Source organism: Stenella coeruleoalba (genome assembly GCF_951394435.1).
Source record: "Stenella coeruleoalba genome assembly, chromosome: 2".
Lineage (NCBI taxonomy): Eukaryota > Metazoa > Chordata > Mammalia > Artiodactyla > Delphinidae > Stenella > Stenella coeruleoalba.
The window spans coordinates 284084-400130 of record NC_137147.1 but is presented as its reverse complement, the minus strand read 5'-3'; the positions used below and the strand labels follow the sequence as shown (position 1 = coordinate 400130).

At 63.5% G+C, this 116047-nt stretch overlaps 3 protein-coding genes across 5 annotated transcripts; all 3 read right to left on the bottom strand.

Annotated features, from left to right (window-relative positions):
- Positions 1 to 7513: 7513 nt before the first annotated feature.
- On the bottom strand, positions 7514 to 14283 carry GPR132 (G protein-coupled receptor 132). The gene is made up of 2 exons (XM_079912797.1): positions 14213 to 14283; positions 7514 to 8834 (listed from the first exon to the last, which is right to left on the bottom strand). The coding sequence occupies exons 1-2, from the start codon at positions 14217 to 14219 to the stop codon at positions 7807 to 7809; spliced, it is 1035 nt and encodes a 344-aa protein (XP_079768923.1). The 5' UTR covers positions 14220 to 14283; the 3' UTR covers positions 7514 to 7806.
- Positions 14284 to 56931: 42648 nt separating this feature from the next.
- On the bottom strand, positions 56932 to 79434 carry JAG2 (jagged canonical Notch ligand 2). Of its 2 annotated transcripts, XM_079914236.1 has the most exons (26): positions 79259 to 79434; positions 78736 to 79086; positions 71475 to 71532; positions 69402 to 69653; positions 69186 to 69246; positions 65687 to 65817; positions 65459 to 65578; positions 65198 to 65311; positions 64908 to 65021; positions 64678 to 64791; positions 64552 to 64598; positions 64283 to 64453; positions 63343 to 63493; positions 63088 to 63240; positions 62892 to 63005; positions 62505 to 62618; positions 62300 to 62413; positions 62049 to 62165; positions 61592 to 61619; positions 61425 to 61510; positions 60967 to 61080; positions 60758 to 60873; positions 60121 to 60369; positions 59414 to 59545; positions 57873 to 58032; positions 56932 to 57600 (listed from the first exon to the last, which is right to left on the bottom strand). In XM_079914236.1, the coding sequence occupies exons 1-26, from the start codon at positions 79322 to 79324 to the stop codon at positions 57143 to 57145; spliced, it is 3705 nt and encodes a 1234-aa protein (XP_079770362.1). In that variant the 5' UTR covers positions 79325 to 79434; the 3' UTR covers positions 56932 to 57142. The 2 variants fall into 2 exon arrangements, with proteins under 2 accessions (XP_079770362.1, XP_079770361.1); XM_079914235.1 differs by having other exon boundaries at positions 61592 to 62165.
- A 5316-nt stretch (positions 79435 to 84750) lies between these two features.
- Positions 84751 to 92209, bottom strand: NUDT14 (nudix hydrolase 14). Of its 2 annotated transcripts, none has more exons than XM_079914145.1 (5): positions 92088 to 92209; positions 89025 to 89068; positions 88365 to 88429; positions 87926 to 88163; positions 84751 to 85032 (listed from the first exon to the last, which is right to left on the bottom strand). In XM_079914145.1, the coding sequence occupies exons 1-5, from the start codon at positions 92166 to 92168 to the stop codon at positions 84792 to 84794; spliced, it is 669 nt and encodes a 222-aa protein (XP_079770271.1). In that variant the 5' UTR covers positions 92169 to 92209; the 3' UTR covers positions 84751 to 84791. The 2 variants fall into 2 exon arrangements, with proteins under 2 accessions (XP_079770271.1, XP_079770272.1); XM_079914146.1 differs by lacking the exon at positions 84751 to 85032 and adding an exon at positions 86424 to 87443.
- Positions 92210 to 116047: the final 23838 nt, after the last annotated feature.

Genomic DNA, 116047 nt, shown 5'->3' with positions numbered 1-116047 from the left:
CGAGCTGTCATCTCTCGGGGTTTGCCTCCTTTGGACCCCACTTCTGACACCAAATATGTCAACTTTCATCATATAGTAGCCAGTTATTTTACCAGCAGAAGTGAGTTTATTCAGGAATAGGCAGAGGAATAGCAATTCTGCATATGCGAACTATGGTGGACCCCAGGCAAATTCAGAAAACACGGAGGAGGAACTCGCTTTTATAGGGAAGAGAAGGGAGTTGGGCGGGGCTGTGACACCCAGAGTGGGAGCGAGCTCAGAGTCCCAAGTATGGAGGCTTCTCATTGGTCGGGCTCGTGGGGCGAGAGAAGTTTTCTTCTTCCTGTTGGATTGTAGCTGGAGGCGCCTTTTGTGGGAGATGGAGGTAAACGTCGTTTCCTGTTTGGGGTAATTGATAATGCATAGTAGGCATGAGAGCTCCCCCTACAGGTCTGCCCCGGCTCCTACTTTAGTCTCTTTAATTCCACAAAACTGTGTGTGCTGCTTTTCTGTAAATTGGAAATTATTTCAAAACTAAAAGTTAGATAAAAGTATATACACAGGGGCTTCCCTGGTGGCGCAGCGGTTGAGAATCTGCCTGCCAATGCAGGGGACACGGGTTCGAGCCCTGATCTGGGAAGATCCCACATGCCGCGGAGCAACTAAGCCCGTGCGCCACAACTACTGAGCCTGCGCGTCTGGAGCCCGTGCTCCGCAACAAGAGAGGCCGCGATAGTGGGAGGCCCGTGCACCGCGATGAAGAGTAGCTCCCGCTCGCCACAACTAGAGAAAGCCCTCTCACAGCAACGAAGACCCAACACAGCCAAAAAGAAATAAATTAATTAATAGATTAAAAAATATATATATACAGAAAATAATTCTATATAGTTTCCATGGGTGCCTATATAGGCAAGCAAATGTTTAGGAAAAGTGCAACTTCTGTAAGTATACGTGGATGTAATAACAAAGGAGAGAAAACGGTGTCCTTATGAAACTGAAGAGACGTGGCAGGGGAGGCCGCGTGAGAGAGCCGAAGGGAGTAAAAGGGGGCGATCAGCGTGTGGCTGGCACAGCTGCTGACAAGGAGCAGGTCCTGGGCACAGGGGCTGAGGTGGACTGGAGGCAAATGCCACCAGCCCTGAATAGGCCGAGGAGCAGGATGGGCTGGTGCAGAGCCCAGAGCCCCTCCCCTGCGTGCGGGCTTCCCGCTCAGACGGCGTTGCCCCCAGAGTCTCAGAGCGGCTGCTGCAGCACCAGACCTTGGCACCCAGTCTCACAGGAGTTCTGGGGAAAGACAGAGCCTTTCGTCCAGGAGGCAAACTGAAGTCCTGGCCCACCTCTCACTGGCCACAATTGAATACATGCCTTTCCAATGGCGTTCGGCTTGGGGCAGAGGTTCTCCAGGTGTAGGCCTGCACCCCCCAGCAGCAATATCTTCTGGGAACTTGTCATGGAGGCAAATTCTCCAACCCAGAAGCTCCGGGGCTAGGCTCTGTCTGTCTGTGTTTCAACAGGCCCACCAGGGGATTCTGATGTAGGCTGAAACTTGAGACGCAATCAGAGCCCTCCCAGAGCGCAAACGCAGCAGTGGAGGGGTGGGCAGCGCAGGGCGGGCTGCCATCTCCAGGCGGGTCAGGAATGGTCATGATGGAGGAAGGTGATTATCTCCTGAGCATCAGAAACAACAGGTACCCTGCTCACCTCACCTGACACCCTGGGGTGAGGCAGGCTGAGGGCAGAGCCCACTGGGGACCCTCAGCCACCCTGCCCACGCTGCCTGCCCATTGCCTGAAACCTAGGCCTCTGTCACTAGGGGGCTGTGGAGCCCCAGAGCCATGAGCGGGGGTTACATGGGGGCCACTGGGGCTGAGGCCTCTCAGCCCACCCCCCTTTGAGCTGCGGTGGCCCCGGAATGTCCCTTCAGGGGCCTTGGGGCTGCAGTCTGGATGAAGGGGGTCTGATGTGTCTTTTTTTTAAAACAGTTTTATTGAGATGTGACCACATACCGTACAGCTCACCCTTTTAAAGTGCACAAGCCAGTGCTTTTAGTGTATCCACAGATACGTCAGTGTTAGAACACTTTCACCCCTCAGAAAGTCACGCCCTACTGCCCCGCCCCCAGCCCCAGGCGACCACTGTCTCCCCTCTGTCTCTGTGGATTTCCCGACTCTGGACGCCTCTTAGAAATGGCCTCATGCTGTATGTGGCCCTTCGTGTCTGGCCTCTCACTTGTCACGTTTTCGAGGCTCAGCCACACTGTAACAGGGGTCAGAACTCCATTCCTTTTCGTGGCCGAGTGCCAGTCCGTTGTGTGATAGACCGCGTTTGCTATGGACATCTGGCTACTGGGGATAATGCTGCTCCCAACATTGCGCACACGGATGCCTTCAACGCTCTTGGCTACGCCCTCGAGCGGCATTGCTGGGTCACGTGTAAATTTGAGGCACCGGCAGACCGTGTCCACAGCAGCTGCCCCGGCTGGTGGCGGGTGTGCTCTGGGCGCCTCCCAGGAGGGCCTCCCTGCTGCGCGGCCCCGGCCACCTCCGCTCTGCCCGGAGCCCAGGGACAGGGCCACCGCCGGCCCTGCTGGTCCCCGCCCTCCCCGCCCCAGGGGTGCGCTCCCATCCCCCGGAGCCCAGCCCCGAAGCCCCGTGACCCTGCAGTTTCTCAGGATTCGCACGAGGCCGGGAGCACCGGTTGATGTCACCGTCAACCATCACGTCACTGTCACTTGTCACCGGGCGCAGGGCCGCTCTCGGCTTCTCTTCCCCTTCTCAGACCGGGCTTTGGGCCCGGCTCCGCACGCCCCGCCTGCGTGGCCCCGCGCCGTTTCTCCCGTTAGAACCGCTCTAGCGGGTCCGGATCCGGCGAGGAAGGGGCTCTCAGACCCAGGCCGCGGTGGGGCCGCCTAGTCCGCCGCCGCCGCCTCGGGTGGTGCTGCCCCCTGGCGGCCGCGGGCCAGACATGCAAGGCGCGTTCAGCCTCGCGGGCACCCTCTAGGGGCCGTCACTGGGACAGGCGGGCCTTGGTCATCAAGAACTTGGGTCTTCGCAGGACCCCGGGGAAAGACCACCCAGGAAGCTGAAACGAGGCTCTAAGTTTTGAGCGCCCACTCGGTGTCAGGCACAGCTTAAGCGGGGGACAGACATGATGTCAGTGAACGTCCCCAACAGCCCTGCGGACAGGTCCTGTGGCCATTCCCAAATCCCAGGTGACGACGCTGGGCTGGCGGGGGTGAAATACCTCAACCAAAGCGAGCTGTCCTCCGACGTCCGGGGTTTCCGGAAGGTCTTAGAGTAACACGGGGGGCGCGGCTGTTTCCCCGCTAGGACCAAGCCCTCCCATGAATGTCAGCGTGCTTTCCTGTCCACTCAGGAGGGCCTCCCCGGCAGGTCCCTCTAGCGGGTCAGGAGGCTTTGCGCAGCCGTGTGCCTTCCTGGGGCTGTGCCGCCTCTTCCAGACCAACTCCAGACCATGTGACCCCAGGATTCCCAGCCAAACCGTTCAGCGCTCACCTCCCCCACCGCTGCCATGGCTTCTCCTTGGGCCTGTCCCCACGGGGTCTGCCCGGGGTGCACACCTGTGGGCTGCAGCCACTCGCGAGCCCGGCGGAGTGAGGGTGGGCCCCGGAGGGGGCCTGAGCCTGCACCGGATGTGCGGGTGTATTTGTCAGGGCTGGGAGCCGGGGTGTGTCTGGTGGAACGGGGCTGTTAGGTTGTTGACTCTTCAAATACTTGGACACATGTGAGTGCTGAAATGTCGGGGGAGCCTGGGTGGGTCTCCCCAGCTGGCAGGGTGATCGCCCACGCACGCGACCATCGGTCCCCCAGGGAACAGCAACAGGCCCTGCTTAGGCACAGGCCCTGTCCAGGGAGCTGCGAATACATCAGTGAACAAATAGCAGGGTGTCCCTCCAGGGACCGCTGGTCTGGGACACACTTGAGGAAAGAGCCCGGGAGTGTAGCCTGGGCTGCTCGAGGTGGCCGGGCAGCCCCGAGGGGTCTCGGGGCTCCCCTCCTCAGTTCCTGCCTCCTTCCATGGACCCCAGGACAGCAAGGGTAGGCCTCACTGTGCCTGGCTCCCTCCCCACCTCGTGGAACTGTGGGGAGCACTTTGTGGAGGGGTGGATGGAAGAGGGGGAGGGAGGGTCAGAGGGAGGGGGGTGATGGAGGGAGGGGGGCGATGGAGGGAGGGGGGTGATGGAGGGAGGGGGGTGATGGAGGGAGGGGGGTGATGAGGGAGGGGGGTGATGAGGGAGGGGGGTGATGGAGGGAGGGGAGGCTGTCTGACCGGCTCTCAGGCTCTGTAACCCCACTATGAACGTGAGAAGTTTCCCTGAGCGACGTGAGTCAGATGAAGGAGAAAGGTTGTGGTCGGTGAACGAAGGTTCAGCTACGATATTAGGGGAGGGGAGGTGTGTGTCGGGGAAGACTGTGCCGCGGGCCAAGGTGGGCCCTTGACCACTGCCTCCCCAGCTGCTCCCCAGGGTCTCAGCCTCAGGGGCAGGGCCGCCTCACGCCCTGGGTGGCCCTGTGTCCAGCACGGAGCTGGCAGGTGACCGGAGCCCAGTCTCCCCCTCTGGGCCCCCCGGGGAGCCCCCCCACCAAGGGCTGTGGATGGCGGATTGGGACCTGGCTGGACCCTGAGCACGGAGCCTGCCCTCCCCAGCAGTGACAGCCCCTCCACGCAGCCACCTTCTAATTTCATGTGGGCCCCATGTCATCCTGCAGGCACCCTCTGAGACTCCCCAGGGGCAGAGACCCTCCAGGCCACGCCTCCCGGCAAAGTCCTGGCAGCCCCTCTCCTGAGCCAGCAGCTCCCGGGGTCTGAGCCCTGCCTCCGCCACAGTGGGGAGCTGGTGGGCCGGGCAGCTTGACGGGATCCTGCCCGGGGAGAACGGGCCGTTTATTGGTTGCATGATGTCAGCAAAAGATGGAAAAGCAGGCAGTTCCCAGCCTGGGTGTGAAGAGGTGGTGGTGAACTAACGGGGAAGCCCCTTCGCTGGGGGCTGGGGGCTGGGGGCTTGCGTCCAGGGTCACATCGCACACACACACACACACACACACACACACACACACACACACACACACACAGGCTGTTCTTTGAGACAGTCCCGTGAGAGGACAGAGGGAGAGAGGAGGGGAAGGGTGGACAGGCCGGGCCTACCCCCGGGCCAGTGTGGATGAAGCCCCATGGCCCGAGGGTGGAGGGTGCGGACCCATCGGGCACAGTTCTCACCCAGCTCCCATCCGATTCCCCTGCACCTTGCGCAGCCTGGGCACCCTGGTGCGGGCGAGGCTGGCTCTGAGCTCCCTGGGGAGAGCGGACAGAAAGCAGTGCCCCACCACAGAGCCGCTGGGCCAGGATGACTGTGGACCAGGCAGGGCCAGCGCCGGGCGTCCAGACGGCCACTGGGGCCCACCACGCGGCCTTGAGACGGAAGGGGCAACCGGGAGGGACACAAAAGGGGGCACGTGAAGACAGAAGCAGAGATTGGGGTGATGCAGCCACAAGCCCAGGGACCCGTAGAGCCACCAGAGGCTGAAACGGCAGGAAGGACTGTCCCCTGGAGCCTCTGGAGGGAGCGCAGCCCTGCCGACACCTTGATTTTGGACTTGGGGCCTTGGAGCTGTGAAAGGGTAAATTCCTGTTGTTTTAAGGCATTTCGTCCTGGTTTGCAATCATTTGTTTCGGCAGCCCCGGACTCTCATGGATGGAGAGGTGGGGACCCTGCTCACAAGGCCCTGCTGCTCCCCTCGGTGGGAGCACGAGCTTTACGTCCGTGACTGAAATTGAGGCGTAAGATGCCGAACCCCCAGGGCCAGTGACGCTGCCCGAGAGGCTAGGGTGCGAGGAGGGTCCTGGGGGGCGGTTTGCCAGGTGAGGGGGCTGGAGGGAGGGCCCCAGGCTGGGATTTCGGATGCCAGGAACTTCTCCTAAAACTGGCAAGGAAGCGGCATGAGGCTGTCAAGAAAGCGTATTAATGAAAAAGAGAGAGAGACTCTACCATCGTTCTTTTTTGTACAGCAGATTTTCGCAGCAACTGGGAGGCCAGAGCACAGTCGTGGGGTGCTCGCGCGGTAACCGTGTCTTCCCCGCGTTTGTCACGGTCACCGCCAAGTGGACGGTGACAGGTGCGGAGCGACGAGGAGTGGGCAGTGAGTCTGGGGGCCACTCCTGCCCTGGGAGCCACAGAGCATGGTTCTCGCTCCTTCCTGCCATTCGTAGCGGATAGACTGGTGGCCCCGGAAGGATCCGTCTCGTCCTACTCCCCGGAATCTGGGGGCGGGGCCTTATTTGGAAATAGGCTTTGGCTAAGGATGCGGCGCTGAGCTCATCCTGGATTATCCAGGGGAGCCCTAAGTCCAAAGAGACAGAGAGGGGGGTGAAGCCGGGGTGGGGGGGCACCGCAGCGCCAGAGGCCAAGAGCGAGGCATGGAACCCGCTGCCTGAGAGCCGCCAGAAGGAGCCCTGCCCACGCCTTGATCTCTGACCTCCAGCCCCCAGAAGGCTGAGAGAATCCTGTTTGCTTTACGCCCCCCGGTTTGCAGCAATTAGTTACAGCAGCCCCGGGAAGTCATACGTCAGATGTTGTCGAAACGTCCTGTGATCCCGGCCCTGAATAATCCAGACTGTTCCTGGAAGCCGGCCCATCACCTGGAGAGCCCAGGCGCACGCCCCTCCCCCAGGGCTTGGCCCTCCAAGAGGGGCCTAGAGGGAAACGTTTGCCTGAGAAGGTAAAATGACGTCACCTCACGTTAGGAAGTTGGCACGGACGTGTATTCTTGCATTTTTATTTCTAAACGTATTTTCTAAATCACATATCCTCTCAGGGTCTCTCACAATGAAGCACGTCCATCGCCGCTGCCTTAGGGAAATGCGAACATGAGCGGTGGGTGTGGTCAGCCCGCAATGCCGACCCGCTGAGGTAGGTGTCACTGGCCCCTGTCACGGATGGGGGAGCGGAGGTAGCGCTGTGACCTGGCCTGGCCCTCGGCGGCCTCTCCCCGACAGCGGAGCTGGGAAGCCTCGGTGCGGAGGACTTACCGCCGTCCTCGGAGCCCGTTGGCGGAGTGTCACCCTGCCTGGGGTGCCCCCCGGCCCTCCCGGCTGATGGGCATTCCTGCCACGAGCACTGGGGCTCCCTCCGGAGGCCATGTGGGTGCGCCCCGCCCCCCGGCTCCCCTCAGGGTCTGCAGCACAGAGAGGCCCCAGCCACGGCCCCGTGAGCAGCTGCCTCAGGAGGGGCACGGTTTGCACTGACAATCTGGGCCCCGCCATGTACTGTCACAGTCATCCAAGCAACGCTTGCAGAAAAGCGCGGGAAATAAAGCCGTCACGCGGACGCTGACAGGCACCTACCGCACGCAGGGCCTGTGCCAGCTGCCGGCAGCACCACGTGGCCACACGGCCTCTGCCTGCGACCCTGCGGTGCGCTAATAGCCGAGAGCGCCAGCCAGAACAAGCCCTCCCGCCCGCCACGGGCTCCCCCTGCGGCTGGCAGACTCGCCCTTACCCTCGACGTGCTGCCACCTCCCTTGTGGGGCTTCTGCTCCCGGTGGAAAAGGCTGCGGGGCTGGGACCCACAAGGGGCAGAAGCTCCAGGAACGAGAGATCTGTGGCGTGTCGTCCAGAGGGGGCTCCACAGCCAGCGCTGTGGACGCTGGCGGGCAGACCCCGTGGGAAGCCGAGCGATCGGCCCTGGACTCCCACGCTGGGTTCAGCAGGACCCCTCGGTCCGGCCCTCCAGGGTGCGTGGCGAGGCCGCACGCCCGGCGGTGGCCCCGGTGGGCGGACAGGCTTGGGGAAGGCGTAGCCGTTGGTGAGCTATGTGGGCGATTGTGCCTCCTGCGAATCCTTCGAATACGTGAGCTTGGCGACGTCTGTCTTCATGGACCACTTTTTCCACCCCTTGTGGATTCTGGACACTTCTTGGCGTGAAGCTTCTGTGGCCAGCACGTATATGATGGGGTCAGCCACGCTGTTCACCGTGGTCAGGCTCAGGGACACCACGGAGACCGTGTACAGTTTGATTTCGAAGGCGCTCACAAGGCCCGTGTCTCCTTTGTAGTAGGAAAAGGCTATGGCTTTGGCCAGGAGCACCAGGTGGTAGGGAGTGAAGCAGAGCAGGAAGATGGCCACGACCACGACGGCCAGGCGCTTCACCTTGGCCTTCTGGGCGGCGCTCAGGCCGGCGCTCATCTTGATGCTCCTGCAGATGCGCTTGTTGGTGAAGGCGATGACGGACAGAGGGATGGCGAAGCCCACGGCGAAGCGCGTGTAGTAGTACCCGGCGATCTCGCGGTCCATCGGCAGCTTCTCAAAGCAGGTTCCCTCCTCCTCCATCCGAAACACCGGGTAGTGGACGAGCCCCACGAGAACGAAGACAGACACGGAGACGAGGATGGCCGTCTTCTGGTGGCGGCGGCCTCGCGTCTCCAGCGCGTACACCACTGCCAGGAAGCGGTCGCAGGAGATGCAGCACAGGAAGAGGATGCTGACGTAGAGGTTGCAGAAAAAGACATAGGCGGTCACCTTGCAGGCCCATGGGCCCAGGAGCCAGCAGTGCCCGTTCTGGATGTAGACGACCCAGAGCGGCAGGGTGCTGATGTACAGCAGCTCGCACAGCGCCAGGCAGAAGAGGTAGACGGCCAGCACGTGGCCCTGGCGCGCCTGCAACAGCGTCAGCCAGGCCGTCAGGCAGTTGGCTGGCAGGCCCAGCATGCACACGGTGCTGTACACAGTCACCAGGAACACCCTGCTGTCGTTGAAGGGCACCTTCGACGTGCAGTTCTGGGAAGATACGCCAGTCGACAGGGCCCCTGGCAGAGGGCTGGCCACCGGCGTGGCGTTTCCTGTGGGGCAGAGACAGCGTGAGGGCGAGTGTCGCTGGGAACCACCTGAATCAGATGTGCTGGCGCAAGAAGGCTCTTGTCAGCTGCGGACTGGGCGCGCCAGGGTTAAAACTTTCCAGACGGTTTCCTAAAGTGACCCTAAGTCCCCCATCCCCCAGCCGACGGCCTCGAGGGTACAAGGTGGGCAATACCACGTCCTTGTCACCAACAGTCATTTTCCAAAGCGCTGTCTGTGGGCTTGAGGAGACTTTATTCTCTATTCGCCTTCTGTTGAGTTGAATTGTGTCCCCCCCCACCCCCCCAAAGAAGATATGTGGAGTCCTAAGCCCCAGGACCTCAAAACGTGACCGGATTTGGAGATGGGGTCTTTACAGAGGTGACCAAGTCAAAATGAGATCTTTAGGGTGGGTCCTAATCCAGTATGACTATGTCCTTATAAAAAGGGGACATTTAAACCCAGGGACACGCGTGAACGAAAGCCGATGTGAGGACAGGGAGAAGACGGCGATCCCAAGCTGAGGAGAGGGGCCTCCGACGAATGCAGCCCGCCCACACCTCCATCTCGGACTTCCAGCCTCCAGGGCTACAGAAGAAATGTCTGTGATTTAAGTCGTCTGATCTGGGCTTCCCTGGTGGCGCCGTGGTTAAGAATCCGCCTGCCAACGCAGGGGACACGGGTTCGAGCCCTGGTCCGGGAAGATCCCACGTGCCACGGAGCAACTAAGCCCGTGCGCCACAACTGCTGAGCCTGTGCCCTAGAGCCCAAGAGCCACAGCTACAGAGCCCACGTGCCACAACTACTGAAGCCCACGTGCCTAGAGCCTGTGCTCCACAACAGGAGAAGCCACCACAATGAGAAGCCCACGCATCGCAACAAAGACCCAACGCAGCCAAAAAATAAAGTAAAAAAATAAATCACCTGGTCTGTGGTCCTTTGTTACAGCAGCCCTAACAAACAATACATCTTCCGGATTTACTGAGTTTAGTTCTTAGTCTCTTTCCCCCTTTATTGGTTTGGAGATTGTTAAGCCATTTTTAATCTTTTCGAGAGGACCCTGGATGTTTTAATGTGCGTTATTTAGTAGTGTCTAAAGTTAGTCAGAACCTTCACCTCCTGCGTGGGCACAAACCCTGGGACGCCGTTGCTCTAAGGCCCCACGTTCGGCTGACGTGCAATTCTGGTCCCAGTTACGTTAGTCGTGTGGGTTCTTTGCCTGTTTAACCCCGTAGGTCAGATGTTGTTATTATTACTATTCCTGCCGTGGTTGTTGTCGTGTTCACACTGTCCCTCCCTGTTCACAGGTGCCCACGTGTCGGCCAGACTTCCGCCCGCTCCCTGTCCTCCATCTGCTGCATTTCCAAGGTCATTCCCTCCTTTCCCTGAGGACGGCCCTCGCAAGCCCTGTGGACGAGAGCCTGCCCCAGCTTTGGTTCATCCGAAATGCACTTTTACCCCAATTCTGGAGGACGGTCCCCCCAGGGGTCCGATTTAGCTCCGGCCCCGCTGCAGCCCGTCTTCTGGCTTCTGAAGCTGCGACGGTGGCCGCCTGCTGTCTAGTTGCCGTGCCCTCGGACCCCTGAATCTGAGACTCTGTACACCCCAGTGCCCCGGATGGCCCCCTGTTTGCCTCCTGGGGCTCTGGTCAGGCACGTGCTGGACCTCTCGCCCCGTCCCCACCTCGCTCTGCACCCTCCCCCCCTCCCCCATCCTGCAGGACCATCCGTCTGTCCAGGCAACCTACTGACATTGAACTTGAGTTTGTGAGCTCTTTGTACCTGTGTCTAATTGGTGGGTTTTTTTTTTACTCATTCACTCCGTTAAAATTCAGGGATCATATCTTTCATTTCTAGACACTCCATCTGGCTCCCTTTCGAGTCTCTTGTTCTCTGCTTATGTTTTTCCTTCCGTCTCTGATCTCCTCACATTCACCCAACGTACTGATGTCACTGTGTGTGGCCTTCCCAGCCCCTGCAGTCTTGGAGGCAGGACCCCCGCCACGGCACAGTGCCTGCACCCTCCCACAGGCCAGCTCCTGCGCATGTCTTGTGGCGGTTGTGAGCTCACGCCTGATGGGGTGTTATCCGTGGGCATTTCCTGAGTGGGAGGGGCTGTCCTCCGAGGGGTTGTGGGCTCAGGTGGGCGGAGGGCAGGAGTCCTTGGATTCACTCCAGGGCTGGTTTCCATCCAGGCCTCATAGCAGAGCTGAACTTTGGGGTCCCTATGCAGGTGTCCCAATTCAGAGCCCACACCCTCCCCACGTGGGAGCCAGGGCTCACCTGCGGTCCCCTCAAGAAACAAGCGGTAAGGAGTCAGTCCATAAACATGCAACGAGCCCTGAAACCTTAGGCCCGTCAGCGTCCCTCTGCTGATTCTAAGCATCAGTTACATGGGACAGTCGCCACCGTCAGCCGTCATATGAAGCCCAGCTCAGAGCGAGCTCGGCGTCACACAACCCAGGGCTCCCCACAGCCCACGGCCCGCTGCCCGCTCCCGACTGCCCTCCACCCCTGCGGGCTCAGGCAAGCTTTCACGACGCTCTTCAGATGTGTCACCTGGGCTTTGCGGGGTTCGCACTGGGACCGTGCAGAGCCGGGCTGGTGGGCCACGGCATGGGAAGTGGAAGCTCACCAGGGCTTTGGGGTCCCTGCTGGGATGGGGGGCTGGGAGGAAGCACAGACTGGCACTGGGGGCTCCTCCAAGCTCCAGTGCCTGCGTGTCAGGGAGGAGCCAGGAGGCTGGCGGGACCTGGATGCCCACCTGCCCTCCCCTGAAGCCCTGCCTGGGACACCAGCTACCACCCCTCTCAACAGGGGGAGGGAGCCAGTGGGAAGGCGCGCTCCAGGCACCTGCGAGGTGGCACCCTCACCCGCCTCCCCACCAGGTGTTTCCGAGGGGACAGGAATGAGGCACAGGACCGAGCGCCCTGCTGTAGGGGTGAGCGCCCTGCGGTAGGGGTGAGCGCCCTGCTGTAGGGGTGAGCGCCTTGCGGTAGGGGTGAGCGCCCTGCGGTAGGGGTGAGCGCCCTGCTGTAGGGGTGAGCCCCCTGCTGTAGGGGTGAGCCCCCTGCTGTAGGGGTGAGCGCCCTGTGGTAGGGGTGAGCCCCCTGCTCTAGGGGTGAGCGCCCTGCGGTAGGGGTGAGCCCCCTGCGGTAGGGGTGAGCCCCCTGCCCCCCGTCTAAGGATCCACGGACACTGCGATGACTCACACCGGGGGCTCCCCGGGCTGAGGGACCCCACACGACATGCGGAAGGAAGCCAGCGTGTCCCAGGCACCCTCCCTCTCCCGCCCAGCCTGCCTCTCCTGGGTCGCTCTCGTGACGGTGACCCCAGCACCCACTGCCTGACCCGTGCCCAGAGCCTCCCTGGACCCTCTCCCTCCTGACCCGCCCCTGGGACCTGCCGTGCGACAGGAGCATCTGGGTGGCCATGGGGGGACGCGCACCTCCCAGAGCCTGTGCCCTGGCCTCGGGAGAGGCTGTCCTGTTTAGGCCCTGTGCACCTCGGACAGCAGACTGCGGGGGGAGCAGCCCCCTGAGGTCAGCGGGAACCACAGGCAGCACCCGGTCGCAGGTGGAGCTTCACGCTGCCGCCCAGCCGCAGCAGCCTCTGGCGGTGAAGGCCCCGTGATCCGGCCAGGGGAGTAGACAGCAGGCTGGACAGGCCTGGGTGGCCTCAGTGACAGCAGAGAACGTGGCCCTTGCTTCCGCAGCCCGTGACCCCTGGGCCTTTCCACATGCACATCCAACAGCCAAGGAAACCTCGGGGCGTCCCAACGCTGACACGGCCGTGGGGTGGCGCGCAGCCGTCGGGGATCCCTCGGGCTTCGAGGGCCCTCCTGAGGGACTCAGCCCCAGCGCCCATGCATGGTTTTCAGCACCCCCCGCCCCCCGCAGGGCGACCTGATGCAGAAGTCAGCGGCAGGCCAGTGAAGGTGGGCAGAGAGCAGTGCTCGTTCTTCAGCTGAAAGCTCGCTGTGAAGGTCCCAGGGTGATGGAGCTGTCGGCCCCCCAGCATGCTCCCGACACCCTTTTGTGCCACTCGTTTTCCCAATTTTTAAAATTCTGGTAAAATATACCTAAGATAAAAGTGACCGTCGTAACCATTGTAAGTGTCCATTTCTGCGGCACTAAGTACAGTCACATTGTGATGCAACCGTCACCATATCCATTTCCAGAGTTTTTCATCTTGCAGCACTGAAACGCTGCCCCCATTAAACTCTCACTGCCCACTCCTCCCCCAGCCCTTCCCGTGAGTGGATCGGAACGAAGGTGTCCTTCTGGGGCTTTTTAGCTTTGCATCATATTCTCAGGGTCCATGTGTCAGAACATCCTTCCTTTTTAGGACAGAGTTACAGCCCACTGTGTGGACCGCATTAGGGTTTTCCACTCTTCTGTCTGTGGACACTTGGGCTGCTTCCACATCTTGGCTATTGTGAGCAGTGCTGCCATGAACGTGGGTGTGCAAATACCTCTTCCACACCTGTGTTCACTTCTTATTTATTTTTGGCTGCGTTGGGTCTTAGCTGCCACACGCAGGCTCTTTGTTGTGGCGCGTGGGCTTAGTTGCCCCGCGGCATGTGGGATCTTAGTTCCCTGACTAGGGATCGAACCCGAGTAGCCTGCATTGGAAGGCAGATTCTTAACCACTGGACTGCCAGGGAAGTCCCAAGTTCACTTCTTTTTTGTGGATTGCTGGATCATATGGTGATTCTCTATTTTAGCTTTTTGAGGAATCTTCATACTGCTTTCCCCAGCAGCTGCTCCATTTTCCGGTCCCACCGACAGCGCACAGGGGTTCCCATTTCTCCACATCCTCGTTAGCACTTGGTATTTTGTTTTTTTGTTTTGTTTGTTTGTTTGTTTTGCGGTACGCGGGCCTCTCGCTGTTGTGGCCTCTCCCGTTGCGGAGCACAGGCTCTGGATGCGCAGGCCCAGTGGCCCTGGCTCACAGGCCCAGCCACTCCACGGCATGTGGGATCCTCCCAGACCGGGGCACGAACCCGTGTCCCCTGCGTCGGCAGGCGGACCCCCAACCACTGAGCCGCCAGGGAAGCCCAGCCTCCGGCTTTATTGTTCCTGAGTTAGTTTTTATTTCAAGAAGTCTACTTTTTTTTTTTTTTTAGCTGTGGCACGCGAACTCTTAGCTGCAGCATGTGGGCTCTAGCTCCCTGACTAGGGATCGAACCTGGGTCCCCTGCATTGGGAGCACGGAGTCTTAGCCACTGCACCACCAGGGAAGTCCCTCGAGAAGTTTACTTTTGCATGCTAATTTTTGAAGTAATTTTCCCTGTTATGAGACAAACTGCATTGGTAGAAAAATTCTCATGGGCTCCCTCCTAAATGTTCCAAGTCAAAGGAGACATGGGGTGGGGCTCTCACCTGTCATGGCTGACGGCTCTGGGCTCAGGATGGGGCTGCGGTGTGTGTCATATGACGATCCTGTTGAGACGTTTCCTCCAGAGTTTCACATGACCTGGAGAAAGGGTGGGTTGAAATTGCTTTAGGGAAATCAGATTAAATCACAAATTAAGTTATCTGACAAACGGTTAGTGAGCACCTGTTAAGTGCCAAGTCTTGTCTCCATCCTGTGGGACACGACAGCCGAGGCTTAATATAAAAAGGACTCCCACAAATCTACAGGAATAAGTGTCGGAGCTGATCGTTCACAGAAGAAGTAAAAGTACCTCCTACAAATTGGAAAGCGCTCAGCTTCACTCATATAGTCAAAGAAATGCGAACGTAAACACCCAACAGTGGTCTTTGCCTTGCCTATCAGATTGGCAAAAATAAAGAACTTTAATTCTTGGTGTTGGCAAGAGAGTGAGGAAGTGGGATCCTTCACTGTGTTGGGAGCATAAACGGGCACAGATGTTTTCTAGCACAATTTGGTAACATGTCTCAAAAATCTTCAATGTGGACTTCCCTGGTGGCACAGTGGTTAAGAATCCGGCTGCCAATGCAGGGGCCACAGGTTCGAGCCCTGGTCCGGGAAGATCCCACACGCCGTGGAGCAACTGAGCCCGTGCGCCACAACTACTGAGCCTGCGCTCTAGAGCCTGCGAGTCACAGCTACTGACCCCACGTGCCACAACTACTGAAGCCTGCACACCTAGAGCCCGTGCTCTGAAACAAGAGAAGCCACCGCAATGAGAAGCCCGTGCACCACGAGGAAGAGTAGCCCCCGCTCGCCACAACTAGAAAAAACACGCGCACAGCAACAAAGACCCAATGCAGCAAAAAATAAAATTAATTAATTAAAAAAAATTCTTCAGTGTGCTTCACTTTTTTTTTTTTTTTTTTTTTTTTGCGGTACGCGGGCCTCTCACTGCTGTGGCCTCTCCCGTTGCGGAGCACAGGCTCCGGACGCGCAGGCCCAGCGGCCATGGCTCACGGGCCCTGCCGCTCTGCTGCATGTGGGATCTTCCCGGACCGGGGCACGAATCCGTGTCCCCTGCATCGGCAGGCGGACTCTCAACCACTGCGCCACCAGGGAAGCCCTTCACTTTTTTAAAAAATAAATTTATTTATTTTGGGGCCACCAGGGAAGCCCTGTGCTTCACTTTTGAGCAGATAAAATCCTTTCTAGGAATTTTTCCTGGTGAAAGAATGACCTGAGATGCGAAGTGCATGGACGTTGCTCCTGTGAAAGGGCCCGGGACCCCGGGGTGACTGCCCACGACAGAGGTGGACGGGCTCACGGGTGCGGGCAGATGGGGCAGGATTCTGGCCCCCCCACCTCTCTGCTTCCTTCCGGAACCAGAGGTGCCCCTAACGTAAGCTCCATCCTGTCAGCTAGACAGGGTCTGGGGGAGGCGGGCTCTCTAAACCCTTCTTCAGCCAGCCTGGAGCCAGGCCCAGACCCCACCCACAGCCCCTGTCGGGCGGAGCCCCCAGCCCCGTGGGGCGTCGGCAGGTGCAGGCCCCGCCCCCCAACACTGAGCGGGCCAGCTGTGCTGACAACCGATGAACCACCGGGAAATAACAGGAAGCCAAGGTGTTTACCTGAAGCTGCAGAGAGTGCATCGACCTAGATTAGGAAGCAAGACCTCGAAAACACAAAGGTAAGGCGCTGCGGCAGCCAGAAACGCACTGACCTTTCGAAACTGACGTCCTGACGGACTGGTGGGCGTGGGCCTGGAGGGCCAATGGGCCTCCCCTGTCCATCCCTGCACCCCCGTTGCTCAGTCAGCCCCCTGCAAGTCAGGCAGGGAGCCACCCAGGGGTGCTCTGCCTGAGGTCTATGCCTGGCCCTGAGACCCGCAAGCAGAGCGAACTCTGCCCTCTAAGGAGATGGCCCAAGGTGCTCAGGGCGGCCACCCAGTGGGGCCAGCGTGGCACACGGTTTGTGGCCCGGTCAGCTCGGGGGTGAGGGAGGGCTGAGCCTGATGAAGGGGGGTCCAGTAGGGTCTCCAACTGTGAGGGTGGCCCACATGAGCTGCAGGGGTGCCAGCCCACCTGGGAGCTGTCCAGACGCCCCTGAGCCCCGTGAGCCTGGGAGGGACACAAAAGCCTCACCCTGGGCCCGATTCCTTTGTCAGAACTGAGATTCTGGAAAACTGGGAGGCGGTCCCTTCCCCCAGGGGCTGCGCCGCCCGGCTCTTCCCTGATGCAGGTGGCAGCAGAAAGGGGACCACTGTCTCTAGAAGTCACTTCTGCAAAAGCCAGAGGAAGCGGCCCAACTGACACTGTGCGGTCCTGGGGCCCCTGCTCTGCCCCCCTGCCCTGTGCAGTCTGTGCAGAGCAGAGCACTAATTCCAGATCCGGGGCCGTGTCCCCGACTGTCAGGCACACCGGCAGGGTGCGGGGGTCACGTTGAGAGGACCGGGGGCCACAGAAGGCCCAGGCCGGAGCAGCCAGGCTCTGGAACCGCCCCACGCCCGGGTGCGGTCCTGCCCTGCTCGCAGCCACAGGCCTGGGCACCTGCCCCCGGGCCCAGCCCCGGGCTTTTGCCCAGCAGAGCTCAGCCCAGGCTTGGGCCTCATCTTGGCCTTTCCCTGCCCAATGGACACATGGCTTCAGGTCTCCGCCCGCCCCGGCCTCCTCCCGGGGTGGCCGTGGACTGTCCCCTCCTGGTGTCCCCACCCTGCCAGCCCCAGAGTGCCCGTGGCCCCTCCCCACCGGCAGCTGGGGCTCTTGCCGGCCAGGAGACCATAGGCCTGGGTGCCCCCTCGTCCTCTCCCGGGGTCAGGTGCCAAGAGGGACGCATCTTCCACACCAGCAGCCTCACTGCCCTTCCTGCCCCGCATGCCAGCCTGGTGGGCTCAGGGCCTCCGTCCCCTCTCTGGCTCCAGGGGGGCTGTGACAGCCACAGGCCATGGGGTGGGTGGCCCAGGTCAGCCCGAAGCCCCTACGCACCCAGCCCTGGGCTCGGGCGGCCCGTCTCCTGCCCCCACCCTCTCTGGCCCTGGGCACCACCCTAGTGCCTGCACATCCCCGAAGGGCCCACGGCAGCCCCACAGGAAGCACTGCGTCCGGATGGACGCTCACATGACACGGTGAAGAGCGACCTGGCCCCCGGCGCTGGCCCCCGACACCCTACGCCCTGCGTGTGCTGTGGGTCCCTCCCGTCATTTAAGATACGCTCTCAGACGTTTCACTCTGGAGTTTTTCAAACAAACGCAAAAGCACAGGGGGCGAGCCCGCGTCCAGCATGCCCGCTGCCCTCACCTCCGGTTGCCCCATCGCACGCCGTGGAGCCTGGTCCCCGGCTACTCATCATCACTGTGGGTTTGCTGGGACGTCTTTACCCTTTCACCATGGCGGGGCCTGTCGGGTGACTTCCAACCTCTCACTCCCACCTGCTCCCACTCAGAGCTTCGACTTTATTTCTGTCTCTGCGCAGGTTACACTTTGGGGAGGGAGCTCCTGACTTATCAGCCCCTGCAGCCCCTGAGCTCCTTGCTCTCAGGCAGCTGAACCGGGGGCCCCATCTCACCAGCGCAGCAGGAGTCCATCTCCATTTCCCCCATTTAGGCAGATTTTTTACAACGTGCCTTCTAAAATGCACCTCCACTTCTTCGATGGCTAGGGGGGTGGAACACCGCGCCTTGTCCCACCGTCGCCGGAGGCGTCTCCGTCCTCTCCCTTCTGCCTGCAGGAACCCCTACAACATCACCTTGTCACCGTCCAGGCAGAGACGCCAGGAAGAACCCCTTCCTCAGCGCCCAGCCCCTGCCCACCGTTCTCGGCAGGCACCTACGGGAGCCCCCCCACAGGGCCTGGCGCTGGACACCGTCCCAAGAAGCCTGCGAGCTGCCCAGCCTCAGGACCAGGCTGGCTGCCCACCCCAGCAGACACCCCCTGTCTTTCCGTCCCTCCTCTAGCCCACGTGCCTCTGGCCCCACCAGGCCCTGGAGACCAGGGTGGCCGCGCGTTATACCCACCCCGCCAGGCTCCCCACCACCTCCGAGAATCGGCGGCAAGCACGCAGCCCCGGGGAAGTCCCTGAGTGCCTGGCGGAGGCCCTGAGGGACCTGGCCCCCCGCGCTGGCCCCCGATGCCCTATGCCCTGCGTGTGCAGTGGGTCCCTCCCGTCATTTAAGATACACTTTCAGACGGCAAGGAGAGCGTCCCAGGGGGATAAACCCCCGGCCCCCGGCTCCCGGCTCCCGGCCGGCCCAGCACTGCGGCCGGGGGCGGGGGACTCTGCAAAGGGGCCGCAGAGGGACCGTCCCTCCCCCAGCCCCCGCCCTCCACCGCATCTGTGGTGCCCCGGGGTCCCTCTTGGTGAAGGAGCCCAGGTCAAGACCCTCCACCAAGCCCCCACCTTCATGCCAACAAATCACTCTGCTTTCAGACCCCCACCCCGACTGCTCCCCGCACAGCGGCCCGGGACTTACTCAGGGCCCGCCCGGCGCCAGCCTCGTGCTCCCTCCTTGCAGGCCCAGTTGAGAGCTTTCAGGAAGTAGCAGGAGTGTCTCTAAAACTCCCCAAACCGCAGACAGAGCGAGACCTCAAGACCTGGGGTTGGCCAGCCCGCCGGGGCGTCTTCTCACTGGTGTTGAGACTGTGGCCTCATGGCTCTGCTGAAAATGGCCTCAGTGCCACTTCTCATGGTCCTGGCAACACCCAGACCTGCCTTCCCTCAAGACCTTCCTAGGCGGCTCGGGCCGCACATGGGACCAGCTCGCATGAGCTGCTGCTGCCTACTGCTCCCAGACAGCTGCGGCTGGGCACCCAGGGGCAGGGACCCCCGGGGAGACGGACCCCAGCTCCGCAGGCCCAGGCCTGGCATGGCCCCTCACAGCCCGCTGGGCACAGAGCAGGGCTGCCTGCAAGAGGCCTTGCCTTCCCAGGGACACCCGTGGGGCACTGGGAGCAGAGCTGCTGCCCGGCACTGCCCGCCGTGGCCCCAGGACTGCACCTGTCCCCAGCGCCCGGACGTCTCACATGGAGCTCGCCCTCCCCACTCCCCATCCTGGGGTGGGCCAGCACACCCCGTCTAGGTGGTGTCTCTGAGCCCCTAAAGCCGGTCCCAGCCAGGCCAGGTGGCCTCTGAGGGTGGGTTTCTCTTGAGAGGCCGCGTGGGACCCCCCAGGGACCCAGTGTCCACGCTGGCGGTGGGGGGTCTGTGTGTCTCTCTCCGGCTTGCAGGATCACAGCCTAAAGCACGTGGCCAGTGTCCTCGGAAGATGCGGGGGGCTGCAGGTGACCGCCACCTTGCCTGACCACCCTGGGCTGGTTCTGGGTTTCAGGGTGAGACGGAGGCACCGTGGGCCCCTCTCTGCATCCCCACTGCAGACCTGGCTCTTCAGCCCAGGGCACGGCTGGGCCCACCAACATTTGTGGGTGACCTGTGTCCAGCACCACAGCACGGGCGGTAGGCGGCGTTGGAAATGAGGCCACCGCCCCCCCTCACGTCCAGGGCCCGGGGAGCCTAGGAGGGCTGGCCCCCACTCTGCACTTTCCCTCGGACGTTCATCTGGTGGCTGGAGGCCGGCTCCCTCTCCGTTCCCCCGCCTCCACCGCACCGCAGCTTCTCGGGGTGGGTGGGAACATGGGCGCCCAGAGAGCTGGGCGTGCAGCACGTGCGGGTCTGAGCACAGGCTCATCGTGGCCTTTCCGGAGCACCTGCCCGGGGCAGCTCTTCCCAGATGAGCAAAGGAAGGTAGAGCTGAGGCTCTGGGTGGGCCGGGTGGTACCCACACCCCTGGGGTCCGAGTGAGGCAGGGCCTCAGCTGGGGCACTGCCCACATCCGGCCAGTGGGCCAGGCACCCTCAGGGATGGCGGGGGACAGCTGTCATCATGGGGGCGGCCCAGGCCCTGCCCGGGACTGTTCCCTTCTACACGCCCACCTAGAGGTCCGCGTATTCCCAGGCTGCCCCGCACCCAACTGATACGCTTGGGCCTAAAACCCTGGCCACCGTCACCCTCTGTGCCGTGGCTGTCGGGTCAGGGGTGGCAGCTGAATCCTCCCCTTGGGGTCTTCAGGGGGGCCTGGGAAGGGAAGCCTGGGCCCCTGCGGTGGGAGTGGAGGGCTGTGAGCTGGGGGGTGGCAGCTGTGCCCACGCCACCCCCTTCCAAGCACAATTCCTGACCAGCAAAGCAGGTGCGGGGAAGGGGTTTTGCGGGGGTGAGGGGGCTGGGTGCTTTTCCTGGAGGCTGAGTGCCTTTCAGGCAGGACAACGGGGGACCCTGTAGCCCCCTCTTGACAATGTCCCGGGGGCCCCCTTGAGAAGAGGCCACTAGTTTCCGTGGTCCCACTTCCACCAGGCAGGTGTCTGTGAACCCAGAAGGGTTTCCTCACTGACCCTGTCTGCAACCTCACTTCCATCACCTCATGACAGGGGAACATTATTCACCATTTTAAGTGGGTCGAATATTCATGGATTCAAACTCAAGGCGGTGGCGACGCTCTCCGGGCATCTGCCGGGCACCATGCACCTCCGGGCCACGTCTCCACTCTCCTCACTGCTCCTAAAGGTTTTATAGGGGAAGGAGGGCACCACCACCCACGTTCAACAGGCACGAAGGTCCCTGAGACGGGCTTTGTGTTTGAGCAGAATGCGGCCCCTGGCCCGGCACCCAGACCCCCGAGCTCACCTCCAGAGCCACGCCATGTCCTGCCTGCCCTCTGCTCCCCTCGGCCCCGGACAGCCGGCCTGGTTGTCCCCAGGTGTTTACAGCAGGGACGGCGCGCCTGGTTGGCCTCAGGCCTCTTGGTCTCCTCACGCGGAAGCAGCGCCCCGACCCCTTGCGCCCGTGACTTTCGCTTTCTGAAGGGGCCTGTCTCCTAGAGTGTCGCACGTTCTCGATTTGCTTGATTGGGTCCTCCCAGAGTCATTGTACGTGGTTCTCCAGCACGGGCTTCCCGTGACTGGGAAGGGGTTCTAAAGCCCCGGCAGGTTCAGTTTGACGTTTCTGGCACCGGGATCACGGCGACAACAACCACTCCTTCGACAGGGCCGGTGATGGGTGGTGGGGTGGTTGCCCCCCGGCACCCTGGCCGGCCCTCCTGGAGCTGTACGCCCCACGCCCCATCCCAGGGCAGCCACCTTGCTTGGCTGGCTAAGTGGTGACTTTCCCATTATGTGACGTTTCCACCTGTGTCCTCCGGCAGGTTCGGGGCGGGGGGAAATGAGCTGCCCCTCCCCTCTCCTCCCAACCGATAGGCAACAGTCACCTCCTGCTGTAGCCAAGGTCTTGGACCCTCTCTCACCCTCTCGCCGAGTATCATTAAGGACTCAGGGATTTTTATTGTGGTAAATTATACATAACATAAAATTCACCATTTTAAGGGCTTCCCTGGTGGCACAGTGGTTGAGAATCCGCCTGCCAGTGCAGGGGACACGGGTTCGAGCCCTGGTCTGGGAGGATCCCACATGCCGCGGAGCAACTGGGCCCGTGAGCCACGACTACTGAGCCTGCGCGTCTGGAGCCTGTGCTCCGCGACAAGAGAGGCCACGATAGTGAGAGGCCCGCGCACTGCGATGAAGAGCGGCCCCCGCTCGCCGCAACTAGAGAAAGCCCTTGCACAGAAACGAAAGACGCAACACAGCAAAAATAAATTAATTAATTAATAAACTCCTACCCCCAACATTAAAAAAAAAGCTTGGGAAAAGAATTGCTTAGGATACTTTCAATTACTTTAAAAAATAAATAAATAAAAATAAAATAAAATTTACCACTTTAACCACTTTTAACCACTTTAACCACTTTTAACCACTTTTAAGTGGTAAATTTTATTTTATTTTTAAGTGGTTAAGCGATAAGTATACTCACATAGTCATGCGACCACCACTGCCATCACCCCGGGACTCTTCACCTCCCCAGACAGAAACTCCGTCCCCATTCGACACTCACTCCCCATCTCCTCCCCCAGCCCCTGTCCCCACCATCCTACTTCTGTCTCTAGGACTTTAACTGCTCCAGGGACCTCATACGAGTGGGATCACACAGGATCTGTCCTTTGGGGACTGGTTTACTTCACTCAGCACGAGGTCCTGGAGGTCCGCCCGTGCTGGAGCAGGTGTCAGAACTTCACTCCTCGTTATGGCTGAATCCGATTCCATGTGTGCACGGGCCACATCTGTTTATCCATCATCCGTCCATGGACACGTGGTCGCTTCCCCCTTTTGGCTGCCATGTGTAACGCTGCTGTGAACACGGGTGTGCAGGACTCGTGGGTTTTTGTATCTTCAGTGTGTTTCTGTCGACCACAGTTGTTACTCTCGAGGACACTCAAATTATCCCACTCGATGAACCACCCGCCCTGCCTCTGTGGGGATGATGACATGGTCTGTCTCTTTAGCTTTGTTATTACGGTAAATTTTGTCCGTCGATCACCAAACACCACGTGCCTGGACTGAGCCCTACTCCGTCGTGTGTGTCAGTCCGTTTGTGCGATGCCGGATCCCATTGGCTGAGATGACCGTTTTTTTTCTTCTTCCGGTGAGCCTGCCAGGCTTCCCTGACTGCTGACCTCTCCCCCCTCCCCCACTTTTGAGCCTCAGTGATGCTGAGTCACTGAATCGGGCTGGGGGAGGGGGAGGTAGGGGGCTTCCGGGGGTTTCCATGGGACTCAGTGCTCTCATAAGAGGGCAGGAGTTCCCGGCACCAGCCAGGGAAGGGGCTTTCAGGGCAGTTTCGGAGAGTTTCCCTGAGAGAGAAGAGGCTGGGAATGGAAAGGGGCTTTTGGGAAGCTGTCACCCCAAGAGCTTGGTGATTCTGAAACTCATTACCAGCCCGTGTTCCTCTGACCAGGGCACACTCTGAGTGTGAATCATAGATCATGGTTTCAACAAAGTTATAGTGTGCCCTAGATCAGCCCAGGACAGGCTACCCATCACCTCAGAAACCCCAGACAGCCATGCTGAACACACAGGGGTTTCCTCTCTCTCTCTCTCTCTCTCTCTCTCTCTCTCCCAGGGCTGGCTCAGCAGCTGCCATGGCCTTGGGAAACCAGGTGCCTTGACTCTTGGTCAAAAATGACTACCTGAGCTCCAGCCTTCACATCTGCATTCCAGGTGTCAGGAAGGAAGGAACTGGAGGACTGTGCCGCCACCCCCCCACCCCCCGCCCTCGCCTTTGAGGAGACATCCCAGAATCCCCACCCAATGCTTCTGGTCTTGCCTCCTCAGGATGCAGTCCTGTGGCCACGCCCAGCTGCAGGGGCGGCTGGGAAATGTGGTCTTTGATTTCACTGTGCCCACTGACCCTGGGTGCTCTTCCTAAGCAAGAAGGGGCATTTAGGTATTGGGGGTGTGCTGCCTTGGGCACATGTGGTCACCAGCTTCCCTTCCACCTGGCAAGGGCAGGTCCCAGACTGGTGGGTGAGGCGCACACTGCCCAGGCCCAGGGACGAAACTGCCCCCAGATGAGAAAAGCGTCCAGAGCGGGGTTGATCTGGGAGGAGGAGGACCCCAGAGACCAGAGAAACTGGGAGAGGGGGTTTGGGGGAGGGATGAGGCGGGGAGATGGAGGGGAGAAGGCCCCAATGTAAAGGCCGGATCAGCTCCCCTGAAGGTGGCTTTCTCCCCCCAGAAACCCCAGGAGACTCACCACCCCCAAGCCTGGGAAGCAGGACCCACATGGAGAACCGAAACCATAAACCCACGTGGCTTCTGGCCCACATGGCTCTGGCCCACCAGCATTAACAGAATTTGCTGCACCCCTGTCTCCACTGACAGAATGGCGCCCCTCCCAGGGAAGCTAAATGTGGCAAATAACCTTATTGTTCATTCCAGAACTTCTAGAAAGACTCGTCAGCTCTTCAGTAGAAAGCGTCAAGGGACTTCCCCAGTGGTGCAGTGGTTAAGAATTCGTCTGCCAATGCTGGGAACACGGGTTCAAGTCCTGGTCCGGGAAGATCCCACATGCTGCGGAGCAGCTAAGCCCGTGCACCACAACTACTGAGCTTGTGCTCTAGAGCCCATGAGCCACAACTCCTGAGCCCACGTGCCACAACTACTGAAACCCACATGCCTAGAGCCCATGCTCCACAACAAAGAGAAGCCCACGCACCGCAATAAAGAGTAGCCCCCGCTCACCGCAACTAGAGAAAGCCCGCGCGCAGCAACAAAGACCCAACTCAGTCAAAAATAAATTAATTAATTAATTTTAAAAAAGAAAAAAGAGGGCTTCCCTGGTGGCGCAGTGGTTGGGAGTCCGCCTGCCGATGCAGGGGACGCGGGTTCATGCCCCGGTCCAGGAGGATCCCACATGCCGCGGAGCGGCTGGGCCCGTGAGCCATGGCCGCTCAGCCTGCGCGTCCGGAGCCTGTGCTCTGCAACGGGAGAGCCCACAACAGTGAGAGGCCCGCGTACCGCAAAAAAAAAAAAAAAAAAAGCATCAAGTGACACTTTGTCCCGGTGATATTTTGGGGACCCACGATCACCAGTGTCTGTTGGGGGCACCAGCGGGTTCCAGACATTAGGACAGGGTCACCGTCACACCAAATCCTGCTCGTATGACAGGGCCTCCCCCTCTGTTTGTCCCTCTAGTCCAAGGGGATGCCTGGACCAAGTTAACGCATGAAGACAGAACAGGAGAGCACGGGTGCTACCATTAACAAGAATTAATACTGAAGGTGTGCGAGGAGCTTCTGCAGGTGGAGACGTGCGGGGGAGAGGCACCGGCAACTGCGTGGACGCGGCCCACGGCTCCCCAGCCATGGCGGGTCCACGAGCCCCCAGGGCGGTCCCTGGCCTCCCCAGGGAGGGAGGCTCAGCAGGCAGATGCCCGGTGGAGTGTGTCCACGGTTCTCAGCACGCCCGGCCGGGGACCCCAAGCCAGCCTGGCTGGCAGGTGCTCACCCTGTCCAGGGCTACCCACCGCCCCCCTCCCCCCGAGGACTCGGGAAGGTGCCGAGTGAGTGAGCCTCTCTGCAAGACAGGATGTGCACAGGGCCGCACAAGGAGGCCATTCACTCGGCCAACAGCTGTTTTATTAAGCACCTACTGTGTGCCAGGCCCAAAGCAGGGGCAAGATAGTCTCCCCGTCCCAGGTAAGGGACCCCTGCCCTCCCTCAGCCCAGCTGCCCTCCCAGGAGTGTGGCCCTCGGGCCCTTGCAGTCCAGCCTCAGTGGCCTTTGGGAGCTGCTTGTTTTGTCCTACAGATCCCATGACACAGGAAGGGTCCCAAAGACCAGGGCCACCCCCAGGCCGCCCCCAGAGGGACGGCAGAACGGCCTCTGCCCAGCAGAAGTGCAGGTGTGTGCAGCCCTTCACCTGCCCTGCCCCAGGCGCTTTGGAAAAGTCCGTCCAGCGAGAGCTGAGGCGGAAGCGGAGTGGCAGCGCGGAGCAGCCCGCGTGGCAGGGTGGCGGCTCAAAGACGTCGTGTCCGAACGTCTGCCTTCTTTCCAGTCTGCCTCCCGGCTCAGCTGTCCAAGGTCAGCCACAGATGGCAGGTCGGGAGTGAAAGCACAAGGCTTCCCGCTGGCTCCCCTGCCTCGGAGGCCCCGAGGGCCTCACTTCCCTGCAAGCCATCCCGGCCCAGGACCTTGCCCGGGGTCCCCAGATGGGGCGATTTCTTCGCCAGGGGACACTGAGCCTTTCTGGAGACAGTTTTGGGTCTCACAGCTGGGGTGCAGGTGCTGCTAGCATCGGGCGTGGGGGGCCAGACAGGAGGCCAGGCAACCCCTAACGCCCAGGACAGCCCTCCTCCACCACAGGGAATTTTCCAGCCCCAAATGTCGGCACTGCCTTCGGGGTAGGGAGCCCCGAGGGCCTGCGGGCGGGTTTAAAGCAGGCCCCCTGTTAGGAATTGCTCTGATGCCCCCATGGGAGGAGGGTGGGCGGGGACCCAGGCTGCCCGGTAGCCCTGCCAAGAGGGGCTGCCCCTGACCCACCACCAGCCCAGACCCGGGACGCTGCCCAGGTGCCAGGAGGGCGGGGCGAGAAGGTGCTTCCAGGTCCGTAGCTGCACAGCAGGGTCTGCGGCGCTGTGCCCTCCCCCACCTGTCATCCGCTGCCACTGGGTAAAAAAGCAGAAGTGACCTGGGGAGGAAAACTGCCGGGGTGGGGCTGCCGAGGGTGTGGGGTGAGGCTCCCCTCCCCCCTCGCTCCCCTCTCCCTCCACCCCCCTCCCCAGAGAGATGAGGCAGAGGCAGCAGCCCCACGTGGAAGACACCCCTGCTCACGCCGGAAGCAATCGGTTTCCTCTGCAGGGTGCTGGAGCTCCGGCCAACCTCCTTAACAGCAGGTTAGGTAACACCCAGGGGGGCTGCTGGGCTGGGGGAACTAGGGCTGGTCTGGCCATCAGCTCAACCCAGCGAGCATTTACTGAGCACCTGCTGTGTGCACTGCCCCGCGGAAGGTCCTGGAAGGCAGGGATCGCGGCCCTCCAGGAACCCACGGGAGTGGGGTGGGGGCGGGGGGCGGGGCAGCGCGAGGGTCAGGCGTGCGGGGCGGGCCAGGCCTGCAGCTGGTCTCCCGGGGTAACCATGTACGGGGTGCAGCCAACCCACTGAAGGGGCTTTGCTCAGGGCTGGGGAGAGCCCAGGTGGGAGAGGGGTGTGCGTGTGCAGCTGTCTCTTCCACTCCAATCGCATGGGCTCCTCCCACCTCAGAAAATTCAGGTCAGTGGCAGAGCTGCTCCCACTTCCGGCTCCTCACCCGAAGCTCCGCACCCTTGACCTGTCACTGCCCTCACCCACCGGGATGGGCCTCTTCCACCGCAGCCCTGCTAGCACGCCATCACTTCCTCACCACCTGTGACACCAAGGCTCGCTGCTTTACCCACACGCGAGTGAACCCGGGGCACGCGCGTGCGGCACGTAGGCTCACATGCACTCACGCAAACGCACACGCACGCTGTCGCACACGGACGTGCAGGAACCCTCGTAAGGGCCCCAGGCGAGCGGGAGGAGCGGGGAGCGCTTGGAGTCACCCCCCTGCCCCCCCCACCCCGGCCCATCTTCCTCCTTGTGCCGGTCAGGTGGCCTGGCTCCCCCAGTTAGGATGGGGTGCGGGCAGGACCCCGGGGGGGGCGTTAGCACCTGCAAGGTGTGGGGCAGAGCCGCCCCCCCCCCGGCTGAGCTGACGTCAGTGGACGTCAGGCGTCGGCCGCAGACTCGGCTCCCCGTCCGGCTTCCTTCCCCGCGCGGCCTCGTCCCTCCTGCATCCGCCCCCTTGTCCCTGTGCCCACTCCCTAAGTCTGTGCCAGCCAGGCTCCGGGGAGGTGGGGAGGCGTCCATCTCTGCCCCAGGAGGGTTAGTTCCCTGGGCTGTTTGGGGTCCCTTAGGCTCCATATGAGTTTTAGGATGGATATTTCTGGGGGAAGAAATGCACATTGGGATTCAGGTAGGGTTTGCGGTGACTGCAGACCACTTTGTAAGGACGGTGAGCCCTCCAATCCCCGCGCGTGGGACGTGGGCCCTTCACTTGTGTCTTTCTTCACTTCTCCCACTTCACTTACTTCTCTGTGGCTTCCATCATACAAGACGTTTCTTTCCTTGGGTCAGTTCATTCCTAAGTATTTTATTATTTTTGATGCCCCTGAAAATGCAACTGGTTTCTACCCCAGACCAGCTACATGAGCCTCCCTAGGGAACTTGGTAGAAATGCAAATTCTCCGGACGCACGGTAGGAAAGAAAGAAAAGGAAATGGAACTGATCTCTTTATTTCCTCTCCAGTTTCTTTGCTGTTAGTGAATAGAAACACAGCTGATTTCCAGGTTCACTTTGTATCCTGCTACTAAGCTGACATCATCTCTTTGTCCTAACAGGTTTTTTTGTGGAATCTTTAGGATTTTCTACATCTCAGATCACACCACCTACCAACAGAGGTCTTTTTTTTTTTTTTTTTGCGGTACGCGGGCCTCTCACTGCTGTGGCCTCTCCCGTTGCGGAGCACAGGCTCCGGACGCGCAGGCTCAGCGGCCATGGCTCACGGGCCCAGCCGCTCCGCGGCATGTGGGATCTTCCCAGGCCGGGGCACGAACCCGTGTCCCCTGCATCGGCAGGCGGACTGCCAGCCGCTGCGCCACCAGGGAAGCCCCAGCAGAGGTCATTTTACGTCTTCCTTTCCCAGCTGGATGCCTTTGGGGCCAGTTCCCCGGGGATGGCCCATTCCACTGGCTCTGCACAGAGAGCCCTCTCCGGCCCGTCTACATCAGTGTGACTGCGTAGGGCACTTGTATTTCCTACTTTATTCTGCAGAAAGGCCCGGGGCCCCACCGTGAACTTCCCGTTATCGCAGGCGGCTGTGTGCTGGCCCCCGAGGCCTTCCTGCGGGCAGAAGTGACGGGGCCCTTCTAGCAGTGCGAGCGCTACCGCTACCATCAGCCTTCACGTGTCCTATCGTGCCTTCAGGTGCCACAGGGGCATCTGTGGTCCCAGGCGGAGCCCCAGAAACCCCGATCAGCGTCGGGGAGACAGTGGGCACACTTCCGTCCCCTGCTGCGGCTAAGAGCTACCGCTTCGGCCTGCGTGCCAGGCCCCCTGCCCGTCGGAGCCAAGAGTCGCCTGTCAACGTGATCAGGGGAGCTGACCCTGGCTTTGGGTTACCGTCCTCCACCCTTTGTGTCTTCACTTCCGGCCCCAAGTGTCCGCATGCGAAGACTTCTGAATACTGCTTCAGTGGATTTGCTAGTTGTAGGGCCACTCAGTATTTTAATTGCTTCCAGCCATTCTATTTTTCTACCGATTTGTCCATTTCATCTGTGTTTTCAGAAATGTTGACATATGGTTGTTTACAGCACTCTCCAGTTACCTCTCCTTTTAAATTGATGTTTGCACTTCAGCAAATTTAAATGTATATACAGCAAGATTCACTCTGCTGCGTTCGGGCCTGTAGGTTTTGACAAACGCACACGGTTGTGTATCCACCAGATGCTACAGAAGAGCTCCATCACCCCCAATTCCCTCCTGCTGCCCTTGGGAGACAATCCCTCCCTGACCCCCAACCCCTAGCAACCACTGATCGATCTCCCTCTCTCTCAATTTGTCTCTTCCAGAATGTCACGTGAAGGGAATTATACAGCCTTTTGGGTCTGGTGTCTTTCCCACAGAAAAGGCACTGGAATTTCATCCCTGCTGGGCACGCGGATAGCCCTTCCTCTTACGGCATCCGTGGACGGACCTCGGGGTCACCTCCTCACCAGCTGGAGGACACCTGGTTTGTTTCCAGTTTGGGGCGATCATAAACGAAGCTGCTATAGAGATCCATGCATAGGCTTTTGTGTGAACATAAGTTTCCCTTTCTCTTGAGGAAATACTGAGAGTAGAAGTCCTGGGTCACCAGATGGTGAGAAGTGACCGCGCTCTTCCACGGGGCCGCACCACTTTGCGTTCTCACCTGTGATATGTAAGAAATGTTTGCTTCACAATTTCGTCAGCATTTGGTGTTGCCATTTTATTCATGTCACTAGCTTCCACCATTCTCATGGGTATGCGGTGGCATTGCACTGTGATTTTAATTTGCATTCCCCTAATGGCAAAGGACGGGGAGCATCTTTCCATGTACTTATTTGCCATCATCCGTGCTGTGTTCAGATCTTTGGTGCATTTTTTGGGGGGGTGCTGCATTGGGTCTCCATTGCTGCGCGTGGGCTTTCTCTAGTTGCGGCGAGCGAGGACTACTCTTCGTTGTGGTGTGCGGGCTTCTCATTGCGGAGGTTTCTCTTGTAGAGCATGGGCTCTAGGCTCGCGGGCTTCAGTAGTTGTGGCACGTGGGCTCAGTAGTCGTGGTTCGCGGGCTCTAGAGCGCAGGCTCAGCAGTTGTGGCGCACGGGCTTAGTTGCTCCGCGGCATGTGGGATCTTCCCGGACCGGGGCTCGAGCCCGTGTCCCCTGCATTGGCAGGCGGATTCTCAACCACTGCGCCACCAGGGAAGCCCCTGGTCCATTTTTAAATCGGGTTGCTTGTTCCTTTACCGTTGAGCTCTGGAAGTTCTTTGTATATTCCGAATACAAGTCCTTTATAACTGATACACGGTCTGCAACCATTCTCCAGCAGTCTGTGGCTTCTCATTTCCTTTTAAATCTAAAATTGTTTCTTCTTCTTCTTCTTCTTTTTTCCGGTTCGCGGGCCTCCCACCGCTGTGGCCTCTCCCGTTGCGGAGCACAGGCTCCGGACGCGCAGGCCCAGCGGCCATGGCTCACAGGCCCAGCCGCTCCGTGGATGTGGGATCTTCCCGGACCAGGGCACGAACCCATGTCCCCTGCATCGGCAGGCGGACTCTCAACCACTGCGCCACCAGGGAAGCCCCCGTGTCTTCTTTTTGATTCACATTGTTTAATTTGTGTTTTTTCTTTCCTTTTTTTGTGTGTTTATTTTTCTCAGAAGTTGGTCTGTTTTGTTGGTTGATTCTTTTCAAAGAACTAACTTTGTCTCCACGGACCTTCTCCATCACACCTTCGCTTCCTATGTCATCCATTCCCAAGCTTATTTTTATTTCTGTTTTCAAACTTTCTTTGGGCTTATTCTGTCCTGCCCCGCAAAATCTTCTTTTTTCCCCCCAACATCTTCTTTTTATTTGATTTACAAAATTCAGGGACACCTTTGCATTCGGTATAAAATCTCCCCTCCTGCCCCTTTGCCTCCCCCACCCCACGCCTCCTGAACTTCCCAAGACGGGGATGCAGCTCACAGACCCTGCGGCTTCCTTCTCTTCCACACATGCAGCTGGATACGTAGTGCTTTTTATTCTCATTCAGTGCTAGGTATTTAAAATTTTCTATTATGATCTCTTCTTTAGCTCACGAGTTTTTAGCAGCATGTGTATGTGTGTTGCAGTGCTTGTCTTTAAACATATCCCCTACACTGTATTATATTTTCAAACACACGCACAGTTAGAAGAATTGTACAGGGAAACCCCACATACCCACCACCTACGTGTTACAGTGCACAACTCACTGTCTCTTTCATTCATCTCTCCATCCATCCATCCACCCATCCACCCCTCTGTTCCTCCCTCCTTCCTCCATCCATCCATCTGCCCACCTCTCTATACGTCCACTGTGCCCCCTCCCTTTTCTCACTTTCTTGAGAGCCTGGCTACAACTGGGGGTGCTGCTTCCACACCCCGTGCCCTGGTAAATGGGAAACCAAGGACAAAGACCTGATGGCTGGATCCTTGGGGCTGCTGCCTGCCCACCACCCACCCAAGGGCCTACTGTGGGCTCAGGACAGGGGTCGCAGACATTCCAGGGGCTCAGAGGTTGCCTCCTAGGAGCAGGCAAAGGCTGAACCTTTCTCTGGACTGTGCAGGGTGTGGACAACCCTGGCCTGCGCGGTTAATCCTGTACTGCACAGGCCCTGAAAAGGCTCCTCTGAGGGTGACAGTGAAGCCAAGCCTTGCAGGGTGAGTTCAGGGAAGGGCTCAGGAAAGACTGGGACACGGGGTGGGAGTGAGGTGGGCAGGGGAGGGGCAGGTGAGCAGGCCCTGGGCATTGCAGGGCGTGATGGCCGGGCTCGGGCAATGCCACAGCGAGAAGTGGGCCATCCAGCCGACTTGCCCCTCCCTCCGTGGGGCTGGACCCTGGGAAGGCAGGTGTCTGGGGAGGGTCCCAGGGCTGGAGGTTGGCAGCGCCCCCCAGAGGGAGAAGCCTGCTTTGCAGGGCTGCTTCCTGCAGCTGAGCCTTGGTTCAGGGTGGGGGTCACTACTCTAGGCTGGGCTCCCCCCACCTCCTCCCCCGCTGCTCCCCAGAGTGGCCAGGCCCTGGTGACAGACGTGCCCTCCCAGCTGTCCAGCCCCAGGCCCAGGCCCCCACGGCCCCCAGGCTCAGGGCAGAGTCCTCTGGTCCCAGATGACCTCTCCTGGCTCAGCCACTTCCCCAGTGAGCCTGGGGCCCACCTTCCCCTCCTCCAGCTGTGCCAGCTGTCAGCCCTCTCCGCCCTCCAGAGGCCCAGCTTCCCCGCAGTCTGTTTCTCTTCGGAACAAGGTGGACCAGCAACCAGGGAATTCTCTTCTCTCCCCGCCCCCACCTCCATTTTCATAGGGGAGACAAAGGCATAGCCTGGGCCAGGTGCTTAGGGTCACCTCACAGGGACACAGCTGGGGACCCCAAGTTCCATCCACCTAATGCCCCAAATAGCCGCCTCCCTGTTCCCCTCACGCACAGAAACTCCAAAATGAGGCGAGGAGTCCGCATCTCGGGAAGCCGCGGGCCGGCCTGGGGAACCGTATCGGCTCCGCTCCGCCGGCCCCATCGCGCCGCCTGGTGGCCATGGAAGACACTGCGCCCTCCGGGCCTCGCTCCCGAGCTGCCTCTCGGCCGCCGGCGGGCGCGGGCGCCTCCCTCGCCTCGCGGCCCAGAGCCCCTGTCCGGGAGGCGTCGGTGACCGCGGAGGAAGGCGGAGGTGAGGTCCAAGACCACCGACTCAGCCAGTGCTCAGGGCTTGCTTCTCCCCCCAGGGCCGCCAGCGTTCCCATCAGCAACCCAGGGGGTACCCCTCAGCCCCCCCCCCACCCCGGGCACAGGGACACAAAACCCCACCCCCGCCAGATGCGCTGCAGACCTGGACCCTTCGTTTCCCCCGCAGTGAAACGGACGTGCGGCGCCCAGGGGCACGGGGAGGGGCGGGGCATCCACGGGCGGGAGTTGAGGGTTCCGGGTTCTCAGCCGTCTCGCAGCCCCTCCCTCATGGGGGATCCCGAGATTCCCTTCTCCCTCCCCTCCTCCCCTCACCCCGTCTAGACCCTGAGCCTCCTCGCTTCTCCCCAGGCCCCCGTCGCCCTGAGCTTCCTTGCCCCCTCTACCCCGGCCCCCGCCCGGACCCTCCCAGCCCCTACCCCCAACTCCCTGCCCCTTTCACCCCCGACCCCTCCACCCCTACCCCCTTCCATCCCTCCCCCGACCTAGAGCCGCCGCTGCCCCCTCCGATCCGCGGCTCGCCCCGGGCCCGCCGACGGGGCAGCCAGGCTGCGGCGCGCACCCACCCTCGCCCGGCGGCGGGCCTGAGCGCGCCGGGGCCTGTTGAGGCCGCCGGCAAAGCAGCGCCGGGGCGGGCCTGGGGCGAGCGAGGAGATTTCGGTCTTGGCGGCCCGGAGGGGGCTCCAGGCAGCCCCCGAGGGAGCCAGGGCGGACAGAGAGGAGGCGCGGGGCAAGCGGGCGTCCTGGGTCCCCGCGCGAACGCGCGCCGGAGAGGACCGCGACCGGGTTCCCAGGCAGGACCCCATCCCGGGCACAGACGGGGTTCCCCGGGGTGTCTTTTATTTGCACAATACTCTGCGAGGCAGGTACTGCTATGGTTCCCATATTCCAGATGCGAAAATGGAGGCACAACTGGGATTCGCACCCAAGATGCAGACGCCGCCCCCAACTCACGTAGAGGTTTGCACAGAAACAGTTGGTGGGTCATGACCTGGGGAATCGTCACCGAGCCCCAGGGTCTCACCTGTATGTCGGGCAGGACCCGCCCCCCCCCTTCCAGGTGGTGAGAATTCCCGGCGCATGTGCCAGCACCCAGGGCCAGGGGCGTCCACTTCCGCAGTCGGAGTCCTCCTGTGCCAGCCCTCCCCGCCCCTCCCCGGGGGAGCGGCAACCCCTTGGGGCGCGGAAACTAGGAGGCGGCGGAGGGGAGACCGGCTCCTGCCAGGGCCGCCCCGGGGGTGCAGGGCTGGGCCCCCGACCCCGCCCTAGGCCCGGGGGCCTCCCCCGCCCCCTCGGGAATCCAGCTGTCCGCGGGGGCCGAGGGGGTCGAGGAGGTGGCGAAGCCGAGCGTGCTGACACACGCGCCTGGAATTCCCGGGGCGGGGGGGAGCGCCGGCCTCCGCGACCCCTCCGAACTGGGCCGGCCCCAGCCCGCGGGGGCAAGAGGAGGCCGGCTCCCCGACGGGGCGGGGCGCGCAGCGAGTGTCTCCTCCCCTCAGGGCCGCCAGGCGCGGTGCCTCCAGGTGCTGCAGCCCTGCCGCCCTGCGCGTTCCCGCCCGCACCTCACAGCCACCGCGCCACTGGTGCGCATCCCAGCTGCCTCGGTTGCCCGCTCTGTGCCAGGGGCGTTCCTTCCATCACTGCAGGGGTCACCAGGGTCTGGGAGTTGATACATGGACGGTGTCTGGAACGGTGTCTGGTGAACCCCCAGTGAGGGGGGCTTGTTACAGCTGCCGTGGAGGAGAGACAGGCCGCGGGACCCAGCGACAGAGCCCCGTCCACACCCCTTTGGGTCGGCTCACACGTGCTTGTGTGGGGATGGGTCACACAAGGGTGTGTGCCCTGTGCTCCTTTGTGTGTGACGGTGTGGGCCTGTGAGTGCGTGCTCACGCGAGCGTGCACGTGTGTCCATGTGCCCACAGGAGTGTGAGTGTGTACACACACATGTTGGCCACTTCCATGGCGAGTTGTGCAGTGCAGTGGGGGGTCATGGGTGCCACACGCACGCACACACACACACCCCCTGTCAGCCCTCGCCAAGGAGCACTTTGCCATCTGGGGGTCCAGGCGTGTGTGGTGGGCCCAGCTCCTGAGGAGGGCAGGCCTGTGCCCCAGCCACAGATATTCAGCCCAGCTCATCCTCCAGGCCAAGGGATCCCTGGGCTGAGGTGACAACAGAGCCCAGGAAGGGGAGCCAGCACAGGAAGACCCCAGTCCTGACACACAGGCCACTGGCACCAAGGATGGGGGGCGCTCACCGAAGGCCAGGACTGACTGGTCCCAGGGAGGAAGGGTCCTCTGGGCAGCAATGCTGGGGAGCTGGTGGCCTTCAGGGACACTGTCACCAGAACCAGAAGAACTGTGGTGCATGGAGCCCCCTCCCTGGAGGATGTGCCCCGCACCCACTGGCAGTGGGAAGAGCGGGGGTCTCAGGCTACAAGCCAAGGCTTGTGCTTTTGCCCTGTGTCCAGAGGCCAGGCAGGTGTCCCCGAACCCCAGCCCAGCCCTTTACCCAAAGGCCAGCGCGGCCCCATGGACTGGCCCGGCCCCTCTTCGGCCTGTGAGCCCCGCCCTTCCAGGCTCCGCTCTGTGCTCCCCCCCCGGTTTTGGGGGCCGGTGGATGACCCTGGGTTCCGTCCACCCCAGCCTCATCCCTCCTGCCCCGACCATCAGTCTGCTGGCTCGGACCAGACAGGCAGCATGGTGCCTGTGGCAGGACCCCAGGCGGGGGCGCGGAGGCAAGGGGGGAGCCCGGGCGGACAGGGAGCCCCACCACCCATTCACTCACCAAAGCCCCGTTCAAAAGGCACTGGGGGCCTCCCAGGCCAGCGCGCTGGTGGCTGCCCAGGGACGGGTTAGAGTCAGGGTGGGCCTCTGAGGCTGGAGGATGGGAAAGGCCCCCCGAGGCGACACGCACTCGGGTCTGAAAGGGAGTGGGCGCTGCAGTCTCCCGAAGACCTCGGGAGCCTGGCCAGCGCTTCTCCCAGCCTGGACTGGCAGAGGCCTCAGACTGACCACATCCCACAGCTGAGCACCCGCAGGCATCTGCACCCCGCATAGCTGGGGCTGCCCTCCTCTCATGTGCAGACCCAGCCCTAGCCCCTGCTTCCCCTGCGGGCATCCTCCAGGGGACCGTGTGCCTCGGCCCTAATGGCCTTCAGCTACCCGCAGATCCGCTCCAAACTCCTGGCCCGTTGTTTGCAGCCTCCCCTGCACGGACCGGCCCCCAGGGACGCTGCTCCGGCCCAGCAGCCCCACTGCCTGTGGCCCCCACAGCTCAGTCCCCAGGGCCTGCCCACTCCCCTGCCCCTCTCCCCATCCCCTCTTCAGGTCCTTCCTCACCCACCTGGCAAAGGCTCTTCCCTCACCCAAGGGCAGAGGGCAGGTGGCTTCATACCACCAGTGGCCACCAGGGGGCGCCATGTCTTAGATGTGGCGTTGGGGTGCATCAGCGCCTCTTACCTGGGAGCTGGGAGTGGGGACTGGGGTCAGAAGAGACTGACCTTTGGCTGCCGCCTTCTGGGCTTCTTGACGGCTCTGCCAGGTGGTTACTGTGAGCCCACTCCCCAGGTGAGGAAACTGAGGCCGGAGACGGGGATGCCACCCAGCCTGGCTCTTGGGAAAGTAAGGTTCGGGTCTCTAAGGGTTCTCCAAGTCCACCTTGTATCTGCTGTGTTGCCTCCACCTTGCTGTGTGACTGGGAAAGTCACCTGACCTCTCTGGTGCTCAGTTCCTCCACCTGTAAAGTGGGGGTGGGAAGGCATTGCCTTGGCCGGGCAGGGCCAGCCACTAGTCAGAGCACGGGGCTCTGCCTCCAGCCCGCGCTGGCTGGTCTCTGTCCCCCTCCTCTGGAGCAGGGCTCCACCCCCCACTCCCAGCACGGGTGCCTCCGAAGGCTGCCACCTCAGCAGGCCAGGCCTTGTGCCCGTAGGGTGGGGGTCTGCAGGGCAGTTCAGCTCTGCTCCAGCCAGCAGGGAACAGACTCTTCCAGGGTGCTTCTGGGGCTGCAACCAGGACAGGCGAGGTCGCCTTCCTGCCAGCGAGCGAGTCACCGCAGGCTGAGTGCGTACGTGTGTGAGCGCATCTGAGTGTGCCAGGATCCTGGCCCTCAGTGTGACCCCTACTGGGGCGGCCCACGAACACCCTCTGCCTTCCGAGGCCCCTGTTTGCCCAGACGGCGCAGGCTCTGCGCCTCCCCTGGGTGGTGAGAGTGACCCTGCCGTGAGCAGAAGAGACCCAGGCCCCACCCACTGCCTTGCACCCTGGACCCCACTTTGGCCCCGCAGAGGCCCTGACCCCAGGCTGGCAGGGGGTGCTGCCTGTCCAGGTGCTGGCAGCGGCAGGGTTGCCATGCTCCCTGGTGCCAGCCTTGGCACTCCAGCCCTGCCCCACCCTTGCCTTGTGGCGACCAGGGCACCCGGAATGTGGCTGTGGATTCCGTCCCCCGGGGCCACAAATTCCTGTCTCAGTGGGCGAGGGTGGAGGATGGCTTTCCACCCTTTGATCCTTGCCAATTCCAGGGAGCTGGGCACGCCCAGGCCTTGCCAGCCAGGCCACAGGGGAGGCTGGGAGGGGGGCAGGGGGCAGGTCTCAAACCCCTGCTCCCCCAGGCTCTGAACCCCAGCTCCCAGGGCCCAGCCCTGCTCCCCAGACGCCCCAGGGAGTTCCTGCCCGCCGGAAGGTGGTCCCTGCCTCTCACCTGGGGGCCCAGATCTGCTCCCCGCCTTCAGCCTGTGAATCTCCAACACCAGCCCTGCCCCTCCCCCAGCCCAGCCCGGGGTGTCCGGAGGCCCATCCCCCCTGCCAGCTGGGGCTTGCCCTGCTCACCTCCACCCTCACGCCCCCTCAGGACGCCCTGGCCTCACCCTTGACCACAGTGGAGCCCGCGCTGATCCTGGGCTCGTCACCCCCAAATGTGCTTGTTTCCTGCCCTTCCCCCACATCCTCTCTGAGCCGCTGACAGTTGCTACTCACTCAGTACAGTGGGTCACCTATGCCACGTTCCAGCGCCACTGAGCACCCTCAACCCTGGGACAAGGGGCGCCCTCTGAGCCCGGGTTGGGGGACAGAATCTCAAAACCCCAAGCGGGAGGGCTGGCGGAGGGGTCTCACCGGGAGCCGGGAGCGGCGTGGGGCTGGGGGCGGGTGGGCGCCTCGGCTCTGCCTCCTCAGCCAGCTGTCCCTGGGTTTCCGCACCTGCAGATGCTAATTGTCATAATTAGCACCCCTCCCAGAGGCCAGCGGGCCTTGGAGCTGGCCTGGGACCTGCTCCTTCAGCCTCAGCTACGCGCCCCCAGCCAAGGAGAAGGGAATCAAGGAGGGCTCCACGGAGGACGGGGAGGGCCGGGCCTCAGAGCCACACCGCAGGGCTCACAGGGAACCTTCGGTGTCAGTCACTCTCCTACCCACCTGGTGTGTGCACACGCTCTCCACCCGGTCAGGCCTTGCCCCCGACCCCTACCCAGCCACAGGACTGCCAGAGACTTGGGGTGTCCTTTCCCAGCCGGGTGCCGCCCTCTGGGGACACGGAGAGGACGGGGCCAGGCCCTCAGGGTCTGCACGCAGGAGCTGGGGGAGGCATCCTGCGACCGGAGCAGCCAGGGACGCTTCCTGGAGGAGGGGGCACGGCAAGGCCCCTTAGGTGCAGGAACGCATTCTTGAGCAAAACCAAGGCGGAAAGATGGAGCGCGGCGGGGCCCACGGACAGGCCAGGGCCTTCCACGCGGCCACGCACCTCATCCCAGCACAGCGGCTGGGCCGGCTGGGCCTGCGGATTCCTGCGCCACCGTCGGGCACTTGGCCGGCGCAGGGGAGGGGCGGGAGGACTGAACCCCGATCCCCCCACACCTGACCGGGCCCGGGGACAGCACGGCCCCCTGGCCAGACAGGGCGGCTCGGGGCGCCTGGCGGCGGCACAACGCAACATCCCCTAGCGTGTCGCGGCGGCCCGGCACACGGCCGCACTCCAGCGCACGCCCTCAGCCCGCGCCCCGGCCCCGCGCCGCGCGCATTCCTGGCGAGGCCAGGCGCCACCGGCGGGAGGGCGGAAGGCACCCCCCGGGAAGAGGTGAATTCCTCCTCCAACAGCGGGGACCCGAGGCCGTGTCCACCTCAGGCCTGGGCCCCGGGCACGCTGGGGGTGGTGACGGGGCCGAGGGATGGTCCCCAGAGGGGTGGAGTGACGGCGCCAGGTGGCAGCCGGTGGGATGGGCGCTGCTGAGCCCGGGGAGCCTGTCTCGACGCTTCCCAGCCGGCGGGGCTCGGGCAAGGAGCGAAGCTAGAGCAGAGGCCGAAGCGCCGGCGGCCCGTGTGGTCGCGCAGGGAGTGGCCGGGGTGGGAAGTCCGAGCAGGAGCTGGGAGGCTGGATGCAGCTGGTGTCCATCCCTTCAGCCGTGCCTCCACGCCTCCGTTCGTTCACTCAACACGCACCCGCTGGGCGCCAGCGTCCTGCTGTGAGCTGGGCCAAAACATCCTCCACGACCAGGGAGGATGCGCATCCTCTCTGCCTTCAAGGGAGGGGGAATCTCCACGAGGTCTGCAGGGGCCGCCAACAGCCGGGTGCGGAGTGCGGCAGGGCGTCCTGGGGCCCTGCTGGGAGGGGGGGCCCACCAGGGAGGGCTGGGCCCTGGGGACCAGCTGCAGGGCCGGCTGGGCTGCAAGGCTGCTTCCCCCAAGCGCCCAGGTCCTTTGTCACTCCCATGTGCTCAGCTCACCTGCAATGACCACCGCCCCCCCCCCCAGGCCCTGGTTGGGCATTGGACACACCCGCAGGCCCCAGAGGGAGGGGATAACAGAAGAGGGGCTGGGGGAGAGCATGAGAATGGTGGCACAGAGGAGAGAGAGGCCAGAAGTGCGGAGAGGACAGGAGAGTTGGGGTGAGTCTTGAGAGGTACAGGCAGGGACCCCAAGGAGTGAAGGTCGACCCTTGAGAAATGCCTGGTGTGGTGCCCAGGGCAAAGGGTGAACGCCAGCTTGCAGGTGAGGCTGGATGGAGAAGCCTGGGCTGCCGCTCGGTCGTGAGGGCAGTGGGGGCCACGGGAGGTGCTTGAGCAGGGGAGAGATGTGGTCAGATCCGACAGACGCCGTGAAAGCACGATGTACGGGGTTGTAGAATAATCCATCTTTCAGGCTGGACCCATGTTTATTGAATAAATGCCCTAATATTGGGTGTGAATTACGGTGGTTTCCAGGTTTCCAGTTAGTGGTAGTTCTGCGTGGAGCATCGCTTTCCATTCATCACTGTTGCGTTTTGACTCAGGAGGACAGATTTTTCTAGAAATAAGTGAGGATTCCTGACGGTGGTCACCTGCTGGCTGGTGAGCCTGCGTCAGCGTCGCACCCCTCCAGTGGCTGACGTGCCGTAGGGCTTCCCCTGCCTCTCTGCCCGCCACGCCTCGATCCTCCCCCCAAGCCTCTTCTCCGTCACTAGGACCTGACACAGCCTCCTGGGTGACTTTCAGGAACCCCCAGCTCCGATCTCCCTCGTGTGCCAGGGACCCTGCCCTCTGTCCCCAGCCCAGCCTCCTTCTGAGCACTGATGGGGTGCCAGCTGGCCTTGGGACACTCCCTGATCCCGCCCCCCAACTTCAGAGGCACCCCTCCCCTGGCTGCTCAGGCCAGAGCCTGGTGGGAGTCATTCCTTCCTGTCCAGCCTCCTAAACCTCCATCCACTCCAGCACACCCCAGGTAGTCCTTCCTCACCTGCCCCCTCCCTGCCCTATTCCAGCTGCCAACACAGGCGCGCATGTGACAGAACCCTCCCCTGCTTTAAGGCCCACCATGGCTCTCCAGTGCCCACAGGAGCAAACCTGCGCTCCCGTCAAGCCCCTGCCCAGCTGTGTGCACACACCCCTCCTATGTCCATCCTCCATGCTGGGGGACGCAGTCTGACCTAGACTCAGGGGTGGCTGTGAAGATGTTGAGGGCCCTGGGGCCCAAGTGAGGAACAAGCTAAAGAGGCAAGGGCTCAAACACGGCCAATTCTGCAGACCCTGTCCTGACGCTGCCCCGCTCCTCCCCCGCTCCAGACTCACGTAGCCATGGCATGCTCCGCCCACAGCCCATACCTCCTCCCTGCCCCCGGCCCTCGCCTCTGGCCTTCCCAGGGCCCCAAAGCTCTTCACATGTCACCCCTGAGCCTGAGTCAGACCCTGTGTCCCCAGCTGTGGCAGGGGAAGCCCTCACCAAGGGTCCGCAGAATGGGACCCTCAACCAAGGCCAAGGCCCGTGGCTGGGACTCACATCCCAGAGAGGTCAGGTGACTGGCTTGGTGTCATGCAGCCAGCCCAGGGTCCAGGTGGCTGAGCAGAGGGGAGATCCCCTGGCCTGCCCCCTCCAGGCTCAGGGAGGAGCTGACTCCAGATCTCCTGCAGGGTCCAGGCCCAGCCCCACGCCCAACGTGCACACACACACAGGAAGCAGCTCTGCTGAGCCAGATGGCAGACGGGCATGCTCCAGCACGCCCTGGCATTCCTGGCCAGATGGTCTGGGAAGAACCAGTCAGGCCTGGTCACACCACAGTGTCTCTCTCAGGAACTCAGACCATGGAGAGCTGAGCAGAAAACACCAACATGGCCCACTGACCTGTGACCAACTGTGTGGGGCAGAGGGGCCAGGACGTCCTGTCCCAGGAGCCACAAAGCCCAGCATGGGATGGGCAGCCTTGGGGAAGGCCAGGTCCCAGCACCATGGATTAGGAGACTAGAGCTCAGCCCATGGATGCACGTGTTGGGGGCCAGGGCAGCTCCATCCAGCCGTGGGCCAGCTGGGATCAAAGGCAGACCCAGAGGGGCCACAATGCCTACAGAGCAGAGACCCACCCCACTGCTCAGAGCCTCCTGCAGGTCTCCAAACCCACAGAAATTTGGGCACCAGAACCAGCAAGTGTCGCCAAGGTGACAACAGCCTGAGGGCAGCAGTATCACCCGCACAGACTGGCCCCAACCCACAAGCATGGCAGAAAAGTGTCACCTATTCCAGTTTTCTGTTAAAGCTTGGAAAGATATTTCAGGGCTTTTTCCCCCATAAAGGACTTGTGGATTTCAAGATTAACTCCTGAATATTTTACAATTTTTGTTCTTTTTTTGTTTTGTTTTGTTTTTGCGGTACGCGGGCCTCTCACTGTTGTGGCCTCTCCTGTTGCGGAGCACAGGCTCCGGACGCGCAGGCTCAGCGGCCATGACTCACGGGCCCAGCCGCTCCGCGGCATGTGGGATCTTCCCAGGCCGGGGCACGAACCCGTGTCCCCTGCCTCGGCAGGTGGACTCTCAACCACTGTGCCACCAGGGAAGCCCCAATTTTTGTTCTTTTTGAAAATAACACCTTTCCTGTTATATATGTATTTTTCAGTGACTTAAAGGAATACCACTGACTTTTGTATTGAGCAGCTCTGTTAAACTCTTATTAGTACTAATAGTTAATCTGTTGACTATTTTGGCATTTCAGTGTAAGTTAAAATGTTATTTGAAAAGACGTGATGATACAATTTTATCTCCCTTCATCTAGTTTCCAAACTACTGATTTCTTTTTCTTGTCTTATTACATTGGCCAGGACTTTCAGAATAATATTGAACAGTAAGTGTGAGAATGAACATTCTTACATTATTACCAACCCCAAAGAGAATGCATGCAAAGTGTCTCTGTTAAGCCTGCCACAGATTTGAGGGAAATAGTCCTTATTAGTTAGGAAAAATCCCTCTAGCTTCTATTTCCTAAGTTTTTGTTTGTTTGTTTGTTTTAAATCATGGGTATGTGTTAAACTTCATCAAATGCTTATTCTGCATCAGTGTAATGATTATATTTCTTTTCTTCTTTAACCTGGTGAATTGCCGTGTTAAAATTTTTGATATGAACTATCCTTATATTACTGAGAGAAACTTTATGTGACTTTAAATATGGTTAGATTTTAGTTAGCTAATACTTTAAGATTTTAAAACTTCACGATCATAAATAAAACTGGTTTAGAATTTACTTACCATGTGCTTTTTTTTTTTTTTTTTTTAAATCTCTATAGTAGCTTCATAAAATGGGCTGGACCATTTTCCCTCCATTTCTCTTTTTCTGGAACGACTTATACATCACATGGGTTATCTGTTCCCTGAGGGTTTGGTAGATATAACCTGTAATAACTGCTGGGTTAGGAGCTTTGGGGAGTGTGTGTGCATGTGCACTCTGGGAGAGAGGTTTGGTTACTATTTTAATTTTTTAAACAATTATTAAGCTCTTGTGGTTTTCTCATCCTTCTTGTTTGGATTTCAGTATTTTCAATTTTCTATGCATCTATGCATTTTGCCTAGGTTTTCAAACTTACTGGTGTATACTTAAAAAAAAACACCTCCTGTGTTTAGAATAATGATCATAGGCAAGAATTATTTACCCCCTTTGTCCTATATTTTGTTTTACCGCTTTTTTTCCCTTAATCACTCTTTTTTTCTAAATATTTAGTTATCTATTTGGCTGTGCTGGGTCTTAGTTGCGGCATGCAGGATCTTCGTTGCAGCATGGGAACTCTTAGTTGCAGCATGTGGGATCCAGTTCCCTGACCAGGGATGGAACCTGGGCCCGCTACATTGGGAGCGTGGAATCTTAGCCACTGGACCACCAAGGAAGTCCCTCCCTTAATCACTCTTGAAATAAACTATTTAGAGAGCCAACTTTGATTTTGTCATCATTTCTACTCTTCATTCTTGTTCCCTCTTGGTTTATGCTTTTATTATTTCCTTCCTTCTTCTTAATTTCTTTGGATTTATTCTGTGCTATTTTTATAGATCCTTGACTTTTTTATTTTCAGATAAACATATTCAAAGGTATACAATTGTCTCTAATACTGTTTTAAACGTGTCCCACAAATGTTAACTTGTAAAGGTTCCATTATTGTTAAATTCTAAGTATTTTGTAATTTACCTCATGAATTCCTCTTTAATCCAAATGTTATTTTAAAACATAACATAACATGTTATGGGAGGAGAAGGGAATGGGGGGGAGGGGGAGGGAGAGAAGGCCCACCACGCCGAGGTGGACAGCACAGGAGGACGGACCTTGCTGGGCGTCCTCGCTCCCCTCCTTTTCCAGATCACAGGGCTCTTGGCTTTGAAGTGCTGCTGTGAGGGACTCGGCTCTCCCTCCCGCGTGCCATGCCCCTAGAGGCTGACTGGTCCTGGGACCTGGGAAGTTCTGCCCTGAGAAAATTGTTGCCGTGCGGCTGCGCTGAAATAATCAGGTTGAACAGCATGAAATCATTGTTATGTGTCTGATTTCACCTAAAAAAGGCAATTTCACAGGGTTCAGTCTAATGGGAAAAAGGCCGCGTGGCGTGGAGTGCGCACGGGATGGAGCTCGGCAGGGCAAGGATGGATGTGCCACCCACGGCGGGTGAAGACACGGGGGTGGGGGCGGGGGGGCTGCCCCTCAGGCTCTCACTGCAGCCCCCTGCCATCGGCGATCACACCGCTCCAGTGCTCGGGTTTAGAGACCCATTTAAAAATGGGGCTTCAGGGCCTTCCCTGGTGGCGCAGTGGTTGAGAATCCGCCTGTCGAAGCAGGGGACACGGGTTCAAGCCCTGGTCCGGGAAGATCCCACATGCCGCGGAGCAACTAAGCCCGTGTGCCACAACTACTGAGCCCGCGTGTCACAACTACTGAAACCTGCACACCGAGAGCTCGTGCTCCACAACAAGAGGAGCCACCGCAATGAGAAGCCCACGCACCGCAGTGAAGAGTAGCCCCCACTCACTGCAACTAGAGAAAGCCTGCACTCAGCAACACAGACCCAAAGGAGCCAAAAATAAATAAATAAATATAAAGAAATTCACCGAGACCTAAATCAATGGAAAGGTACACTACAGGGATGGGTGAGAAGACCCAATTTTGTTAAGACGCGGAATCTCTCCAAATTCAACACAGCTCCAGTCAAAATCCCAGCAGGAGTGGTAGGGCCATTCCTTAAATCAGTCAGACAGTTTCTTAAAAAGCTAAACATACACTTACCCTACAACCCGGCACTCGCACTCTTGGGCATGTATCCCAGAGAAGCAAAAGCCACCATTCACACCAGCGCCTGAACACTAACGTCTATGGAGCTTCCTGTGTAACAGCCCAGACTGGAAACAGCCCAAATGCCCTTCAGCAGGTAAACAGCTGGACAAATCTTGGGGCGTCCATGCACTGGAGCAGAGCTCAACGACACATGGGAGCAGACTGTCCACCAACAGCTCGATGGATACAGAGGAGATGATGCTGCGGGGAGAAAGCTCGTCTCAAGCGTTGCAGGTTGTGTAGTTCAACTCACACAACATCCCTGAAACGACAAAATCGCATTGGTGGAGAGCAGATTAGCGGCTGTCAGGGGTGGGGACGGAGGGGGACTGGGAAAGGGCAGCAGGGCGGGTGTCTTTGTGGTGGTGGCGATCCTGGTTGTATCTAACTTGCGGCAGTGGTTGCAGGAATCTACTTTTATGATAAAGTATCAAGGAGCGATACACAGAGCCACACACAAAAAGAAGCGTCTGCAGAAACTGGCAATGTCTGAGGAAGGTCTGTGAGCGGGTTCGTCATATCGTGTGGGTCAGCGTGCTGCCTTTGGTAACACCACAATTATGGAAGATGCTGCCAGAGGGGGATGCAGGGTGATGGGTATGCAGGACCCCTCTGTACTATTTTTTGCTATGTCTTGTGATTTTATAATTACTTCAAAGTAAAAAGTTAAAAAACAAAACAGAATCTCAGCAGGTTTTTTTGGGGGGAGGGGTAGAAACTGACCAAGTGATTCTAAAATTCAGATAGAAATGCAAAGGTCCTAGAATGGCCTAAAGAACTATGAAAAAGAAGAACAGAGTTGGAGGAAATTCCCTGGTGGTCCAGTGGTTAGGACTCAGCGTTTTCGCTGCTCGGGCCCAGGTTCGATTCTTGGTGGGGGAACTAAGATGCTGTGAGCTTCGCAGCACAGCGAAAAAAGGAAAAAGAAAAACAGAGTTGGGGAAGTAACCCTACCTGATTTCAAGACCTGTCATAAAGCTATAGGAATCCCCAAACTGGAAACAAACCAAATGTCCACAGCGGGTATGAATGGATTGACCAATGGTGGTACATCCGTACAATAGAAAACTACACAGTAATACAAAGGAGTACGCTACTGACTCGTACGACAGGGACTGACCTCAGAATAATTAAGCTGAGGGAAAGAAACCAAGTCAAAAAAGAGTACATCCTGTATGATTCCGTTTGCACGAAATTCCAGGCAATGCAAGCTATCCATCATGAAAGAAAGCTGATGAGAGGTTGCCTGGGGCTGGGGGGGTCACAGGGGGCACAGGGCCACTCTGAGGGTCATGGCCGAGTTCACTCTGATGAGAGGTTGCCTGGAGCTGGGGGGGGGCACAGGGGGCACAGGGCCACTCTGAGGGTCATGGCCGAGTTCACTCTGATGAGAGGTTGCCTGGGGCTGGGGGGGGGCACAGGGGGCACAGGGCCGCTCTGAGGGTGATGGCCGAGTTCACTCTCTATTGTTGCCATGACGTTGCAGGTGTCCACTCACGTGAGAACTTATCAAGTGTGTACTTTAGGCCTGTGCCGTTTATTGTGTGTCAAGTACACTTCAATAAAGCTATTTTTTAAAGTAAGGAATGTGTGATGGTAACTGTGAATTTTTCCTCACAGTTGAGCACATACTCTGTTCCTTGGGAGAAGCCATGGTTCCTACAGCAGGAGTGTGCAGGTAGAAAGCATCTGGGGCGTTCATGTCCCTGGAACCTAAGGTCACTGTCGTCCAGTTTGGGGAATGCCTGTGAGGTCATATTATATGCACATAACGCACATAGATGGATATGCATGTGTGACACAGATAGTCATGATTTTTTTTTAATTATTTACTTATTTATTTAATTTTAGGCTGTGTCGGGTCTTAGCTGCGGCATGCGGGATCTTTCATTGCGGCGTGCGGGCTTCCTCTCTAGCTGTGGCGCTTGGGCTCCAGAGCACGTGGGCTCTGTAGTCTGCGGCACGTGGGCTCTCTAGTTGAGGCGCGGGCTTAGTTTGCCCAGAGGCACGGGGTATCTTAGTTCCCCGACCAGGGATCAAACCCATGTCCCCTGCATTCTTAACCACTGGACCACCAGGGAAGTCCCGTCATGATTTCTTTTAAAAGAACACACATAGATCATCTCAATATCACTAATCATTAAATAAATGCAAATCAAAACCACACTGGGACACCACATCACACCCATTAGGATGACTACTATAAAAAAAAAAAAGACAGAAAATATTGAGTGTTGGCAAGGGTGTGGAGAAATTGGAACCCTTGTGCACTGTGGATGGGAATGTAAACTGGTGCAGTCACGGTGGAGAACAGTATGATGGTTCCTCGAAAAAATCAAAACTAGAACTACCATATGATCCAGCAATCCCGGTGTGGGTGTGTACCCAGACACACTGAACGCAGGATCTCAAAGAGGGACCTGCGTTCCCATGTGGATAGCAGCGTTATCACAGCAGCCAAGAGCTAGAAGCAATCTGAGGTCTACGGACAGAGGAAAGGATGAACAAGGTGTGGCCCATTCAGACAACAGAATATCGTTCAGCCTCACAGAGGAAGGAAGTTCTGACACGGGCTACAGCATGGATGAACTTTGAGGACATCGTGCTGAGCGAAATAAACCAGTCACAAAAGACAAATCCTGCATGATTCCGCTTGCATGCGGTACCTAAAGCAGTCAGATTCCTAGAGTTTGAAGCCAGGGGCTCTAGGGAGGAGAAAATGCAGAGGTGCTGTTTACTGGGGATCAAGTTTCAGGTTTGCAAGATGGCAAAGCTCTGGAGAGCTGCTGCACGACCTTGTGAATATACTTAACATTACTGAAGCAAACCCAAATGGTTAGTATGGAAGCTTTACCTTGTGCTTTTTGCCACAATTGAAACAAATTTTAAGTAAATCGTGACGGTTCCCCAACAGTGCGAATGTGCTTGATGCCGCGGAACGGCTGTAAAGGCTAAGGTGGCGCGGTTTATGCCTATTTTACCACAACTTCTTAAAATGGAATCAAAGAAAGAACACAGAATAGATACCATGACTCCTTTTCTGGATCTTTCCTTTCCAGCTCAACCATCCCGTGGGGCAAACTTCCCAAGGCCGCGGATAGCGCTTCAGCGCGCTCTTCGTAAACCTCGCCACGGCCCACACCGCGTAGGCTGTCGCGGCTCAGGTGGCCTCCCCGACGGACGGCATGGCTTGGGGCCTGGCTCTTGGTGACTACTGGCCACGCGCTCTAAACAGCCCAGACCTAGGACCCTAATGCTTGGTGCTCTCGGGCTGCACCAAAGGCTGCAAGCGCTGGACGCTCGTCCAAGCGCCGGGTGCTTCCCCGACGGCTGCAGCTCTTCCCCCTTCTCGGCCACAGCCGTCGGCTCCTGCCACCCCCAGCTTCCCTCCAGCAGCCGGTGCTCGATCCTGATGAGGTCAAGGTGCTATTTCACGCTGAGCTTAAGTCGCATTTCTCAGATGGTTATGAAAGTGAAACCGCTTTTCTATGTTGGTTTCCTAACACAACAAATCACCACAAACTTTCACAACTTAAAACAAGACGAATTGAGGATCGCGCAGTCCTGGAGGCCAGAATTCCAACCTGGGTCTCGCTGGGCTAGGATTAGGGTGTCAGCAGGGCTTTGTTCCTCCCGGAGCCTCCAGGGGAGAATCTGTTCCTCACCTTCGCCAGCTTCTGGAGGCGCTGAGTTTCCTCAGCTCGTGCCCCCTCCTCTGTCTTCGGCAGCTCTCAGTGGACGTGTCTCTGCCCTTTCCCGGGGTATCATCTCCCCAGCCTCACTCTCTCCCCAGCCACCAAGGTTTTCTAAGGACTCATGAGAAGGCCTCGGCCCCTCCCGCATCTCCCAGGACCATCTCCCCGTCTCAGATCCCCACTTAGTCGCATCCACAAAGCCCCTTTGCTCAGGTACGGTCCCATCTTCACAGGTTCCAGGGACCAGGACACGGAACTGCCCACCACACTATTTCCTTTGTTGCCGTTTGATTTTCTCTTCCAAGAAGTCTTTCCTCGCATTCCTCACCTGGTTTTCTATTGGGCATATTTGCCTTCCTGCTCGTCTGTAGACGCTCTTTGAATGGAATAGCCGTCACCGCTCTGTCAGCCTTATATTTAAGTCCTTAGGAATTTTGTTGTATGGACGGTGGAGCCACGTGTGCGAGCTCCACTTACTAAACGACCCATCCGTCAAATCCCACTTGGTCACGTGGGTTCTCTTTACATCAGCGTCTAATTTTATTTTATTTTATTTTATTATTTATTTATTTATTTGCAGTACGCGGGCCCCTCACTGTTGTGGCCTCTCCCGTTGCGGAGCACAGGCTCCAGACGCGCAGGCTCAGCGGTCATGGCTCACGGACCCAGCCGCTCCGCGGCATGTGGGATCTTCCCGGACCGGGGCACGAACCCGCGTCCCCCGCATCGGCAGGCGGACTCTCAGCCACTGCGCCACCAGGGAAGCCCCTCCGCGTCTAATTTTAGACTCTCTTCCGCTGAGGAGTCGATGTGAGTGCCTGGGAGCCCGATGAGCACACACAAGTGGGGTCTTGGTTCCTAACCAAGTTGAACGCCGGCCCCTCCGAGGGGGCACTGCTGGGTTTGCTGGGCCGGGAGCCGGAAGGGCAGGACTCACCGCATCTCTCCTCCTGTGCTCTGCCCCCCCCCCTGGCTCCTCTTCTTCCTGCTCTGCATCCCGAGGGTTTGATGCCCCTGCTGTTCACTCCTTATCTCCCTGTTCACAGGAAGTTCTGTTCTCCCATCCCTCTCATCCCCCTGTGAGTGGAGACTTACCTGCTTTTCTGTTCAAACATGACTCTCCTGCTGTTAGCAGCTGGGCAGCCAAACACCTGTGCCCTGACCTGCTTACCGCCACCCCACACAGCGAGGATGAGCCTGTGGGATCACACTCCCCCCACCCCTCCATGGGATGAGAGGTGGACACGCCCACCACCCCTCTCCTCCCCATGAGGTCCTCACCCTGACTCTGGCCGAGCTTCCCTTCATGACATCTTCCCCCTACTCACCATGTGGTTGCCAGCAGCGCGGCCACTCCCGCGGGGCCCTGTCCCCTCTCCAGCTGCTCAGCTGCTCCCACCTGTGTCCCACCACCGAGGGCAGCGGCCAGGCTGCAGGGTCCCTCGTGCACTCTACACTCGTCAAGCCCCCCACACCCTCTCATATCCCCACCTCGGGCGTCCACACCGAGGATTCCGGCAGCTGGGCAGGTTCCCAGCCAGGGCGAGGGGCGGGCTCCCTCCTCCAGGCGCCCCCATCTCTCCTCACAAGACGCCGAGTTCGACCCCCACTCCTCTCCCCGAGGGATGGGGAGGAGAAAAGCCACCTGCCCCCAGGACTCCCTGCAAGGCAGGCAGGTGTCTCTCCAGCACCGCCCCCCCCCACCCCCCAGGCCTGCAGCCTGCACCTCGGCCTCAGGAGGGAGGCGCCCTCCAGCCTGGTGCTCCAGGTGGGGCCTGGGAGCCCACTGCTCTGACTCGGGGCCCAGCTGGCTGGGGAGCCCCGCCCCACGCCCGGGCAGCCTCTCCTCCTTCCCTCTATCGGGTGACAGGTGTGGGAGGGAGACAGCCGTCCAGCGTCCTCCGCATCTGCTCGTCCGGGGCTGGCCTGGCTCTCTGTTCTGGACACTTCCCTCCTCTGTGTGGGTCGCGAGGCACTCTCGGGGCTCCCGGACCCCAGGTCTCTCCCGCGCCGGCTGTAGTGGGGTCCCCGCGCTGTTCCCCCTCCCTCGGAAGCCTGCAGGGGTCTGGGCGCCCAGGGTGGCGCTGGACGTCTGGTGCCCCGTGTGTGTGTCAGGTCGGGTCAGGGGGGCGGCCGGTGGCGCTTTTAAACATGTTCCGGGTCCTCCTCCCTCGGGTGTGGGCAGGACACCCAGGTGGAGCTGGTGCAGCGACGGCACTGGCAGGTCGGTTAGCCAAGCCTCGCAGCTCCTGTCCTGCGGGTCCCGGCCCCTGGCGCCCCTGTGAGGAGGCTGTGGGGGCCGCCAGGTGAGGCGCTCAGGCCCCACCAGGAGCCACGTGAGGGAGCTTGGAGGCAGAGCCCCTGGTTCCAGCCAAGCCTTCAGAGGACACGGCCCTGGCCGACACTTTGGCCATGACCTCGGGAGACCCCGGGCCAGAACTGTCCCGTGAAGCCTTTCCCAGACCCCTGACCCACAGAAACTGTGAGATGATAAGTTTGTCATTTGAAGCCACTACATTTGGGGTAACTTCTCACGCAACAGCAGATAACCAATCCTAGCACAGACAGACCCTGGAGACGGTGCAGTTCAGGTCCAGACAACCCTGATCAAGCAAATATTGCAAGAAAGTGAGTCACATGAATTCTTTTGGTTTCCAAGTGCACATAGAAGTTATGTTTACACTATCCTGTAGTCTATTAAGTGTGCAATAGCATGACGTCTAAAAAAATGTGTACAGATCTTCATTTTAAAATAATGCTGTTGGCTGTACTGAGCCTGCGCTCTAGAGCCCACAAGCCACAACTACCGAGCCCACGTGCCGCAACTACTGAAGCCCGCGTGCCTAGAGCCCGAGCTCCGCAACAAGAGAAGCCACTGCAAGGAGAAGCCTGCGCACCGCAAGGAAAGAGTAGCCCCCGCTCTTCGCAACTAGAGAAAGCTCTCACGTAGCAATGAGACCCAACACAGCCAAAAATAAATTAATTAAACTTAAAAAAATAATAAAATAATGCTGTTGGATGAGTGGCGCTGATGGCCTTGCTCGACACAGGCGTGCCACAAACCTTCAATTTGCAAAAACGCAGTGTCTGCGAAGTGCAGTGAGGCGAGGGTGCCTGCACGGACAGGAAGTCCAGGGCCCTGTGCGTGTCGGGCTGGGAGAGGAGGCGCAGCTGGAAGCAGCAGCCCCCAGTCTCGGGGCTTAACACACACGTGGGCTTCTTGCTCCCACTGAGGCCGGCTGCGGGCGTGCTCGGCGCCCAGGTCTCAACTGGTGGCGGGTCCCAGTCACCACGGGCCTTGGGGGGGCGCGTTGGAGGGCAGAGAACCAGGGCGACAGGTCACTCATGCATGTCACCTGCCTGGGGAGGGGGAGTACTGGAAACGCCGGGGGCGGCAGTGCTGTCTGCTGCACAGTCCGACTGACTCTTGTCCTTTCGTGGGTTGGGCTCATCTCCCTGGATCCACGCGAGCCTCCTTCGCTTCCCAGAGGACTTCCCTGGCGCCTGCTGGGGCACGGCCTGGGGCAAGGGCCCTTCCCTTGGAGCCAGGGCTCTCACGCTGTGTCTGCTTCTCCCGTCTGCTCCTTTCTCTCTTCCTGGAGCTCCTGTTACTCACGTCACCTCCCCTGAATCTCTACCCAAGAATTTCATCTTTTCCCTTGTGATCTTCAAGGCGCTACTTTGCGTCTCAGCACTGACCACCTGTTCTTTCAATTCTGCTGTTGAATCTCTCACTGGGACCTCATGTTTTAGCTGCAGAGCCATTTCGAGCCATCCTTTGATCTCCTGCAATGCTTTCTCTCTCTCTCTCTCTCTCTCTCTCTCTCTCTCTCTCTCTCTGTCTCTGGCTTTGATAATTAGCTCTGTGGCCAGCTTCTCCTGCAGCCGTTGTCTCATGGGGCAGGTGCTGGGGGTTCTGACAGGGCCTCCCTCTAGATACCGAGCCCCCCGAGGGCTATTTTTGTGGCTGGTTCTGGGGGCCTGGGGGGCCCGTGGGAGTGGACGGCGCAGCAGCTCTACCCACAGGTGGAGGGGAGGGTGCAACAGCCCCCAGCGCGTGGGGACCTGGGAGGATGCAGGGAGGGCTGGGATGTGAGGTGTGGCCGCCACAGGGCCTCTCGGAGGTTTTCTCCCAGGTGCAGGTGCAGGGGCGGGGGCGGCCTAAGCGTGCAGAGGACGGCGTTCGGGAGCTCGGGGTGGGGAGGCTGTCTCTGCAGGACCCCCACGTGGCGCACCTCTGCCTGATGAGCGGTCTTTCCCACCTGAGCAGACACCCGCCCCCACGGCCCCGACTCAGAGCCCGTTCCTGACCTCCCACCTGCGCAGACACCCGCCCCCACGGCCCCGACTCAGAGCCCGTTCCTGACCTTCTCTGAGCATGGCCAGCGCCGTCCTTGACACAGCTCTCGCGCTCAGGCACCGCCCAGCTGCCACCCTGGCCTCATTGCTGGCCCTGAGCCTGGCCGGATGGCAGCAGGGTTCCAACGAGCCCTCCGTGGCCCCATGGCGGGCTTCCAGAACCTGCCGGGGCCAGGGAGGCCACAGACTGCTGCAGCCAGGCCCTTCCTCTCAGGCCTCAGTTTCCCTTTTGTATAGTGGTCTCCACGCCCCTGGCACCCAGACGCTGGCAGCTGGAGACCCCCACAGGTCCCTGACGACCCAGCGCCTTGGAAGATCTGGGTCTGGGGTCTGATGAGGGAGGGGCAGGCCGGGCTGGGTCCCAGGATAGCTGGAGCTGGGCCACCACGAGGCCAACACCAGCCCGGCCCGCAGGGGTTAATGGGCCCAGCCGCCCTGGGGACGAGTGGGGAATCTCCTCCCCGCTCCCCAGGGCCCATTTTCTTCGGAGACTCAGCAGTCAGTGCCGTCACCGAGCAGAGCCGGCTGGCGCAGTCCCTGGGGCTGAGCACTGAGGAAGCAGCGGGCAGCCCCGGGGTGGCGGGTACGAGAGGCCCCGATCCTGGCCTCGGAGCTGCTCCACGCCTGCAGTGGAGGCTGGGTCGTGACACGGCCCTCGGTCCGGGCCCGGCAGTGATGGGGCACTGCTCCCTGCTCTGACCACGTGCGGATGAGGGGGTGGGAGAGGCTGATCCGATGCCAGCCTGAAGGAGTCAGTGTCGCCACGGGTGGGTGCACCGGTGCCGCTCCGCCCGTGCCGTGGAACGTGCCGTGATGACCACTGTGCACTGGCCTCTCTTTACCCGGTGGGCAGGCCGAGGCTCCCTGGCCTGGGTCCCCTGCCCGTGGAGAGAGTGCCCGCTGCCCAGGGCAGCTCCCAGCACAGTCTCCAGCACCTCTCCCAGCACAGCCTGGCCCGGCTCCCACCTGAGGCCTCGGACTCCGCCTGGACCCACCCCATCCCCAGGCCAGCGCCTCAGCGCGCGGCTGAAGCCCACCTCCCTCTCTCCCGATGGCTGCCCTGACGCCCCCAGCATCCTCTCTCCACTGGACAGCACTGGGGTCATAGATGCAAATGAGGGGGACATGAGACCCTGCTGGGCCCACTCAGCCTCCCCAGACCCCAGCTGGGAGCAAACCAAAGGTCCTGGCCGGGCTGTCCTCTCAGGGAGCCCCGGGCACCCGAGGCCCACACCCCCGAGCCTCGCGCTGCCCCAAAGCCCACTGCCCACCAGGGTCCAGACCCTACTGTGGTGACACGAGCCTCAAGGACAGCGAAGAGGCCCCCGCAGCCCCTCCCGTCTGGTTTCCCCAGACCCTTCGACCAGGAAGGGGAAGAGGTGGGGCCGCTGGGAGGAGGCCCTCAGGTGCTCAGAGCAAGGCGGCTCCTGGACTTCACGTCCACTCCCAGCGGCCACAGCTCGACGCTACTGCATCACACAGGCCAACGGAGGAGCCTCAGTCTGGGGGCCAGCTGTCCCTCGGCCACAGCTTCTTGCTCTGCCGGGGGGGTCGCAGGAGGCCAGCACCAGCCTCGGGGAGATGCTGGGCAGCCCCGGGGACGGCACAGGCGCCCGCGAGCGTGCTCTCCTTTGAACTTCCTAATTAGGCGGCTGTCCCTCTGGGGGCCAACTGCCCACCTACCCACCCAGGAGGGGACAAGGTGCTGGCAGGGGTGGGACAGAGGCGCCTGACCCTTGCCGTAGGGGCCGGCCTCTGTAGCCAGCCTAAGAGAGGGCAGAGGCTGGCAGGGCGAGCAGCGCCCTGGGGGCTGAGGGGCTGCGATCCCACCCACCCTTCGTGGCCTCACCAAGAGCGGGGAGGGCGCCGTGCTGAAAGTGGGAACGAGCCCCACCAGCCCGGGCCACACCAGCAGGAGAGGGCGGAGGATGGGACGTGCCCGTGCGGCCGGCAGTGTGAGCTGGGCCTGGGGAGGCACGTGGACGGCCCTGTCCCCACCCCTGCCGGGCACCGGGTCACCCAGGCCAGGCCTGAGCTGGGCTTAGGATGCTGGCGGCAGGCTGGGAGGGAGGGCCGGGCTGCACAGGAAGGGGCAACGTGGGCGTGGCGTGCACAGTGGCCTGCGACAGCCAGCCTCCCCCCGAGCAGGAAGTGTCCGGTGAGCCCCCCAGGCCCAGGCCAGACCCACCCCCTCGAGGTCACGGGGGCTTGCCCAGAATGTGGGGGACCGACTGGCATCGCCTGCGGCACACGTCCTGAAGAAGGGACTCAAGCGGCCCAGCCGCTGCTGCCTCTGCCACCTCTCTGCTCGCGCCACACCCGCCAGGCTCCGCTCACCTCGGGACACCCCGCGGGCCCCCCAGCCACACCAGCCGCTTACATCTTCCCACCTTCGGCCTCCGGGCTGCCTCGGGGCCACTTGCTTCTGATCTTTTTCACTAATTCTTCAGCAGCATCTCAAGGTGACTGTTGAGTTTTCAGTTTAGCGGATGACGCTTCGTCACCTCTAGAAATTCCACGCGTTTGTTTTTCAAATCCACTTGGTTATTTTCCAGCTCCCATCCGGCCTGTTGGCATTGCTCAGCTGTCCTGTTTGAGCGCGGCCAGCAAACGCTTTTTTTTTTTAGCATTTATTTGGCCGCGCCAGGTCTTGGTTGGGGCACACGGGATCTTCGTTGCTGTGTGCAGGGTCTTTAATTGCAGCATGAGGGACCTAGTTCTCAGACCAGGGATCGAACCCGGGCCCCCTGCATTGGGAGCGTGGCGTCTTAGCCACTGGACACCAGGGTAGCCCCAGCAAACACATTTCATACTCTGGTCCGAGCCTCCGATGGGCACCTGGACCTGGCAGCGTTCTGCCGGCTGTTGCTCCTGGTGCCGGGGTTCCCTTCGTGCTGGGTCTGGACTGTGGTCTGTTCACTGACTTCGGAAAACCACGAGGCGTAGACAGTTCCAGGACAAAGGGCATTGGCGTTTGTTTCCCCCAGGCACCTGGGGGCCCAAGTTAGGTAAACGTGGCTTAAAAGGAAACCGGAAGCTCAGGATCTTTCTGGCTGAGCTCCACACGTGCTCGAGGCTGGCGTAAACCGTGACCTGGTTAGCGACCACCTGGTCTTCTCGGCGACCTGTGCACAAACTTACAGGTGCCAGGGCCTTCAGCGGCCGCCCCGCGGCCACCACGCTGAGTCCCAACGTGCCCAACCCGCAGGAGCCAAGAGGCACTCACGGCGCAGCGTCTCACACTCTCAAGTTTTGACCTAATTCCCTGAAACCTTGAGAGCTCCTCATTGCTGAGCAACTTGACACAATTTACCAAGCTCTGCTCACCTGTTTTCAGTGCGGAGCGGATGCAGAGCGCCTCCCTCGCCTCATTTCCAGGAAAGCGTGTGTCAACCACACGGATGCGAACGTGCTCCCCGCCCACAGGGGCCCTGGGGCGGCAGGCCACTCCCACTGCTCACACAGCCCTCACCCGCGCCCCCGCGCCTGGCTCTGCACCGTGGACGCCCCCCTCCTGCCCAGACTCTAAGTAACAAAGGAACAGCACCCGAAGAACAAGGGAGGACAAAACATTTAAGTTATTAAATCAAATATACAGTGATTCATTTAATATGTACATATTTACAAAAATGCACTTTCACGAGGAGGGGCGGCCGGGGCCAGCAGGTGGGCAGCGGCCTGGTGCCCACGGCAGACGTTGACAGTTGCGAGGGGAGAGTCTGTGTGAAGGCACTTGTCACAAGCTTCGATGCTGCCACCGTCCCGGGGAGAACAGAGCAGTCAGGAAGGGCACTTCTGAAAGCACAGTTGAGAGATCTCTGGAGCGAGCGCTCTGGGCAGGAGCGAGCGAGGACGGCAGACTGGGGCGGATGGACTGGCGAGCTGGCGAGGGTCTGCCCACGAGCCTCAGGCCACGCCGACCGCCACGGGCCCCACCAATGACCTCAAGCCCCACTGCAACCGCAGGTCCCACCGACAGCCATGGGCCACGCCGAACATCACAGGTCCCACTGAGAGCCACGGGTCCCGCTGTCAGCCTCGGGTGGTCCCACCGACAGCCATGGGTCCCACTGGCTCTTTGGCCTGGAGCCACTGAGAACCCCAAGTGAGGAATAAAGGAAGATTCTGTAAACAGTGCACCACCTCTGGGAACAAACGCTCGACGATTTGGTGAGAACACAGACATCCTTGCTTTTTCCTGCCACACGGCGAGTGCGACACACAGAAACGTTACAAAAATAGCAACTACCCGAGAATACTGCGTTGTTTTCCGCCTGACAGTTACCCAATAATTTATACAAGCTTAAAGAAACATAGAAAATAAACATCTGCTTTTCGTTTTTGGTGTTTTTTTTTTTACACAAAATAAAGGAACTATGCACACGGCCTCGGCCTCCTGTGGTCCGGCGGGTGGCGTGGCACCCGGCGAGGGGCCCTGGGTCCCGGCCCAGCTGGCGGCCGCAGCCCTACTCCCGGATGGCACGGCACGTGGCGCCGAGGCTCCCAACGGCGCGGTTGTCCACCTTGGGGCCTGAGGCCCAGAGGGCCGGCCTCCCAGGCGAGCAGCCGGGGTCTTTGGTGAACTTGCGCGAGAGGAACTTCTCGGCCTCCGGAGCGTCGTCCTCGCCGCGGCCGGGCTCCTCGTCCTCCCTGCTGCCTGCCGGCCCGGGCAGCGCCTCACCCACCCTGCGCGGGGCTGGCGTGAAGTTCTTGCAGGGGAACAGCACGTCCTTGGGGCCACCCGGCCGCTCGATGGGGTTGCGGATGGGGTTGAGCGGGGCCCACTGGTTGTTGGCGCCCTCCTCCCGCGGCAGCCGGCTCCTCTCTCGCTCTTTCCTGCGCTTGCGGGTCCACCACACGCAGACAGCCACGCACACCAGACACAGCATGCTGAACACGCCGCACAGCACCGACACCAGCAGACCTGGGGCGGGGACGCCGCGAGGGGACCGTCGGGCGAGGGTCCTCCGGCTCCCGGTGGTGGGGAGGGTCCCAGGATCGGGGCTGGGGAGGGGTGCGTGGGGGGCTGGGGGCCCTTCGCTGGCAGGTGCAAAGCAGTTGCAGCGCTTTGTGGATCGGAATGCACGGCCCCCCGGCAGGGCCAGGACGATTCGCAGCCCCTCCCCTCCAAGCCCCACGTGCCTGAAAGATCCCCACGGCCCGGGGCCGAGAGGCGGCCCCCCTCCTCCTCCTCACCCGTGGAGGAGCTGCCCACGACGACCGTCTCCACCTTGACCTCGGTGACAGCCAGCAGCAGCGAGCTGTTCCCCTGTCGGGTGATGGCCGCCACGATGGCTCGAGCTGCACTCTGGATCAGACTGCTGTCCGGCAGGTCGCGGCGTGCCGGGCTGAAGGACTGAGGCAGAGGACAGAGCTGAGGGGCAGCGCGCCCGCGTCCGGAGGCCTGGGACCCCCACCCCCAGTGGGACAGCGTGCCTGGCCCCGTGTGCAGCCCCAGGGCACACTGAGGTTCTCGTCCAGGCCACGGCTCTCGATCAGCGGCAAGGAGGGATGCGGGTGGCTGTGGTCCCACGAGCAGGGCCGTCCTGGAGCAGAGCGCGGGGCTTGGGAACCTGCGGCCCCAAGGCTTCCTGGAGGGAGGCTCATCAAAGGGCGGGGGGTCGCCCCACGCCGGGCAGTTCACGGGGAGGCGGGTGAGGCCTGGTCTGGATCCCCTGCACCTGGGGCTGGGACGGCTGTCCCTGCGGGTAGGCTCCCAGCCCCAGGCAGCCATGCCTAGAGTCCAGAGGGTGCCACAAACCCAGCACTCCCCCGAGCCCTGCCGGCACCGTGCGGCCCTGCTGCCCCAACACCGGCACCCAGCCAGCACCCCGAGAAGCTGCCCTGCCCCTACCCCCTTGTCTCTCCCCGCACGCCCCCAACCACAGCCTCCCCAGACCCTGCGGTGCCCGTTTACATTGGGCCCCCGAGCAGGGCCCCAAGGACACCCACTGAGCCGAGGGCCCGGGCAGGTGGCCAGGCCCTGACCACACACCCCAAGGCGGCCTGACACCACGGGCACCCCTGCTGCCACAGACACCAGAGGACACAGCACAGGTGAAGCAGGGAGCCGGGGGCAGCCGGGGCAACAGAAAAAGGAGGCTCCACCCACAGTCCCGCCCACCCCGTCCGGTCGGGCAGGCCCTGGCCTCAGCGCCGCACCCAGGCCACAACCGACCCCCACGGTCTCGAGTCAGGGTCCCACCTGAGGGCTCCCCGTCCGGAGGCCCCGGGCCTAGGAGCTTCCTCACGCTCCCTGCCCTGCTCTCAGGGGATCCTCCAGCTACACCCCGTCGCTGTCCACCCTGGCCCCCGGCCACTCTCCTTCCCTCTCTGGGCGCTGCCTCTGTACCCCGACTCCTGCTGTCACCCGGTGCCTCCCACAGTTCTGGGGACCCCTGCCCAGAGTCCCAGCTGTACGCGCGGGCCCCACGGAGCTGCACACGCGCCCTGCCTGGCCCCTCCTCCTCCCCTCACCGGGCTGACGGTGCCTCTCCTGCAGGCCCGCCCCGGCTCCGCCGGCCTCCAGCAAGGGCACGGGGAGTGGCCACAGCCCTTCGCCGCGCAACTGTGCCGGAGCGGACTCCCGGGTCTGTGGTCACCCCGTGTCCCCAAGTACCTGGGAGCCAGCCTGGCCTGGGCCCTCTGCCCCAGTCCCCGCCAGGCACACGTGCAGAGGAGGGCCCTGGAGAGGGGAGCGCTGAACAAGGGTGCCCACCCCGCCTGCCAGTACCCACCATAGCCACCTCCACCGCGCTGGCCTCTGAGGACGGCCGGTCACAGAGCAGCACGAGCAGGCGGTCCCGGGCCACCGCCCGCGTGGCTGGTAGAGCGCGGATCCCTGAGCAGACGGCGCCCACGGTGGTGCCCTGAGCAAAGACGGGCTGCACGTGAGCACGGCCCAGGGACCGAGAATCTGAGGGTGTTCACCCCCGGCTGGCACCTTGGGCAGGTGGTGGGACACGCCTTACACGCTGTCTGAGGTAGCAGAGCAGGGATGCGGGGGGGGTGGGGGGGGCACTGGCTCCCACAGCGGTCCTGTGCCCCCTCACCCACGACACAGACCACCACCACGGTCAGGGCTGGGTGGGGTCTCACCCGGTGCTCAGGCCACAGAGACGTAAGGACGGGGATGCGGCCTGAGTGAGAAGTGCCCGTGGAGCTGTGGGCTGCCCCAGCCTCCCTGGAGGCCACCTTCAGCCCAGGTCCCTGGGACAACTGGAGGGACAGGCACCTCGGCCCAGGCTGGCCACTCCTGGCCACGCCCCTGGGACCAACACTTCCCCTCATCCGAGCGCGCTCGGCCAGGCTCCGCAGCCTCCCCGACCCCACAGGCGCCAGGCCGCCAGCAGGGGTCTCGGGCCATCTCGGTGGCCACTGGAGGAAGGATGCGGCGCCGGGGCTCTGCAGACCTTCGCGGTGCGCGGTGGACGGCGCCACTCACCTGGGGCACCTGGTCGCGGTTGAAGTGCAGGGTGAGGCGGGCGCAGTTGTTGTCCAGGTGGCCGGAGCGCGGCCGGCAAGGGGTGCTGGGCAGCAAGGGCTCCTCCGCGCCACACTCCCCCCAGGCCATGCAGGGCGGCTGCAGGCACTGGCCCGGGGCCTTCTCCTGGCACCGCTGCCCAGGTGGGCACTGGGTGCTCAGGGCGTCAGGCCGGCCAGCCAGCAGGCAGGGCTTCCGGCCGCACCACACCTGGGCACACGCAGATGGGACCCGCAAACACACCAGCACCACGCGGGGGAGGGGGAAAGACACGGTCTGGTCAGTGAGTCCCAGGGCAGGGCGGGGGGGGGGCAGTGGGCGGGGGGGGCGGCGAGGGCCCACCCGGGGGACCCCCAGCGCTCCCAGGTTGAACGTGGCACCAGAAGGACCCCACCAGAGCAGGGCAGGGCAGGGCAGGGCAGGCCCAGGTCCTCTGGAGCCCGGCTCACCCGTCCCCCTCCCCCAGCACCCTCCCAGGGTGAGCAACAGGGTCACGGATGAATGACGGGGACCCCAGGGCACTGGACACCCAGCAGGGCAGTGCGGGGAGGCAAGGCAGGGCCGGCCAGAGAGGCTCTGGGGCAGGAGTCCCCTGTACCTTGCTGCAAGCCCGGCGGCCGTCCAGGCAGCGGCAGCTGTTACAGTCCTCCACCCAGGAGCCCCCATGAGGGAAGGGCACTCCCTGGGACCAGCAGGACCTCCCGAACACAGTCACTGCGGGGAGGAGAGGTGGGGGCAGCCGTGACGGCCGGGTCTCACCCTGCCCCCCCCAGGCACGGCCCTCGCCCACGACGTCCCCCCACCTACCCTCCTGGCACCGCGGGCCGGCCCGGCCAGGAGGGCAGCTGCAGCGGTAGCCGTTGATCTCGTCCACACACGTGGCCCCGTAGGCGCAGGGTGAGGACTGGCACTCGTCAATGTCTGCGGGGAAAGCGGCGGCTCGTCGGGCAGCACGGGAGGCCCTGGCAAGTGGGAGGAGCAGCCCCCGGCCAGCTGGGGCCTCGGGCTGCCCTCGGGGGCCCTCTGGGCTGGGCCTGGCGCCGTCACTGTCACCAGCCCGAGGCTTAAGCACCACCCCCATCTGCCTCTGGGACGGGTGGAGGGGGGCGGCCTCTGGGTACTAAGACCTCAACCCAAACTAGGGTCTGCCCCTTGCCGGGTGGCGGGGGACAGACAAAGGAAACTGCGGCTCAGGGTGAGGTGGGAGCAGCTCCGAAGGCTGGGGTCCCACAGCACTGCCCGCCCGGTGCCCCCCGGCCCCTCACTGATGCGGCAGTCAGGGCCCGCGAAGCCCGGCGCACACTCGCAGCGGAACCAGTTGACGCCGTCCACGCAGACACCGCCGTTGTAGCTGCAGGGGAGAGGGCGGGTGTCAGGGGGCCCGGGACAGGCCGAGCTCCCCGGCCAGCCCGCCTCAGGGGCTGCCACTCACCAAGGCAGGGGATTGCAGTCGTTGGTATCTGTGTTTGCGGAAAAAAGAGGACAGTAGGCACGGCATCCACCCGCCTGGCACCCCAGGCATGCAGGGCGGGAGGATACCGAGCTCCCCAGCCAGCCCACCGTGACCAGGCTGGAGGCTGGGGGCCAGGGCCGCTCTGGGAGGAGAGCCCGTCCTGGAGGGGACTGGCCTAGGAGGGTGGGGTGCGCGAGCAGCATGCCCAGGCCACAGGGCGAGTGGCTGGCGGGAGACGGACAGAGGGCAGAACACAGGGGAGGGGGCTGGGCTGCGGGGCTCGGGGGGTGCTGGAGGTGGCACGGCAGATCTTGGGGTTCAACTGGACTTTGGTGGCCAAGTGCAAGGGGCAGGTCTGTGAGGCAGGCTCGAGAGGGAACAGGACCCGGAAGCTGTGGGAGAGAGAAGTGGGTCCCGCCCACGCCCACGGGCTCACTGTGTGCGCAGGTGCGGCCCTCCCAGCCGTCCCGGCAGATGCAGGAGAAGGAGTCCCCGCTGCCCACACAGGTGCCCCCGTTCCCGCAGGGGTTGGGCAGGCAGCTGCTGCTCTTAGCTGCAAGGGCGGAGGAGGAGAGGAAGGAGGCGGGGGGCTTTCACCCGGGCTGGGCAGACCGGGGGCTCCACCCCACGCCTCCGCCCCAGACAGCGAGGGGCAGGCAGGGCCAGCGTGCCCTCGGGGCGCCTCACCGACCGTGCAGGTGCTGCCCTTCCAGCCCGGGGGGCAGGCGCAGCGGAAGGTGTCGCCGCTGTCGTAGCACGTGCCGCCGTTGCTGCAGGTGGAGGCGTCACACTGGAACTCACCTGCGGGCACACGGCCGCTCAGGGGGCGCCCGAGCAGCGGGCGGCATCCCGGTAGGCAGCCCCAGCGCAGCAGGGGCGCGCGGGCACTCACGTGAGTGGCAGGTCTTGCCCTTCCAACCATCGTCACACGCGCAGTAGAAGTCGTTGACCAGGTCGTAGCAACGGCCGCGGCTGTGGCAGGGATCGGGAAGGCAGTCGTTGGGATCTGGGGGTGAGGACGCCGGTCAGCGGGGGGTCAGCGGCGCTCAGGGAGGGCTGCCCCGGGGAGGAGGCGCCGGAGCTGGGCCAGGGAGAGACAGAGGGCGTGGGGAGGGCAAGCGTGTGCCCCTCCGCCCCACACACACACACACACACACACACACACACACACACACACACACACACCCCGCTCCGGTCACCAACTCGCCACGTGGAGCCGGTGAGGTGCCCGGGGACAGGCCACGTGGGGCCCGAGGGAGGGGCAGCACGGCCCACTCACTGGTGTCGCAGAGCTCGCCCTCCCAGCCGCTGGGGCAGAAGCAGCGGAAGGTGTCCACCTCGTCGATGCAGGTGCCCCCGTTGCGGCACGGCTGGCCGAGGCAGTCGTCGATGTCTGCAGGAGGCGGGCGTGAGCCAGGTCCCCAGGCCTCCGGCCCCTCCGGGCCCCTCCCAGCCCCCGGCCCACAGCCACTCACTCTCGTGGCAGTAGGTGCCCGTGAAGCCGCTGTCACAGACACAGGAGAAGTTGCCCCCAGGCTGGCTGATGCAGTGTCCATGGGGGCCACACACGCCGGTGGGGGCCACGCGGGCCACCCTGGTCCCCACCTCGAACCCGCAGCCATCGACCACTGCCACAGAGATGGGAGGGGTCAGCCCCACCTCTGCAGACCCCACCTACCTCTCACCTCACCCCACTCCACCCCCTCAGGCCCCGCCCACACTGCACCCACCTCTGCAGGCCCCCCCAGGGCACGGCTCCCGGGGCTCGGAGCAGTTCTTGCCGCCCACATCTTCGGGGCACGCACAGTAGTAGTCGCCCTCCAGGTTATAGCAGCGGGCCCCGTTCTGGCAGGGGCTCGGCTGGCAGAAGTCAACGTCCACCTGGGGGGCGGGGCACCCACGAGAGCCCAGGCCCTACTGTTGGCGCTGGACAATGAGCCAGGCCTCGCTGGCGTCCGTACAAGGAACCCCAAGGCCCAGGCCCCACCTGGACTACACAGCCAGGCCTCTGCAGCCACAGCCTGGAGGGCCGCCCAACCCAGCCTGGCCAGGCCCCTCCCACCACCCTCGCCTCCAGGGCAGCCCTCTTCCGCTGCATCCGGCCTTCGCCCCTCCTACTGGCAGGAAGGCCAGCTATCGGCCCCCCTCCCCAGCCACCAGGGCCACCCTGAGCCCCGTCCGTGGGTCCTTCCCAGAAGCGTCACCGCCAGGCTCCACGGCGCTGGACAGGACCTCTATCCTGGGCCCCAGGAAGCCTGCTGGCCAGGAGACCCGCCCCTTGCACCCCTGCAGCCCCACTAGTCTCCCCTGCAACGGCCAGGGCAGGTCAGAGGGCAGTGGGTGCGCGAGCCTCTCCTCAGACCCGCGTGCGGCACCCCCACCCCACCCTAGGGCCCCTCTTTCAGGGGCCCAGGTGCTCCAGCCACTGTGGGAATCAGACAGACAGGGCTTGGGGCAGCCGGCTGACCTGCCAGGGCTCCCGGCCCACCCCACCAGGAGGGGCTCATCATGACAGGCAGTGACCCTGCGACCCTGCTCTGCCCCTGCCCAGAAAGGCAGCCCGGACCCTCTGCAGGGCCGACGGCCACTGTGGCCCGTCTTGGCCACTCGGACGGGCCACCCGGGCAGCGGCTGGAGGAGGGGGAGGCGGGCAGCACACGCAGGCCTCACCTCGCAGAGCGGCCCCGAGAAGCCCTGGGGGCAGTGGCAGCGGAAGCCGTCGACCAGGTCCTCGCAGAGGCCGACGTGGCAGGGGCTGCTGGCACATTCGTCCAGCTGGCGCTCACAGTGCCGGCCCCCGAAGCCCCGTGGGCACACGCACTGGTAGCCGTTCACCAGGTCCTGGGGGGAGTGGGGGCGTGAACCTCCCGCAGCCACCCCCGCGGGCGGCTCCCCCGACACGCCCCCCACGTGCGCGCACGGCACGGGCCGGCCCTCACCTTGCAGGTGCCGCCGTGCTGACACTGGCCCCCACAGTCGTTGACGTCTGCGGGCAGAGGCACGGTTACGGCTGGGACTCCCTCTCCCCCAGCCCCGCCCACCTGCGCCCGCCCACCCGTACTGACTGATATGACAGTTGGTGCCCTTCCAGCCCGGGATGCAATCACAGTAATAGCCACCAATCAGGTTTTTGCAAGAAAAAGCATTAAGGCACGGCTTCCCTTCACACTCATTGGCGTCTGTGAACGAGACAAGGGCAGCGATGGGGCCCAGGCCCCACTTGCCCCGGCACCCGCAGCAGCAGCGCATGCCCAGCGCACAGCCCATGCACACACGCGCCCCGCGGGCCCCTTACCCAGCTGGCAGGTGGCTCCCCCCCACTGCTCGGGACAGATGCACTCGAAGCCGTCCACCTGGTCTACGCAGGTGCCCCCTGCCGCACACGGGTTGGAGGTGCACTCGTCGATGTCTGCAGAGGATCAGAGAGAGGGGTGTGGGGTGGGAAGGAGGGACACGGGCCTGGCTCCTCCTGCCACCCCTCCCCTGACCACTGCCACCCACGTGGACGCGGCCACTCCACCCCTACCCTCCAGACCCCTCAGACGCCAGGCTGAGTGCCCCAGAGGCACTGGAGTGGGCACTCACCAAGCGCACAGGTGGGCCCGCTCCAGCCGGAGGGGCAGTGGCACTCGAAGCCTGAGGGCACCTCGTGGCAAGAGCCCCCGTTGGCACACGGGTTCGAGGCGCAGGCGTGCTCGGCTGTGTTGAGAACCACGGAAAGTGGGTGTGGCGGCCCAGGCCCCCTCCTTCCTCCCCAAGCCCCCAAGGCCCCGAGGTGGGAGCGGGGGGGGGCCTGCCGCACAACAGGCCAGAGGTGGGCCCGGCCGGCTCCCGGCCCCGACGTACCCCGCTCGCAGTTCTTGCCCGAGTAGCCGTCGGGGCAGGCGCAGCGGTACTGGTCAGGCTCCGCGTTGATGCATGTGCCCCCGTTGGTACAGGGGTGGTGGCTGCCGCAGTAGTTCAGGTCTGGGGGCGGGGGCGCGCGCTCAGGGAGCAGACCGAGCCCCTCGCTCCCTCCCTCCCCGAGGCGCCTACCTGGGGCCTCGCCACCCGCCCCTCGCCCACCAGGCGCACCTTTGTTGCAGAGCAGGCCGCCCCAGTTGGTCTCGCAGCTGCACTGCCAGGGCTCCACACAGCTGCCGTGCACGCAGCCCGGGTACGGGACGCACTCGTCGCAGAATCTCCCCTGCCAGCCATAGCTGCACCTGGGGAAAGCCGAGGGCCGCGAGGCCACGTGTGTAACAGCGGACCCCGCGAGCTCTGGCCGCTCCCAGGGTGGCCTGGGGACACGGGCGCAGAGTCACATGGGCCGCCCAGGGCCGGCAGCCTCAGCCTTTGAACTGGAACGGGCCCCGGGCCAGGCGGGGGTTACGGTCCCGCCGGCCAGCCCGCACCGTCACGGCACTCCCGGCCGCTGGCCTCGCACGGTTGGCCGCAGCTGTCCAGTCACTCCTCCCGGAGCTATTTTGGGACTCACCCCAAGCAGGGCCCCGAGAGCAAGCGCCAGGAAAGGAAGGCGCTGCCGGGACCCCAGGAATGAGAGGGCCAGGTGCTGCCAGGCCTGGGCAGGCCAGCGGGGCATCAGGAAAGGACTCCTGGCCTGGCCCCAGCCGGTAACCTTGGGCGCAGCACGTGACCTCACCTGGGACTCAAGGGCAGTAACTTCTCTCTCCACAAGGCCCAACCACGGGCGCATCTCACAGATGGGGACACTGAGGCCCTCAGGCCGCCCCAGTCCAGCCCTGAGAGAAGCCAGGTTCAGGGCAGCTCCTGGGCTAGAGTCACCCGCTCCCGGCAAATGGCCTCGAAAGGCCTCCTGGCTCCAAGGCCACGACCCCGAGGCCGGGCCCTGCCTGAGCTGTGGGCCAACGTCCTCTGTGGGAAGTCCTTCAGGAGGAGGGGCAGAAAGACGCCCAGGCCGTCAGCGAGGGCCCTGAGCTCAGCCAGCCGGGGGCACTGCTCTCGGGGGAGAGAGACCAGCACCCTGTGCTGGACGCCCCAGGGCCCGGCGGGCTGCCCTTCAGGCCCTGGACGTGACCCCCAGGGGACCCTCCCTAGAACTTCGTCCTGCAGGATGGAGTGACGTCCGTGCCATCACCCACCACGTGGATTTATTTTTGGAAAAGGAAAGAGCCACGGCCCTTCCCGGGCCGCCCCCGTGGCCCACGGCACCCAGCAGGGACGCTGGCCAGCTCAGCCAGTGCAGGACAGGGAAACCAAGGCCGGTGAGAAGGGGCTCCTCCAGCTCCCCCGTACCCGGGGGCGGGGCGCGCGGTGTGTGTGCCCGCCTGGGCCACACGCCCCCACCCACCACCCTCCCTCCGGGGGACCCCTGCCAGGGAGCACGAGGGTCCCTCGGGCGTGCTCTCGGCCCTGGGTGGGGCAGCCCTCTCCACGCCCCCCCTACCCCAGCTTTCCTGGCCCCAGAAGCCCAGGGAGGAGACGGCAGGAAGGCACGGCCATCTCCGCAGCATCCGGTGGGGGTTTGTCCTGCGCTGAAACCTGAGCCCTGAGCCACGGGCGGCAGCTGGGCCTCACCCACAGGCCAGGGAGAGAGGCGGCTAGGGCTCACCTAAAGCCTCTGTCCCAAGTGTCCCGCGCCGCACCCCCCCCCCCGCCCCCTCCGCGCCTTCCGGCACAGCCCACACTGCAGTGGAGGGCGGGCCTCTCCCACCCTCCTCCCACCCGGCTGCTCCGTCACCGGCCACCCAGAGCCGCTAGCACGGCCCTGCCCCTTGTGCTCACGACCCAGGTGGGGACCCGTCTGCCCCGAGTCCCAGGGCTCATGCCCACCACACGGGTCACAGGGCAGGGCTTCAGGGGAGCGCCCTGCCCAGGGCAGAGAGCAGTGCTGCACTCAGTCCCCCACCCAGGATCTGGTTCCTGGAGGTACCTGTCCCTCAAGACATGAGCCCACCCTGGGCCAGGCCCCCAGGTGCCCTCTCACCGGCACTGTGCTCCCCACGCCACTTGGAGATCCACTCAGCTTGTCTGAAACCTGGCAGAGTGAGTGGCCGGGTGGGTGCAGCCCTAGCCCCCTGCCTATCCCTGGGCAGCCTGCCCGCCTCCCTGCCCTGGGACTGGCGGGTCTGCTCCACATGCCACTTCCCAGGCCAAAGCCACCACAGGACGAGCAGAGGGTCACCCTCCCGTCCCGGCCCCGGATCCCAAACACTGCCCTCCCTGTCCAAACTCAACGGGGGAGTTACTAAATTTCTCTGCTTAGCGCCCTTATCTGAAAAACACACCTGGGAGCAAACCCGCCCTCCAGAAGGGGTCCTGGGATGAGTGAGACCCAAGGCTGGGGCACAGGCCTCACTCACTGCACCTGCTCATCTCTCTGCCAACGTGCGAGCCCCTCCCAGGGGCTCGCCCCTGAGCACGCACCTGGTCCCCCAGGCCCAGCTCCCGGGCCATCCTCACGCACCCCCGGCGCCCGCCCTTGTTCACACACCCTAGAGAGCCCCGCTCTAAGCCGTCCCGGATCCGAAGCCTGGCCCCGCCCCTCCGGCTGTCCCAACCCCCGCTTCTCTGCTCACTACCTGGCAGGACTACTCCTCCCTTCCCACAGCCACCAGACCCTGCCCGAGCCGGCAACTCTACCTTCCCCCAGTCGAGGTCTCCGACGGCCTCCACTGTCTGCATGAGGCTGCGGGGACCCCTCGCTCTCTGGTTCCCTCTGACCCCGGCCAACCCTGGGTCACTGCCCGGTGGCCTCTGCCAGCTCATCGTACACTGTCACCAGCAGGAGGCTGGGACCGGCTCCTGGACCTCTTCTCCTCTCCGGCTGCCCCCGGAGGCTGTCAGCACCGGCCGTGTGCCTCAGGGGCCCATCCCTGTCTCGGGCCAGGCCTCTCCCCACAAACCCAGGGCAGGGCGGGGCGGGGCACCTGCTGCTCTCACCCCTGCCTGCGGCGCCTGAGCCCATCCCCGTGTCCAGTGGCACAGGGTATAGAAGGCTTGGGGTCCTCCCCGATCCCCCCCGCTTCCACTCCAGGACGTCTGCAGGACCTGCCCACCCTTCCACCTCCCACTGGACTGTCACCATCACACACCCCCTCCCCAGCCTGGCCCCACCCACACAGCAGCTGCTCTGGTCCTTCCATCCCACCTCGCTCAGCTCCAAGCCCTGCAGCAGCACCCCCTTCTTTTCTAGGTCCCCCCACACTCACCACCCTCCCTGTCCTCCACCCACAAGCACAAGCCGCTGTGCCCTCCGCACCTCCTGTGCTGCAGACACCTGCCCTCGGGCGGCTCTCTGCCTCCCGGCCTCTGCCCCTTGTGTAAGACCATCCCAACCCAGTTACGTGAAACGGCCCTGGCCGCCCCCTCCCCAGGCCCCCGCCCCCGTCCTCGTGGGGCTATCACTGTCGGGCACGCCCAGGCTCTGAGGCCACGGGCGTCCCTGTGCCGATTACAAGCTGCGTGGGAGCAGGGCCCGTGTCCCCACTCATGCGGCCCCGACACCCAGCTCCCCAGCACCGTGTCCACGGCAGGCGCTCAGACAAACCCCGCTGAGGGAGCAGGTGTGCCTGGAGAGCAGAGACGGGGCAGGCGCCCGGCACTCACTCACCTGCACTCCCCAGGCACGGAGCATCCCCCGTGGAGCAGGTTACATCCTTGCTTGCACACGGCTGCAGAGAGAGATCAGAGAGGCGCCGCTGCTGCCAGCCGTGCACGGGCCCCCACAGCCCTGAGGCAGGCACGGGGTGGGGGTGGGGGCCTCCAGGTGGCACCCCGCACAGCCCTCCGCGTGGCCCCTCCGCGTGGCCCTGCACAGCCCGCTCACCCTCCTTGCACTCCTTGCCCATCCAGCCGTCCATGCAGGCCTTGTTGCCGTACTGGTCGCAGGTGTAGTGGCCGAAGAAGTCGTTGCGGGGCCGGCAGAACTTGTTGCAGGTGGCGCTGTAGTAGTTCTCGTCGCAGCGCACACGGATCTTCAGCTCCAGGTGTGCCACGTGGCCGCTGAAATGCAGGCTCTTCCAGCGGTCCTCCGGGTTGATCATGCCCGCGTGCGACACCCGCTCGATCAGCAGTTCCTCTTGGGGGGGGCGGCAGAGTGAGCCGGCTCAGCCGCCACATCCCCCTCGGAGGCGCACAGCCCGCCAAACCACGCGGCCAGCGGCCCAGGCCACAGAGCCGGGACAGCAGGGCCACCGCAGGAAGCGCGGGGCTAGAGCGGCCTCCTGCCCCGCTAACGCAGGCGGGGCCGGCAGGGCTGGGTGTGGGTGACCCCGCCTGTGCCCCGCAGCCCGCGGCCTGCTCCCACCGGCACCGCCACCGGGCACCACGCCCACCCCTCGCCAGTGGACGTCTCTGGCCACCCTCCCGCCCCTGCCGGGACCCCTTCTCTCTAAGGGCCTTCCCGGCAGCAGCCGCACCACTCACTACTGCCCATCTGAGAACAAGCCTCCCTCGGCCCCGAGCACGCATGGATCCAGCGACCCGATGGCTGGGCCTCCCTTCAAACCAAGCTGCCGCGTGGGCGCAAACGCCCTGAGCTGGCAACAGGCACAGGGCTCGTGGTACGTCTCCCTACACGCTCGTACCAGTTTGGGGAAGTCTGCAGTAAGAGGCTAAGGATCCCGTGCACCCCCCCACCCCCGAGCTACAGGAAAGGCCAGGCCCCTCCCTGAAGCGTCTCTCCCTGGGCCGACCCATCCCCGCCCTCCTCCAGGGAACACTCCTGCCCTAGGCAGCCTGTCCCCACGCCCGCCCAGCCCCGCTGACCGCCGCTTCCAGCGGCTCCTCTGCGTCCCCACAGCGTCGTCACCCGTGGGACCCAGGGGCTCGGTCTGCCTCGGCAGCCAACTGCCCACGTGACGCTGCTCCCAAACGCGGCATGTCCAAACTGGGCTCCGGCCCGTCCGCACGACAGCTTCTCGGCCCTGCGGCTGCTCAGGCCACCCCTGCCCGCTCTCACCACGTCCAACCCACCAGCAAGCCCCGTGCCTTGGCCTTCAGAGAGACCGGAGCCCCTCTCACCCCGCAGGCTGCTCCTGGTCCCAGCACCCCCAACCGCCACCTGCGTTCACACAACCGCCTCCTCACCCATCTCCACGCCGGCCCTGCAACCCGCCCTCCAGCAGCAGCCTGAGCGACCCCGCTCCAGGAGGAAGCCAAGCCCACGAAGCCTCCGCGACCTGACCCCGGCCTTGCTGACCTAATCGCTGCCTCCACCCCTGCCGTGAGGGCCCCATGCTCTTCTCCAGATGCACCGGGCTCACTCCTGCCCCAGGGCCTTGCCATTTACTGCTCCTGCCGCACACGCAAATGCTCTTCCCCGTTTGTCCACGGAAAACCCCTCTGCCCCACCACCACAGGGCCCCGCAGACGCCATGCAAGGTCGGCCGGCCACCAGGTGAGCCTGCGGGGGAGGGCCACCAAGCCCCAAGTTCCAGGGCAGATGGGCAGAGAGGGGCTCAGAAAGCCAAAGAGAGCTCTCAGCAGCGAACCACTCCGCTGTGCCACTGACCCGGCCTCAAAAGAACAAGCTTGGGTCTGGGCATCAGCAGGCTACGGGAGTGCTGGGGAGGCCCAGGTGCGGCCCTCGGCCCTCAGTGAGGACACACGCCCATCAGAACAACAACACAGAGGAAGCTGAGACTGGGGAGGAGGGCAGTGCACGCGCAGCTCAGCAAATCACAAGTGTGGCAGAGCTTCCTGGCAGCCAGGGCAAAAAGGGAAACAGCACGAAGATCCTCAGGGTAGAGGCAGCTTTCCTGCCACATGGGCCTTTGTCCCCAGCAGGCAAAGGACCAGGAACCTGGCTACGTGCATCTCCGTGAACGAGAGGGTCAGCCTCCCAGTGCCCTGAGGGAGGCCCTGCAGGCAGCAGTCCACCCAGCCGGGGCTAACTCACCATCCGGGGTGGTGTCGTTGTCCCAGTCCCAGGCCTCCACGATGAGGGTGAAGGAGCGCTGCAGACACAAGGAGGGGCCCGTCAGGTACCCGAGGCCCTGCCCCAGCCCAACCCTCCCACCACCACGCCTCGGCCACACCCCCACTTTATCCCTCAGCTCTGAGGAGGGGTCTCCTCAGCAGACCCCGAGATGACCCCCTGGAGGAGGACTGCCCCTCCGGGTCACGAAGGCTCAGGGGGTGTGAGCTCGTGGCTCCCGCAGCTTCGTGGCCCACCGGCGAGCCTGACCGGCTTGGGTCAGGACGGAGAGAAGGAAGAGTGACCCAGACAGAGCAGCGGGCAGAAGGTGGGCACAGCTGGAGCAGCTGCAGACAGGGGGGCCAGGTGGCCGGGGACCAGAGGGGGTCGAGCGGGAGGCCCCTCGGCAGCTCACAGGGGCCCAACCCACCGTGGGGAACAGGAGGTCCCACCCCCAGCCTGCCCGGGAGGGACGATGCCCCGTCACCAGGCCACGGGACGGCAGGGGCAGGCCCAAGCGCTGACATAGTAAACGTCTGCCCCACTAGCCTGCTTCACCCAAGACCCGGAAAGTGGCCCCTGCTGCACAGATAGGGAAACTGAGGCCCAGGGACTGCCCAAGGCAGCCTCAGCCTATGCTCTCTCCCCCTCCCTGCCCCCAAGACCATCCAGCCCTCGGGCACCAGGCAAATGATGGGCTGACGTCACTAAGCAGCCCCAGGACACCACCGCCCCGCCCGGCCGTGAAGACAGCCAGTCGCTCCCGGCACAAACTCGCGCCTCGCCTGACCCCTCCCTGCCCAGCTCTTCCCCGGCCGGGACCCGCTCCACGCTGCTCGGCCCCCTCTCGGGCCAGCCACAAAGGCGCCGACTACCACCCCCCCGGCCCTCGCCCCACCTGGGCTGGGGGCTCACAGGACGGGGCCACGTCTGGGACACGGGCTGGCCGGCTTCCTGCCCGAGGGCTACCGCCCTGGGGAGGCCACACGCCTCCCCACCCTCGGCACCCCCATCTCCCAGCCCCTGCAGGCTGGTTTCTTCGCCCCTGCAGCTGCCTGCTGGCACCCCACCCCACTCAGCCCTGGCTCTGCCGTCCCCCACATCCCGGCCCCCGGCAGCTCCCCGTGGGCTGCCTGCCACATCCAATCACACCCACAGCCCCTGGACACCCAAGCGTGGTCCTCCCTCGGAGACCCTCCTCTTGTCCCCTACCCCGTGCCTCCAGCTGCCCTCTTCTTCCCGCCCCTCCCACGACACGGCCTCAGGGCCCAGGACACACGTGCCCACCCTCAACTTCGCTCAGCTCACCTACGCCGCTGCCCCTGCCCTGAGCCCAGCCCCCCAGCAGCTGTCTCCCAGACACCCCTGGACGACCCGCAGGAGTTCATGCTCACAGCCGCCACCCTAGGACCCACAGCCACCCAAGAAGCATGAGCGGGAAGCGGGGAACCACCCTCCATCCTTCTAGAAGCCCGCCCCTCACCCCCATGGAGCTGTCCCCAGGCTCTCAATCCCACCTCTTGAGTCTCCCTGAAACCCATTCCCTCACTCCTGCCACCGCCCTCTGCCAGGCCATCAGGATCCGTGCCCAGGCTGCCCATCTCCACCAGAAGGGCTCCCGGCAGACACTGGGGCCTCCACACCCCCGTTCACAGGAGCCCCAGTGATCCCCAGGGCTCTGTCCACATGTCCCCCACTGCTCAGCCCTCTTGGGGCTCCCCGTGGCGTGCGCCCTCCTCACAGGTACCCAGCACGCCCACCCTGCCCCTGGGCCTTTGCACACACGGCTCCATCCCCCTGCCTGGAATGCTCCCGGCAGACGGGTGAGTCAGCGGGGCACGGAGCTGCTGTTCTAAAAGGGGGTCAGGGCAGGCCGCGGAGAGGGTGCCTCTGGGCTTGAGGCTGCAGAGTACGGGAAGAAGCCGTGTGGCAGGGCCTCGGGCTGGAAGAGCAGGGATGTGGGAACAGGGGTCCCAGAGTCAGACGGCGGGGCTGCCAGCCCCTGTGCCAGTCTTGGTGCTAACGCTTTGGAGCAAAGTGGGTGGCTGCCAGGTGGGTCTGAATGAGGCCAGAGACCAACGGGGCTTCAGCAGTCGTGCTGGCCACCTGACAGAACGGGCTACAAAGGACACAGGAGGAAGCAAGGAGCTGACACGGGCTGCGCCCAAGAGGGCGGGACCATGGCGGTCAAGGCCCCCAGTAGGGCAGGTGGAGGAACGCCCCAGGCCGGGCTGCCCATCCCACAGGGCGCTCACCCCTTGGGGCAGCCGGAGTCCACCTCCCCACACCTGGGCTTCGGGGAGTAGGGAGCGCCTCCTGGCTCCCAGGAAACCCCACGCCAGCCACTCAGGTAGGATTACCGCCACCTTCGCCAGAGCCCAGGGCTCCGGTTACCTGCTCCCGCGGGGACATGTGCTGCCCGCCCACCCGCGAGGGCCCCACCGCCCGCCAGCTGGGCTCCCTACACCTGGACGGCAGGAAGTCATCCAGAGAGAACCTGAGCCACTGGGGGCGGCGGCACCTCCTCTCCTCCTCCCGACTGGCCTCTGGACTCAGTTTCCCTCCTGCAAATGGCAACCTTTCGTTCCACTGCTGCTGCCTTGTGGGCCATGGGCCCGGCAGGGCCTTGTCAACCCAGGTCTCTACAGAACAGGAAAAAGGCAACAGGCCTGGACGGGAGGCCTCGGAGGGCACACTGTCATCCCAGGGACCGGGCTGGGGGGGTGGGTGCCTGGGCAGGGTTGATGACAGCTAGGGGCCGGGGGCGGGTTCCTTAGGAAGCAGGCAGGGGAACACCCCTGGCCAGGCACAGTTGGGCCACCAGCCTGCCCAACCTCGAGAGGCCCACCCAGCCGGCTGGCATTAGTCCCTGAAGACCCAGCCACACCTCTTCCAGGAAGCCCGCCCTGACCTACCCACACCAGAATCCCAGCCCGACCACGGCCTTCTTCCTGGCCCACCCCCAAGGCCAGGTCCAAACCCTTTGTCTGACCCCCCAGAAAGGATGATGGGGCAGCCGCCCTCAGACATGGAAATGGCACAGGGCAGACGTGGGGCCGGATGTGCCACACCCCACGGCCCAGGACACCCCAGGCCAAGAAGGCCTAGCACAGACCCTGGACCTGCTGCCCTGGCTCCTCTCCCACAGCACCCTGCATCAGCGCCCGGCCCCCCACGGAGCAGAGCTTCACGCCGGCGCCAGGAGCTCTAAGCACAGATACGTTTCCTGAAACCCGAGCTTCAGAAAGGCCCAAGCCTCTGCCTCCATTGTCACCCGACAGGGAGGGGAGGGGGCCGCCTCCCCTCAAGGCGCTGGGCCCCGGCACCCCCGCAGGAGGAGCGGACCGCAGGCCTCCCCAAAGGGAAGCCAGACACCCACACTCCGCACCAGGGACCAGACAAGGCCTTGCCTGGGCGTGCCCCTCCCACCCCACTGCGGGCCGGCAGCCCACGGTCTCACGACACCTCATCACACGCACGTCGCGGGGCTGCAAAGCCCACAGTCAGGTCGACCCTGGTCACACCAGGCTCACGGTAGCCGGGGGATGAGGACCCCAGTGTATCTGGGGTCTGGGGGGACGTGGACCCTGGCTCAGGCCTGAGGATTAGAGATGCCTGTCTCCACCAGGAAACCCCTCACTGGCCCAGCCTGCCCTCAGCCAGACACTACCCCTGAGAGGCTCCCTGAAAGTCACCAACCCTCCAAGGAGCCGCTGCCCACACCCTCCAGCAAGCTCCTCGTTGCCACGCCGCAGCCTCGCTCCCCAACCCACCTCTCAGGCCCAGGGACAAAACCCCCGCCCGTATCCAAGCGCTCCACTGGCCGGTGCAGCCCTCCCGGTGTCCCCACTTTGCCCAAGAGCCCCGCCCTGCTGCCCCAGTATCAAAGCCTCGACCAAGACCCCTGAAGTACAGGGCAGGTGACGGCACGGAGCAGGTCACCTGGGCAGGACCCCAAGGCCCCAGTGGGAAGGTATGGAGAGGAAGGGGGCAGAGGAGGCCCCAGGAGCAGTGTGGGGAAAGGGCCAGGGTCCACGTTAGTCCCCACCCCAGTCCCCAGCTCCTTGGGGGTCGGGAGCACGCGGAGGGCGGTGTCAGACACCACCCAGGGCAGCTTAGCCGCTCCCAGGCGCAGACCTTGGCCTGGCCCACCTTGGGATGGGGGCTCGCGCCGCTGACAAGCCCCACTGGCAGTCGGACGTGGGGGGGCTGGGCAGACCTCCCCCTTGGGTGTGCATGCCCCCGACTGGCCCAAGTCCCTTGCCCACCCCTGAGCACATCACAGACCCCGCAAGGGACTCTGGCCTTCTGATGGGCAGCCGGCGAGGAAGCGGGGAGACTAGGCCAGCTGGAAGGCCAGGCTGGGCACTGAGCCCTGCAGCCCTGTCCCCCGCCCACACGCCCACACAGCTGCACCACGCGGCCAGGTCCCAGGACCTGCTCTGGCCCACCATCTCAGGTTGGCTACACCGTCAGCAACGGGATCAGGCCCAGGCCCACCTCGGTTCTCCTCACGACTCCAGCTTGGCCTTCACGAGCAGCCATCTGTGCCACCCCCTCGAACCCACAGGGCGCGCTCCAGGAGAGGGGCCCTCGACCTGCGGGCCAGCTCCGGGGTCCCCGCTACCAGAGCGCAAACAAGTAGGCAGGTGCGGCCTCTAGCTAGGCAGCAGGCCTCAGGACCCCCGATGCCACACTGCACCTCCGTCGGCCAGCCCCACCCGGCCCCTCCAGCACCCCCAGTGGCCACCTACCACACCCAGAGAACTCACGCGTGCGCACGTGCACACACACGTGACCAAAAGTGGCCTCCGCCCTACTAGCTACAGGCCAGGCGCTGGGGCCGACACGGCATCACCCACCTCCTGCGGGGACCAGCGGGACACATACAGACATCCATGGGGCCGGATGAGCAGGGAAGAGGCAGGCCTCACACCCAGGCTGACCCCACCTCCCTCACCTCCAAGACCCTGGACACGCCCCTCTCCAGAAAGCTAAGCCCGACACCAACCTGAAACCACAGGCGGTGGACGGCGCAGGACCCGGGCCCACGCGGCCAGGTCAGGGCGCCCCAGCCAGGCCTGGGGCAGCGGCGCACGGGGGCGCTCCCCCTCCAGGGGCCTGGGTCGGGTGCAGGAGGGCGGCTCCCCACACCCGTGCACCTGCAGCCGCCTTCAAGGCCCCGCTCACACCCCTACTCCAGGGTCCTGAACGGGCGCCCTCCCACCTGAAGCCCCGAGGCAAGGCCCGGCCCCCTCCTCGGTTCCCAGGGCACCAAACACAGTCCTCACTTTCTCCGGCCAGGGTCAAGGGCCCTAGTGGGCACACTGGGTTCCAAACTCGCCCCAGCTCAACTCACCCCAGCTCACGGGACGGAGCTGGGCTTGCAGCAGCAGAGGCAGTGTGGCCCCAGGGCTGCTGCCGGCCGAGCGGAAATACCAGGGCGCTGGCATCGCCGCGCCGGCTGCAGGCCTGGCAGCCAGACCACACCACTGGCAGGGAGAAGAGGACAAGTGCAGCCCCCCAAGCACACGGCTGCCCCCCAGCCTCACCCCCGACCGGAGGGTGGGCCACCTGCTCATTCCGAGAGGACCCAGCTGGGGGCAGGAGGAAGGGAGGGGAGCTGGCCCAGGACCCGGTGCCCAGTCTGCAGGCTCCTGCCTGGGGAGACCAGGGCCTGCCCCGTCCCGTTCCACCCCTGGCCGGCCAGCGGGGCCAAGCGCCTGAGGGACACGCGTTGGCCCGCCACATTCCTCCAGGCCTCCCTGCCCCCATGGCCACTGCTGCCAAGTCGAGCCGAAAACACATCCTCAGGTAGCGATTTCGAACCGAGCTGGCTCCGGCCCAAGCGCAGATGACAGGCTGCGGGCCCTGCTCAGACCTGCCTGCCGCGCCGCTGCGGGGGCGAGGGGGCTGGGCTCATCCCGGCGCCCGGGGCCTCCCAGGCCGCCCCTGCCGTTTCCACCCCAGGGACACATTCCCCGCCTGAGGCCCCAGGGTCAAGGGAGACCCCAGAGGCCAGCCAGGTATGTGGGGGTAGGGCTGTGGCCCCAGGGGCGTGTAGCCAGGGGTCAGGAAGGGGGTAAATAGGACAGGGGAGGCCCCCGGCCCAGGCAGAGAAGGTGCCAGCACAGCGCTCAGAGCCGGGTGGGGGAGGAGGGCGTCGGGCCCAACTTCAACCAGCCCGGCCTCAACCTCCCGTCTCTTCCAGGAGCAAGACATCAGGCGGACATACTCCTGTTGGCTCCCGCTGGCTGGTCCAGCCAAAGGTCCTTAGTCAGAAGGACAGCCTCTCAGTCGGAGCCTGGCATCCTGCTACAGCCGGACCCACCCCAGCTGCGGGTACCTGCTCCTGCACACCGAGGCCCCGCTTTACAGGGTCCTCTCTCATCCCTGCCCCCACCCAGTTCCATGCAAGCAGCACAAAGACCTGGGAGGGCCACATCAGGCAGCAGGAAGCCTCCACCTGCGCGACCACAGCTCCCTGCAGCCCACGGCGATGAACCACATCCCTACCAGCATTCTCAGGCCCAAGGCTCCTGCCTGCCAGGCCAGCCCCAAGGCCGCTCCCACAAAAGAATAAAACCTAAAACCCAAGACTGCAAGATGTAAGAAACCTGACAAAGAATCACTGCACCAGGGCCCACTGAACCTTCCCCCCGGATCTGGGCCAGGAGCAAAGGCTGCCACCAGCACACGTGCCCTAGGTCTGCCCGGGCCCAGGTCCCCCGGTGCCCGCCGGAGCTGCCACCCCCCACCCCCGCCCCCGGGCATCCAGGAAACTGCAGGGCGGGCGCAGGCTGGCCAAGGGCCCAGGCGGCTCCGCCGGGGCCTGCCCCAGACCAGCCCCAGCACGCGCGGCGCACATGCCTCCCCGGCCTGCCCAGGCCCGAGGCGCCTGGCCGCGCCTCCCCACCCAGACAGACACGCGCAGGGCGACGCAGGCACACGCCGCGGGCGGCCGTGCACGCGGGCCGAGGCCACCCCGCCCGGCCGCGACCCCCGCGCGCCCACGTGGCCGGGCGCGGACCCGGCCCCACGGAGCAGGCGCCCGGGGTCCGCACGCCGCGCGGCGCCCCCTGCCGGCCCCACCCGCAGGGTCCGGGCGCGCGAGGCTCGCACTTACGGCCGGGGCCGCAGGTGCGGGGAGGCCGAGGGGCCGAGGGGCTGCGGGCAGGGCGGGGCCGGGAGCCGGGCGCCGAGGGAGGGGAGGGCTGGGGGAGGGGGGTGGGGGCGCACGTACCGGCCAGGCGAACTGGAAGGGGATGACGACGAGACCCGGGTCCTGGTCGCCTCCGGCCCGGGCCCGGGCCCGCGCCCGGTCCCCCGCGGCGCCCACCGGCGGCAGGTAGAAGGAGTTGCCGCCCAGCACGGGCGTGGCGCCGTGGCCGTAGCTGCAGGGCCCCGTGGGCGTCACCTTGGCCTGGTACTCCTTGAGGCACACGCGCACGTACGTGTCGCACTCGTCGTGGCCGCAGCCCCCCGAGCGCGTCGTCCGGCCGTCGCCGTCACAGCAGGCGCCGCTCAGCAGCTCCCCGTTCACGTTCCGCAGCGCGCTCAGCTGCAGCTCGAAATAGCCCATGGGCCGCGCCGCCTAAAAATAAGGCAGAGAGAGAGCGCAGGGAAGCGCGGGCCGGGGTCGCGAGCCGGGGCGCCCCGCCCCCACCCGCCGCGCAGCCTCGAGGGCTTCCGAACCGCGGCGCCCGCAAGCGGTGCCGCCGACCCCGAGGGACGGCCCGGTGCGCCCCGTCCGCGCCCCCGCTCACCTGCACGCAGAGCGCCAACAGCAGCAGCAGCTGCCGGGGCAGGCGCCCCCGGCCCCGCGCCCGCATCGCCTCCTCGACCCCGCCCGCCGGCCCGCCGCCGCCGCCGCCCCTGCGCGCCCGGCCCCGGCCTCCCAGTGCCCGCCCGCCCGCCCGCCCGCCCTCCGAGCGCCGGCAGCAGCGGCAGCGGCAGCGGCAGCGGCAGATGAGGCGGCGGCGGGCGGGGTCGAGGCGGCGCCGCGCGGGCCCGGGCGGCGGGCGCGCTGGGGCTGCGGGCGCGCGGGGGCGGCGGCGCTCGGGCTCGCAGGGTGCCGCGCCGACCCAGCTCCCTCGCGGCGGCGGCGGCGGCGGTGGCGGCGGGCGGCGGCGGCGACGGCGGGCGGCGGCGGCGGTGGCGGCGGGCGGCGGCGGCGGCGGCGGCGGTGGGTCCCGGTCTCGGCTCTGCGCGCCCGCGCTCCCGGCGCCCGCAGCCAACAAGTTCGGGACAAGACTGACAGCTCGCTCGCCCATTCGTCACCCGCGCACCTGCATATGCATGAGGGGGCGGGGCCGCGCCGCGGGGTGGGGCTGCGGGGGGGGTGCCGGGGGCGCCCAGGATTTAAAGGCGGCGGAGGACTCCTCCTGCCAGCGCCTGGACCCGGCGCACGCTTCCCGGCGCCCTCGGGCGGTGGGGCGGCGGCGGCGGCGGATCCACTAAAGCCTCCGCCGAGCCGGGAGAGTGGTGCTGGGCGCCGCAAAGCGGCTTCCCCTCGCCCGAGCCCCGCCGGGTGTCAGGAGCCAGGGGGTGGGGCGCCCCCTGAGGTCACCGCCGTGGTCCTCTCCTATCGGTGCGCCGCCGCCGCGCTGCTCGCGGTCCCAAAGGAGATGCTGCCTCCTGCACAAATCAGGGCTCGGCCCCACGCGGGGCAGGCGCGGCCTGGGACCCGAGCCTGCCCGGCCCTACTGCGCGACTCCCTTCCCCTGTGAGTGCCCCCATCCGTGCCGCTCCTACCGCCTCCGCTCCAACCACCTCCACTCCGGCCGCAGGGGGCGCTGCTCCCCTCCCACGCCCCGGCCCTCCCCGCCTCACTGCCGGTGGATGGGGGGGTCAGGAAGCCAGGGAACGAATGTTCCTCCGCGCAGACTGTGTGCCCAGTTCGGTGCTGGTGCGGGGCTCGCCAGGCCATACTTTCGAGGAACGCCCAGGATGGGTGTCGGGGCTTGGGCGGGGCGGGGCGAATAAAGGACGGTAGTGCACCCCCAAATGGACAAGGTGAGGGCCGCCCAAAGAGGCTCCGGCTGCTGTCCCGGTCGCCAGGCCCCCATATCCCACCCTCTGTCATCACCTTGTTGCCCTCTACTGGAGTAACCTCGCCTCGCCTCGCCCCCGCCGAGGCTCCTTGTCTCCAAACATCCCAGCCTCTCCGCCAGTCAGCGTCCCTTTCAGGGCTGGAGCTCGCCTTTGCCGTTAGGGATACCGCTTCGGTCCAAAGGGGTCTTCCCGCTCAACCTCCGTAGTAACTGGGCTTTCTTCATTCCCCTGGCTCCTCCGGCCCTGGGCTGGATGCTGGGGGTGCAACCCCTGCCTGGAGCTAGTCACTGCTACAATTTGGGGGGTGGCGTGGGGCTGGAAGCCTTCCTGGAGGAAGAGAGCTTTGAAGGAGGCCAGGTTCAGGGGCAAGGGCAATGGCAGAAGGAACTCAGGAGCACAGACGCTGCCCCCTCTCACACTAGGATATGGAGGCGCAGCAGCCGCCTAAGGGGCCTAATGCCCTGGTTTCACCGCCCAGCCTGCGGGTCCAGGCCTCAGGGGCCTAAAGGAATGGGCCTGGCTTTGCTCACTCCAAGCGCCCATCCCTACCTGAGCCCCTCTGTAGGCTGGGAGGGGGCAGGACACAAGCCAGGCACCGCCATGCACAGTGACCCCCACCAAATAAGGGAATGTGAGCTGTGTTCAGAGCCTTCCAGTTGCTGTCTTCCTGAGGGTGGGCAGCGGTTACTGCTGTGGGGACAGGGGGTTCCCCGGGGAGAGGCTTCCTCCTCTGCTCTGGCCCAGAGACAGTACTGAGTACTGGAGGCTCTGTCCCAGGGGTCCAGGGCTCCAACCCTGCCCATGCCCGCTGTCCTACACCCACCGCTCTCCTGCACTCATCGAGCAGTGAGCAAGGCTGACACAGCCAGTGGGGGCTGGGGGTGGGGTGGGCAGAGAACATAGACAGACAATGCAGAACGGCAAACTGTAAGGGTGAGGCATGCAGCAGCACGTGGGGAAGAAGCCTGCTAAGACCCAGAGGGCAGGCCAGGGTCAGCCAGGCGAGGGGCTGGGAAGAGCACATGCAAAGGCCCTGGGGCTGAGGGGAACACATGGCCAGGGCAGAGCAGGTGAGGGGCAGAGGGGCAGGCTGGAGGCGGTGGTGAGTGCCGGCTGTGCTGGGCCTGCCTGGCTAGAGTCTTCCTGCTAAGACTGACGGGAAGTCACAGAAAGCAGCTGAGCTGGGCTGGGCTGCACGTTTGTGATTTACGTCGTCACAAAGATCCCTGGCTTGGGGGGGAGGGGCAGCACAGGGCGAGGTCAGACAGGGAGGCCATAGGCGGCCACTGCCGTAGTGCAAACGAGAGGGGCCGGTGGCCGGCCTGGCTGTGGAGAGGTGGAGGAGGGGGGACTTCCAGCGCAAGTAAGAGGCGGAATCTGGAGAAGAGCCCCCCGCCGTGCGCCCCTCCCTCGTCCGAAGCTTCCTGCTCCTGGCCAGCTGTGGGAGGAGACGATGGCCTGGACTAGCTCCCACGGCGGGTGGTGTGGCTGACGCTGGGCTTGCTGTGCGGCAGTTCCAGAAGCTTCAGCTGAGGCTCTTCCCCTGCTCAGGGACGTCTTCGGCACGAAGGCACCGGTGAGGGATGCTCACGCATCTCAAGGTTCCACCTCCACCTGCCAGGGGACGCGGCCGCCCTGGAGCCCTTCCCACTGGCCAACCCTGCCTCAGGGATACAGGGAGCCCCCGCCCGCCCGGCGACCCTGGGGAGACAGTGGTCCGGCCCCATCTGCCTCCAGCCAGGCCCTTTGGGAATGGGACGGGTCCCTGCTTCCCGGCCCAGGGAACAGAAACCCCCTCGCGCTCATGGTCCCCTTCCCCCTCCTGCCCCCTAGAAGCCACAGCCCAGACCTAAGGGACCCAGGAGAGGTTCAAGACACGAAGCTGGCCTCTTGAGGGAAGGCATTGGGGCTGCTGGCAGAGGGGATCCTCCCTCCTGGGGTCCCCTCCTACAGGGATTTCTGCACCCCTTGGGCCAGAGGGCCGGAGATCCAGAGGCAGCCAGGCTCCTGCCTCTTCCCTTGCTGGGCCAGGCTGCCCTGCCTCTTCCAGGAGGACCCCCAGCGTTGTTCTGGGGCCCACTGGGCCACAACACCCCTCAGTCTCCCCGCCCCACCTGCCCCCTAACCCGAGGGCTCCCTCTCCAAGCGCCTGACACCAGGCGAGTTCTGGGATGGGTCTCAACTTGTGCCGGACAAGGCACGGACGAGGTGGAGGCCTCTCCGCCTGGCCAGGGGGCTTCAGGACCAGGCCGGGGTGCAAGCTGCTGGGCGTTTGGACAGAGCCGGCTGGGCTCAGGAGTGAGCTGCGCTTCCGCCCGTGTTCTGCGGTGCTAAATATAGCGGCCAGGGAGGGGAGTTTCCGGTTACAGCCCCCCCACCCCTGTGCCGGGAAATGGATGCCAGCTCCATTAGGTCCGGCGGCGGTGCCTGCTGACCCGCCCCGTCGGGCTGCCAAGCAGAGTGCGGGGCTGGACTGCACCCAAGTCCGCGGCCCTGCCCCCACCCCCCGCCCCGCCAGGCTGGAGCCCGGCATGCTCCCCAGGGCACAGACAGCCCCCAGCCCCAGCCAGTACCCACTAGGGGCCCCTCTGAGAGGGTGGGCAGCGCCTGCAGCCCAGCCCAGAAGGCCAGCGGAGCTCAGGTGAGTATCAGGCAGTCCGCAAGACACAGGCAGGGTGGGCCGTGCTGCCCTGGGAATTCTCCAGGCGTCCTGGGGCCCGGGGCGGCCCACTAGGCCTCCTCTGGACGGGGCGGAGCTGGGCTGCTCAAGACCCCAGTGCAGCGCGACCCTGCCGGCCCCCTGGACGCACACCCGTGCCTGAGTGCCCCTCCCCAGCAGCGTGTCAGTGCCGGGCTGGGCTCCCAGGAGGCCCCACCTGGATGGCCCCACCTGGGTCACAGCCGGCATTTGCATACAGGTGATGCTGCCTGAGTGGGCCCCTTGGGCGCAGCTGTCCCAAGGCAGCCTCGAATGCCAGGCTCGGGGGCTGTTGGCACTGAGCCACTCCCGGTGGGGCTCAGCCACACACACTCCGAAGGCCAGCAGGAAGGAAAGTGCCCGCCTGCCTGGGGGCACAGGAGGGCAGGGTGGCCGCGGCCCCGGGGAAGTACCCCCACCTGACAGCAGGGTCTCAGCGGAAGCCAGGGCAGCATGTCCTGTCTTGGCATCCTCTAGCATTCCAGCCCAGGGCCCAGTCCCAGGGGACGCTGGGCACAGGGCACGAAGTCAGGTTCACGGCAAAGCTCCCGGTCACTCCAGCTCCCCAGTCCCCACCTGCCTGCCGGGCAGCATCCCCTTGCCCGCTCCAGGGTCAGTGGACCATGACCCAGGCTGCCCCCATCCCATCCCCTAGGGCACTGCCCAAGGGGCTGACCAGAGGATTTGGGGGCCTCTGGGAAAAGGCTGGGCCAGGCCACCACCCTCAGAAGAGGTCAGGCCGGCCTTCCCTCCAAGAAGCCTGCCTGGCCCTCAGGCCAGGCCCTCATCCCCAACTGATGGCCCAGCCACGCCCACACATGCCCATGACCATGGTGACCAGCACACATTCTTCACGGTGGGCTCCAGCCCACCCGTTATGTACGGAGGTCTTACTCGGTGCCTGGCTGAGCAGACATCCAGCCCTCCTGCGGCCCCAAGGGCGTGCCAGTGTGCAAGGCAGGGGTCCTATGGGGCTTTCAGGCTACCCCACACACAGGTTGGCAGGTGGAGTGAGACCTCATCACCAACACAGGGGACACAGGGCTCCTGAGAGCCCCAGTCACGGAGGGGACCCCTCACTGGCCCCAGAAGCAGGGAGCGCGTGCCTTGTGGGTTTGTCCACACCCTCTCCTGACGTGGCTGGCGCAGCCACCACTCCTAAGGCCACAGCTCCATCCATTGCCCAGTACTCAGTGGGCCCCGAGCGCTTGACATGGCTGAGCCCATCCCCAACCTCTCCTACCCCCAGAAGTGGCACTGCACGGCACCATCCTCCCTGCCCCCCACTCAGCCTGGGGCACTACCCAGGGCCTGGCCTAGCCCTCTGCCAGCCGCCAACCCCCAGTTGCCCCCTGCACAACCTGCAGACAAGGCTTCTGCCCCGGTGGAGCTGAGGGGCTTTCACGGAGACCGCACCCCCCCCCCCGCCCCCCAGCCCACCATGGTCACAGCTCGGAGTCGGTAGACACAGGCTAGAGCTACACCAGCCTTTATTAGGTTTGCGGAGCAGGTGTCCAGAACTGGGCTCGTCCAGACCGCCTGGAGCTTCACTGGGGACCCAGGCCAGGGGCCACATGGCTAAGGAACCACGAGATACCAAAGATGACGCCGAGGGTCTTGGGAACATCCGGGTCATCGGCGAAGGCCTGGGCGCCATCCAGGGGCAGGTGCACAACCTCAATGAGCTCGCCCTCCTCCGCCAGGCCCCCGCCTGGGCCACCCTGCTGGGCATCTGTCACCTCTGCGTAGAACATGGTCTGGCTGGAGCTGGTCAGTCCCACACCAGACCTACGGGTCGAGACAGCACCTGCTGAGGCATCCATACAGGCCCCACCGGCCACCCCTGCCCCTTCCACAGCCCTCTCTTGTCCACTCCTTCCAGCCCCTGGTAGGCAGTGCTCCAGGATGCCCCCTGGCCCCCCAGATTCCCCCCTGTGGTGTACACACTCCATGTAATCTCCTCCCTTCAAGTGTGGGGGAAACCTAGGAACATGTTGGATGTGACCTCCCACCGTGATTAGGCTCCCATGTGATGAGGTTAGGTCAGGTGATGGAGGAGAAATTCTGCAGATGTCATTAAGGGCCCTCATCAGGTGACTTTAAGTTCATCAAAAAGGGAGGTGATCCTGGGTGGGCCTGACGTAGTCAGGCAAGCTCTTCATTGCCGGTTTTAGGGGTCAGAGGTGGAAAGAGTCAGAGAGACACCTGAAGACGAGGTAAGCCACCATGCTGTAAGAGGGCCACGTGCCAGGGCCTATGGGCTAGGAGCCGACCACGGGCCCCCGGCTGACAGCCAGCGGGAGACAGCGCCCTCAGTCACAGCCACGGGGAGCTGGGAAGACGAGCCTCAGCCCCAGATTAGACCTCGGCCTGGCCGACGCCTGACCGCAGCTTGGCGGTCAGGCTGCGAGGCCCTGAGCGGTGGGCCGAGTCCGTGGCAAGCCGACTGCCGACGCCCAGCAACCGCGAGGCTGTGAATGGGCGTCGCTGGAAGCCGCTGAGTCTGGCGGGCGGTCCTGCGCACCGACACTCTGCTCACGCTGGGCCTCAGCCAGGCCTCTCCCCACACAGCGGGCCCCGGGTCGCAGCCGGGGCTCGGGCCGGCGCAGCCTGGGTCTGCGAGCACTCCCATGTGGGCACCCGCAGGATGCCTGTTCTGGGCGGGGTGGGGCGCGGTCCCCAGGGCCAGGACCAGGGTTCACAGGCTGGAGAGGACTGTCAAGGAGTCCCCTCCCTCCCTAGGTGGTGGCCAGGAGGGGGCTTCTGGCCACCAGGAGGGGGACAGGCACCCAGGCAGAGGGCAGGGGCCCAGACCGGTGCTGGGGGAGGTAACGAGTGGGCAGCCATGGTGACAGCTGGCCATGAGGACGGGGTGACAGACAGGAGGGGAGGGCTGAGCGTGGTCTGCTGGGGGAGAGGGGAGGCAGAGGGTGTCTGGGGAGACGTCCAGGGGATCAGGGAGACCCCAGGCCACCCCAGGAGCTTAGCTGAGGCCAGCCGGGGCCTGCAGGGTGGACGCGGCCCCGAGGTGCGCCCTGCACTTGGGGCAGGGAGCAGAGCTGGAGGAGCTTCCCTCCCACTCCCCAAGCCCCCCACCCCCAGGCGGGGGCCCCACCCAGACTGACCTCACCCAGCTGCTTCCTCCACCCTCCCGCCCCTTATCTCCCTCGGACCCTTCCTGACAGCCCATTTCCGCCGGCAGCTACAGCCTGCGCCTTTGATGGAAGCAGCGGTCTGTGGGGTTTCCAGTCCCAGTTTCCGCCGGCGTGTGACGGACACCGGCGCCGAGAAGAATGTGCCCGGCCAGGCCGGGCACTGCCTCTCCCTGCTCACTCAAACACGTCCTCAGCTGGGGGATCTCAGACGAGCACTGGGTCTTGTCACCTGGGACGGGCAGATGAGTGGCCTGGCTCCCCCCCGGGGCCACGGAAGGAAGCCGTGGGCCCCACCCCAGGGGAGCACAAGTTCCTGCTCATGCAGCCCGCCGCCGGGCTCCCAGGGAGAGCTGCCCTGGCCTCCACGCCAGCCCCGTCCGGCCCTGCCTCCGCACAGCCAGCCACCCTCACCTCGAAAGTGCAGTCTGAGCAGGCCACTCGCTGTCCAGAGCCCTCCTCGGCACCCAGCACCCTCAGGATCAGGCCGTAGCCCAGAGGCCAGGGCCACTTGTCCCCTTGCCCCTGAGCCTTTGCCATGCAGCGCCTCTGCCAGGACTCCCCCCAGACTCACCCGCTCGGGGGACCCCAACCCTCCAAGGCACCTCCACCTGCCTTCCTCCTGGCCTGCCCGCTGGCTCACCCCCTACCCGAGGTCAGGCCCCTTGGATCCTCCCGACCCCCCGGACCGCCAGCCCAAAGGCTCAGAGGCTACGTGGCCACTGGCCAGCCACGCGGAGGATGCCCGCAGGTAACTGAGGCCCTCACACCAAGATGTCTGGCTCTTTGGTGTAGAAATCCCAGGCCTGAGTTCCCAGGCCGGGGGCGCCTGGACGAGGCCCTGGGTGTCGCCGAGGGGGCCCAGGCCCAACACTGAGCGGCCCCTTGCTGGGCCGAGGAGGGCGGCTCCGCCTCTGGGGAAGGCCGCCAGGGGCTCGGCATCGGGCGACACCGTGAGACTCTCCTGCTGCCCCCGGACTTCACCAAGGTCAGGGACCCACTGTGACATCCTCAGGCCAAGGCTGGGCTGCACCCCGACATCCTGTCCTGGGCCGGGGGGAATGAGGGGCGGGCTTTGGCGGGGGCGGGCCGCACTTCGCCCCCCAGCCCCGGCCCAGGACTTGGCCTTTCCCTCGCCCCTGAGCCGCTGTCAGAGCAGACCTGTGACTCACCCCCACCCCCAGCGCCCGGCGCTTAATCCCACAGGAAGTAGAGGCATCTGTCGGCAGCAGCTGCCACCCGGAGCAGAGCCGGGCGGCCCCGCCGCGGTGGAGGGCACGGGGCCAAGCAGGCTGCAGGACTAGCCCCGAGGGCCCCGGGTTCCAGCCCAGATCACGCCCTGAGGTGCGTTCCGTCCAACCTTCCCCAGCGTGGGAAGGTTGAAAAACAAGGAGCAATCGCCCTGCTTGCACACCCCTGGGAACTGGGTGCTCACTGCCTTCCAGGCAGCTCGTCCCATCCCCTGGGCTGCGCTGGCAACAGACGGCCCTTCCCCAGCCCCGCAGGCCCACGGGCCCAGCCCCACTCACTTGTACGTGGCGACCCGGCGCAGGCCGGAGGGGGCCAGGTGGTAGCCGCACTCCTCCCACGCTTCCTTGCAGGCCACCTGCTCCAGCGAGAGCCCGGGCTGGTCCACGAGGCCGGCGCACAGCTCGTATGTCACCCCTGCCGAGCCAGGCAGTGCCGGCTGCAGCTCCCGGGGCCCGTCCTGGTCCGCGGCGGCCAGGGACCCCGGGAAGAGGCGCTCCACCTCGCCAGCGTACACAGCTGGTTGGGGGAAGGCAGACCGCAGTCACCGCCCTGTGGTGGCCAGCTCCACGTGACCCGCTCTGGCCAGACCCCCTTGCCGGGCCTCAGTTTCCTCTAGAGCCCTCTCCCCACGTCTGCACTCTGACCCTAGGACACCAGGGGCCTGAACGTGAGCCTGCAGGCCTCCCCTCCCCCCACACCGCACTTGGGCCGCCTCACCTGGCCTGAACTGCTTCACCAACACCAGGCTCCTTCGAGAAGAGTTGAACATGAGAATGGTCACACTGCAGGGGGAGGGACCCAGCTCAGCACAGAAGCAGCCCCCTCACCTCACCCCCCTGGGGGCCCAGCCCACCTCCTCTCCTCCACAACCCAGGAAGGTGGTGTCCCTTGCTCAGGTGGGCAGACTGAGGCCCAGGACGGGTCACAGCTTGCCAGGGTCACACAGTCAGGCTAGGACCCAGGCCTCCTGTATTCCAGCTGGCAGGACGGGGGCCGGGGGGTGGGAAGGACATGCTGGGCAGCTGGGCAGGCCGGGGGTGGCAGCAGCTGAGGACGGGTGACTGACGGGACACGTGGCCCCTGCTGGCCGGCTGCCGCCAGCCACACTCCTGAAGCCACGCTGCCATCCAGCCCCTGCTTCCGACGCTCGGGGCGAGGGCACCTGGGCAGCTTCTCTCAGGTCCAAGAGGTGGTCCAGGTGGCCTGAGCTGGGACCCAGCTCGGGCTCCAGGCCTTGGGTGACCCCTCAGTGAGACGACAGGGAAAGTGGGGACTTCAGACACGCAGAGGCGGGTGGGGCTCTGTGCCCCTGGGCCCGGTGTCCCTGCAGACATCACCCTGGGGCTTCCCCGGGGGCCAGCCAGGCTGGGCCCTCACCTGTCATGGGTCTTCATGAAGTCCCACGACTTCTGGGTACCATTCTGCAAGAGGCGGGGCAGCGGTCAGGGAGGGCTGAAGGGCTGGCAGCGCGGGTGGAGGTGCTCCAGGGAGCGAGAAGGCCACACAGACCCACCGTACCCGGCCAGTCGTGGCCCCGGGCCCCTCGGGAGCGACGAGCTGCGGCGGGTGGGGCAGGGCGTAGCCGCCAGGGTGGGCAGGGAAGTCCAGGACAGCCTGATGCTCTCAAGGGGTGAGGCGGAAACCGGGCCAAAGGGTGGGAAGGCGTCCCAGGCACAGCGTGAGCCAGCACCCAGCACAGGTGAGCACGAGAAGCTGCAGAGAGACGACGCTGCCGCCAAGTGCGGGAAGGGCCACGGGGGTGTGGGGAGAGGCGGGCGTGACATGTCCTCACAGTCAGGGCGAGGGGCAGGAGGGGTCCCAAGCGGGTAGAGCAGAGATCAGGTTTTCGTTGCTGAAGCTCCCTTGGGCCACTGGACAAAGGGCGACAGGAGGGCAGGAGGGGCAGGCGGGCCTCCGGAGAGCGCAGCAGCCCCGGGAGCAGCTGGGGAAGGGTGTGCCCGCGCCGGGCAGAATCTCAGCCCGCAGGACGTGACGATTCAATGATGATGACTGGGCAGTGGATGACCCTGTCCCCGGCCCGGTTTCTGTCTCGGGCTGTCTGTCCTGTGTCCTGTGGTCCTGCTGTTCTGTCACTTCCTTCCACCCCCCTGCTCCCCGACCCTGGACGCCCCGTCCCAGCAGCTCCCAGGGCTCTGAGCAGCATTCAGTGAACAAAAGGCAGTGCGGGGGGCCGGGGCCTGGGCCAGCACCACCGGGGGCGGCCAGAACCCATGCTTACGGGGCTCCAGCCGGCAGGGGGCACGAGGGGCCAGAACCCTGCCAGCGGGACACCACTAGGTGAGGTAGGCTCCCGTCCTCCGGGCTGTTCCGCCTGGCCCTGACCCCTCCCCAAGGGGTCTCTGAGGATGGGGCTGGCCCTGGGGCCCTAGAGCCCAGCCCTGTGGACACCCACCACCGGCTTGCTCAGCCACTGGGTCAGCCCTGCGCCCTGGCGAGCTGCTGGCCCCACACTTGAGGCCCCGTCCGAGCCATGAAACACACATGGATCTGAGCACCAGAGACACCGAAAGGGCAACCGGGGCTGCAAAAGAGGAAGGACACTAAGGAACAGCCTGTGTGAGGACTTCCTGGAGGAGGCGACACTGCACCAGGCCCCATAGAAAAGAAAGGGCATTCATTCCCAGCAGTGGGCCCTGACAGGCAGAGGCCCGCATGCTGGTCTGAGGGGAGCTGGGGACATTGGTCTGAGCTGGGCCTGAAGGCGGAGGTGCTCTGGACGGGCAGGAGCCCCGGTTTCCAAGCAGGAGGGAGAGCCGATGGCCTGCCCTGTGCAGGTCGGGCTGCCCGGGAGGCCGTTGTGAGACACCACCCCCAAGAGGCAAGCCTGGGCCTGCCTGCAATCTGGCCACCCCAGGGCCAGCCACCCCCCAGGACGAGCTCCGGGGAAGGCCTGCCCCCCAGTCTGCCACGTGCCAGCTGTGCCCCTGCCTCCCCCAGGGTGAGTGTCATCTCGTGCTGGTTTCAGGTACCCTCTTGGATCAAGATCAAAACATCTGTCAGACCCTCAGGTCCAGCCAAGGCAGGGTGCAGGGGAAGGTCCAGAGGGGCCCACTGAGGCCCAGCCAGCCCCTCCCAGAGGGTCAGGACCCAGGCCTGGCTCATCTTCCAGGGCCCTGGGAGGGAGGTACAGGACTGGAGTTTAAACACAGCCCCTCCCCCTCAGAGCCACGCGGGTGCCCTGCCTCTGGCTGGTCTGTCTGTCCATCCACCAGGTCTCCCCTGGCCATGGGTGCCTACTGACCAAAGGCTGCAGGTGCCCCGCAGTGACGTTCACCACCCAGCCCAGTGTCCCATGGCCCCTGGGAACACCACCCCGGCCCCAGCCTGTGTGCATCGCAGCCTACCGCCCGCATGGGCTCAGCTTCGGTCACCAGCACCCATCCACACTCCACAGGAGGTGGGGGAGGCTGCCACAGCCATAGGCCACAGCGGTTACGTGCCTGGATCACCCTGTGCCCACCTGCTGGCCCCAGAGCCCCAGCCCCTGGAGGCTGTGCAGCCACAACTAGGCATCCCTGCCCCAGGCCAACACCAGGGAAAGGCCAGCAACCTCCGTGTCCCTGCACTCTGCCCTCAACCAACCCTGGCTTCTGCCCCAGCCGGTGCTGCCAACTTGGGTCCATCCTGGGGATAGGAATTCCCTGTCCCCTAGAGCCAACGGGACAGCAGCGACAAGGGAGAGGCGACACTGGAGTGCAGCCTCTGTCAGGCTGGGCGTCAAGAGGGCTTCACAGGTTAGTGAGAGTAATGGGCCTGGGGAGGGGGGGGGGGTCACAGGATGCTGCAGGCCAGGGACAGCCCGGCAGAGGGGCGCCAAAGACCTGCACCACCTGTCCTAACTGAGGGGGCAGGGAGGGGCTGCACCAGACTCGGAGGAGTGCAGTCCTCACCTGGATGGCGTGGAGGAACTCGGTGGAGCGGCAAGCAAAAGGTGGGGGCCCGAACTGGACAAACAAGTGTTTCCTGTGAGCCTACTACTTGCACAGCGCCACGGGAGGCGGTGTGGTCCTGCACTCCCTTCCCGGGCCGGCAGGAGGAGGTGACGCCCCGGCAGGCAGCCCACCTGGAGAGGCTCCCCAGGGCTCACCAGCTCCATCGCCGGCCTCCTCTGCCCAGAACGGAGACCACCACCAGGAAGCTTTCCCTGATCCCCGGGGCGCGCAACATGTCCCACCGCAAAAAAGGGCCGGGGCCCAGCAAAGCCTCCTTGGAGGAATGAGTGGTCCCCCGAGGTGTCCCTGCCCAGAGCCGGACGCTCAACGGCTCTGCGAACGCGGACTCACGGGCAGAGAGCTCGGCGAGGAGGCGGGGTCCGCGGGGCGGGGGCACGAGGCCATGGGCGGGGCCATGGGCGCGTGGGCGGGGTCCGGGGCCGGCGTCAGCCGCGGAAGGCGCGGAGGACGCGGAAGGCGGGCTCACCTGGCGGTAGTGCAGCGTGAGCGGCAGCAGGTAGGGCGAGGCTGCGCAGCGGCCCACGGCCGCCCCCTCGATGCGCTCCATGGCGGCGCGCGGGGTAGCGCGGGCCCGGGGCGGACGCGGGCAGGGTCCGCTCAGGACTCGAGCGGGCGGGCGTGTCACCGGGCTCTGGGCATGCCCGGTGCGCGCGGGGCGGGGCGGCGCGGGGCGGCGCCGAGCAGGGAGGGCGGGCCCAGCGCGCAGGTAGCACCTGCCCCGGTCCCCGTGCACGTGGGGGGCTCGTGACCGCGGGGCACTCCCGGAGTCGCGCAGGGTGTGAGCAGGGAGGGGGGCTCGCCAGGTGGGCCCCGCAACAGGGAGGGGGTCAGCCGAGCGTGCGGCGGGGCGGGGCGGGCGCAACTGGAGGGGACGGGCTGAGAGGTGACCGCCGGTGCTGGAGTCGGGGGGTGGCTTGGGCGTCCTGGTTGGGGGGAGGGAGACGCAGCGCAGCTGCGGGGAAGGGGGGATGAGCCGAGCGGACGCCTCCCCCACTGGGGCCGACCATACCCGGAGACTGGGTCGTCCGGGGCTGGGGCGGGCCTCCAGGGAAGGAGCGACTGGGCCCTGAAGAGAGAAGCTGGCGGTCCCAGCTGCCTCGCCGCCGAGCCCCGGGAGGAGGAAGGCAGAGGTGGATTCGGGGCTGCGCACGGGGTCCTGCGTGCGCCGTGGTGGGGGGAGAGTGTCTACACCTCTAGGGCCCCTGGGTGGAGGGAGAGAAGGCTCTCAGAGAGGGCAAGGTGAGAGGAGCCTGAGTGGGGAAGGGAGAGGGACCAGGGTCTAGGCAGAGCCAGGCCCTCCCCGCGGGGCTCCGGCGGGCTGGCGGGGAGCTGGCCTGGGCCAGACTGTCCCCCTGCCCCGCCTGCCCCACTGGGAGGAGCTGCCACTCGCTGTCTGTGGGGCTGCCCCTCTTCCACCTCGGCAGGAACTAAGTGCTCTTCCCTCCCCCAAGAAGCCCCTCCCTGCTGAGGAAGGGCCCCCTCCTTGCTTGGATGTGGATCCCAAGGACCTGCTTCAAATGCGGCCACTGCCTCCCCAGGGACAGGCACAAATGGTGGGGTGGGGCAGCCGAGCCCTGACCTGCACCTGCTCTCTGAACTATGGCCCCAGGGGGGACAGCCCAGGTGGGCTTGAAATGGACTCCCATGTCCCCGTTATCCATTGCTGTGTAACAAAGCACCCCCAAAATTCGTGGCTTAAAGCCCCCCTTTGTTCCTCTCTGTCTTGGTGTGTGGATGGCCCTGTCTCAGCTGAGCGGCTCCCCCTGGGGGCTTCTCTGCAGTGTGGTCAGGTAGCAGCTGGGGTGGGATCTTCTGAGGGATGCATGTCCAGGATGTCTGCTGCCCTAGTTGGGTGGCTGGCTGGCCCTCTCCCCGAGCGTGGCCTCTCCGTGTGGCCGGCTGGGGCTTCCTGGGAGCATGGCGGTCTCAGAGTGGTGGGACTATTCCATGGCAGCTGCCCAGCCCACGGTCACGGGGCCAAGCTTCTCACGACCCATCCCGGGACGTCTGACAGCACTGCGTCCTATGGGCCAGAAAGTAAGTCCTGGCCACCCCAGATTCCGGTGGGGGGGGGTACTTCCCAAGGGTAGGAGACCTGGGACACATGGTTTATAAGGGCCATCGTAAGAGACTAGCCATCACCCCCGTAACTCTGTAGGGCAGTGCACTTCCCAGCCTTGGCCTGGCCACATAGTGTCCTGGAGGCCAGAGTGAGCACCCACCAGAGAGCCCATCCTGGAAGCTGGCCCCATCCTGCCCAACAGCCAGGCGGGCCTCTTCCTCCACACGCGGGACCCAGGGTGTGCTCCCTCCCTCAAGCACAGGCCATTTCCTCCTGTGTTTGTGTGAAAACGGGAACCAGCCACAGAGCCTGCACAGCAGCGGCCCAGACCAAGGAGGAGCCTTGCTCCCAGCCCCTCCGCCCACTGGCTGGGCTGGCCCGTGAAGCTGCAGCTCAGATGCAGGGAAGAACCAGCAGCTCCACAGAGCATCGTTTTGCCCACATTTGGGGGGAAGTAGCATTTGACGTTGATGCAGGCTGAGACAGCTGGCAGCGTAGACTGCAGAACGTGTGTGCCTTCAGAAGGTCAGCAAGGTGCCACCCCTGCAGGAAGCAGCCTGGCAGTTCCTCAGGCAGTTAAACATAGAGTTACTGGGTGACCCAGCAATTCTGCTCCCGGGTGTCTATCCAAGGCTTCGAAACGGACTCAAACAGATACTGGCAGTATTCACAATAGCAAAAGGTCAGAGCAAGCCGTGTCCATCAGCTGATGACCAGATAAACAGTGTGGTCTAGCCACATGGGAGGATGTGACTCAGCCGTAAAGAGGAATGAAGGTTTTCATCACAGCACTATTTAAAATAGCCAAGACGTGGAAGCACCTCAGTGTCCATGACAGAAGAGTGGGTAAAGAAGGTTGGTACCTAGATACGGTGGAACATTACTCAGCCATAAAAAAGAAGGAAATAACGCCATTTGCAGCAACATGAATAGACCTACAGATTACCATACTGAGTGAAGTAAGTCAGAAAGAGAAATACAAATACCATATGATATCACTTATGTGTGGAATCTGAAAAATGGTACAGGGACTTCCCTCGTGGCTCAGTGGTTGGGAATCTGCCTGCCAATGCAGGGGACATGGGTTCGAGCCCTGGTCCGGGAAGATCCCACATGCCACGGAGCAACTAAGCCCGTAGGCCACAACTACTGAGCCTGCGCTTGAGAGCCCACGAGCAACAACTCCTGAGCCCACGAGCCACAACTCCTGAAGCCCACATGCCTAGAGCCCGTGCTCCACAACAAGAGAAGCCACTGCAATGAGAAGCCCACGCACCGCAACGAAGAGCAGCCCCCGCTCGCCGCAACTAGAGAAAAGCCCGCGCACGCGTGCAGCAATGAGAACCCAACGCAGGCAAAAAAACCCCACAGAGTTACAAATGAACTTATTTACAAAACAAATAGAATCGCAGATGTAGAAAACAAACTTATGGTTACCAGGGGGATGGGGCGGAGGGATAAATTGGGAGATTGGGATGGACATATACACACTACTACTTATAAAATAGGTAACTAATAAGGACCTACTCTAGAGCACAGGGAACTCTTCTCAACACTCTGTGATGACCTACGTGGGAAAGACTCTAACAGAGTGGATGTATGTGTGTGTGTAACTGAATCACTTTGCTGTACACCTGAAAGTAACACAACACTGTGAATCAAGTCTGCTTCAATAAAAATTGTTGTAAAAAAGGAATGAAATTCTGACACGTGCTGCCACACTGACGAGCCTTGAAGACGTCATGCTGAGTGAACGGAGGCAGACGAGAGGCCCACGTTCTATGGTCCGTTCATATGAAACGTCCAGAGTAGGTAATCCACAGGGACAGAAAGATTGGGGGCTGCCAGGAGCTGGGGGAGGGGAGAACAGGGAGTGAGTGACTTAATGGGGCAGTTTCCTTTCCGGTGATGAGAATGTTCTGGAACTAGGGAGACGGGTGGTTACACACACTGTGAGTGTGCTAAGTGCTACCGAAGTGTACAAGGTAAGACGGTTAAGGTGATGTGAATTTCAGTTCACTTTTTTTAAAGAAGGAAAAGTACATCAGTGAGACTGTTCCGGAGCATTCCACGCTGGCCGTGGACACCAGCCCCGTCAGCTGCAGTCCCGGGGCCCTTTGTGGTAGGTCGGGACCAGGCCCCTGCAGCCTAGCCATGGGCCTGGGGACAGGGCGCACGGTGGGGGTCTGGAGTGAGGCCTGGCGGGGCGTTCCTCAGAGGCACAGGGAGTTCAGCCGTGTGTCTGGAGGGCTCGCTGGGGGCGGGCAGCGTGGAAGTGGGGCTCGGAGGGCGTTAGGACAAGAACACGGCATGGTCGAGGGGGGCCGGGCTGCGGGGCGGCCCGCTGACGAGGCGCTGTTCGCAGAGACCCGAGGATCCAGGAGGACGAGAAGGACAGGATGGAAGAGGGTGCCACAGCCCACGGGGCAGCCAGCGGGCTGTGCTGGGCCCCTCGGAGGGCACTGGGAGCCGTGGAAGGTCCCAGACAGGGGCGCAGTGGTTGGGCTCTACCTCTGGAAGGGCGCTGTGGCCGCCCGGTCGGGGGAGCATGAGGCCAGTGGAGGGACTTGGGCCGTCGTCCAGAGCGGGGCGTGCAGGTGGCTGGCCTTGGGCCCCGTGGGGGCAGGTGCGGGCGGAGGTGGCTGGCTGGGGGACAGCTCGGGGGGGCGGGGCCCGAGCCACGAGGAGCCTCTGAAAACCCGCCTCTGGGTTTGGGAACGAGGGGGCTTTGGAGACCCCGCCGAGCCGCGTTCAGAGGTGAGCGCGGGCTGGAGACCCTCACCCTGAGCGTCAGGGCCCCAGGGCTGCCGGGACAGGCCGCCGCGAGCCTGGCGGCGTAAGACGGCACAGACTGGCTGTCCTACAGCCGCGAAGGCGGGAGCCGAAGCGGCCTCCCTGGGCTGGAGCCGAGGCACGGGCAGGGCTGCCTCCCGGGGGCTCCGGGGAGAACCCCTTCCTGGCCTCTAACAGCTGGAAGCGGCCGCACGCCTCGGCTCCGGGCCCCTCCTGCACCTTCCCGGCCAGCGGCCAGCAGTCCTGTTCTCTCTAGGGCTCTGCCTCCCACTGTCACATCTCTACTCTGACCCCCCTGCCGTCCCCCACAAGGACCCCGTGACGACACCGGCCTCCCCATGACCCTGGATCCCCCTACCTCAGGGTCTTTGCCGTGTAAGGTTCCCCATTCGAGGGTTCTGGGAGTACGGTGTGGACGCGAGAGCCAGGGCGGGGTCCCGGGTGGGATTCAGTCTGCTGGGCCCTGGCAGGACGGGGGGAAACTCCTGCTGGCCGCCGCCTCCCCTTCCTCTGTAGGAGGCAGGGACGAGGTCATCTGCCAAGAGTGGGGCGGGTGGAGAGGGCGGCTGCATGTGGACCCCACGGGGCCGGGGGCCTGGAGTCCCGGTCGCCTGGTGAGTGGGGCTTCCTACTGGTACAAGGCTGGAGGAGGCCCTCGGGCGGCGCCAGCAGCCTGGGCAAGTGGACAGGTGGACATCGGCTTCCTCCAGGGCTCAGCCTTTGCCCAGAGGGGGTGACGGGGAGCCCGTGGGTCCAGAGGGGTGAGGATACTGGTCAGGGAGTTCCTGATGTGACAGACCCCAGGGATGGAGGGTGGTGAGGACCGGAGGGGCTGGCGGGCAGCGGGAAGCGGGGGAGTCGGGCTGGGCGTCCAAAACAGGCACAGAACGCAAGCCTGGACGCAGGCTGAGCCACGGGGCAGTCGGGGAGGGTCAAGGTCAGGGGCGTGGGCGTGGGCGCCTGCTGGCTGGCGGCAGAAGTGGGTGCAGAGGAAGCCTGAGGACGGGGCCCGAGTGAGGGGTTGGGCGGGGCTCCAGGGGTGACACTGGTGAGCTACAGGGGTGTAGCAGACACCAGGTCCAGAGGAATAGTGATGCCCCAAAAGCAGGGAGTAGGCAGAGGAGGAGAGGGCCTGGGGCAGCTGGCGGGGGGCTGGATTCACGCCACCTGGTTACTGATGACGAGCTGCCCCCAAGTGTGTGTTTGCAGGGGCGGCACCCTACCCTCTGCATCTCTGCAGCCAGGAGCAAAGGGCATCCAGGCTGGGCACCAGTGGGTCTGGCATGCTAAGCAAAGGGCTGAGGGCCCAGGCGCAGTAAGGCTACCTTCTGGGGCTAGAGGTCTCACCTTTTGAGGTCCTCAGGGGGGTGCCAGGGGCAGCAACAGAAAGCAGGGGCCATGCAACCCCCGATCTTTCTGGGCACCTGGGGCAGCCTTTTCTTGTTTCTTTATGGCCGCGCCACACCGCTCGCAGCATTTAGTTCCCCGACCAGGGACTGAAGCCGGGCCACGGCGGAGAGAGCACCGAGTCCTAAGCGCTGGGCCACCAGGGAAGTCCCAAGAAGGCTCTTCCTGTCACCTGAGTTAGGGAGCTTTAGTGGTGGTTAAGTGTGTCTTGTTTGTGCTGGAGTTTTAGTTTCATTTGGTTTGAGTGTTTTGCTCTTTTTCAAAGTGATGCACGTACACAGCAAAAGGAAAAAGAGGAACGTTCAATGTTAGTGCAAGACTCACACACAAAACCACCAGCCCCCAGCCCAGCCCTCTCCACAGTCCGACCCCCCCAGAGGCGGCCACTGTCAAGCCTTCAGGCTGATCCTTTTGATGTTTCTCCTCCAAGCGTCTCTGCTCACGCGGCCATTTCTTGATTTATTGGTTGTGGGCATTTTTCTCTGACTGCGTTGGTCAGGCCAGCTCAGCCACAGGCAGCCAGGAGAGCCACCAGAATAGCTCCAACAGCGTGGGGTCGGCAGTCTCCCACGAGAAGTCTGGAAGGAGGAGGCCCCAAAGCCTTCCATAGAGCATGTCCCCCTGGCACAGCAGGTCAGCCCCTACTCAACCTCATGATCTCAACATGGCTGCTGTGGCCCAGGCATCACCTACAGACGCAGTGGCATCAGTAAAGGGGAGGAGAGTCTCTTTGCAAATTAGGAGGAAACGCTTGCCCAGAAGCCCCCATTGTGAGGACCAGTGACCTTTCACCTCTAAGATCTGGGCCAGGTTGTGGGGGGCACAGTGCCTTCCCTGAGCACACGCCAGGGAGGGTGAATGCCCCCAACCCCAGGCTAGGACTATGAAGAGGAGGTGAGGAGGGAGGGAGTGGACATGGGAGAGGTGGCCACTGCCTCAGGCTCGCGGCCCTGGAGGGCTCCACACCCGCACGTCCCCTTCCTTCTCTCCCAGTGCGTCCCCCTCAGGACCGCCAGCTGAGTCAGTGCCGGGTGTCACTGTCCCTGATGAGAGGGTGGACCCCGTAGCATCTGAAGTGCATTCTGGTTACCCTTCCTGCCACAGGTAATTCTGATTTCCTGATCTAACCCCTGCCTTCTCCTCCTTTCCTTCTGTGATGTTTAATTTTATGTATGGACTTGGCTGGGCCACGGGTGCCCAGGTATTTGGTGAGACTTTCTTCTGGGCGTCTCCGGTTGAGAGTAACATCTGAACGGGTGGTCTGACGCAAGCAGGTGCCCTCCCCTCGCGGGTGGGCCTCGTCCAGTCCCGGAGGCCTCAGCAGAGCAGAAGCGAGTGATGCAGAATCGGCTCTCCTGGCCCGACGGACTCCAGCGCGGACAGCGGCCTCCTGCCTTTGGACACAGACTCAGGCAGGACCTCGCACGTCCGGCTCCCCGGGTCTCCAGCTGGCCCGCTGCCGACCTGGGGACTTGTCAGCTTCCATGACAGCGCGTGAGCCAACTCCTCACAATCAACTGGTGCATGTATCCGGCCTGCTGTACGCTTCTACACGTAACACACATCACATGTGCGTTCTGTCTCTCTGGAGAACCTGTCGCCCCCGCCAAGGTCAACGCCCCGCTTGTCCTGCAGCTGGTCTGTCTTGGTGGCAGCTCCCCGGGGCCCTCCTCCCTTCGCCCTGGGCTGGCGCTTCCTCCTCCAGGACCCAGGGGTCTCCTATCTCCCAGGTGAGTTCCAGCCCCAGGCCGCTGGCCCCATGCTTCCCCGTCCCTGGTTCCCTTCCTCATTTCGCTGGTGCATGTCCTTCTTGTCCTCGAAATGCCTCGTGAAAGCTGATTAGGGAGGATGTTCACGTGCGTGGAAATGTCACCAGCCCCTCACCCTGACGGATGCCTGACCAGATGGGTAATTCTGGTAGGAGTGTCATTTTCCCACGACGAAGCTTCCAGCGCCAGGCTGGCCGCTGAGCCGCCGTGCCTTTCTAGTCCCTGACCATTCGTGGGGAACTCCTTTCCCTCTGCAGCCATTTGGGTCCCCAGCTTCCGTAATACCCTGGGTTTCTCAATCCCTGGCCAAGTAGGCAGTGACCGTTTCAGTCTGGAAACAGGTGCCCTTCCGTTTGGGAAATCTTCGTATTGTTTCTTTGATCGTTTTTTTCCTTCCATTTTCTCTCTTCTGACTGGAACTCCAGTTAGTTGGATGTTCGATTACGGGAACGATCCCAATTTTCTTAACTTTCCTCTTTATTTATGTCTCTTTGTCTTTACAGGAGAGTTTCTCAGTTTTATCTTTCAGTCCATCTGTCGTTTCCATATTTCTCCCGTTGTATTTTTTTTTTTTTTTTTTTTTTGCGGTACGCGGGCCTCTCACTGTTGTGGCCTCTCCCGTGGCGGAGCACAGGCTCCGGACGCGCAGGCTCAGCGGCCGTGGCTCACGGGCCCAGCCGCTCCGCGGCATGTGGGATCCTTCCGGACCGGGGCACGAACCCGTGTCCCCTGCATCAGCAGGCGGACTCTCAACCACTGCGCCACCAGGGACGCCCTCTCCCGTTGTATTTTTAACCTGATGGGAGCTGTTCTCTCTCCCCCTTCCGTGTCTTCTACCCGACTGTGGGTACAGTTGGGTTTTTCTGGCCCACGCTCACTCTCTCTGTTTCCTTTAATTCGGGAGCTGGGGGCACCCCGTCTGTGTCTGGGTGGGTGTGTTGTCAACTGGGGGGGCCGTGCTGCAAACTGTCGAACCAGCTCCCCGGTGGGGCCCCCAGGTTTCAGTGCTGGGGGGTCCTTTCTGTGGGCCTCTTGGTGTCTCTCTCCAAAGGGGAGCCCTGGGCCCCCGGCCTGGGCACAGAGCAGAGTGACCTGTGGACGCCCGGGGGGGTGTGTCTTCAAGCTTCCTTCTCTACCCCGCCACCCTCCATAGACGGCTGCACCAGCATCAGCCTGTCTTATCGCTCTGGTTTGGCTTTTTTTTTTTTTTCGGCCTCACTGTGTGGCATGTGGGATCTTGGTTCCCCGACCAGGGATCGGACCCAGGCCCCCTGCATTGGAAGTGCAGAGTCTTAACCGCTGGACCGCCAGGGAAGCCCACCAGTGCTGTGGTTTTGATGCCTGGTTCTACAGGCATTTTTTCAGAATTAACTTACTTATCATTGACTTTTGTCCTTACAAATGTTAGAACAAGTGTGACAAAACCAATGGCAGGAAGGTGAGTTGGGGTGGCATCGGGTCTGCAGTCACCTGGGAGAGACTCGGGGTCTGCGCGGCTCCCCGTGTGCCCAGACGGAGCAGCTCTCCTCGCTTCTCCAGATCGCCTACGTCCAGACTTCCTCTCTGCCGGCTGCCCCACTCCTGCGTGGTTTCCCTCCTGCTGGGAACACTGCCCTGCTTTCTATCAGGATCCTGCTGGCTTACTGCCATGGGAAGGAGCGCCACTGACCCACAAACACTGAAACGTGAAATGTCCTTGTATAAAGTACGGTTTAAAGAATAAGAGCCAGGCCACGGAATATAGCACATTCCCGGTGGCCGGGAAGCTGCAGGGGGAGGACCCTGCCCCCAGCAAAGTAACTTCCTCCAGACGAGGTAGACTGTCCACTGCCTCTTCTGAACCTGTCAGCATTCGGTGTGTGTCCCCCGAGCTATAGTCTCTTCTGTTTTGACCAAGCTCACCTGGAGGCACCAGGAGAAGAGAAGCCGAGCAGAGCCATGGGGTCCAGGTCTGGCCTCAGCCTCCCTGAGGGTTTTTAGGAACTGTTCTGGGGCCATCAGTGGGCAGGGACACTGATGACCTAGGGATAGCCAGGCCCCCCACAGGCGGGGCATCTGGCTGGGGCTTGGGCTGTCCTGTATTTCTGCTTCTGAACCCACCAGGGCCATCTCCCAGTCCTCTGGCACAGGTCAGATGGGCCAAAGGAGACACTCCTGGGGAAGCCCCATCCTCAGATAACCCCGCCGTGCCATCTCTTGCATCGCACTGTCTGACCGGGGTGGCTGACGGTCCCAGGGGCGCGGCTGTCCTACAGACGTCTCCCTTCAGAACCCCCCGTGCACGCACCTCCCCCCGCTCCTGAGTTAGATGCTGGAGGTCCGTTCGCCTGGTCTAGTTCTTGGTTTACTCTCGCTTTGATGGAGCACATCCTTCAGTAGCTGCTTGAGACAGAGCGCGTGCGTGGAAGATACACTTCAACACCTTGCATGTCTGAGAAGTTTTTACGAAACCCTCACACTTGAATGATAGCTCGGGCAGGTATAGAATTCTAGGTTGGAAATCACTTTCCTCCAGCACTTCATAGGTACTGATTCCTTGTCCACTTACCTCCAGGGTGGCTGCTTTCACTTCTCAAGCCATTCTGAGGCCTCTTTGGGGACCTAATAATATATGTTAATTTGGAGAATGTCCCATTTGTACTAGAAAAGAGTGTGCCTCGGGCTTCCCTGGTGGCGCAGTGGTTGGGAGTCCGCCTGCCGATGCAGGGGACGCGGGTTCGTGCCCCGGTCCGGGAAGATTCCACATGCCGCGGAGCGGCTGGGCCCGTGAGCCATGGCCGCTGAGCCTGCGCGTCCGGAGCCTGTGCTCCGCAACGGGAGAGGCCACAGCAGTGAGAGGCCCGCGTACCGCAAAAAAAAAAAAAAAAAAAAAAAGAGTGTGCCTCTTTCTATTTCTTGTGTTATCCACACAGTCCACAGCTTTGCTTGTGATGCTTGAGCTGTCAGTGTCTGAGAGGCGAGTTGGAGGGTTTCCATCTCCAACCACCGCCGTTGGGTCAGTTGTCACCTATTGTTTTCTGTCTTCTGAGGCTATGGGTTTTTTTTGTTTTTTGAGTTTAAAAATGTATTTATTTTATTTAATTTGTTTGGTTGCACCGGATCTTAGTTGTGGCAGGCGGGTTCCTTAGTTGCGACTCACCAGATCCTTACTTGCGGCAGATGGGCTCCTTAGTTGTGGCATGTGGGATCTAGTTCCCTGACCAGGGATCGAACCCGGGCCCCCTGCGTTGGGAGCACAGAATCTTAACCACTGCACCACCAGGGAAGTCTCTGAGGTTATGTTTTTAGTTGCATACATGTTGTATGTTTTTGATCTGCTGTTTATCTCACAAATATTGGATCCTGCTGTCTCCTAATTTAAAATGGTTAAAACGATCAATTTTATGTTAGGTATAATAACCACCACAAAAAAAAAAAGCACCACAAAAAAACAAGCAGAGAGCCTCGTTCCTCTTGACTGAAGAACCACTGATGAGCGACCACCTCCACAAGGACCACACTCCAGTCCTGGTCCACAGAAGATATATGGTCGGGGCAAACTCAGGACAGCCGGGAGGGAGAACCTGAGGATGAAGAGGCTCAAGATGCGTGCCAGCGGTCGCAACGCGTGGGCCTTGTGTGCATCTCCATCAGGCCAACTGTACAAACGCCGTTCCTAGCAGCGTCCAGGAGCCTGGAACCTGAGAGGCTCTCTGTGCTGACGGCATTGTAGCTACATTGTGGGAATACAGCTGAAGTGTGAAGTGACGCCTGGGATCTACTCAGAACAGCCAGGTTGGAGGAGGCGTGAGAGGGACGGGGGTGGGGGGGCCTAGGTGACCCGGGGACGGGCGGGAGGGGGCAGTGTGGAAACACATCACAGGACCTCCCCACCGAGTCCTCAGCTTTTTTTTTTTTCCGCCACCCCGCACGGCATGCGGGATCTAGTTCCCTGACCAGGGATTGAACCCTCGCCCCCTGCAGTGGACGCGCGGAGGCTTAACCACTGGAGCCCTGAGTCCTCATCTTCAATGAAGGCAAATCCTCAGACTCTGTGTCTCAGAAGAGTCCCCGCCTCTTTTCTCCTTCTGGGAATCGCGAACCTGCTGCTGTTTCCCCATCCTTCTCCATCCTCCGCTGTGTCGTCAGGGTGGCCCTTCATCCCTCCCGAGTCCGTGCCTCTTCTCGGTTCTCTCTGAGCCCTGGCTCCTGCCTCCGGCTTCCTGAGCCCCTGCCCTTTGGGCTTCTCTGTGAAGCCCCGTCCGGTCAGTCATTCCGCCCAGAACAGCCGGACCCGTGGCTTCTTTGTCCACCTCGGCCTGGACGCCCGGGCTCCACCACAGAGCTTGCGGAGCTGGGAGAGGTGCTCAGGACCAAGGGGTGGGGCCCTCTCCCTACCCTGCCCGCAGGGCCCACCAGGGCCTCGACCAGCAGCCCAGCCCCTCCTGCTTGCCTCCACCCATCCTAAGCCCCCAAAGCCCCCGCGCCCTCCGGCCTCAGCCCCTGCCCATCCCCCCACCTGTGCCGGCGCTAATCTGGGGCTCAGTGCTGGGGGCAGCCCGACACCTGCACCCCAGGTGCCCAGACTCCTCACTGGGGTCCCCCAGGATGCGGGGAGGGGGTGCCTGCTGTCCACGACCCTTACTGACGCCGCCCAGGGTGCCCGTGGCGGCCCCTCGGTCACCGGCCATTCCCCGCGTACAGCTGAGCCGACACGCAGGCGACACCACTGCTCCTTCACTACACCGTGGCCCACGCACCCAGGTGGGACTCGATGTGGCCCCGGGGCGGGGGTGTGGTCATGTGAGGGCTGCCTGCCCCGCCCGCCCCCCGCTTCCCCCTGGGGCACGGCATAGTCTGGACTCTCAGACCCCCAGCCGTGGCAAGGTCTCCCCGGGACAGAGTGGCCCGTGCAGGCCAGAGACGAGCTGAGCTGGGGCCGTGGGACAGCACGGGCCCACTGGCCAGAGTCCCCTGGCCGGTCTCAGAGGTTGCCGGTGGTGCAGGGCGCGGCTGGGGGGCCCTTCTGGGGAGGCAGGGGGAGTTGGGGCAGGGCCTGGGCCGGACCCCGAGGCCAACAGGCAGGTGGAGAGCGCAGCGGCGGCGCGCGGGACCCCAGCTCTGACCTCGCTCTGGCCCCGCACAGGGCCTGCTCCTGGACGTGCACCGTCCTGTGGACGTGCCGGCGTCGCCCTGCACCGGTGGCTGGACCGAGGCCCCACATTCCCAACCTCTAGGCGCCCCGGGGTCTCGAAGGGAAACAGCTCCGCCAGGAGCCCCGGGAACGCGCAAGCCCCACTGCAGCTGAGCCCGCCCGGAAAGCACGAGCCCGGGAACAATGCCCTTCGTGTGACAGACTTTCCCCTCTGTGGGAGAAAATAGAGTTTAACAGAATGGCGACTTCCTGCATTTGTGCCTTCGCCTGAGGGGTGATTCACACAAGACCTCCCACAAAGAGGAGCTTCTAGCCAAGTCAGCCAGGGCTAGGTGCCCCAAGGGCCCTGCACCCCTTGGGGCCCCGGGGCCAGGTGAGGGGTCCACCCGCCGTCCTCCAAGCCCCTGCCTTCCCGAGCTTCAGCTCCAGCCCCAGCAGCTTGGATATGTTCAGAGGCCCCGGAGCTGTTCAGGCGGCAGCAGGGCTGGGAGAGGGCGTGGGGGGCTTCCTGGAGGAGGGGACCTCAGACAGAGTGCTAACAGCTAAGCAGGAGCCAGGCAGGAGGGCCATGAAGAGAGCTGCTCAGGGGAAGAGGGTCCAGGGGCAGAGCAGACGGGGTGCCACGGTGAGGGCAGGCCATGGTACTGGGTGGAGGGGAGCGGGTTCCAGGGAGGGGTAGCGGCAGCAGTGCCTGGGCTCCTTCCATATTCTGGGTGAAGAGGGTGGGGTGGCCTGGGGGGCATTCCTGGATATGAGGAAGCTCAGTGGTTAGCCCTGGGTGGCCCGGGTGGTCAGACCCAGAGCTCAGGGAATGTCTGGCCTGCTTGGAGGGTGGGGACAGGATCCTGAGGGCACCCCTGGGGTCTTTCCCTTCTCGAGAAGAGGTTTGCGGGCAGGACCTCGGTGGAGGGGGTTTGACCCCGGCACCCCACTGTGGGGCACGGGGGAGGCGCAGAGCAGGGCACCGGCACCTGGGACAGAGCATTGGGCCCAGGCTCACACTGAGGAGTCCTCTGGGCCGGGTGATGAGGACGCTGTCCCCACCCACCTCTACACTTGAGGACAGGGCTGCCTGTTGGTCCCCCCTTCCCCTTGCTTCCCAGCTCTGATGCGTCCTCCAGGGCACTCAGCCTGTCGGGCCCTCCCCTGACCTCCATGTTTCAACCTTTCTCTGTCCCCAGGGCACAAGGACTCATGTGACCGCGAGCAGCCCGGCCCACGGCCCGCCCTGTGGCCACTTGCCTCTTGGTCTCTCCTGGGGGAGGCCCTGGCCGACCACCCTCCTGCCTTCGCCTGAGGTTCCTGCCACTCCCACACCCAAACCCCACCACGGCCAGACCCCCTCCCTGGAGCTCTGGGGCCGCTCCGGTTCATACTTTCCTCCCCTTCAGGGCCCAAAACGCAGAGATGGTGGGACCAACCGCCCTGCTTTGGGGACACACGGCCCTTCTATGCAGGCATCGATGACACCACTGCGGGCTGGGACGGTGTGGCTGAGATGAGGCTTCACTAGGACATCCCGCTGTGAGGCTGGTGGACGGTGGCCCGGCTGCCGCCCTCCAGATGCACGGGGCCTTGGCGCCAAGGCCTCGCTGCCCACGGCTGCCGCCTGCCCACGAGGGAGAGACGGAGCACGGCAGGGGTGCAGAGGCCCTTTCCTGCAGCCGCACAGCAGCCTGCGGCCCCTCCTGCCGGGCCTCCTGCCTCTCCTGCTTTCCCCGGGGGCAGGCACCCTGCATGGGGTCTGGCCCCCCACTTGATTCTTCACAGGTGTTTCCCCCCAGGATCTCGTCCACATCAGCTCCCCACTTGGCCTCTCACATGGGATCAAGTTCAAGCCGCCGCCGCCTCTCCTGGACCTTGTGACCTCCAGCCAAGGAGCCTCCAGGGTGGCACAGCTCCCCGCTTTCCCTGGTGGGTGCTCAGGCCCTTTGTGAACGCTCGCTGCCCTTTGCACAGCACCTACGATGTCCTGGCACTGCGCTGGGTGCTCTCCATCTGACACCTCAAGTCTCTGCGCAAACCCCGGTGTTACAGCTGAGCTCAGAGGGGTTGAGGCTTGCCCGAGGCTGCAGAGGGGCTCGGCCAGCAGCCCAGCACCGCGGGGACACAGCCATGGTGGGCTTTGGGTGACAACTGTACCCTGGGCTCCTCTGGCCTCAGGCAACCAAGACCTCTGGGACCAACTCCTCATGTTAAATCCCGCCATTTGAAATACCCGCAGTGATTTTTTTCTGGTTGGGTTGGATTGAGTCCGGGAGGGTTTTGCAGGATGGGCCACAGGGGGGTTCAGAGGAAGGAACCGCAGCAGGTTCCAGGGCGCTGGGGAGAGGGGCGGGCTTGGGGGCTGGCCCAGAGAGCTCCGCACTGTGTGGTGGGAGAGCGGGCAGCAGTTGGGCCGCGTGCGCCTTGGCTGGCATGGTGAGGACGGGACGCCGTGCCTCTGGGGCCAGCTCCGTCTCCCATCCCCTCCCAGACCCCGCTCTCAGCTGTGGGTGAGCATGTGACTGAGGCCCAGCCAGAGAGCTGCGCTGGGCTGACTGACGGGGCCTGGTGAACGGGCAACCTTGGGGCAGAGGGCACGACGGAAGTGGAGGCCTGATGTGGCCCCAAGTGGACGGCCTGTCCACGATGGGCAGGACTGCACGGCAGAGCCCAGGTGAAGGAGGGAGGGGCGGCGTGGCCCAGGTGGGGAGCGCGGGGGCCCTGCTTCCCTCACTCCCCCGCCGGGCCACAGTCCTGCTTCCCGGCTGGAGTCCCAGTGGGCTCCTCCTCTCGTTCTATAGGGGAGCAGTGGGAGCTGGGTTTCCACCCTCCGGAGCTTGAGTCCCGCCTGGTGCTGTGCTTAACCTCTTCAGGCCTGCAACCCCTGCCAGGGATCAGAGGAAGAGCCCAGACCTGGGAGGAGCACCCCTCTGCCCGAGGGTCTCTCTCCTCCTTCCCATGCCCCTCCCCCAGCTCTACAGGATCTGATCTCACGAGCCCAGCCCCCACCAAGTCTTCCCCAGGAGGGGACATTCTGGCTCATCCACCCACCCTGCAGACAGGCAGACTGAGACCCAGAGGAAAGGGCTGAGCTGAGCCCAGCTTCGTCCCCTGGTCCGGCTCGGAGGCCCCGACAGCGAGCCTAGGGTGGCTCCGGGCAGGTGGCCGTCCCCTCTGACCCCGGGCTCGGACGGCCTCTGTGTCTGGGCCTCAGCTCAGAGCGTTTCCTGCCCGCCAGCCCCAGCCCAGCCCCTCAGGAAGTGGCCGCCTCCTGAACAAAGAGGCCGGCGGACAATGGCCATTGAATTGGGCCGGGGCGCTCGCGCACGGACAGGCCACCAGCTGCCCGCGCTGATAAGACGGCTCCGCAAGCTTGACCGGCTCCGGGATCCGCGGCAGGAGCTCAGGGCTGGCGCGGCCCCGCCCCGCGGACTGGGGGCCAATGGGGAGACGGCGCGCCCCGCCGGCCGCTCGGGGACCAATCCGGGAACTCACCGGGGAGCGTCCCCGCCCCTCCAAGCGGCTCTGGCCCCGCCCCCTGCCCGGCCCGGCGCGCCCGCGGGCCCTGGGCGGGCCAACGAAACCAAGCTCTGGAAAGCGTTTTCCCCTCTAAAAGCGTCGGAAGTCGGCGCCTCGCTGCGCTTCCTTCGCCTGCTTTGGGTGGAACAGTCCGGGAGGGCGGCCCGGCCGGCTTTCCCCGCACTCCCTGGCTCTCTGCGAGGGTCGCGGGCGGCTCGCTGTGCTCCGGGGGCAGCCTGGTCCGCACGCCTGCCTGAGGCACCCCTCCTCCGGAGGCACCAGGACACATGGTGCACATGGTGCAGCTCCGTGTGCGGAGGCCCGGCGCTGAGAGCCAGCTCCGAGAGACGAGCGGGGGCCCCTGCCCAGGCCCGAGCCGTGGAGCTGAGGTCGGGAGTCAGTCCCGCGCTGGCTCTGGAGGGCCCAGGTGCACCAGGTCATCCCCCCCAGTCTGGGAGGCTCTGTGAAGAGGCAGGCACGGAACTGTAGTCAGGGAATGTGGCAGGGTGTGTGTACGTCTGGGAAGGGGGTCACAGCATCTTCCAGAAGCAGCCTGGCCACCTGCAGGGGAGGAGCGGGGCTGAGAGGGGCAAGGCCTAGAGGTTTGGGAGAACTGAGATAGGCTCTTTCCTCCCGGCAGGATGAGGCGGCCCACTTCTGAGCCTGGCAGGCCCCAGGCAGAGCAGGGATCTGGGGAGCTCGGGCCCACAGCAGCCTCCTGTTGTGTGTGTCCAGCCCGCAGCTCTGCCATTACTTCCTGGCATCACCAGCCTGCAAGCCCCGCCTTCAGCAAGCCCCTGCCCCGGTGGGAGCCTTCCCCAGGATAGGGGTGATACAGGGTGGGCAAAGCCAAGGCAGAGGGACACTCGCAGGCTGCAGGGCCCAGGAGCGGGCCCTGACCCAGCCATCGGAAGCCTTCTTGGGGGAGGTGACACTTGTGTTGCATTTGCCAGGACAGGACGGGATAGACCCACCAGGAGAGGGAGTGGCCCAGACACAGGCTGGAGACAAGGAGGAGCCAGGTGTTTGGAGAAGGGCAAGGGGTCCAGGAGCGCAGGTGGAACAGCCAGGGGGCCGGGGGGTGTGGCCAGGCCCCAGGCATCACCCTGACGCAGCTGCCCCTTGGGCCTGTGGAGAAGGTGGCCATTGGGAGGAGAGTGCTTGCATGGTGTCTCTGTCAGCGTCCCAGAGGCTGGGCTGGGCCAGGAGTGATGGTGACGGTGGTGCTGCATAGAGGGTGCAGGCTGCGGCCCTGGAAGATGCAGGTCCAGGCTGGTGGCGGTGGTGGTGGGCACCATCTGGCTGACAGTGGTGGTCCTGCTGGTGGGCTGGCAGGTTGTGGCCACGGGCGTGGCAGCATGGCAGACTGCTGGGGCTGCGGTCACTGGAGGTGGTGCCATAGGGCAGCCCACGTGGCTCCAGGTGCCTCGGAGAGGCTGCCCAGACTTCCACTAAGTGGCCTGGGGTCATGCCCTCCAAGGAACCAGGTGTCTCCTGCCAACTCTTCCTGCCCCTCCCACGTGCTGTGAGTGCCCCATCTCCTGAGTAACCTAGGTAACCGTGACCCCTCAGTGACCTGGGCAGATGGACACACCTGGCCTTCAGGTGGATGCAGCCCAACCCTCAAGCGGACACAACCTGACCCTCTGACCCACAGCCTGACTTAACAGCAACCTTGGCCCCAGCCGTGTCCTCGCCTTGACCACCTTCTCCACTTCACCCTTTGATCCAAAGCCTCGGAACTGCGGCTACCCTTCCTTCCAGCAGCCACGTGGCACTCCCCGCGCCCACCACGATGTCCCCCGCTACGGCCTCCGCAAGCACAGCCAGGTGGTCATGGGTCACATTTGCGTTGTTTTGTGAGACATCCGGGCCGAGCCACAGACACCTGGGTCTGCGTGAGCAGATACCTGCCTGGCCTCTGCCCAGCACCGGGCCCTGCTGCTCGGGCTGCAGGAAATGGGAGGCCTGGCGGCTTCTGACTCCCGCTCTTTATCAGCGCACGACACTTCCTGCGGCCAGCGAGGCCTGGGCCCCGTGGCGCCGGGACACCAGGTCAGCAGTGACTCACCGAGAGCCCGGCCTGGGGACACCCTGGCCCACACCTCCTGCCTCCTGAGAACTCCCGCCCTCACCCTGGCCCACACCTGGCTGGCAGGGCCACCCTGAGCCCCCATTCCCTGGCCCTCCCACCATTCTCCACCCACCAGCATCTTCCCCATCTTTTAGCCCTCCCCTCCCTCCCTCATCCCCGACAAGCAGGGCTGAGGTGCCCCCACCTCTTTGTGCCCAGAGTCTGCTGCTCACTGGCAGAACCCACCTCCCACCCTCGCCCCAGTGCACCCCTCACCCAGCACGCCCGGCGACACTGCGTGCGTCAGGACGGTAACTGAAGTTGGGGACACAGGGCAGAGGGGGCCCTGGGAAGCTCATCTTGGTCTGAACTCGCAGGGCGCCCCGCCCCAGGTCCGGGGCAGATGTAAATGGCAAAGGCAACAGCCATCTGCGTGGGCCCCTTCCCAAAGAAATGCCGACCCCTCCCTGGAGCAGGGCTCCTTGTGGGACTGACCCGCACATGCACGAGCACGTGTGCACAAGCACGTGTGCACAAGCACACACAGAACCTGCAAAATGGTCCTCATCGCGCACAGGCAGCCAGCCCACTCAGGCCCACCCGGGAGTCCTGTAGCACCGCCTGCTGGCTAACCAAGCAGCACCCCCTTCTACTTGCCGCGCCTGCGGGGCTAGGAAGTGGGTGCTTCGCACGGCATGTGCCCATGTGTGCGTGTGCACTCCTCTGCACCCCGTGGCCTGGGCCCTGTGACCACCATGCCACCTCTCCTACATTCACATTCCCAGGCCGGGGTCAGTGATGGTCGTTTGGAAAATCTGTCTCTGAACAGCAGCAGTCCTGCCCAGGGCTAGGCCGGGGGCGCACCAACGGGGGCGGGGGATCGAATGCCATCCACAGGCTGGTGTGCTCCGGATCTCCACCCCTTGTGTGGCCTTTCCGTCACTTCAGGCTCTTCCATCGGCTGCCCTGCACACCCAGCAGGCCCCCGAACCCACGGCCCCCATCCCCCAGCGACAGCCACAGGGGCCTCCTGCGCAGACCCTGCCTGGCTCCCCTCCCTCTGGCGGGCCTCGAACCTCTGCCCCGCCCTCCGCTGCACACCGACTGCTCACCCTCTATGCCCTGCCTGCTGCATTTCCCCACAGCATGGAGGCTGTTCCCTCCCTGCCGTGTCCCCGGTCCCACGACCAGCCTCAGAGCCTCAGAGCTTTGCCATGAGGCTTTGCCAAGGCCTGCTGAGGCCGTGAATGGGAAATACGTACTTTCCAGAGCCCTGCGTGTAGTTGGATGGAGTGTCCTGGTAAGGGGCTTTGGTGCAGAGGGAAACCCGGAGGTGGTGAGACCTCAGGGAGGCCTGGGGGGTGGGATGGACACAGAAGCAGACGCTAACATCTCCATTTCCCATCACTTGCCGTGACGTGGCACGTGCAGCTGCTGATCCCAGGGGGCCCACCTCCCTCTGCAGTCAGGCCCTGGCCAGATGGCGTGGGTCCTGCCGGCTTGGCCCTCGCTGACCCAAGCTCTCCCGCCCGAGGGGCATCCCCCCAGCTGCCAGCTCAGTTCCACACTCCTGCTGAGGCTGGAGGCCAGGGCCACAGTGCCATCACCCTGTGAAGCGCCGGACAGTCGTCTTCCTAGGCCCCACCAAGGCGGGCACCTGGCAGACGATGTCCTTATTCACCTCTGGATGGCGGGAGCGATTACTCGCTCTGGTCAGCGTGAAGGCTCCTCATCGCCAAGGGGAGTGTAGTCCCCACGCTGTCTGGCAAAGCGGCGTTTCCTCTCGTCAGCCAGGACCTCCGGGCTCCAGTGAAGCCTGCGTGGCCTTAGCAGTTTGCTCCCTGTGAGGCGTGATGACCCTCGCTGCTCCACCACAGCCCCGTGGGGCCATCCCAGGATGTGCCCCCTTCACGGCCTCCCACTGGGATCCTCCCAGTGGATCAGGGTCAAGGTTGTGATGACGGCTGGGGTCAGGGTTGAGGTCAGGGTCAGGTCCTATCAATCTGGGGCCCCTGCCCTCACAGGGCCCAGCCGGGCCCATTGTGTGGCGACAATGGCTTCCTGAGCCAGGTTCCTCTCCCAGCAGGAAAGCCATCAGGCCTCCACTTTGCCACCGCCCACGGCCCCTTTGAAGGGCCTGGGCGGTCAGCGCCTGAGGCCTGCAGCCTCGGAGCCAGTTCCTCGGCCCCCACCCCTTGCCAGCCTGGCCGGGGCCCAGGCCTCCCCAGGGACCAGCCAACCCTGCAGGCACGTAGGCACAGGACAGCATAGGTGGGCACTGCGCAGGCAGGGAAGCTGCCGGCCGCACGCAGGCACAGCCCCAAACGCGGCCGTCACTCAGGAGCTCCTACCCTCAGGAAGCATTGGCCCCTGTGTCCCCCAAGGGGCCAGGGTGTGTGTGCAGGGTGGCTGAGTGTCCTACTGACATGGCAGCTTGGGGCCTGGGAGGGTGTTGGCAGGACACCTGGGCTGGACCTGGTGGGTAGGTGCCCAGAACCCAAGGCCCCCTTGCAGGAGAGGGGACAGGCAGAGGGCCTGCCCCAGCTAGGCCAGGCCTCCCTACCAAGCCCAGCTGGTCCTGGGGCACCCCCTGCTGCCTGGGGTGTGGCTGCACAGCTGGGGCCAGGGCTGTAGCGGGGGCACAGTCTGGGGCCCCCTCGGGTCACAGGCAGCTGGGGTGAGGGGTCCAGCTGGCCCCAGGCTCTAAGAGCTCGGGTGGTCCGCTGGGCACTGTGGCTGCAAGTGGAGGGGTGGCCAGAGCCTGGGCAGCGGGGGCCTGGGGTGATGCTTGGACCCAGCAGCGCTGCACTGGGATTTCGGTGGGCAGAGCAGTCCCGGGCCCAGCGGTGACAGAGAACAAAGGCCCTGAACTGAGCCCCGTGGCTTTGAGGGTAGCCTTTATTATTCAGGGAACAGGGTGTCCTCGGGGTGTGGGGGCCACGGTCTCTGTTGAACCCCAGTTGTGGCCTGGAAGCGGGAAGCCAGGTGGACTGGCCTGGGCAGCCGTGTGGCCGCGGCTATGGGGCTGGGGGGCAACCAGGCCCTGACTCAGCCAGTGCTGGATGGGGGCGAGGCCCCGGCTTCTCCCGATGTGGTCACAGCCGCGCTGGGGGACCCGCAAGCATAGATCCCTGCATACCCTGCCACTCTCTCGGTGGGTCCGTTGAATCTGTCCCACTGTGACCCCAGGAGCCGTGCTCTCAGCACGCCTACTGGACAATCCGTAGGGCGATCCCCAGCCTTGCAGGGGGCGACGGGACCGTCTACACCCCTCCCGGGGTCCCCATCGACGCAGGAGTGGGCACCTGGCCCCGAGTCGGCCAGTGACGAGAGGCCCCCACTCCCTGGCACACCCAAGCCCTCGCTCCGCCGGTTTTCCAGCCTACCGAGAAACGGAGCAGAGGCAGCGTGTAGAGGACAGCAGAGACTGGGGGGAGAGCAAGAGGTGCCCAGGGGGACGGGGCGCCGGCCCTGGGATGGCGAGAGGCAGGGAGGTGTGGTCTGGAACTTCCCACGTGGCAGCGAGCTGGTGGGAGCAGCGTTTATGGCGCTGCCGGTGGGAAGGGTGCAGGTGGGGGCTCAGGCTGGGCTCCTTGAGGCAGAGGTGTCAGCGGACCTTCGTTCTCTGGGGCCACCCAGCACCTGTCCCTCCCTGAGAGGCCTTCCCCCTGCCCACAGGTGGCCTTGGCAGCGGTGGGTGGCCCTCAGTCCCACTGCCTGCCTGCCTGCCTAGCCAATCCAGAAACCACTGCGGGGCCACACGGGGAGCAGCTGGGCAGAGGCAGGTGTGCGGGCCCAGGCCCAGGGCAAACACGGGCTGAGGTTGAGCAAGTTGGTGTGACCTTGAGTTGACCGGTGGCAGCTGGGCAAAGGGTAGGAAAGGGCTGAGGCTGACCTCTTTGAATGACTGTATAGATGCCATCCACTGCGGACAGCTCTCAGGAGGTGGATGCAGAGAGGGGCGCTTCCATCATTCCAGCCCTCCTTCTGCCTGACCCCTGACCCCCACCCCCGGGTTCCCACTGCCGGCTCAGGGCGCCTGGGACCAAGGTGCCAAGGCTCCAGCTAGGGCAGCACAGAGCAGGCTGGCTCAGGATGTGGCCCCCTCCCACCTGAGGGCCCTGGCGGGGGTGGGGGAGGGCCCTCAGGCCTGCCCCCCAATTCTTGGAGGAGCCTGAGGCAGTGAGTGGCACGTCACTGGGGCCCACCCAACCCTGCCAGGAAGGTTACCCGTGGTCCCAGATCTGTGGCTCAGAGACGGGCAGGAATGGGCACGGTGTGGGCTGGGTGACCAGCAGATGCCACGTCCTCTCTGGGGAGGGGGCAGCCCTGTCACACGTGCCCTGCAGCGAGAGGCACCATCAGGCCCATGGGCATCTGAGCTCGGCCACCACTGGGGTGCGGATCTGGGTCCTGTCAGAGCCCAGCACCCAGCACCCTGAAGGGTGGTCCAGAGGCGCGAATGGATAAATGTGTGTGCACAGATGCATGAGTACATGGAGGGGCGCAGACGCGTATGAGTTGTACGCGTATGTCTGTGCGCACAGGTGCGTACCTGCAAGTGTGGAGGCCGTGTGCTGTGTCCCCTCCAGGCTGGCCCTGGCCCTGGCCCTCCCCCACAGGCCTCTGGGGAGGGGACACGCTGGCGAAGGTGCGTATGAGTTCGGGGAGAGCAGGAAACCCGGGAAAGAGGAATGGGTAGGACCCTCGCACTTGGAGGAGCCAGTGCAGCATGTTGGAGGCAGGCAGAGAGGTTTGGAGGCCTTGGACCTCACCCTGGATAATGGGGGGGGGGCGCAGGGGTGCACACAGGTATGTGTGCAAACGCCTGTCCCGGGTCAGCCACAGCGTGGTACGTGGCCCCACCCAGCACGTGACAGGGATGGGCAGGCCTGGGCCCCAGGCAGCTGGGCCTGGATGCGGGGAGCAGGTCGCCTTCTCCCAGCTGCTCCCCAGCACCGGGCCGAGGCCGGCGGCCAGCCGCGTGCCCTCCTCAGGAGCCAGCCTGCGCTCCCCAGCCAGGCCCCACGGAGGACCCTGCTGACGTCAGAGTGGGTACAGGGACTTCCCTGGTGGTCCAGTGGTGAAGAATCTGCCTTCCAATGTAGGGGACGTGGGTATGATCCCTGGTCAGGGAACTAAGATTCCACATGCCGCAGGGCAACTAAGCCCACGCGCCACAACTACTGAGCTCGCACGCCTCAACTAGAGAGACTGCGTGCCGCAAACTACAGAGCCCACGTGCCCTGGAGCCCGCGCATCACAACTGGAGAGAGGAAGCCTGCTGCCAAGACTAGAGAGCAGCTCAGCGCTGCAGCGAAGAGCCTGCACGCCGCCAACGGAAGGCCCACGTGCCTCCACAGAAGAGCCACGTGCCACAACGAAGACCCGATGTGGCCAAAAATAAATCAAATAAATACATTTTAAACATAAAAGCTTAAAAAAAAAAGAGTGGGTCCAGCCGGGCCCCGCGCCCTGGGCCCACTTCCACAGGGAGGCGGTGGCTGTCAGGGCAGGGAGGCCACCTCCCCGCTGGGTGGCCGTGGGTGGTGTCAAAGCTCATGCTTCCCTCTGGCCTCACCTGAGAGGCGGGGACGGGACTGGGGCCCACCATCGGGGGCCACTGGGAGTCCCGGAGCCAGCACCGGCGGCCATGCGCATTCGGACCGTGGCCAGCCATCTG

Excerpts from the sequence above, each read along its gene's own strand:
- NUDT14 (XM_079914145.1), bottom strand. The coding sequence starts at position 92,168 with ATGGAGCGCATCGAGGGGGCGGCCGTGGGCCGCTGCGCAGCCTCGCCC. Across the intron at positions 88,430-89,024 it reads TTCATGAAGACCCATGACAG|TGTGACCATTCTCATGTTCA; the intron begins GTGAGGGCCCAG and ends CTCCCCCTGCAG. Across the intron at positions 88,164-88,364 it reads GGTGAAGCAGTTCAGGCCAG|CTGTGTACGCTGGCGAGGTG; the intron begins GTGAGGCGGCCC and ends TCCCCCAACCAG.
- JAG2 (XM_079914235.1), bottom strand. The coding sequence starts at position 79,324 with ATGCGGGCGCGGGGCCGGGGGCGCCTGCCCCGGCAGCTGCTGCTGCTG. Across the intron at positions 64,599-64,677 it reads GGGCACCAACTGTCATATCA|ACGTCAACGACTGTGGGGGC; the intron begins GTCAGTACGGGT and ends CTCTGCCCGCAG. Across the intron at positions 63,241-63,342 it reads CCCTGGGGGGGCCTGCAGAG|TGGTCGATGGCTGCGGGTTC; the intron begins GTGGGTGCAGTG and ends TCTCTGTGGCAG.